This window comes from Delphinus delphis, chromosome 15 (genome assembly GCF_949987515.2).
Source record: "Delphinus delphis chromosome 15, mDelDel1.2, whole genome shotgun sequence".
NCBI lineage: Eukaryota > Metazoa > Chordata > Mammalia > Artiodactyla > Delphinidae > Delphinus > Delphinus delphis.
This window is the reverse complement of record NC_082697.1, coordinates 78,945,075-79,053,316: the sequence shown is the minus strand read 5'-3', so window position 1 is coordinate 79,053,316 and position 108,242 is coordinate 78,945,075. Positions and strand designations below refer to the sequence as shown.

Genomic DNA, 108,242 nt, shown 5'->3' with positions numbered 1-108,242 from the left:
GCTCATCTCATTTAGTTCCCAGCTATCGGTGATCTCTGTCCTTTGTTGTCCAAAGTGTAGTGTCCTGAAAACCATTGTTGAATGTACTTTGTCTAGTTTTTGTTGTTGTTTTAGGTTATAGGGTAAATCTGTGGTCCCTGTTATTCCATCATGGTCAGAAGTAGAAGTCCCTTTCCATGTATTTAGATACATTATATTTTAATTCATTTCAAAATATTTTCTAATGTCCCTTGAGACTTGTTCTTTGACCCATAGATTATTTAGAATTGTGTTGTTTAATTATCAAGTGTTTGAAAATTCTCCTTTTATGTTTCTGTTGATGATTTCTAGTGTAATTCTGTTATAGTCAGAGAACATCCTTTGTTTTATATCAATCCTTTTATGTTTAGTGACAATAGAATACTATTGAACATCTTCACCCTTCACTTTCCTATTTCACCATATTCCTTCTCACATCATACCTGACACTTGAAGTGTCCCACTTTCTGCTGTCACAAATGTAATAACCTTACAATAGTATAATTCCATTTATCCTCCCCACAATCCAGCTTTTGGTGATGGTTATTACATCTTTTTCTTCTATATTTGTTGTATTAATCTCACAATATCTCTATTATTTTTTTGGAAACAATCAATTCTTAAATTAAATCATGACTATCATAAACATAGTTTTTTATATTTACTCATTTATTTACCATGATGGTCTTTATTCCTTCCTGTAGTTACAGATTTCTATCTGGTCTTAGCTCCCTTTGTCTAAAGGGCAACCTTTAACATTTCTTAGAGTGTATTTTTATTCACAAGGAAGTGTCTTTATTTCTCCCTCATTTTTGAAGGATTTTTTGCTGAACGTGGAATTCTGGAATGACAAGCCTTTTCCCCTTAGCATTTAAAAGAAACCATTTGTCTTCTAGCCTGTCTTGTTTCTGATGGGAAGAAACATACTTGTATGTGGTTTTGTCAGCTTCATGGATCTTTAAGTTGTTATTTTTCACCACATTTGGGAAATTTGGATGTTATTTTAAAAATATTTCTGCCTCAATCTCACATTTTCTTTTGAGAGTCCAGCTACACATATGATAGATAGCACTATTTGATAGATAGCACATATGATAGATAGCACTATTTGATAGTGCTTCAGAGGTCCCAGAGGGTCTGTTCGTTATGAGACAGTTTCTACTGATCTGTCTTTAAGTTCACTGACTTAATTTTGTTGTCTCCGATCTTCTGTTAAGCCTATCTGGTGAGTTTTTTCAATTATTTTATTTTTTAAGTTTTATCATTTGTTTGTTTCTTCCTAGAATTTCCATTTCTTTGTAATTCTTTATCTGTTTGCTCATTAAGACCATGTTTTCCTTTAATTCTTTGGACATATTTATAATATTTCCCTTAAAATCTTGGTTGGCTAAGTCTAACGTTTAGACCATCTTGGGTTCATTTATATATACTGCTTTTTTTCTTGATTATGGATCACATTTTCTTGTTTCTTTATGTCTAAATGACCTTTTATCAAATATTGTGCATTGTGAACAATACTCTGGAGTCTGTTATCTCTCTATGAAGTATATAGATTCTTGTTTTAGTAGGCAATGTAATTACTAGCTAATGATCTTACACTTGTTCAAGCTTGGTTTGGTTTTGTTTTTACAGATCAGTGGAGAGCCTAAAGTGTTTCCCATGCCTAGCTTGGTGAGACTCAACCTTCAAACTCTTTTCCTGTGGATCTTGTCATGGTTGACTTAGGCTTTATTAGGGCAGACCTAGAGTAAGGCTAGACTATGGTCTGTACCCCAGACTGTAACCTTTCTACTGTTTCAACTGGATGCCAAGGGTGTTAAAGATGCATTTATGAGATCCCTCCACTTTGGAAGCACCACAACTCCCTTGGTAATGCTTTTATCCAAGGACTGCTCTAACTCTGGTATCTTTGTTCTAATCTTAGCCCCATATACCAGAAAGCCCCATATACCTGCTTTCTGGTGAGCCTCAGGTTGTCTCACGCTGCATATACAGCCTGGCTGTATTATTCAGGGTTCTCCAGAGAAACAGAGCCAATAGGATAGAGATACACACACACATATTTTTTATTATTATTATTATTACTAACAGGAGAAATTAGGAATTGGTTAATGTAATTATGGAAGCTGAGAAGTCCCAAGATTTGTAGTCAGCAAGCTGGAGACCCAGGAGAGCTGCTGGTGTAGTTCCAGTCCAAGAAGCAGAAGAGCCAATAGTTTGAGCTCTAGTCCAAGTCTAAAAGCAGGAAAAGACTGATGTCCCCGCTCAAAGACAAGCAGAGAGAATTCCGGCTCATCCCTTTTGTTCTATTCAGCCCTTCAGTGGATTGGTTGAGGCCCACCCACTGTGGAAAGAGCAATCTTCCTTACTCAGTCTACCAATTCAAGTGTTTATTTCATCCAGAAATACTCTCACAGTAGTTGCCTCTTAAATTTTTGTCCATTTGTATAGTTGTTTATGGCAGGAGGACTAGTCTGGTATCACTTAATCATGGCTGGATAGGTTAATTTTCAGCTGCTTTTATAGTATTTTATTATATGAATTATACCACTGTTCATCCATTCTTGTGTTAGTAGACGTTAGACATTTAGATGTATTCAAATTGTCAATTATACAAATGCTGCTGCAATGACTATCTTTGTACCCACAGGGTTATGAGATACATTATTTCAACTTTATGTGATATTGCCAAATTGCTCTCCAAATTATATCATTTTACATATCCACATACAGCACACGAATTCCAGTTGTTCCACATCCTTGCCAAAATTTGATCTTGTTGAACTATTACATTTTTCTACTTGTGCAAATGAATGCAAAATGTTATCTTGTTACATCGATAAACCATTCCTAGATTACTGGTGAGGTTAAAATATATATGTACGTGTATGTACATATATATATACACACATGCATATACATACACATATATATACATGAACATATGTATATATTTATTATTGGCTATTGGATTTCCTATTCAGTAAGTTGCATTTGATATCATTGTCCTTCTTAACAATTGGGTCATCTTTTTGTTACTGATTCTTAGGAGTTCCTAATAAATTCTAGTTACTAATCCTTTTTTGGTTAGATGAGTTAGAATCATGTTTTCCTGGTCTTGGCTTGTCTTTTGGCAGCCTGTGCTATCTTTTCCCATACAGAAGTGTTAAATTTTAATGTAGTGATATTTATCTTTGTTTTGCTAAATGATTTGTGCTTTTTGTGCATCCATTTCTTTGACCTCTAAACACTGGGTTGGTGCCCCATGGCTCAGGCCTTGGACCTCTTTATCTACATTAATTCCCAAGAAATCTTACTTAGTCTTGTGGCATCTGTACACTGATGGCTTTTACATCTAGCTCCTCTCTTGAACACCAGTAGTATATGATTATTTAAAGGACCCTTGCTGAGCAAGATACTATCTTCCTTCTTCCCTTATTGAAGTTTCTTGAATGGGACGTCCACAGCCGCTGCCTCCATTTCCTCATCTTCTATTCACTCTTTAACCCACTGCACCTTGACTTTGTCCCACTATTTCACTGATGCCAGTACTGTTTGAGATTTTTTTTTTTTTGACTGCGCCGCACATCTTGCAGGATCTTCGCTCCTCAATGAGGGATCAAACCCAGCCCACAGCAGTGAAAGTGCGGAGTCCTAACCACTGGACTGCCAGGGAATTCCCAAGATTTTTTTCTTAAGGAACACAGCCCATACCCTTTCCTTTTCGAATGAAGTTTGGTATGAAATTACAGTATATTGAATAGATAGAAGCAGAATTGCCCTGGCAATGTGTTGGGGAAGAGAAGAACTGTTTGTTTTTCTCATCTCTCCCAGTTGCTCCAAAGGCATCTTTTTCTGAGCCCTTCCTATCTTTCCAACCTCCCTATTCCACCAAACATCGTAATCTCCAGCCATATCAAACTGTTTGCAAACTCTTGTGTCATACTCCTTTCCATCTCTGTGCTTCTGCAAAATCCTTCTTCATCTGCCTTCAACCTGCTTTAAGCCAGTTCTCTTAGCTCAAGTATCACCTCCCAGCCCATCTTCCCCTTTATCATTCCTTCCGTTTTTGTGCCTGTTATCACTCTTACCACGATGAATTGTAACTTTCTATTTACACATTTTTCTTCCCTGCTAAACTCAGGGCTTCTAGAGATCAGAGACCCTGTGTTTTCCCCCATTACTCTTTAATGTGTATCAGTAATAGAATGAGTAAATCAATGAATGAATGGCCAAGGAAGCTGAGCTAGGCCAAAGCCTAAATTAGCAGACCACCAAGTTTTTTTTTAAAGTTTTATTAAGATATAATTCAAATACCACACAATTTCACAGCGTTGTGCAACAATCACCATAATCTAATTTTTAAACATTTTTGTCCCCGCCAAAAGTAAACTCTACCCTTCAGTAGTCACTCTCCATCCCCTGACGCCCAACACACTCCCCGGACCTAGACAAACACTAATCTACTTTCTCAGGCCACCAAACTTAACAAAGGTAAATTGATCACAAATCCTAAAAATCTACCCGATTCTGGAGCATAATGTGAAATTTGGTAGATAATTGCCCCCCTTTATCAATGTGTACTGCAGAAACGCAAACTTCTATTGCAGCTTCAGGTCTGATCTGCAGTTTATTAGACTATTAGGCAGTTTGATCGGGAATTTATTAGTACCAGATCCACATTTAATGAGGGTGGATAGTTTGGGTTGGTCTTGATTTTTACTATTGCTGTTGAAGTCAACTCCCTTTAGCAGTTTATACTTTGGCAGAAAACTGAGTAACTGAAAAAACTAGCAGCCTCAGGTAGCAATTGTGAAAGTGCCTGATAATCTCTTCTAGGGTGTTTAGGCCCCTAGAAAATAAGCATTACGTGAGTAGCCGCTTTCCGGAGCTTTTATTTCTAACAAGATTCTTCCAAGAGGCTCACCTCTGGATGGGTGCTGTGCGGGTGTACACGAGGGACAAGAATCACAACTCGGCGTTTAGCGAGGCGGCATTTTCTTTAATGGGTCGGGTCTAGCGCGTCGCCCGGCAGTAGCGTTTCCCTACGCTATCGCTCGTCCGAGTCGCGTGCGCAGTGACGCAGTCGGCGCGCGGTGACGCGACGCGCGGCGCGGTGCACGCTGGGATATTTAAGTCTTCTCCGCGGCGCGGAGCCGCGATGTCTCCGGCGGCTTCGGCGGCTGGAGGAGGCGACCGACGGCGGCCGTTAGCGAGTGTCAGGGACGGCCGGGGCCGGGGCTGGGGCTGCGGCGGGCCGGCTGGGGCGGCACTTCTCGTCCTGTCGCTGCTCGGCCTCGTGCTGTACCTGGTGCCGGCGGCGGCTGCGCTGGCCTGGCTGGCTGTGGGGGCTACCGCGGCCTGGTGGGGACTGAGCCGCGAGCCCCGGGGTTCGCGCGCCTTCTCGCTGGTTCGGAACGCCAGGCGTCAGCGAACACTGCTCGCCTCGCCTCCGGCCAAGTCGGCAGTAAACGGAAATCTTCTAGAGCCGCGGAGCCTGCTGGAAGGACCCGACCCCGCTGAACTGCTCCTCTTGGGCAGTTACCTGGGCAAGCCAGGCCCCCCGCAGCCTGCCCCCGCCCCGGAGAGCAGGGACCTGCGGGAGAGGCCGGGCCGACGCCCACCCGCCCGCACCGCGCCGCCCGCTCAGTCGGCGCATCCCCGTGGCGTTCAAGTTCACTCCTTCCTCCCCACTCCTCTCCTCCGGTCCTCTAGGAGGCCTTCCCACCGGTAAGATAACCCTGATCTTTCCCACACTCTCCTCTCTGTCGACGGGCTTTGAATTAGGGACTTGACTTTCAAATCCAATTTTCTTTTTCATTAAGTCCAAAGTGGATTCTGTGTCGTTTTGCCATCTTAAACACCTTGATGCGTGTCAGTCGTCTCCTGCCCCCCTTTACCCTTTGGAATGAGATGTGATGCCACAGCTGTTTCCTTCCTTTTAGTTCTTAAACCTGTCTGAATTTTCATACAATATAGATTTAGCAGAATACTTGATAAACCATTAAGTATCCCTACTTCTAGTGAAAATGTCTTTATCTTTCGATTGTAGTCATAGAGTATGTTTTGTTAGATTTTTTTTCTTTGGACCACTAAGAGAAATTCTATGGTTAGCCGAGCTCAAAGAGGTGTTCCCAGGAAACACCTCTTTGATTGATAAAACTTGGTAGATAAAAATGATCAAATCAAAGAGACAGTTTCATTTAGTCCCAATAGCTGAGTGATACAAGAGAATACAAAAATTTGGTGAAACTATTAGATTCTTGAAAAGTACATTTATTTGAGAAGATGAATGTTTAGGTGTTATTAGGTGATAAAAATGTTTAACTTTGAGTGTATGTTACTGATGGATTAGCATAGAAGAGTGAAGCATTCTTGAAAAGTTTCTCCCTACACATCCTAACACACACTTTTCTTCCATCGTAGTTTACTTGTGTGGGCAAGGTTTTCAATTTCCCTCTCAAATTGTTGAAGTCCATTGTAGGGACAGCTGTTAAGCAGCTGTCACTTTCTGCCCTTAGACGAAATGGGGGAAAGTTGCCATAAAAATACCATGTGGGGCTTCCCTGGTGGCGCAGTGGTTGAGAGTCCGCCTGCAGATGCAGGGGACACGGGTTCGTGCCCTGGTCCGGGAGGATCCCACACGCCGCGGAGCGGCTGGGCCCGTGAGCCATGGCCGCTGAGCCTGCGCGACTGGAGCCTGTGCTCCGCAACAGGAGAGGCCACGACAGTGAGAGGCCCGTGTACCGCAAAAAAAAAATAAAATAAAATAAAAAAAAAAATAAAAAAAAATACCATGTGTTCTTTGTTGCTTTGAAAGAGGTTTAAACTCTCTGGAAAATATCTGAACCCACGTGGTTCTTTAGTCATTTAAATTTTCTGACATTCCTTTAAGCTTCTTTGGTATCTCCCATTCTTCACAGGGATTGTGGGACTTTATCACATCGGTTTGTAATAACACCTCGAAGAAGATATCCAATTCAACAGACCCAATATTCCTTGCTGGGGGTACTTCCCACAGTATGCTGGAATGGTTATCACAAGAAGACTGTGCTATCTGCTCGTAATTCCAAAATGGTGTGCAGCCCAGTGACAGTGAGGATTGCTCCTCCAGATAGCAAATTGACTCGTTCTCCGATGTGAGTATTGTCGTTGGAAGAATAGACTCCTATTTGTCCACTTTATTCTTTGGTTATTCCTGTGACAAAGCAGAAAAAGAAGTAGCTGCTTATTTGAATGAGAAATCCCAAATTCTAGTAATTGAACCATCTTTTTGTTTTGTTTGCCTTGGATTGTAGCTTTAATTGCAAAGGGCAATTTCTGTGAGTGTATAAATTATACTTTTGTTTGTTGGTTAGCTTCTGATGTCCAGTGACTGAAGTCTGTGCTATATGGCATGGTAATTAAAATATCTTGATGCTGGAATCTTATCTTTCACTGTAGACGAGAGCAAATTATCAACTCAACACTGTCCTCACCATCAACTAGTGCCCCAGACCCATGTGCAAAGGAGACAGTACTGAATGCCCTCAAAGAGAGGAAGAAAAGGACAGTGGAGGAGGAAGACCAAATATTTGCTGATGGCCAGGAAAATAAAAGAAGGTAACAGTCCCAACAGAGTAATAACAGGCCTCTCAGGTGGGCTTCTGGGATTTGTTGAAATATAGATCACTCTCCAGAAGATCTAGAGGCCAGCTCCAGTTTGTGACCCTTAGTAGGTCCTGTTCTTTGGCTTTCATGGAAGAGCTTGGTAACAAGGGCTTTAATGCTGTTCATTTCCTAAGACACATGTTAGATAAATTTTGTAATTTACCTTTTCCATAAGTACTAGAGATACGCCAATAACTGTTAGCCATGTTAGCCTCATACTTTTGATACAAACATGTTAAATTTTATTTTTGAGAGAGCATGCTTAAAGTCTTCGCCTCACAATCTCGTGCTGTTTAATTATTTGGGTAACCACCAGTTGCAGTATTGTGATTGTGCTGAGGGGAGTGCTTGGCAAAGAAAAGTGAGGACTAGGGTATGGTAGACTTACTAGTAATGAGAGTAAAACCAATTTCATTATTTTGTTTTCAATAACTTAATGAAAATGGGTGTTAAGGCTTTAACAGGCTGCAAAGGAGTAAGTTAAGGAGTCCAGTCATTTTTCTAATTCAATAAATTGAGTACCCACTATGTGCCAGAGCCTATTCTAGGTAGAGCGGAGAGAGCTTTGAACAAGACGGAGTCCTCATGGGACTTGTTTGAGGAAAAGAGACCAAAAAATAAGGATAATAAAATAAGCAAGATAATTATCAATTATAAGTGTATAGAGATAAAAAACAGAGTGATATAACAGAGGGTAATGAGAAGGAGGCTTCTTTATATAAGGTGGGCAAAGAAGTGCTCTCTGAGGAGACAGTGGACCCCACATGTAAAATCATTGGCCCCATTACCTAGAGAAGATTGTTCATATCCTATAGGTTCAAAATTGGTCAGCTTTGATACTGTAGGTGACAAAATTGAGTAGGGAAATGTTAATCAGTGCAAGTGTATGTATGTAACGGGAAAATCATGTTATCATGACTAGAGATAGGATTGACAAGTGAGCAATTTGAGCTAATGTCAACTAGCTAAGTAGGAGTGGCAGGGGGTGGGGAGGTGTGGAGGTGGGAGAAGAAATAACTTTTTATGGTGCAGATAGGTTTCTCATGTTCTGCAGGGTGGTAATTTTGCTTGACCCCAGTGAGCCTATAAATGAGGATTCTGTACTATCTTTCCCATGATGGGAATATGCAATGATTCTGTGCACCATGCATAGGCCCTTCTTGTATGTGATATGTAAAGTTTTTCCTTAATAGACTTGCCATATTAACCTCTAGAGCACTATAGGATGTGTGGGTTAATCCCTAAAGGGTTGTTTTTGTTTTCAGTTTGGGGACGGTAGGATGTTAAATTTGTGATTCTGATACTTTGGTGAGAAGTTAGCAAATAATTGATACACCTGAAGAGTTCAAAAGGTCTTGAAGTATTTTCATACTTTTCTTACTGCCTGGACACTGTTAGCATAAATTTACCTTTTGGAATCTTTGGAGTTGAAGCATTCCCCTTCTTGTCTAGCATGGAACCTATGCTTCATAGGAATAGTATAGGGTCCCAAGAATATGGGAATATGATTTAAGGGGAAAGAAAAGTAACTTCATTTAATTGAGAGTTTTTTGATTTGTCTAGGCGCCATGATAGCAGTGGGAGCGGACATTCAGCATTTGAGCCCCTGGTGGCCAACGGAGTCCCTGCTTCTTTTGTGCCTAAGTAAGTGAGCATCCATGGGTGAGATACAGACTGTTTGGAAAAAGGGAATCAACAGAGTTACTGTCCTGTAGACTTTCTTTGCTTTTTTGCATTGTTTTATTAGTTCAGGTTCAAATCTTTGAAGTCAGAGAGGAACATTTTGAGTAATTTGCCACAATAACTATCTTCTAATTCCTTTTAATATTTTTTCATTGATATGGATAAAACACACTAAGGCTAAGAGGGTTTATAAATATATTTAATAACCAAGTATATAAACAGAAAGATCACAAGGTTTGTGCAATGGATAAAATGTAACAATATGAAATTTAAGATAAATATTAAATCTCTACATTTGAGTTTAAATACATTTGAGGAGGAATTGGCTGGGAGGAAAAGTGGCTCAGCAATATGTGTGAAAAGCCTTGTGGTAACGTATATGCTTAATTTGAGTCAGCAGTATGCTATGGCTGCCAAAAAAGCTAATGTGCTCCTAGTCTGCGCTGATAGAAGAACAAAGACTAGAATGAGGCCGGTGAGTGGTAGTCTTGCTCGTCTTAGCTCTTCTCAGATTGTCTGTGGAGTGGGTTTGGTTTGGTGTACTACACTGTAAGCATGTACACAAACTGAAATGCATTCTGAGTGGAGCAGCTAAGATTTTATGGGCTGGTGGTGGGTAAGGCAGTTTTGAAGGGGTATGAATACTAGCCCAGAGGAGAAAAATCTCAAGGAGAATAAGGAAATTTGGATAATGGTCTCCAAACTATGGAAGGACTGTCACGTGAAAAAAGAAAAACAGTTTGCTCAGTTTGGCTCCAAATAGTATCCATGGGTGAAAGTTAGAGGAAATACATTTTCATCCAGTATAAGAATAAACTGGTCCGTGGTTGAGTATCGTAACAGGGGTTGGATGACTTATTTTACAGGAAAGATGTACAGGGAATTTCTGTTTCAGTTGGAAGCTGAGAAAAAATGGTTGGTTTCTCTTAACTCTGATTTTTAAAAAAAACAGTTTTATTGAGGTATAATTGACGAATAATAAACTGCCTGTTCAAAGTGTACAAGTTGATAAGTTTTGACTTGCATACACCTGGGAAACCATCACTGCAGTCAAGATAATGCATGCAAACATCACCTCCAAAAGTTTCCCCATGCCCCTTAGTAATACCTCCCTCCATCCTGTCCGCATCTCCAGGTGTCTGCTGATCTGTTTCCTGTCACTGTAGATTAGTGTGCATTTTCTAGAATATTATATCAGTGGACTCATATATTTGATTTTTAAAATATTTGGCTTTCTCTTCTTGACTGTCAGATATGTTTAGCCAAACTGTTAATAATAAAATTAAGAGCATTATGCTCTTTTATTAAGTTTGTTTTTTTTTAAGGAAGATTTTGTGTCCATGGACAAAGCCTTAAAAGAATGTCTTTAATAATACATCTCACTATCTTTTCCCCTTTTTATTAGGCCTGGGTCTCTGAAGAGAGGTCTCAATTCCCAGAGCTCAGATGATCACTCGAATAAGAGATCCCGCACCTCTTCTATGAGCTCCTTGACAAGCACATACACAGGTGGCATCCCTAGCTCCAGCCGCAATGCCATTGCCAGTTCTTACAGTTCTACTCGAGGTCTCTCTCAGGTACTTTTGTTTTGCGCTGTGGGAGAAATGGGTTCCTAGCATTAATTAATCGATCAGCCAGTGTTTACTACCTGGTGGTTACTACCTGGTTATCTGTAGATATCTTCTGTCTGTCAGATATTGGGATTACCACTAACAGAAGATACAAACCCTTGAGTGATAACTATAGACCAGTGGAACAGAATAGAAAGCCCAAAAAGTAAAGCAATCATATGTGGAAACCTGATACAAGACAAATGGGCAAAGGACGAATAATTCAGTAAATGATATTAATTTAATCAAAAGGTAGATTGACTCCAGATTGCATTGGATCATAAAAGAAATTTATCCTATAGGCATTGAGAATTTAATGAAAGTTTTAAAAATACGAAGTGGTTGGGGCTTCCCTGGTGGCGCAGTGGTTGAGCGTCTGCCTGCCGATGCAGGGGGTGCGGGTTCGTGTCCCGGTCCGGGAAGATCCCACATGCCGCGGAGCGGCTGGGCCCGTGAGCCATGGCCGCTGAGCCTGCGCGTCCGGAGCCTGTGCTCCGTAACGGGAGAGGCCACAGCAGTGAGAGGTCCGCGTACCACAAAAAAAAAAAAAAAAAAAAAAAAAAAGAAGTGGTTGTAATTCTTTTTTAGAAAGAGGATGTAGTATAGCCTAGGGAACAGAGCAAGCTTTGCTACCAGACAGATGTGGGTTCCAGTCTTGGCTCTGACACCTAGTAGCTCTGGGGCCTTGGGCAAGTAAATCACTTAAACTCTCTTTGTCTCATTTCTAAATCATTGTTGTAAAGACTGAAGGTAGTGTTTGAAAAGTACCCATTACAGTGCCTGTTAATAAGTGGGTACCCAATATGTTGTAGCTAGGAAAAAATAAAGCATGTGTGGAGGAAGATTTTCAAGGGGAGAAAAATTTTGAGATAAGTTAATCTATCCAGAAGACTCTTACAGTAATATAAATGAAAGATGAGTGTGATAGGTGAGGAATAGTATTTAATTTGTGTCTCTTATGAGTGAGTTTGAGCAGCTTTTCATATACAGTACTAGAGAAACATATTCCAAATGAACTAAAGATTTAAATGTAAAATAGAAACCATAAAAATAAATGTTTGCAAAAGCAGGCTTCTCGGAATTCCCTGGTGGTCCAGTGGTTAGGACTCGGCGCTTTCACTGCCGGGGGCCCTGGTTTGGATCCCTGGTGGGGAAACTTAGGTCTCACAAGTGGGAGCATCAGTTGGTACAGTTCCCTAGAGGGCAGTGTGGCCATTGTTATTAGCATTAGAGATGCACATGCCCTTTGATCCAGCAGGTTTACTTTTAGGAATTACCCCTACACATATACTCAAAGACATATACAAGGGTGTTGATTGTAGCATTATTTTTGCAGAAGCTTGGAAACAATGTAAACATACCTTTTTAAGGGGCTGGTTGAATGACTTACATTATTTCCATAAGTTGAAATACTGTGTAACTGTTAAAAACAGTAAGGCAGCTTTAATAGGCACTGATGTGAATGAGCTCAAAATATTATATTTAAAAAGCATGGTGCAGAACTGTGTGTATAGTGTCCTCTATTCATGCTGCGGGTTTCTTTAATCTTTTGATGTGCATAGAATAATGTTGACAGGAAACTGTAATAGAAGCTGTAATAACTATTGGATAGGAAGGAAACTTTTTACTGAATTCTTGTTGGAATTTGTAACATGTGCTACAATATTACCTTTCCTGGTTTCAGAATTTTTTTTAAGTATAGATAACCGTTAAGTAAAAATTCCCCTGTCCTGGCTATCTCAGTGTCCATCCCATAGGCACCTATTGTTAACATTCCTACTATGTATGTAAACACAGATGATACACAAGATTTCTGGTCTGTTTAACAAAATGGAATCATAGCATATATGGTTTTTCTACATCTTTTTTAATCATTATATATTGCATAGCATTCCATGTCATGTAATCTATCTAACGGCTGTTTTAAAATTAGAGTATAATGTGCAGAAAAACAAATACAGATGTACAGCTTCATGTAACTACCACCCAGGTCAAGTAATAAATCATTTTCAACATGCAGAAGCCCCTCTCATACCCACTCACAGTTACTACTTCTTCCCTTCTTCCTTCCTCAATATTAGCATCATAGTTTTCCCTGTTTTTGAATTTTATATAAATGGAAATAGAATATGCTTTCTTCTGTGTTTGGCTTCTTTCATTCAACATTTTACTTGTGAGATTCATTCATGTTGTTGCATGTGGTCATAGGTCTTTCATTTTCATTGCTGAATACTGTTGCATTATATGAATATACCACAATTAATTTATCCATTCTACCATTGGACATTTGAGTTTCTAGTTGGGAGCTGTTACGCATAATGCTGCTATGGACATTCTTGTATACGTTTTTTTTTTTTTAATTTAAGCATAGTTGATTTACAATGTTGTGTTAATTACTGCTACACAGCAAAGTGATGATTGTACATAATATACATCCTTTTTTTAAAAAATTCTTTTTTGTTATGGTTTATCATAGAATATTGAATATAGTTCTCTGTGCTATACAGCAGGATCTTGTTTATTCATCCTGTATATAAAAGCTTCCATCTGCTAACCCCAACCTCCCACTCCATCCCTCCCCCAACCTCCTCCCCCTTGGCAACCACCAGTCTGTTCTCTGTTTGTGATTCTGTTTCTGTTTCATAGATAGGTTCATTTGTGTCATATTTTAGATTCCACATGTAAGTGGTATCATATGGTATTTGTCTTTCTGACTTCACTTAGCACGATAATCTCCAGTTGCATCCATGTTGCTGCAAATGGTATTATTTCGTTCTTTTTTATGGTTGAGTAGTGTTCCACTGTATATATGTACCACATCTTCTTTATCCATTCATCTGTTGATGGACATTTAGGTTGTTTCCATGTCTTGGCTGTTGTGAATAGTGCTGCTTTGTATAAGTCTTTTTTTTCCCCCGTACTGCACAGTTTGTGGGATCTTAGTTTCTCGACCAGGAATCGAACCTGTGCCTCCTGCACTGGAAGCGCAGAGTCCTAACCACTGGACCACCAGTGGTCTAGGGTTATTCCCTGTATAATTCTTTTCAAGGTGATGTTTCAGCTGATTCTCCTACCAGCGCAGTATGAGATTTTGTTCCTGTGTTTATACATCTTCACTAACACTTGCTGTTGCCTGTCTCTTTTAATTACCCATTCCAGTGAGTGTGAAGTAGTATTTCATTGTGGTCTTAATTTGTATTTCTCTGATTAATAATGAAATAGAGGTATCAACTGTTCATTGGCCATTTGTATTTTCTTTTTTATGAAGGGCCTGTTCAAGTTTCTTGGCTCTTTTCTATTAGGTTGTCTGTCTTTTTCTTACTGATTTTTGTAAGGTCTTTATATGTTCTAGATACAAGGTCTCTGTGAATTATATGTGTTGCAACAAGTAAGTGTCCTACTCTGTGGCTCACCGTTTCATCCTTTTCACTTATGGTTAGTGTATTTTGTGTACTGTTGAGGAAGTCTTTGCCTGCCTAAGGTCATGATGATATTGTCTTATGCTACCTTCTAGAAGCTTTATTATTTTTCCTTTTTAAATTTAGATCTATAATCCTCTTGAAATTGATTTTTTTTTTTTTTTTTTTTTGCGGTACGCGGGCCTCTCACTGCTGTGGCCTCTCCCGTTGCGGAGCACAGGCTCCGGACGCGCAGGCTCAGCGGCCATGGCTCACGGGCCCAGCCGCTCCGCGGCATGTGGGATCTTCCCGGATCGGGGCACGAACCCATGTCCCCTGCATCGGCAGGCGGACGCTCAACCACTGCGCCACCAGGGAAGCCCTTGAAATTGATTTTTATGTGTGATGTAAGGTAGGGATCAAAATTAGTATTTTTCCATCTAAATATCTATTTGACTCAGCAACGTTTATTGAAAGGCCCGTCCTTTTCCTATTGCTCTGCAGCACCACCTTTGTCATAATTTGTGTCAGTATATCTGTAGATCCATTTCTGTTGATAGATTCTGTTTTGTTGCACTGGTCTGTTTTTCTGCCCCGTGCCACACAGTCTTTAAGTTTTGATATCTAGTAGAGTAAGTCATCCAACTGTCTCATTTCTCTCATTCCTCTTGAGAATTGTCTTGGATCTTGGCCCTTTGCATTTCTATATAATTTTATCATCTTGTCAATTTCCATACCAAAAACTTTGCTAAGATATTGATTGGGATTGCCCTTAATCTACCAATTATTTTGGAGAGAGTTGACATTTACAATATTGAATCTTCCAGTCCATGCACATGGGGTAGTCTTCAGTTATTTACATCATCTTTAACTTATCTGTGCAGTGGTTTTACATATTTTTTATTACATTTATTCCTAGGTACATGTTTTTGATGCTATTATAAATAGCATATTAGAAATTTGTTACTGATATATAGTAATACAACTGATTTTTGTATTCAGAAAATTTGCTAAATTCTGAATATTCATCTGTATATTCTTTAGGATTTTTGTATGTACATCATGTTGTCTACAATAATAACAGTTTTTTTCTTTCTTTTTAATTCTAGTATTTTTTCTTTTTAGTTTTTTAGAAATTAATTTTTAAAATTTATTTATTTTTGGCTGTGTTGGGTCTTTGTTGCTGCGCGCGGGCTTTCTCTAGTTGCCGCAAGCGGGGGCTACTCCGTTTTGGTACACGGGCTTCTCATTGCGTTGGTTTTTCTTGTTGCGGAGCACAGGCTCTAGGCATATGGGCTTCAGTAGTTGTGGCATGCAGGCTCAGTAGTTGTGGCTCGTGGGCTCTAGAGCGCAGGCTCAGTAGTTGTGGCGCACATGCTTAGTTGCTCCACGGCATGTGGTATCTTCCTGGACCAGGGCCAGGGCTGTCACCCATGTACCCTGCATTGGCAGGCAGATTCTTAACCACTGCGCCACCAGGGAAGTCCTTGAATATTATCTTCTTACATACTTTTTTGTTGTTTTGTTTTACTGTCAGACATTGGAGGGGTGGGGGGACAATGACTTGAAGCTCTGAATGATAGTATCTTCCTCCAGAGAGGTCTGTCTTTTGCCTCTGGCAGGCAGCTAGGATTGGGACAGATTACCCCTGTACAGTTGGAACTGACATGATTCTGAGTTGGTTGTCAGTTCTTGTGAGGGCTGGTTTATTTCTGATTTGCCCTGTACCCTACTATGTAGCCTTTGGGATTCGAACCAAAAGCCTAAGGTGTATATTAGGGCCCCTCTACTTTGCAAAGCCCTGAATTCCGGTTTTTGTCTTCCCAGCCCTACAGGGCTGCCGAAAGCTTTTCTCAGCCTCTCAACTGCAGCTTTTACTTTTGGAAGGAGCAGTCGCCCTGAGGCTCCTCACCTGCTGGCTCCTCTCCTCTGTCTTACCTCCACAGTGTCTCACTGCCTTGGTAGCTCTCCATACCACCATACCTTCAAACATATGTATTTTATATTTTCTTCAGCATTTTTTGTTTGTCCTCCACAGCAGGGTTGGTCTGAAACAACGTAGTCAATATGTAATAACCCATAATGGAAAAGAATCTGAAAAAGAATGTATACACACACATGTATGTATGGGTAACTGAATCACTTTGCTATACACCTGAAACATTATAAATCAACTATATATCAATAAAAACTAAGTAAATGGTGCTTATGCATTAAAAAACAAACAAACCCATAGCCTGAAACATGGTCAGATTTTGTTTTAAAGCACCCTCACCCCTGGTAGAGCCTGTGACGTCACTACGGCAAGTAATATACTCACTGACACTAATAGCTTCTGGGTGTTTTATTGTAAGTAGTTACCAGTCCCCTGTTTGTGTGTGATATTTGAATATATAATGCTGTCAGAAGGAGAAGTTCTAGAACGGAGAGCATAGTGTACTTTCAATTTTGATCATAATTATCTTTGAAATGGTCCATGGCATGAGTTATTTTAAATTATCAAGAAAGTAAGGAAGTCATTGGAAGCGGAGATTAGAGTAATATGAAAGTTCTTTATCTTGAAACTTCTCTTTCAAAGAAATGTGTACTGAAGCAGTAAACATGCCCAGTAGTCAACAGAGATGACAGCCCTTCTATTTGGTGCAAGTGGTAGTAGAGATATTTGACTTAATTGTATTTTTCCAGAGGAGCAGTAGTATATACCCAACCCACAGCTACCCAAACTAGAAGTTCTAGCTTTGATATTATAAAATCATTACAAATATTAGACTGGTGCCAATTAGAGAAAGTGAACTGTCCTTAGATCTCATTGTGCGTGACATTGATATCTTCGTAAGTCTTATATAAGACTTGTCATTTTCCAAAGTAGGAATAGTAACCCTGGCCTTCAAAACCTCAAAACCCTAGCTTGCATTTCTGACCCCATCCCTTATTATTCCTTTACATATACCCTATATTTAAGTCAAAGCAGCATATTTGTTATCTTGTAAGAGCACCTACTTCCTGCTTTGTTGCCTTTTCTTGTCCTGTTCTCCATCCGGAATCATGTGTCCATCCTACTGCAAGCCTGTAAAGTTTGTCTTTCTTCAGGTGTTTTTGTCAGATTATGAAGGACCATCACAAATGTCACCTTCATCCTTTATTATTCTTCTAACCGAACTCTGCATAATCTCTCTCTTCTTGGACTCCTTTTTAGAGACTTCATTCATCTCTTGTCTATTATAGTCAATTTGTGTACCATCCTATCTCTTTTCTAGATTATGAATTTATTGATGATGGGAATGGTCTTGCTTCTATTCTTTGTAAAGTATAAAGGATAGTACCTTTATGAAATAGGAACTTGACAAAAATTGAATTACAGTGCAGAACTAAATTGACTGCTGGATACATAGATTGTTTCTTTTTATGACTTGCCTTGGTATAGCCTTTGCCCACTTTTCATTTGATATGTTTATTATGTTTATATGGAATTGCAAGACTTTCACTTTTACATGTTAAGGATATTAACTTACCACTTTAGTTGAATATATCTACCTTTTAATTTTGTTTCTAGTTATGTTTTTATTTCATTTTGGAGTGTTTTTGTTTCCTGTCCACATACATTTTATTTCTAGTTTATGGAAACATTACTGTGGTTGAAAATTCAGATGGTACAGAGTATATAGTAAAGTCTCCTTCCCACATGGAGACATTTTTATTTAGAGAGGTTCTTAGTTGTCCTACGACAGTCTGTCAGTTTTCTCTCCTTTGTTTCTGGAATAGAAAGTCTTTTCCCTACCCCAAGTTATTTAAGAGCTCATTTGGTTTTTTTAAATAGTTCTTTATGACACCTGTATTGTGTGTGTGTATAGTCTATGAAGTAGAGATAGAACATTTTCCTCCTAATTGTTGAACCAGGTTGTCTTCCACCCTGGCTAAAGGTTAGAATCACCTTTGGCACTTCGTTAAAAATACAGGTGTGAGGCCTAAGCACTTGTTGTTTTTTCAGATGGCTGTCCTTTCTCGTTATTTACCTGAGCATAACGTAAAAAACTATTACTGATTTCAGCTTTTTCCTCAAGCTTATTCTGAGTCTCGGTTTCCTGACATTAGTCTTATGGAACTACTCTACTGCTTTACCACCTGTCTTTGATTTAAAACCCTCTTTACCTTTTTAAAATTTTTATGAAGTATTGTTGCCTCCCTGTTTGTGCTTATATGTTGCAATTTTACTGAGTAAGAAATCACTAGAAGCTTCTCAGTAGGAAAATTGCCTATGGTGATAGTTCAGTATCTTTGTAAATAGGCCAGAGACAGTGAACCTATTTGCAGAGAGCTGCTCTTTGTCAAGTACTTTGCTGCTAGGCCTCTTCGAAGGAGGCAGAGATGAAAACAGACTACCTTTGCTATCAGGGGACTCCACTTGGTGAAGAGACAGATGCATGGATAATTATAACGATAAATACCACTGATGCTGCAAAAGTCATAGATGTCATGATCGTATATATGTGTGTGTGTGTATATATATATATATATTTTTTTTTTTTTTTTTTTTTTTTTGCGGTACGCGGGCCTCTCACCACTGCGGCCCCTCCTGTTGCAGAGCACAGGCTCTGGACGCGCAGGCCCAGCGGCCATGGCCCATGGGCCCAGCCGCTCCGCAGCATGTGGGATCCTCCCGGACCGGGGCACGAACCCGTGTCCCCTGCATCAGCAGGTGGACTCTCAACCACTGCGCCACCAGGGAAGCCCCGTGATCGTATATTTAAAAAAAATAAAGTTAATAAAGTAAAACTGAAAATTTAATGAGAGCAAAACTAAATTAGTTTATTAGCTTATCTTCATTGGAACAGTTTAATTTACTTTTATCATTTCCACAGACAATATAGAGTAAACGTGTATGCACATCATAGCTCTAAGCCATTACTGAGTGTGACAGCCCCCTTTTAATATACGCCAGAAGTACATTCATTCCTTCTACATTGATTAGTTAGCGTTCCGTTAGTTTTTCAGGCTTTTTCTCCTGTAGTTAATACTGGCAATTGACTTTCTTTTCAGGAGCCTTCCTTCACGAAGAAATATTTTTTTAGTTACCTAAAAGGAGATTTTATATGCAGTGATAAATAGAACCACAGCATTATATTGAAGGTCAGATGATAAACTATCAACTAGGGTCAGTCACGTTATTTGTGTTTGCCTTTTAGCTGTGGAAGAGGAGTGGACCCGGTTCATCTCCCTTCTCTAGCCCAGCCTCATCCCGCTCCCAGACACCAGAGCGGCCAGCAAAGAAAATAAGGTAATCCATTATTGTTTGCTGCGTGGATTACTGAGCGGTCAGGAAAAGAGGGACGTTTACTCGGCTGTTAGGCTTTCTGCAACTCTGATTTGGAGGATCAAAGAAATTAATATCCAGAGGACAGGGAAAGGCCCGCCTGAATCGCTCTCATCTCTTACAGTTCTTTTGTACCAACTGTAGAGGCCTCTGGCTCTCTTCCTCACACTGTAGCATGAGTGACAGGGGTGCAAGAGTAGAGGCCACACAGAATAGAATGAACAGAGCAAACGATGTCATCGGGCAGCGGACTTCCATGTTTTTGACTCCAGCTGACCTTCTAGGTACCTACAGTCAAGTTGAATGTCACTCTGTTAGGGATCAGGATCTGTGACTAGAACTTTCAGGGACTTGGTGGGTTGTAAGTAAGGTTTTGAAGATCACTGATTTGTGCTTGTTGTAAGACAAAGGTTTCTCCTTGGTTTCCATGAACTGCCTCCATTCTTTTCTGTTGGAATTTTCTTTTGACTTCTTTTATTTTTTCTCCTGGCATACTGAGGTCTTATATCATGGTTGTTCTAGACCAGTTGGTAGGTAAGCAGGTACAAGAAGTTATCCAGTACTTTTTGTCAGCAAGTCTTTCTTAAACTTAATTCTGCCTTTTCCTCCTACAGAGAAGAGGAGCTTTCTCATCATTCTAGTTCTTCAACTCCATTGGTAACAGACAAGGAGTCCCAGGGAGAAAAGGGTAAGTTGATGAATGCACTAGGGTGGCTTTTGGTGGTGGAAGTGTTGAGCATTGCCTTGTGGACGGCCTGTTAGATACAGAGACAGGAGTTTCTGTCCTTCAGAAATTTAGTCAGGTAAGGGAGAAAGGTGACACAGACAGGTACAGTATAACGTGTGGTAACGGTGGGCTACAGATAAGCTTAGGTTGAGGTATCTGTGACCAATCCAGATAATTATTGTCCAGCAAGCAGTTGTATACCTGCATTTGGAGCAATTCTGCCTTTATATCCTCTTGACTATATAATCTTTTTTTTTTTTGTGCGGTACGTGGGCCTCTCCCCCCGCGGAGCGCAGGCCCAGCAGCCATGGCCCATGGGCCCAGCCGCTCCACGGCCTGTGGGATCCTCCCGGACCGGGGCACAAACCCGTGTCCCCCGCATCGGCAGGTGGACTCCCAACCACTGTGCCACCAGGGAAGCCCTTGACTATATAATCTTTCAGACACCATCCAAGAGCCCAAATCATGGAAGATCGAATCTTTCAGAGATACCCATTGAAAACTCAATGTTAAAAATGGGATAGGGCTTCCCTGGTGGCACAGTGGTTGAGAGTCCGCCTGCTGATGCAGGGGACACGGGTTCGTGCCCCGGTCCGGGACGATCCCACATGCCACAGAGCAGCTGGGCCTGTGAGCCATGGCCGCTGGGCCTGCGTGTCCAGAGCCTGTGCTCCGCAACGGAAGAGGCCAGAACAGTGAGAGGCCTGTGTACCGCAAAAAAAAACAAAACAAAACAAAATTAAAAAAAACGGGATAGACAAACCTATCCATTTCTGGCAGAGAGGAGGAAGAAAACAAGTCTTTCTTTTTTTTTAGTTGCAGATAAAACCACATGTAAGAAACAGAACTCGTGGAATTCCCCATCAACACCTGGCAGCTCTGGGCGGCGTAAACGGAAGGTTCAGTTGCTGCCCTCCAGGCGAGGGGACCAGCTGACCTTGGTATGGTCTTGTCCATCTACCTCTGCCCACCCCCACTTAACTCTGTCTTAGGAAGGCTAAATATAGGATTCTTCCAGTTTCTCCTGATTGACAACTTCTTTTTCTCTTTGGTAGCCTCCACCTCCCCAGCTTGGTTATTCAATCACTGCTGAAGACTTAGACTTGGAAAAGAAAGCTTCTTTACAGTGGTTTAACAAGGTCTTGGAGGATAAGACTGGTAAGGAATGTAGATCAGTTTCACACCCCAGAGAGGGTTTGTTTCTTTTGGTTTTATTTTGGTCTTTCTCATCTAGGAAGTCCATTTGGGTCCTCAGTGGAATCTGGAGAACAGTGAGCACTGAGACTGAAGGGAAGCCTTTCTAAATGAGTTGTCCTGAGGCCCTGAACTCCCCGTGCTCCATGATATGCCACTGGAAAGAATTCCCAAACAAGGGAGGACAATGTCATCTTTTCTTTCTTCCCTAGATGCTGCCTCAAACTCTGTCACTGAGAACCCACCTACCAGTCAGTCTTCTTTCACTTTTACCCTGCCTGCTGCTGGGACTGCTTCATCCCCAGCCTCCCTCCCAGCCCCAAGCACTAACCCACTGTTGGAGAGCTTGAAGAAGATGCAGAATTCCCCAGGCCTACCATCCCTCCCCGGTGAGTGGGAGAGCTTACTTTAGAGCACGTAACGACATCAGCCTTTGTTTAGGTGGAAGTAAAAGCACCATGCCCATCAGTTGCTGGAAATTGCTGCAAAGGTTGAACCTATTCTAACTTCCCAAACCTGAGCTGGTGCAGGCTTAAGAGCTTTAGAAATCTGTAGTCAGGACATTTAGGGAAGGGCTGCGACACTTAAAGCTGGGGAAGGCAGCTTAGCTCTGGTAGCCAGATAGCTCTTGATTTGAAACCCAGTCCCTTAGCTGCTCCGAGCCTTGTTGTCTTCATCTGTAAAATAAGAACAGTGCTCACCTCATGAGGTGTCCCTGAAGTATAAACGGTCACATGGTTAAGGTGTCTTGTCACATGCTTGCTAGACGGCAGGCACAAGGTAATAGGCTTCCAAGGACCTGCTGGCTGTTCCAGCCCCTTGCCTTCTTGGCACTGCATATATACACACTCCTCTACTGCACTTCATCATAGTGTAGAATATATTAGGTATTCAGCCTCTCCCAGGGCTCATGGGCAGAGACCATCTCATTCATGGTCATATGCTCTGTACTTAGCGCCTGGTGGGTGAATGTAATATAGTACATCTTTGTTAGATGAATAAGGTATATCTACATAATTAATTGGACTTGAGTTCAGGTAATTGGATTTTTCTCAGTTTCTACACATTTAACCCCCAACTGGGCCAAGTTTTATCCTCTTCTGTTTTTCTTATGACCTGTGAAGGGTAGAAATTATGAACACTTCTTTGACTTTCAGGAATGGACAGTTTAAAGGCCTGTGGTATAGATTTAGTCGTAATTGTTGACTGTTGAATCCCTAGCACTGTGCTAGGCATTGAACACTGCATCATGTTTGAGATATTCCAAATTCACTTTCTCTACTCTTCTTCCCAGAATCTGCTGGCGTGGCAACCACTGTGGCCCATTCGCCTCCGAAGACACCCAGCCCTCTGGCCCCTCTGGGCTCTTCAGAGTCAGCACCCCTTCCAGGCACCTCCGAAGACTCCAAATCCACCACCACTTTCTTGGGGCTGACCCCTGCTTCTTCCCCAGGACCAGTCACTGACGCCAAGTCACCTCCGGACCCTCAGGCTGAGACATCTGCCAAATCCCAAGCCCCGTCCGCCCCGTCTCCCAGCCCCAAGCAGAGTATTCTGTTTGGAATGCTGAGCACCCCACCTGTTAACCCTCCTGCCTCTGCGGCCCCTGCTGTGTCTTCAGCATCTCCCATGTTCAAGCCCATTTTTGTGGTCCCACCTAAAAGCGAGAATGAGGGCCCCTTGCCCTCTAGCCCTTCCAAGGTCACAGCCGCGGCATCTTCCAGCTCAGCTGTCCCCATGACGACTAGCAGCCCACCCCTCACTTTCAAGCCTATCTTTAGCAACATGGGGCCACCTGCATCTGTGCCCATGTTAACTCCCTTCTCCCTCAAGCAAACAGCTACTCCAGCCACTACCACGAGCGCCCCTCTCTTCAGCGGCCAGGCTGGCGCCACCTCTGCAGTGGTGTCCATGACCACAGCCAGCGCCTCCGCGGACTCTGCTCCGAAGCCCGCGTTCAGCTTCGGTGTGCGCACCGCGACCAGCACCCCGAGCAGCGTGACTAGCACCACCGCTTCCGCCTCCCAGCCCTTCCTCTTTGGGACTCCCCCTGCTTCCGGTGCCAGCTTCACCCCAGCCGTGGGCCCCATATTCCAATTTGGCAAGCCTCCCGCCATGCCCGCTTCAACAGCAGTCGCCACCTTTGGCCAGTCCCTTCCCAGTGCCGCCCAGACCGCCCCCAGCAGCAGCAGCAGCAGCAGCAGCAGCACAGCCAGCTTTAGTGGCTTTGGCAGCACCCTCACCGCCTCAGCCCCCGTCAGCAGCAGCCAGCCCACGCTGACGTTCAGTAGCGCCACCGCCCCAGCGTTCAACATTCCCTTCGGCCCGAGCGCCAAGCCACCTCCCCCGTCCTACCCAGGAGCCAACCCCCAGCCCGCCTTCGGGGCTGCGGATGGGCAGCAGCAGGGGGCTGCCAAGTCGACCCCTGTCCCCAGCTTCGGCAGCTCTTTCACTTTCGGGAACTCTGCAGCCCCGGCCCCGACTGCGGCTCCAGCGCCAGCCCCGGCCCAGCCAGCCTTTGGTGGCACTGCGCAGTCGGCCTTCAGCGGTCTGAAGGCCACGGCCTCTGCCTTTGGCACCCCTGCCAGCACCCAGCCAGCCTTTGGCGGCACCACAGCTGCCTTCTCCTTCGGTGCAGCCACCACCTCTGGCTTTGGAGCTACAACCCAGACCGCCAGCAGTGGGACCAGTAGCTCAGTGTTCGGCAGCACAACACCATCGCCCTTCACATTTGGGGGACCGGCAGCCCCAGCCGGTGGTGGGGGCTTTGGGATCAGTGCGGCCACCCCAGGCACCAGCTCTGCCTCTGGAGCGTTCGGCTTTGGAGCGGGACAGAGTGGGACCACTGGCAGCACGACCCCTTTCGGGGGAGGCTTGAGTCAGAACAGCTTGGGCGCGCCCAGCCAGGGCACACCCTTTGCCTTCAACGTGGCCAGCACGCCGGACAGCAAACCTGTGTTTGGAGGTAAGGTCAGGAGTTGACTTGGTCTGCTGTGCGGCATCTGTTCTTGGGGAGCTTTACGTTGTGGTAGTGGAGAAACAGGTGTTAAATGTGTAAATAGTGTGGCAGGTAGCAATAAAAGTATGTGATTAATGACTGTGGAGGGATGCCTTTCTGAGGAAGTAACAAATTTAACCTCCGAGACTGACAAGAAGAGCTTGGGCTGTGGCTGGGGGGAGGTGTGTGTGAGGGCACCGCAGGGCCTGTTGAAAGTGGTCGCTTTGGAGCTGGGGAGATGGGATGGGATCGCAGGCAGCTTTGAGGCTGGAAAAGTGTGCTTGTGAAGTTACAGTGAGGCCATTCGGCACCGTTCTTTTTCCCCAGCGCCATTCAGTTACAAGATACAGACCTAAAATTAGTGGTAGCCGGCAAGGCCCGCCTGTTGCAACTCACCAAGTAAAGCAGCAGGGGCGGTGGCCCGGAGGTTCTCTGAGGCTGAGGAAAAGCAGGAGCCGGAGTTGCTGCGGTGGCGAGCGGGGAGCCAGTGCAGTGCCTGCAGGGGAGGCGGGAGTGGGGGGAGAGACGGGGGCCAGGCTGGGCCCCAGGAAGCCAGAAAGACGCCCGCCCCAGCCTGGCCCCCCACCCCCACCCCGGGACGAGGAAGAGCTGGGAGAGCAGGCGGCCCTCCCCGCGGGACTGGTGCTGATGGCAACACTCAGTGAGGGCGGGGCGTTTTCTGGTGGCTGAGTCCCAGTGGGCCCCGGGGGGAGATCAGGGGACCCACCAGGTGGAGGGGAGGAGACCGGTGAACAAGGAGAAGAGGCATAACGCTTCTAGTCCTGGTGGAAGGGAGGTAACCGGGTCAGGCTACAGGTGGCGGTCCACTGACGGTCGCTGTGTCTGGTGGCCAAGGGAATGCAGAGGCCCTACGCCGTAGGTGGTCAGAAGGCAACCTGAGGGGCTTGTCTCCACCGCGGCACAGCTGTTAGCAGGCTGGGAGGCCCACCTGGGGCAACGCGTGTTAAGGCGTCCTTCCAGTAGGCTGAATGGGAGCTAAGGGGCCCTGCGGGGAAGGCCCTGCTGGGAGCAGACCCCCCCCCCCACTAGGCTTATAACCCTCTGCTTTGAGGCCCTCTGCTCACCGGCCTGGTCTCTACAGTTCTCTGCTGTCTCTTCATCCTAGGCACCTCCACACCCGCCTTTGGTCAGAACACCCCTGCTCCTGGGGTGGGCGCATCAGGCAGCAGCCTCTCCTTTGGGGCATCCTCAACACCCGCCCAAGGCTTTGTCGGAGTTGGACCTTTCGGTAAGCAGCCAGTCTCCTCGTTGCCAGTGTGACCTGTGTATCTCCTCTCTGAAGATGGGGTGGGGTGGGCTGGCAGCTCCGGCTCTCCGAGCGCTGTCTGGGAGTCCAGCACAAGCCAGGTTTGGAGTTGGGCAGCAGAGATGAGAAGGAGCCAGACTGCTGGGACGCCAGGTAAAAATGCCTTCCTGGGCCTTGCTCCCAGCCTATCTGTGGTCTTGGGATTTTGCCTTTTTAATAAGCCCTCCCCCGGAAGAATTGCTAGAGCTTGGCGAGGCTTTCTCCCAGCATCCGGTGTTCTATTAGAGACTGCTCTCAGGTAGCAGCTACCCTGATGAGATCTTGTTGAATCTTTCCAGGATCGGCGGCCCCCTCCTTTTCCATTGGTGCGGGATCCAAGACCCCAGGGGCTCGACAGCGACTGCAGGCCCGAAGGCAGCACACCCGCAAGAAATAGCCTTTGCCCCTGCCCCCCACACCCCCGCCTCCCTTGCCCAAATCTGGACCTCAGCACCTGCTAGGAAGAGCCTCTGACCCTTCCAGTTCCATAACGCAGACCTGCCCCAGACCTCTGGCTTCGGCCACCAGGGAGGTGGTGGCAGCCCCAGGGGCTGTTTCCCTCTTCCAGGAAGCAGAAGCCTCGGGCCTCTCGAGGGAGGAGGGGGAGGCAGGATGTGGCGGGGCAGAAGCCTATTACTACCTTACTTGAACAGTTCCACTGGTGAGGCTGGAGAGAACTAAAGAAACATCTGTACATATCGTCCACTGCCTTCCCTGACTCTCGTTTAGTGTATGAGCTTGGTCAGGCGGCCTCCCTTCCCGCCTTTTCCCTGAGAGCCAGCTTTGCCGGAGGGCAGCAGGTAGAGCCCTCACCCACTTGCATCTCTGATATGCACTTGATGGGATTGGGGGATGGATTATCCCTAAAACTTTACCTTGCTTGGCTTGGCTATAAAAAGTGGTTCTCCCCCTCTGGTCCCATTAGGGGATTCTGTTTCCCCATTTCTCGCTGCTTCATCCCTTACTGGTTCCTTGCAGGATCGATTCCATTTAAAATGATCCTGACTCTAGCTTTGCCTTTGGAGACCCCAGCGGGTGCTGCTCCTGCTGTTCCACTTCCTCCTGCCAAGTCCGAGCCGCTGTTTCATCCCCGACCCTCTCTGCCAGTTTGGCCCCTAAAAGCTTGGTGGCTCAAGACTGTTAGCCTGGCAGACCCAGGGGTGATACCTTCCCCAGGAGAGGGAAGCTCCTGGAGCAGGCAGGACGCCCCCACTGCTTTCAGCTGCCTCCTTGCCCACCGTCCCCGTTGGCCTCATTGGGCTCGTCTGCCTCTCCGGGATCGTATGTCTAAAGCCTTGTCCTGTGTTATTTTGTCTGATGCTCACGTCTATTGCTCTTTGAATCGAGTTTGGAGGAAGAACTGAATTGTATGAGTGGCGGCATGTTGGTAGTGCCGGACTTAACTGTTTCTCAAGTTCCTGGGGCCTCGCTAATTGAATGTGGAAAGTAGCACCACTTATGGCTACAAGTGCCGAGTCCTGAATTTTCAAATGGTGTTTTGACTTTAAGGGCTGGCAGCCCAAGGAGGATGGGTCTGAGGGGAAGCAAAGGCCTCTTCCCTCTGCTGTTTCTTTCCCACCTGCCTAACTTCACTGTAGGCTAGATCACTTGTAGTATCTGTTAGAAAACCTAAATTAACCACATTTTAAAATGGTATCTTACTTCCTCCACCCCTTCCTTCCTTCTTCCTTGGTTCCAAAACCACATACCCCAGGCCCAAAACCCTTGCTGCCATGCCCATCCTCTTTGGGAGAAGTATGAATGCGTGTGTCTAAATTAAAAGGAAAAATATTTAAACATTTTTTAACAAAATAAAAATTTATTTTTGTATTTAAGCTAAATTGCCTTTTAAATTCCTTCAAGCTTGGTTCATTGAGGTGGTTAAGTATAAATGCTATTGACTAGAAATTTAGCTGTATAGTTAAGTTATGCCTGTGTGAAGAAGAGGCTCAAATGCTGTCCCAGGCAGCTTTCCTGAGGGACTAGAGCTCCTTCCGGAAACACAAAATGTAATTCTTATTTTATAAATAATGTGATGTAGATGTAACTAGTCCCCCTCCCCTTGGTGAATGAGCGTGAATGTTGTGTGGCAGGCAGGGGACTGTGCCTCCCCAGCCCCAAGGAGAGCTCTGTTAGTACTTAACTGTTGTGTGTGGAGCTGAGGGACCCGAGCCTCAAACACCTGCGCCTATACCTTACATAAGGTAGCCCCTCTCAGCTTAGTACCTGCAGCTACAGCTAGGTAATTTACCTCAGTTCCACAGGCAGGACAGTTGATCCAGGAGCCCCCTGAAGCGGGCGTCCTGGCGCAGCCTGAGTGTGAGCGCGTGAGTGCGGGTGTGGACATGTACGTGCACTGGACAGGGACGGGAGGCTGGGACTTTCCATTACAAATACAGACTGAATTCCTGTGAGTCTAGTTGGACTTTTTAGTATGAACGTGAGATTGTTCTCCTCGCTTATGTCATTAAAAAAAACTGTGATCTATCGTAGACCATGTCCTGCCTTTTATTTATGTGGGAAGCAGTGCATCTCACCAGCAAGAACAGAGCCCAGGGAAGGGACCCACAGCACAGGGATATCCGCTCTTTCCAGCTGGAGAAACGCGGTTACCAGTTTTCCTCCTCCAGCCATAAAAAGAGCCTTTGCAAACAAAACTGCTGCCTGGGGCTGAGGGCCTGAGACTAAGCTTGAGAGGAGGACCTGAGGGGTCAAGGCTCTGAGCACCTGCTACATGCCAGGCTGTGAGCTGGGAGCAGCTGTTGCTTTTCGCCGCCTCTTCTTTCTCTTTGGATCTGGGTTGGGTGTAACTTCTGGGGCTGATGCTTCAGCCTGTGAGACGGAGCTGGAAGAAAAGAAGAGTGAGTTAGATGTGCCCCAATCCTCCAGCGTCTTCCAAGCAGGCCCCCTGCTCACTCACCTTGGCACCTCTACCCGTTCAAGTACAGCAGTGAAGAAGCCGCCAGTGAGCGTGGTCTCAGGGGAGGCCCGGAGGCAGTGCTCAGCACCTGGAAAAGTGCCAAGGCCTCGGTGCGGCCAGGAGGGGAGGACAGGAGCCAGCCTGCAGAGAGGAAATGGAACGGGCTTCTAAGTAAGAGGGCGGCCCTCGCCCCAAGACCCTGGTGGACACCCACTACCTGAAGGCTGCTGGGCTCTGCTGCAGGGCGGCTCGCACCACGTCTTCGTTCTCCTCCTGGTAGAGGGAGCACGTGGAGTAGACGAGGCGCCGCAGGGCGGGGAACGTGAGCGCGTGGCTCAGCGCCCGCTGCTGGAAGGCAGCCAGTGCTCGCAGGCGCTCCTGGCTCGGTACGCTGGTCCCGGGCTCCTCCAGCTGTCTGGTCAGCATCCCTAGGGAAGAGTGCTTTCACCACACGCTGCCTGATTTCGTATGAAATCCCCACATACAGATGAGCACATCTGACCATTCACAGGATAACCTGAGCCAGAACTAAACCTGAGGCCAAAACGAACGACCACCGCCACACACCCCCCCATCCCCGCTCTAAGGCTGCTCTGGATCTGTGGGGCCCTTGGCCGCATTTTCCCCCATCTCACCAGAGCCACTACAAGAAGGATCCAGCAAGATGTACTGGACCTGACGATAACGCTGGTCTGAGGGCGAGACCTCCAGGAAGTCCTGCTCAGCCAGCTCACAGCAAGAAACCCCGGCCCGGGCCAGCAGCGTAGCCGTAGAAGCCAGCCGCTTGGCATCCAGGTCAAAGGCAAAGATCTTCCTAGGGAGGAGGGCAGAGTTGAGGTGAACTGAGAATTTATGTAACACGTAAGAGCCCACAGGTCTGACACAGTGACACGTACCTGAAGTCAGGACACACAGAAAATCATACTTAAATGTTTTTAAATTCTCAATATTTAAAAAGGGTCAGTGGGAGACTTCCCTGGTGGTCCAGTGGTAAAGATTCCACCTTCCGATGCAGGGGACGTGGGTTCGATCCCTGGTCAGGGAACTAAGGTCGCACGGCCTGTGCACCACAATGACCGAGCTCGCGCACCTCAATGAGAGCCCACGTGCCTCAAACTACAGAGCCCACGCCGCAACGAAAGATCCTGCACGCCTCAACCAAGACCCTGTGTGCCACAACTAAGACACGACACAGCCAAAAATAAATTAAAAAATTAAAGTGAGTCATGTGAAGTTTAAAACAAAGTTAAAAAAAGTAAAGGTCAGTGGTTAGAAATAACTGCCCAGGGCCCTCTGCCCCAAGGGCTAAGGGATTCACATCTCACACGTGTAACCCACTGGGAAGCTTAGGGAACTGCCCTAGGTCCACGAGGAAATATTTAAAGGGAAGACCTCCTTTCAGCCTTCATGACCTACTGGAGTTGAGTTCCTTATTTCTTCTTATAAAATATAGGATCAGACCCCACCCCACTCTGTCTGACCATGGCACTCACCCTTGGTTCTTCAGAAGGGCAGCCAAGTGACTGGTCTTATTGCCTGGGGCAGCGCATGCATCGATGACATGGGAACCTGGAGGTGGAGCCAGCAGCATGGCCGGGAGACAGCTCGCCTGGCGGCGCAGAGCACAGGGGCTGGCTCAAAGGGACCCCAGGCTGACCACTCCCCTCCCGCTCCTCCCATTTCCACCCATCCACCCTACCTTGTCTTGTAGGATGAGGTGACCAGCTTGGTACAGTGGATGTTCATGCAGATCTGTTCGGGCAGGAAACACGAGCAACTCCGGCAGCAAGGAATCCAGAAGAAAGCACTTCCCTTTGAGGGCCCGTACGTCCTCGAGGCTGCCGGGGAATAAGAGCTGTTCATGCCACATTTTCTGAACCCCTCCGTGCCAGGCAGCAAGCCAGACATTTCACATGTCACCTAACTGCTTATTTATGCAACAAACTTAAAACTGCTATGAGTAAATTAACAAGCTGATAAGATAGAGGCAGCAGTTAAGAGAACAGGCTTCTCAGGCCAGACTCTAGGTTCAGGATCCCACCTCCATCATTTACCAGTGGCGGCAGCACTGACACTTCAGCCTCTGTCTACAGTTCTGGAAAATGGTAGATCTCGTGAGGATTAAATGACATGCAAAATACTTAGGAAAATATTTTGCACAAATTAGACACTCACTAGCCAGTACTATTAAAACACAACCCTGGGGAGAGGGGCCTGGTTCAGGGAGGTAAATGCTGAGCTGATTCCTGATGTTCATATAAGTAACCTGAGGAGGTAAGGTGAAAACTGTACTCTCCACACTGCAAAGGAGCATTGTTCATTCACCTGACCCACGTAGAAAACAGGCCTAGAGAATAACAACTCAGAAAGCTATGAAGTAGCAGAGCTGGAATTCAAACCCAAACACAACCATTCTCTACCACCCTGGTCACTAAGCAGCATGCTAGAGGCAGATGGGGGAACATCTACAACAGATGGAGAGAGAGAGAGAGAGAAGAGGCAGCTTCCCAGAGCTGTCAAAGGACAGACCAGGAGGTAGGTGAGTGCAGGGAAGCCTGGGGTGAGGAGCAGCAACCACTGTAATAACAGGTGCACAGAGTGCATGGCAGATGGGCCTGGAAAGGAAGCAGGGGGCACAGCGCAATGGAGAGCCACGGGTTTTCAGCAAGGGAGTAAAGCATCAGATCTGGCTGCAGATCTCTGCAGCCAACACAAGGAGGACAAACATGACAAGAAAGTCTGGAAGTGGGGAGACCAGTTTAGGAGATTATTCTGCCAATCATGATAGGATATGATGCTTAAACCCAGGCAGTATCCAGGAGGACAAAAAGAAAGATGCTGAAGGCACAGTAATAAATGACTGAAAGGAGAGGAGGGAAGCATCTATGATGACTCAGTTTCTGCCTTGACCAAATGGGTGCATAATGGTGATATCTGTTAGGTTAAAACAGGGAATGCACAAGATGCCAGTGCCAGGAACGCAAGGATGGTTCAACACCCACAAAGTAATCAATGCGATATACACAATTAACAAAAAGGATAAAAATCACATGACCATCTCAACAGATGCAGAAAAAGCATTTGAAAAAATTCAACACCGGGCTTCCCTGGTGGCGCAGTGGTTGAGAGTCCGCCTGCCGATGCAGGGGACGCGGGTTCGTGCCCTGGTCCGGGAAGATCCCACATGCCGCGGAGCAGCTGGGCCCGTGAGCCATGGCCGCTGAGCCTGCGCGTCCGGAGCCTGTGCTCCGCAACGGGAGAGGCCACAACAGTGAGAGGCCCGCGTACCACAGAAAGAAAAAAAAAATTCAACATCCACTCATAAAAACTCTCAACAAACTGGGTATAGAGGGAACACACCTCAACATAATAAAGGCCATATATGACAAGTCCACAGATAAAATCATACTCAATGGTGAAAAGCTGAAAGCCTTTCCCCTAAGATCAAACACAAGGCAAGGATGCCCACTCTCGCCACTTTCATTCAACCTAGTATTGGAAGTCCTAGTCAGAGCAGTCAGGCAATAAAAATAAAAAGCATCCAAATTGGAAAGGAAGAAGTAAAACTGTCACTATATGCAGATGACATGATTTTATATAAAGAAAACCCTAAAGAATCCACCAAAAAACTATTAGAACTAATAAATTCAGTAAGGGTGCAGGATACAAAATCAATATACAGGGAATTCCATGGCAGACCAGTAATTAGGACTCCGCACTTTCATTGCCAAGGGTGCGGGTTCAATCCCTGGTCAGGGAACTAAGATCCCACAAGACATGTGGCATGCTCCCCCCCCAAAATATATATATACGAAAATCTGTTACATTTCTATACACTAATAATGAACTATCAGAAAAAATTAAGAAAACAATCCCATTTACAATTGCATCAAAAAGTAAAAAATTCCTAAGAATAAATTTAACCAAGGAGGTGAGAGAGAGACCTGCACACTGAAAACTATAAGACATTAATGGAAAAAAACCTGAAGATCAAAAAAAAAAAAACAAAACCTGAAGATCACACAAATAAATGGAAGGATATTCTGTGCTCATGGATTGGTAGAATTAATACTGTTAAAATGTCCATACTACCCAAAGAAATCTACAGATTTAACACAATCCCTATCAAAATTCCAATAGCACTTTTCACAGAAACAGAACGAACAATCCTAAAATTTGTATGGAAGCTCAAAAGACCATGAAAAGCCAAAGCAATCTTGAGAAAGGAAGAAAAAAGCTGAAGCATCATGCTCCCTGATTTCAAACTATATTGCAAAACCTATACTGCAAAACCACAGTAATCAAAACAGTATGGCACCAAGGAGAAGGTCAAGGTGGCAGAGTAGGAGGATGCTGAGCTCACCTCCCCCCCAATGAACATAGCAAAAATACATCTACAATGTGGAGCAATTCCCACTGACAACAAACTGGAGACTAGCAGAAAGACTCTTATACAACCAAGGGTGTAAAGAAAAACCCACATGGAATATGGGTAGGAAGAGAAGCAATCAGGTCAGGACCTGTGCCCCTAGGAGGGGACAAAGAAGAGAGGGATTACACAATCCTCCTTGGGTTTCAGGATGCTGGCACCATCTGGGTGGCATCACCTGAAGGACCACATGGAAGCTGATTCCCTGCCACAGACACCCTCACTATTCATTACCAAGAGGAACTCCTATTGATACTGTGGTGTAATACTTGTAGACTTTTAAAAAATCAGTATTTATTAACAACCAGGAAAAAAATGGAGCTCATACTTAACATATGACTCCATGACTTGTTTTCCCATTTGCTATATTGTCAATAAACATTCACACCATCAATGTAAGCAGCTCCCTGATATTTCACAGTCTGGATAAAACCAAAATTTACTGAACCAAATACATATTGTTGGGATATTTTAGAATAAATGTAGATCGAGACCAATTTTCCCCTATTCGAAACAAAATTATGAACATTTCAGAAGTGCAATCTAACAATAAATGACTAAAAGCAAAATTGCTCAAAAAGGATACACAGGGCTTCCCTGGTGGCGCAGTGGTTAAGAATCCGCCTGCCAATGCAGGGGACACAGGATCAAGCCCTGGTCCAGGAAGAGCCCACATGCCACAGAGCAGCTAAGCCCACATGCCACAACTACTGAGCCTACGTGCCACAACAACTAAAGCCCGTGTACCTACAGCCCGTGCTCTGCAACAAGAGAAGCCACCACAATGAGAAGCCTGCGCACCACAACGAAGAGTAGCCCCCCTCTCACCGCAACTAGAGAAAGCCTGTGCGCAGCAACAAAGACCCAACGCAGCCAAAAATAAGGGTGCACAGGTGAGTGGTTCAAACCACATTATTAGGCACCACAGCCCTAGGGTCTGACACCAGGAAGATGAATCCCCTTAGCTGGTTTGAAAACGAGTAGGACTTACAGAACAGCTGTTAGAAACCTAGATTCCACTCATGAAAAACAAGCACATGCTTGATTACTCCAGGGAACAAGGTGCAGGAAGCTGACTGAAACAGCCTGGGACTCTGGCTGGTTTCCTGCAAATGCCCCAGCCCAGTGCACACCCCAGCCCACGTCAAGCAGCTGCACTGATTCCTTGGCTCTGGCACAGCTCTACGCTAGGGAGAAGGCTGCCGGTGCCAAGGAGAGTGCACAGTTTGGGGGGTGGGGTGGGGACGAAGCCAGCTCAGACCTGGCATGGCATTCAGTTGGGGCAAGGGCAGCCATTACTGGCATTCGTAGAAGCAACAGATCAGGAGTGGTCTGGAGCTGACTGGCATGCCAGGACTGCCCCAGAGTGTGCCCCAGCCCGTGCCAAGCACCCACTCCAGCCCCTCTTGCTCCAGCACCACCCCCTCTGGGGCAAAGGTGCCATTGCTGGGAGCAGGGTAGAAAGCACACTTAGAGGAAACAGAACCAGTTCAGACCCAAACCTCGGCTTCTGCTCCAGTATCCTGGGACCAGACACCACTCTCAGTAGGGCAGTGACAGCCACTGAGAATAGGAAAAGCCCTGGCTCACACCTGGCTCTGGCTCTAGCTCTAGCCCCTCCACCTCCAGCCCCACCTCCCACCAAGGTGATAGCTGCCAGCACACCCTGGGGAAAGACATGACCTGTGCTTACTTTAGATCCAGTTCTCCCACCAAAGGCACTGGGCACACAGAGAATGCATAGTGATGCTCCCACACAAGGATACCCCTTCGAGACTGGGATAGGTAACTTTTTCACCTAATTTCATAAAGTTAAGCGAAATAAGAAGACAGATGAATTTGTTCCAAACAAAAAAAACAGGGAAAAAACCTGAAAAAAAACAACTAATGAAACAGATAAATAATTTACTAGATAAAGTGTTCAAAGCATTAGTAATAAGAGTGCTAACTGAACTAGGGAAAACAGACGAACACAGTGAAAATTTTTACAAGGAACTAGAAAATATAAAAAGGAACCAAGTCAAAGCTGAAGAATACAGTAAGTGAAATGAAAAACACACTAGAAGGAATTAACATCAGATCAAGTGATACAGAAGAACACACATTTGATCTGGAAAACAGAATAATGGAAACTACCTAATCAGAACAACAAAAAAATCTTTAAAAAATGAGACCAGTTTAAGGGATCTCTGGGACAACATCAAGCGTACTAATATTCACATTATAGTGGTCCCAGAAGGAGGGGAGAGAGAGAGAGGTCAAAAATGTATTTGGTGAAATTATGGTTGAAAACTTCCCAAACCTGAAGAAGGAAACAAATATCCAGGTATAGGAATCACAGAGAGTCCCAAACAAGACGAACCCAAAGAGACCCACACCAAGACATCATAATTAAAATGGCAAAAGTTAAAGACAGAATTCTAAAGGCAGCAAGAGAAAAACAAAGAGTAACATACAAGGGAATACCCAGAAGGCTACCAGCTGATTTCTCTGCAGAAACTTTGCAGGCAAGAAGGGAGTGGCATGATATATCTAAGGTGCTGAAAGGGAAAACCCTACAATGTAGGATACTCTATCCACCAAGATTATCATTTAGAATTAAAGAAGAGAGAAAGAACCTCTCAGAGAAGCAAAAAATAAAAGAGCTCATCACTACTAAACCAACTCTAAAAGACATGTTAAAGGGTTTTGTCTAAGTAGAAAAGAAAAGGCTATAACAAGAAGTAAGAATTTATAGGAAAGGAAAAATCTCGCTTGTAAGACAAACATATAGTAAAAGTGTGGATCAACCACTTAAGCCAGTATGAAGATTAAAAGACAAAAGTTGTAAAATCAACTATAACTACAATAAACAGTTAAAGGATAAACATGAAGATATAAAACATGACATCAAAAACACAAAACATAGGGGAGAACAGTGAAAAAACATACATCTTTTAGAATGTGTCTGACCTTAAATGGCTATCAGTTTAAAACAAGTAGATACAGTTATAGATCAACATATATGAACCCCATGGTAACTACAAATCAAAACCTACAGTAGAAACACAAAAATCAGAGAGAAAGGAGCACAAGCATACCACTTAAGAAAAATCCTCAAACCACAAGGGAAGAAGCTAAGAACAGAGAAGAGCTACAAGAACACCCAGAAAACAAGCAACAAAATGGTACATACCTATCAACAATCACCTTAAATGTCAATGGACTAAACGACTCAATCAAAAGACATAGGTAGCTGACTGGATTTTAAAAAAAACAAGACCCATCTATATGCGGCTTACAAGAGGCTCACTTCAGAGCTAAAGACACACACAGACAAGTGAGGGGATGAAAAAAGGTATTTCATGCAAATGGAAATGACAAGGAAGCTGGGGTAGCAATATTCATATCAGACAGAGTAGACTTTAAAACACAGTCTGTAACAAAAGACAAAGAAGGGCATTATATAATGATGAAGGGATCAATAAAAGAAGAGGATGGGGCTTCCCTGGTGGTGCAGTGGTTGAGAGTCTGCCTGCCAATGCAGGGGACATGGGTTCATGCCCCGGTCCAGGAGGATCCCACGTGCCACGGAGCGGCTGGGCCCGTGAGCCATGGCCGCTGAGCCTGTGCGTCCGGAGCCTGTGCTCCGCAGCGGGAGAGGCCACAGCAGTGAGAGGCCCGCGTACCGCAAAAGAAAAAAGAAGAGGATATTACACTCAATAACATATATGTACCTAATATAGGACCATCTAAATATATAAAGCAAATATTAACAAACATAAAGGGAGAAACAGACAGTTATAAAATAACAGTAGGAAACTTTAGCACCACACTTACATCAAGGGACATATTGTCCAGACAGACAGAAAATCAATAAAGAGGCTTCCCTGGTGGCGCAGTGGTTGAGAGTCCGCCTGCCGATGCAGGGGACACGGGTTCGTGCCCCGGTCCAGGAAGATCCCACATGCCGCGGAACGGCTAGGCCCGTGAGCCATGGCCACTGAGCTTGCGTGTCTGGAGCCTGTGCTCCGCAACGGGAGAGACCACAACAGTGAGAGGCCCGCGTACCGCAAAAAAAAAAAAAAAAAAAAAAAATGTGGAGAAGGCATGAATAGACATTTTTCCAAAGAAGACATACAGATGGCCAACAGGCATATGAAAAGATGCTCAACATTGCTAATCAGAGACATGCAAATCAAAACCACAATGAGCTATCACCTCACACCCATCAGCCATCAGAAAGGCCATCAACAAAAAGAACACAAATAACAAATGTTGGCAAGGATGTGGAGAAAAGGGAACTCTAGTACACTGCTGGTGGGAATGTAAATTGGTGCAGCCACTATGGAAAAACAGTATGAAGGTCACTCAAAAAACTAAAAATATAACTACCATATGATCCAGCAATTCTACTCCTGGGTATATATGTGAAGAAAATGAAGTAACACTAATTTGAAAAGACACATGCACTCCAATGTTCATAGCAGCATTATTTACAATATCCAAGTTACTGAAGCAACCTCAGTGTCCATCGATAGATGAATGGATAAAGAAAATGTGGCATACATACACAACAGACTATTACTCTGCCATAAAGAATGAAATTCTGCCATTAGCAAGAATGTGGACAAACTTGGAGGGTATTAGGCTTAGTGAAAGAGAGAAAGACAAATTCTGTATGTTATCACTTATATGTGGAATTTAAAAATAAATTAACAAATACAACAAAACAAACAGATTCACAGATACAGAGAACACCACAATGGTTACCAGTGGGGAGGGGTGTAGTGGAATAACTGAGGACATGGAAAGGAGACGTGACCCGTGAGCCCCCCCTCGGCAAACCGAGGGCTAGCGAATAAGTCAGAACCCCTCGGCAAACCGAGGGCTAGCGAATAGGCCAGGACTGCAGGCAGTCCTGGATACTTTGGGCACTGATCCATGAAATGACCTCAGTATAATCAGAACACAAGGAAACGTCCTTGTGCTACTTTAGTATAATCAGAATGATGGGAACACAAGGAGATGTCCTTGTGCTGCTTATGAGCTCAAGGACGAAGCACGGCATGTCAAGAAAGCCCATTGTTGCTTGTATAATCAATAAAAGCATATGTTGCTGCTTTGGATTTCTGGAATGTTAAGAAAACAAGTCTTAAGATGTAAACATAGATAATGCTTAAATAAAAGCTACCACAGCAGGACAGACGGCACTGTATTCTACTGCTGTGCTTCTGCACAATTCATCTCGTGTGATGAGCTTACTTTGGGCCCTGTCATAACAAAACTACAACAGAGGGGGAAGGAGGGAGGGGCAAGATAGAGGTAGGGGATTAAGAGGTACAGTACAGAGAATGTAGCCAATATTTTATAATAACTTTAAATGGAGCATAATCTATAAAAATATTGAATCACTATGTTGTATACCTGAAACTAATATAATATTGTAAATCGACTACACTTCAATTTAGGGGAAAAAAAACAGTACGGTATTGGCATGAATATAGACACAGATCAACGAATCAGAATAGAGAACCCAGAAATTAACCCACAAATATATGGTCAAGTATACAGTTAAGGAGCCAAGAATATACAGTGAGGAAAGGACAGTCTCCTCAATAGACGGCATTGAGAAAACTGGACAGCTGCGAATAAAAGAATGAAACTGGACCACTATCTTACACCGCACACAATAAATTAACTCAAAATGGATTAAAGACTTGAATGTATGTGGCATATTACTCAGCTATAAAAAAGAATGAAATCTTGCCATTTGTTGACAATATGGATGGACCTAGGGGTTATTATACTAAGTGAAATAAGTCAGAGAAAGAAAAATACTATATGATTTCACTTATATGTGGAATGTAGAAAAAAGATGAATAAACGTAACAAAACAGAAACAGAGTTACAGATACCAAGAACAGGTGATTGCCAGAGGGCAGGAGGGTGGCAGGGAGGAGAGAAATAGGTGAGGGAGATTAATAGGTGAGGGAGATTAAGAGGTACAAGCTTCCTTGGGCTTCCCTGGTGGCGCAGTGGTTGAGAGTCCGCCTGCCGATGCAGGGGACACAGGTTGGTGCCCCGGTCCGGGAAGATCCCACATGCCGCGGAGCGGCTGGGCCCGTGAGCCATGGCCACTGAGCCTGCGCGTCCGGAGCCTGTGCTCCGCAACCGGGGAGGCCACAACAGTGAGAGGCCCGCATACCACAAAAAAAAAAAAAAAAGAGGTACAAGCTTCCAGTTACAAAAAAAATGAGTCGGTCTTCCCTGGTGGCGCAGTGGTTACGAATACGTCTGCCAATGCAGGGGACACAGGTTCGAGCCCTGGTCCAGGAAGATCCCACACACCGCGGTGCAACTAAGCCCATGTGCCACAACTACTAAGCCTGCGCTCTAGAGCCCACAAGCCACAACTGCTGAGCCCACGTGCCACAACTACTGAAGCCCATGTGCCTAGAGCCCGTGCTCCACAACAAGAGCAACCACTACAATGAGAAGCCCGCGCACCGCAACGAAGAGTAGCCCCCGCTCACAGCAACTAGAGAAAGCCTGCACGCAGCAACGAAGACCCAATGCAGCCAAAAATAAATTAATTAATTTTTTAAAAAAATGAGTCACGGGTATGAAATGTACAGTATGGGGAATATAGTCAATAACTATGTAATATCTTTGTATGGTGATGGATGGTAACTAGACTTATCAATTGTGGTGATCGTTTTGAAATGTACAGAAGTATCAAATCACTATGCTGTGTAACATGAATTAACAGTGTTATAGGTCAATTATACTTCAAAAACAAATCAACCAACTCATAGAAAATGAGATCAGATTTGTGGTTACCAAAGATAAGGGGGAACTGGATGAAGGTAGTCAAAAGGTACAAACTTCCAGTTATACAATAAATAAAGTATTAGGAACGTAACATACACCATGATAAATATAATTAATACCGATATATGTTACATATGAAAGTTGTTAAGAGAATAAATCCTAAGAGTTCTCATCACAAGGAAGAATATATTTCTTTTCCATCTCTTTCATTCTGTATCTATGTGAGATGATGGATGGTCACTAAACTTACTGTGGTCATCATTTCATGATGTATGTAAGTGAAATCATTATGCTGTGCACCTCAGACTTCTACTGTGCTGTATGTCAATTACATCTCAATAAAACTGAAAGGAAAATAAAAGACTTGTATGTAAAACCTGAAACCATAAAATGCCTAGAAGAAAACAGGTGTAAGCTCCTTTACATCATCCTTGGCAACGATTTTTTGGATTTGACACCAAAAGCAAAGGCAACAGGGGCTTCCCTGGTGGCGCAGTGGTGGAGAGTCCGCCTGCCGATGCAGGGGATATGGGTTCGTGCCCCGATCCGGGAAGATCCCACATGCCACGGAGCGGCTGGGCCCGTGAGCCATGGCCGCTGACCCTGCACGTCTGGAGCCTGTGCTCCGCAAGGGGAGAGGCCACAACAGTGAGAGGCCCGCGTACCACAAAAAAAAAAAAAAAAAAGCAAAGGCAACAAAAGCAAGCAAAACAAACACAAAAACCAAGTGACACTACATCAAAGCTTCTGCACAGCAAAGGAAACCATCAACAAAATGAAAAGGCAATCTATGGAATGGGGGGAAATATTTGCAAATCATGTATCTGATAAGGGCTTAATATCCAAAATACACAGCGAACTCATACAACTCAACAGTTTATTAAAAACACCCAATTAAAAAATGGGCAGAGCCTCTAGAGAGATATTTTTCCAAAGAAGACATACAGATGGCCAACAGGTACACTACACTGTACGGTTGTTAGCATAAGTGACACCATCATAAGTCAGGACAGTTTCTCCTGTCCTGCTGACTCTACTCAGGACTGTACTGTGCAGTAAATCTTCTCTGCCGTCAGGGCTTTGTAGTTAATAGACAGTGTTTAATAATCATTAGGACCAGTGGCCTCTATGCTCCGTTAGTCCCCAAACAATGATGAAAACCTTCGCTGGTGTATTCCCAGCACCCATGAGACTCATTACTGATTTATAAATCTTGACTTAGGAATGCATGCCCTGTTTCCAAGGACCTACCCGCATACCCTAGGTTAACTATAAAATTGTCCCATTGGCCCCTCTGCTGTGCAGAGTGCAGCAACGAATCCTTCCAGATTGTTGTCTGACCAATCCCACCCCGTAAGTTACCCTATAATAAACTGATCCATTGATTATCTAGAGCTGCCTGCCTCATTTTTCGGCCTCCTGATGCCTTCTCAGTTCAGTGGGCACTTTTCATTCCCTCCATCCTCCAACAATTGGCAAGCCAGTCAGGAAACTGAAAACGACACAGGAATGGGTAAAGGGGCAGTAAAGCCCATTGATGGTAGGGGAAATCCCAGGCTGGCCAGCCACTTCCACGTGCAGTGATTTGGCCAGGCTTAGGGAACACTTCCAGCCAGTTTGTGAGTACAGGGATGCCCCCAAAACACCAACGGGCTTATGAGATATATCAACTGAAGCGGTGGGAAAGCAAAAAGTGGAAAAACAAAGTAAGCTATTGCATTGCATGACCTTTGTTATGCGCTCTAATGACTGGCACAGAAAAAGAATTACAGCTCAACAGGGAACTAAAGAAGACTAAAGAGGCGCCGGCATTAGAAAGGGATGTCCAGATGGCATGTTCCACCACTTCAGACATAATTAAGGACAATACAACAGGAAGAACATGTTGAAGTGATAACATGTAAGATGCCTAAAATGCAGGGCCACAGGCTGTTCCATTCAAACGTGAGGAGCTTTTCATAGGAGAACTGGGACCCCAAGAGGTGGGATCCTTGGGATAACTACATGTCAGAAGATGTGGACATAACTCTAGAGGAGGAAGACCTGCAGGCAAGACCTCTGATCCAAACTACAACACAGGCCACTAGGGAGCCAGGAGATAACCGAGACGAGATCCCTAGAATCCAAGACACAACTATGCGGGGATATTTCTCCACTGAGTTAGAATTCACTGGCAGGTTTAAACAAAAGAGTAGGAAAGGAATTGCAGCCTGGGTGCTCCGTTCATGGGATACTGGGAGAAATGACATTATATTAAATGAGTCAGAAACATCAAAAATGGCCTTGGTCACAGCACAGCCCACCCTCCAGCAACATTTGTATGCGACTGGGTTGGGAGAAACCCAAGGGTGGCTACAGCCACCTTGATTGACTAGATACGTGCAGGTATACACACGGCTGGGCCAAATGAGGGGGATGTGCCGTCCCCATCCTGAAGATCGGCCTCTACGCAAGAGTTACAAGAAATAGCTACGGGAATTGGGAACAAAGCATGCTACCTATGCTCCTAATTTCCGAGAACTTGATGAAGAGTTATTTACAACAGGTATAAAGGATGGTATCCTGCAGTCTACTCTAGGAGCTTGGTACGGGACCTTAGTTTCAGTTTTGGCCCCAATGGTTAATCGACTCATTCAGACGGGGCACCCATGACAGCTGATCTAAGCAAAACTGAAAAGATCTGGCATAAGAGAAACAGAAGGGGAGACAAAGGCAAAGAGAAAAAAACGAAAAGTGAGGACACTAAACAAAGGGGCCCAACTAGAATTTCCCACAATTATGGTAAGACCTGGTATTAGCTGGAACCCGTAAGGAGAATATAAATAACCTAATCCGATCCTTTTAACCTCATGGAAAGCATTACCCAATGAAATAAGTTTACTCTTCAGCCAGCAAGAGAAAAAGAGGAACAGGCTTAAGCCTATGCTCCACAGGGGCAGGAAGATAACGAACAGGGGTGCAGGGCTTCCCTGGTGGCGCAGTGGTTGGGAGTCCGCCTGCCGATGCAGGTGACGCGGGATCGTGCCCCAGTCCGGGAGGATCCCGCGTGCCGCGGAGCAGCTGGGCCCATGGGCCATGGCCGCTGGGCCTGCGCAGCCGGAGCCTGTGCTCCGCAACGGGAGAGGCCACAGCAGTGAGAGGCCCGCGTACCGCAAAAAAAAAAAAAAAAAAAAAAAAAGAACAGGGGTGCATACGCCCCACTCCTAGGGGTTAGGGGTGAAGTCAAGGTTGCTCCTTGGTGCAGGCCACAAGGGGCAACTGGAGGTCCCATACTGAACTATTAGTCCCACACCAATAAACAGACTGTCCTGGCTTTAACAGACAGTGTGCCAAGTGTACCCTGATTTATGGGAATCCATCCAAGTTCCAAGGGGAAATACAAGCCACTGATGGATATGGAGGCCAGAGGTGAGGATGAAACAAGTGAGCCTGTATTTACAAGTTGGAAGACCCCCCACCCCCCGGACCCTGCTCATCCCCTTCTGGTTTATATTTTCCCCATACCTGAGTATATTTTGGGTGTGGATGTCCTACGGGACCTGGACCTCATAACCAGCATGAGCGAGTTCCACTTATAGATCCGAGCAGTCAAGCCTGCAATGGTGGATCATGGTAAACGGGATCCTGTAAAGTTGCCTATCCCGTGGAGAGTGGTGGCAATAAAAAATATCACCTACCTGGGGGACAGGAAAAAATAACAGCTACTGTCAAGGAATTAGGGAAGGTGGAAGTTAAAAGACCGGCACAAAGCCCGCTAAATAGCCCCATGTGGCTGGTGGAAAAACCAAACCTGGCGCATGATAGTAGATTACAGAGAATTAAACAAGGCAACACCTCCCTATCTATGCAGCAGTTCCAAACAGCCCAACCCCTGGATCCAATTCCTCTTCCCTTTAGACAGATCACTGTGTCTTAGGTTTGTCTAATACCTTTTTCAGCACACCCTTAGATAAGGAGTCCCAGGACCAGTTCACCTTCACGTGGAATGGGAGACAACAGACTTTTACTGTCTTATCCCAAGGTTGTCTGTATAGTCCTGCTGTATGTCATGGGATGGTGGCCTGGGATTTGGAAAACCGGGCTTTCCCTCCCTCTTTAGTTCTCTATCATTACATCGATGAGATGTCAAGCTGTGATGCCTTGCGCTCTCTTCCCCAAGCCACTACGCCTCTTCAGGAACATTTAAAAGCACAGGGATGGGAGGCAAATGTCAACAAGGTGCAAGGACGGAGACAGTCAGTAAAGCTCTTTGGAGTTACCTGGTCTGGCAAGACTAAAGTGATGCCTGAGGCTGTTTTGATAAAACACAGGTGTATCCCATGCCCTGACATGTAAAAGAACTACAGGCCTTTATAGGTCTGCTAGGGTACTGGCACCCTTCTACTCCCCACCTCGACCAGACATTAAAACCACTATATGCTTTAATGAAAAAGAGAACAATCTGGGACTGGAATACCCCACAAGAGGCTTCTGCAAAGGCCAAGCTGATTGTCCAAGGACTGAGGGTGTTAATGCCAGGTGCAAGTTGCGAATTGGATTTAAGTATATACATCCAGATGGGTTTGGGTGGAGGCTCTGGCAGCAACAAAATGGGAAATAAGTCCTGCTAGGAGTTTGGTCTCAATAACAGAAAGGGGCAGAGAACCGGTATGGTCCTAAAGAAAAACAACTGTCAGCAGTTTACCTAGCCTTACAACAAACCAGGGGTCTGACCACTGACCTACCGGCTGACATACAGAATTCCTACCTGTGTGCGACTGAGCACCTTACAAAGTGTAAGCCTACTCAACAGAAAAGCACCCTCTCCCGGGAGGTGCATGCCTGATTAGGGCCGGTGACCTACAGCGACCCACCAAAGACCCCCGCAACATCACCTGCTGCATCCCCTCTACCACAGGTACAGGGAGATACCGGGATGCCCCCTGCTAACACATGATACACGATGTCAGCTGTAGGGCCAAGCCGCTCGGTGGTCCTCCACAGCTGCTTGGCTCCGGATGTCCTCTGGTTCAAGGGACTGAACCAAGTAGTCAGTGGGCAGAACCCAGAGCCACGTGGCTGGTGATCACCCACAAACCCATGCCCCTCAAGCTTACCACTTGGCATCAAAATAATCGGGAAATATTAAATAAACCTCTGTGGGGGGCTGAACTGAGGGCTGATATTTGGACTGCCTGCGCGCAACCAGGTGCCAGCATGACCTTATGGCACTCGTCAACTCTGCCTGGTCATCACGAAGCAGCTGCATTAGCAAGAGCTTTGTTCCTGGAAGAATTACAGACCCCCTCTGACATAGCGGACTGGCTCCACCGAAAGTCGGGACACAGAGGCCCCAAAACTTGGGAAATGGTAAAAAAGCAGCATTTGCCTCTCCAATACGCAGACCTCTGAGTCACAGATAAGGGCGGCCCTAGGTGTCCTTTGAAGTGCCACCCTCTTCGACACACTCCAGGGTACACTGGACGCTCTGACCATCCAGTTACCAGATGACAAGCGGACTACATAGGGCCTTTGCCAGTGTCAGAAGGACATAAATATACTCCAACCTGTGCTGACACAGCCACTAGATTGATGCAATCCTTTACCAGTAAGAAAACCAACTAGGCTGCAACAATCAGAGGCCTGTCAAAATTGGAAGTTATGTATGGAACACCAGCCCAAACTGACATGAACAAGCAATCATTTCACTGGACATGAAATACAAGAGTGGGCAGAAACCCCAAGAAATACTTTGAACTTTCCATCTACCATACAGTCCCACCATGGCTGGCCTTATAGAGCATGTCAACATGTCAGAAGCCACATTAAAAGCCCCATCTCCTGACTGCACGCTAAGAGGTTGGTCCCTCCCCACTCCCTCCACGTTAAGAGGTCTGAAACTATCAGATGATTAAATGCTGTCCCCAGGATGACAACCTGCAGATGAATGGCTACCTGACCAGACACCAAGAGCCTGAGACTGCAGGTTCAGAAGGGAGGCCTTAAGCCTACCCTGTAGGAAGGTCTCCTTTCGCCACTGCCACAGGACCTCTGACCTACTGTTACTGTAATTCATTAGCATTTAAATTGGTCTCCCCCTTCCAGGTGGCTTGTATCCTAATCCCTTGGGGCCTGGGTATTGCCTTCCCTCAATCAGGCCTTTTATATGGTAATGGGCCCCACCCAGACCCAAATCTCTCCAAAGCATTAGCACAAGGACCTGAAGTGGGTTTGCTCAAGTGGGTTCCTGCTGAGGCCCCAGGTACTGAAGACATTAAAGGACAAAATGAGTCATACCACCTGCCAGGAAAAAGGCCAAAACCAGGGGTGGTTTTGGCCAACGGTGATCAAACAGCTATGGTGCTCATAAATGAGGATTTGCCTACCTTTCACCCCTAAAACATCTGTCTTATCACTCATAGTGTGTGCCTCATAGACTCCCTGGCTCTGGTTACCAGAAGTGTCCTCCTCTCCTGGGCCTCAACATATGCGAAGGTCCACAATCGCTCTGACTGCTGGGTCTGCAGCCTGTCTCCAATGCAGAGTAGATGCCGTGGACAGTTCATCTGTCCCACAGAACGGGACAATGGCTTGGTGACCAAAAATCCCCTTGGTGATCTGGTTCCTATACATGAAAGTTCTGTTTGATTATAGTGACTCTAAACAATATGTTTTTTCCCTGGTGCAAAACTGGTCAAGTAATCCCTGGACTCCCACAGCTTATATTTGGGATGGTTTAGTGTGGCTGGGAGCTGCACAAGGAGTCTTGATGTCCAGAGCCCCCACCTGCATAGGAAGGACCAACCACGCCCAAACAAATCACAGATGTATGGGGGGCTTCCCTTTGAAGTCTGCTGAGGAACTCACAACATATCAAATGATGAACGGACAGGAACGGAAGCAGCTTCCTATAGAACAGGCGACTTCATGGCTCCCAAACAAGGGATCTGGAAATGTGGAGCTTATCTGTGGCCTTATTTGCTGTAGTGGACGGGCCAATGCGCCGTCTCTTCTGGGCCGTACATACACCTCTTTACCAGGAGTTCCCTATAACCTTCCTGCTATTAAGTCCAGGTGGTGGGCCCATCATAGTATGTCATGGTGGGAATGGCCGACAAACAAGAAAACCAGTGTAAGTGCTAAACTAGAAATCCAAGTGTTAGCAATTTACCCCATCAGCTTTGAATGACTCCCATCTCTCCATGAAACCAGGAAACCACTCAAATGAGAAAGGTGGTGCTGCAAAACTATATGGCCTTAGATATGCTGACAGCCTCACAGGGAAGGACACGCACCGTAACTGGGCAGGAATGCTGCATTTACATCTTCATGTGAATCCAACATAACCGATTAGCACTCCCATATGAAAACAGTCATTAATCAAATGGATGAAATCCCCTTTGCCCATGCTTTACCCACTGGCTTACTTCCCTCCCAGGTAAATGGAGAACCATAGTTCTTACTATACTTTTGTTTATTAGGAACACTTTGTTCGTGCTACTTCTTATACTGTTGCTTTGGGCTAGGGATACAAAAGCCACCTCTCGATATCTAGCCCTAGGGTCTACGTGGAAAAATTACAGACAAGATTATACGGGCCATCAAGATGTCAGGAGTGGAGTATATGGCTGTTAACATAACTGCCACAATCTTGGGCCCTTACAGTTTCTCCGGTCCTTCAGCTGATCCTACCCAGAACTGTACTGTGCAGTAAATCATTCCTATGTCATCAAGGGCTTTGTAGTTAATAGTGTTAATAATCATTAGGACCAGGTGGCCTCCGAGCTCTGTGAGTCCCCAGAGATGAAAACCTTCACTGACATATTCCCAGTGCCCACAGGACTAGTTACCCGTTCATGAATCTTGACGTAAGAATGCACATCCTGTCTCCAAGCACCTACCCCATACCCTAAGTTAACTATAAAACTCTCCCAATGGCCCCTCGGTGGTGCACAGGACAGGCATGAATGCTCCCGGGCTGCTGTCTGCCTGATCCAGATCCCACTCTGTGAGTAAGTTACCCTGTAAAAAACTCATCCATTGATTAGCTGGAGCTGCCTGCCTAGTTTTCAGTCTCAAGATGCCTTCTCAGTACAGTGGGTGCTTTTTGTTCCCTCTGTCCTCCAACATATGTGAAAAGATATTCTACATCACTAACCATCAGGGAAATGCAAATCAAAACCAAAATATCGGAGAGGAACCAAGATGGCGGAGTAGAAGGACGTGCTCTCACTCCCTCTTGTGAGAACACCAGAATCACAACTAGCTGCTGGACAATCATCGACAGGAAGACACTGGAACTCACCAGAAAAGATACCCCACATCCAAAGACAAAGGAGAAGCCACAGTGAGATGGTAGGAGGGGCGCAATCACAGTAAAATCAAATCCCATAACTGCTGGGTGGCTGACTCACAGACTGGAGAACACTTACACCACAGAAGTCCACCCACTGGAGTGAAGGTTCTAAGTCCCATGTCAGGGTTCCCAACCTGGGGGTCCGGCAACGGGAGGAGGAATTCCTAGAGAGTCAGACTTTGAAGCCTAGCGGGATTTGATTGCAGGACTTCGACAGGACTGGGGGAAACAGAGACTCCACTCTTGGAGGGCACACACAAAGTAGTGTGCACATCAGGACCCAGGGGAAGGAGCAGTGACCCCAGGGGAGACTGAACCAGACCTACCTGCTAGTGTGTTGGAGGGTCTCCTGCAGAGGTGGGGGGTGGCTGTGGCTCACCATGAGGGCAAGGACACTGGCAGCAGGAGTTCTGGGAAGTAATCTTTGGCGTGAGCCCTCCCAGAGTCAGCCATTAGCCCTACCAAAGAGCCGGGAAGGCTCCAGTGCTGGGTTGCCTCAAGCCAAACAACTAACAGGGAGGGAACCCAGCCCCACCCATCAGCAGACAAGCAGATTCAAGTTTTACTGAGCTCTGCCCACCAGAGCAAAACCCAGCTCTACCCACCACCAGTCCCTCCCATCAGGAAACTTGCACAAGCCTCTTAGATAGCCTCAACCACCAGAGGGCAGACAGGAGAAGAAGAAATACAATCCTGCAGCCTGTGGAACAAAAAACACGTTCACAGAAAGACAAGATGAAAAAGCAGAGGGCTATGTACCAGATGAAGGAACAAGATAAAACCCCAGAAAAACAACTAAATGAAGTGGAGATAGGCAACCTCCCAGAAAGAGAATTCAGAATAATGATAGTAAAGATGATCCAGGACCTCGGAAAAAGAATGGAGGCAAACATCGAGAAGATACAAGAAATGTTTAACAAAGACCTAGAAGAATTAAAGAACAAACAAACAGAGATGAACAATACAATAACTGAAATGAAAACTACACTAGAAGGAACCAATAGCAGAATAACTGAGGCAGAAGAACGGATAAGTGACCTGGAAGACATAATGGTGGAATTCACTGCTGCAGAACAGAATAAAGAAAAAAGAATGAAAAGAAATGAAGACAGCCTCAGAGACCTCTGGGACAACATTAAATGAAACAACATTCGCATTATAGGGGTCCCATGAGGAGAAGAGAGGGAGAAATGCCAAGAGAAAATATTTGAGGAGATTATAGTTGAAAACTTCCCTAACATGGGAAAGGAAATAGCCACCCAAGTTCAGGAAGTGCAGCGAGTCCCATACAGGATAAGCCCAAGGAGAAACACGCTGAGACACACAGTAGTCAAATTGACAAAATTTAAAGAAAAAGAAAAATTACTGAAAGCAGCAAGGGAAAAATGACAAATAACATACAAGGGAACTCCCATAAGGTTAACAGCTGATTTCTCAGCAGAAACTCTACAAGCTGGAAGAGAGTGGCATGATATATTTAAAGTGATGAAAGGGAAGAACCTATAACCAAGATTATTCTACCTTGCAAGGGTCTCATTCAGAATCGATGGAGAAATCAAAAGCTTTACAGACAAGCAAAAGCTAAGAGAATTCAGCACCATCAAACCAGCTCTACAACAAATGCTAAAGGAACTTCTCTAAGTGGGAAACACAAGAGAAGAAAAGGACCTACAAACACAAACCCAAAACAATTAAGAAAATGGTCATAGGAACATACATATCGATAATTACTTTAAACGTGAATGGATTAAATGCTCCAACCAAAAGACACAGGCTTCATGAATGGATACAAAAACAAGACCCATATATATGCTCTGTACAAGAGACCCACTTCAGACCTAGGGACACATACAGGCTGAAAGTGAGGGGATGGAAAAAGATATTCCATGCAAATGGAAATCAAAAGAAAGCTGGAGTAGCTATCCTCATATCACATAAAATAGACTTTAAAATAAAGAATGTTACAAGAGACAAGGAAGGACACTACATAATGATCAAGGGATCAATCCAAGAAGAAGAGATAACAATTATAAATATATATGCACCCAACATAGGAGCACCTCAATACATAAGGCAACTGCTAACAGCTATAAAAGAGGAAATCAACAGTAACACAATAATAGTGAGGGACTTTAACACCTCACTTACACCAATGGACAGATCTTCCAAAATGAAAATAAATAAGGAAACAAAAGCTTTAAATGACACAATAGACCAGATAGATTTAATTGATATTTATAGGACATTCCATCCAAAAACAGCAGATTACAATTTCTTCTCAATTGCGCAGGGAACATTCTCCAGGATAGATCACATCTTGAGTCACAAATCAAGCCTCAGTAAATTTAAGAAAATTGAAATCATATCAAGCATCTTTTCTGACCACAATGCTATGAGATTAGAAATGAATTACAGGGAAAAAAACGTAAAAGACACAAACACATGGAGGCTAAACAATACGTTACTAAATAACCAAGAGATCACTGAAGAAATCAAAGAGGAAATCAAAAAATACCTAGAGACAAATGACAATGAAAACACGATGATCCAAAACCTATGGGATGCAGCAAAACCAGTTCTAAGAGGGAAGTTTATAGCTATACAAGCCTATCTCAAGAAACAAGAATAATCTCAAATAAACAATCTAACCTTACGCCTACAGGAACAAGAGAAAGAAGAACAAACAAAACCCAAAGTTAGCAGAAGGAAAGAAATCATAAAGATCAGAGCAGAAATAAAAGAAAGAGAAACAAAGAAAACAATAACAAAGATCAATAAAACTAAAAGCTGGTTCTTTGAGAAGATAAACAATATTGATAGACCATTAGCCAGCCTCATCAAGAGGGAGAAGACTCAAATCAATAAAATTAGAAATGAAAAGGAGAAGTTACAATAGACACCGCAGAAATACAAAGCATCCTAAGAGACTACTACAAGCAACTCTATGACAATAAAATGGACAACTTGGAAGAAACGGACACATTCTTAGAAAGATATAACCTTCCAAGAGTGAACCAGGAAGAAACAGAAAATATGAAGAGACCAATCACAAGTAATGAAACTAAAACTGTGATTAAAAATCTTCCAACAAACAAAAGTGCAGGACCAGATGGCTTCACAGGTGAATTCTATCAAACATTTAGAGAAGAGCTAACACCCATCCTGCTCAAACTCTTCCAAAAAATTGCAGAGGAAGGAACACTCCCAAACTCATTCTATGAGGCCACCATCACCCCAAAACCAGACAAAGATACTAAAAAAAAAGAAAATTACAGACCAATATCACTGATGAATATAGATGCAAATATCCTCAACAAAATACTAGCAAACAGACTCCAACAGCACATTAAAAGGATCATACACCATGATCAAGTGGGATTTATCCCAGGGATGCAAGGATTCTTCAATATATGTAAATCAATCAATGTGATACACCATATTAACAAATTGAAGAATAAAAACCATATGATCATCTCAATAGATGCAGAAAAAGCTTTTGACAAAATTCAACACCGATTTATGATAAAAAACTCTCCAGAAAGTGGGCATAGAGGGAACCTACCTCAACATAATAAAGGCCATATACAACAAACCCACAGCAAACATCATTCTCAATGGTGAAAAACTGAAAGCATTTCCTCTAAGGTCAGGAACAAGACAAGGATGTCCACTCTCACCATTATTATTCAACATAGTTTTGGAAGTCCTAGCCACAGCCATCAGAGAAGAAAAAGAAATAAAAGGAATACAAATTGGAAAAGAAAAACTGTCACTGTTTGCAGATGACATGATACTATACATAGAGAATCCTAAAAATGCAACCAGAAAACTACTAGACCTAATCAGTGAATTTGGGAAAGTTGCAGGACACAAAATTAATGCACAGAAATCTCTTGCATTCCTATACACTAACGGTGAAAAGTCTGAAAGAGAAATTAAGGAAACACTCCCATTTACCACTGCAACAAAGAGAATAAAATACCTAGGAATAAACCTACCTAGGGAGACAAAAGACCTGTATGCAGAAAACTGTAAGACACTGATGAAAGAAATTAAAGATGATACCAACAGATGGAGAGATATACCATGTTCTTGGATTGGAAGAATCAATGTTGTGAAAATGACTATACTACCCAAAGCAATCTACAGATTCAATGCAATCCCTATCAAATTATCAATGGCATTTTTTAGGGAACTAGAACAAAAAGTCTTAAAATTTGTATGGAGATACAAAAGAGCCCGAACAGCCAAAGCAGTCTTGAGGGGAAAAAACGGAGCTGGAGGAATCAGACTCCCTGACTTCAGACTATACTACAAAGCTACAGTAACCAAGACAATATGGTACTGGCACAAAAACACAAACACAGATCAATGGAACAAGATAGAAAGCCCAGAGATAAACTCACGCACCTATGGTCAACCAATATATGACAAAGGAGGCAAGGATATACAATGGAGAAAAGACAGTCTCTTCAATAAGGGGTGCTGGGAAAACTGGACAGCTACATGTAAAAGAATGAAATTAGAACACTCCCTAACACCATACACAAAAATGGATTCGAGACCTAAATGTAAGACCAGACACTACAAAACTCTTAGAGGAGAACACAGGAAGAACACTCTTTGACATAAATCACAGCAAGATCTTTTTTGATCCACCTCCTAGAGTAATGGAAATAAAAACAAAAATAAACAAATGGGACCTAATGAAACTTCAAAGCTTTCACACAGCAAAGGAAACCATAAACAAGACCAAAAGACAACCCTCAGAATGGGAGAAAATATTTGCAAACAAACCAATGGACAAAGGATTAATCTCCAAAATATATAAACAGCTCATGCAGCTCAATATTAAAGAAACAAACAACCTAATCCAGAAAAGGGCAGAAGACCTAAATAGACATTTCTCCAAAGAAGACATACAGATGGCCAAGAAGCACATGAAAAGCTGCTCAACATCACTAATTATGAGAGAAATGCAAATCAAAACTACAATGAGGTATCACCTCACACCAGTCAGAATGGGCATCATCAGAAAATCTACAAACAACAAATGCTGGAGAGGGTGTGAAGAAAAGGGACCCCTCTTGCACTGTTGGTGGGAATGTAAATTGATACAGCCACTATGGAGCACAGTATGGAGGTTCCTTAAAAAGCTAAAAAATAGGGAGCAGGAGAAGCGGGAGGAAAAAAAAACTAAAAATAGAACTACCATATGACCCAACAATCCCACTACTGGGCATATACCCAGAGAAAACCATAATTCAAAAAGACACATGCAAAAAAAAAAAAAAAAAAAAGACACATGCACCCCAACGTTCATTGCAGCACTATTTACAATAGCCAGGTCATGGAAGCAACCTAAATGCCCATCGACAGATGAATGGATAAAGAAGGTGTGGAACATATATACAATGGAATATTACTCAGCCATAAAAAGGAACGAAATTGGGTCATTTGTAGAGACGTGGATGGATCTAGAGACTGTCATACAGCGTGAAGTAAGTCAGAAAAAGAAAAACAAATATCGTATATTAACACATATATGTGGAACCTAGAAAAATGGTATAGATGAACCAGTTTGCAGGGCAGAAATTGAGACACAGATGTAGAGAACAAACCTATGGACATCAAGGGCAGAAAGTGGCGCAGGGGAGGGGGGTGCTGGTGTGATGAATTGGGAGATTGATATTGACATATATACACTAATATGTATAAAATGGATAACAAGAACCTGCTGTATAAAAACAACAACAACAAAAAAAAAAAACCCCCAAAATATCACTTCACACCTGTTAGAATGGCTATTATCAAAAAGATAAGAAATAACAAGTGTTGGCAAAGATGTAGAGAAAAGGGAACACTTGTGCACTGTTGGTGAGAACATAAATTCATGCAGCCACTATGGAAAACAGTATGGAGGCGCCCTAAAAATTAAAAATAGAACTACCATACAATCCATCAATTCTACTTCTGGGTGTTTATCCAAAGAACACAAAAACACTCAAAGAGATACATGCATCCCCACATTCATTGCAGCATTATTTACAACAGCTAAGTCATGGAAACAACATAAGTGTCCATCAATAGAAGAAGTGGATAAAGAAATTGATATATATACACAACAGAATATTATTCGGCCATTAAAAAGAATAAAATCTTGCCCTTTGCGACAACATGGATGGACCCTGACGGCATTATGCTAAATGAAATAAGTCACACAGAGAGAGACATACATTGTATGATCTCACTTTTATGTGGAATCTAATACAAAAACAAAAACCCAAGCTCATAAATACAGAGAACAGACTTGTGGTCACGAGAGACAGGGGGTGGGGTACAGGTGAGCGAAATGGGTGAAGGTTGTCACAGGGTACAAATTTCCAGTTATAAAATAAGTCCTGGGAATGTAATGTACAGCATGGTGACTACAGTTAATAATATCGCTTTGCATATTTAAAAGCTGCTAAGAGAATAAATGTTAAAAGTGCTCATCCTGAGGAAAAAACTTTACAACTATGTATGGTGCCGGATGCTAACTAGGCTTATTCTAGTGACCGTTTTGCAATATGTGTAAATATCAAATCATCACATTGTACACCTGAAACTAATAATGTGTTATATGTCAATTTTAAAAAAGGACGCTGCAAAATAATCCAATAATGCATTTAAGTACACTGTTTTGGCAGCATTTCTCTTAAATCTTAAATTTTGAATGAATAAGTTAACGTTAAAAAAAAAGACAGTGCAGAGTTCAAAAGAAAGATGAATTTGGTTTGACAAGTGCTGCGACTGTGGTGTCTGTGAAGCAGTAACATGAACCTGAGAGTAGGACAATAGGAGAGAAGCCTAGACTGGGAGACTGAATGATCAGGTGAGAAGTAGGAGTCAGAGCCAGAGAAGAAATTGAGGGATACATTTAGAAAAATGTATCAGTAAAACAGGGCTCCCAAGAGAACCACTGTTTAAAGGATGAAGGAAGACAGGCCTTGAAAGGAAATGGAGAAACTGCTGGAAAAGTAGGAAGAAAACCTGAGCGCAGTCACAACCACCCTGACTCTCTCCCCACTGATCCCTTTCCCCAGGCTCCTTCCTAGATGAGAGCAGCCATTCACGGTTCTAAGCTCACCTGGAAGCCCGACCCTGGTAGGAGAATCCTTGTCTCTTAAAATAATCAACTGCATCCTCAGGGCAGGTCTTCAGAGTGTTCACTCGCACAAATCGAGGCACCTGGGAGGCTAGGAAACCATCAGCAGTGAGTGCGCAGGAACATGGACGGCTCTCTCCTGAGGGCCCGATGGCTACCTCCACCTCCACAACTCCTTCCAGCTCACCTGGGCCAGGTTTGGATCCCCCTTCCAACAGGTCCTCATTCTGGCTCACACCTCGGCGAACCTTGAGCCGGGCCAACTCGGCCTTCAGCCTTGCCTGGTGCCGGTCCAGCAGAGGCTTCCATCGGCCCCCGCGCCCTTTAAAGCCTCTTCCCAGCAATAACTCATATACTAGCACCTGGGGATGGGGAAAGGAAGACAGAAAACCTTGAGCATGAATATCTTGGAACGCCACAGTGTTGGAATTGGAAGAGCTAAACAGACCACCTGTAAAGACGGTAACAGGTAAAAGTGAAACACCTCATTCAAGGTCACACAAAAAATTAATGGCAGATACATGATTTGAACCTGGTGCCTTGCTTCCCAGTCCTGAACCCTCTCCCCACGGCTGCTCACCAGGAAAGCTCTGGATGCCAACCCTCCTCCCTGGTCAACGTCAGTTTTGTTTTACCTAGAGAGTCCCTGCCGTCGCTACTTTGCACTTCCGTTCTTTATCTTTCACACAAGACTCGAAGGTAAAGCATGTTCATCCCACCTCAATTCATAACCCAGCGAGGGGCTGCGCCTTCTCATTTCAGAGGAGCGACTTGACAGAGTCACACCGTGCACGGTGGCGGAGCTGGGACCAGGTTAGGAGGGGCTCACCCCGCCCGCTCCGCCCCACCCCACCCGTCACCTTGGCCAAGTGCGGACGCAGCTTCTTCTCGGCGCGGAGAAGGCCGGCGCTGGCGATCACTGCGTCCAGCACGGTGGAGTAGCGCTGCGTCTCGCACACCAGCGCGTACAGCTGCTTCACGTTCTGCGCGCGGCCGAGAGAACCCAGGTGAGGCGGGGGCCGGGCCGGGGGAGGCCCCCGCCGGGCCCCCCCTCCCGGGCCCGAACTCCGAACCCCGTACCCCGCTACCTGGAAGCTGCTGCCGTACACCAGCCCCTTGAGGGAGCCCTGGCGACTCTCCACGCCGGCCAACACGGCCGCCGCCGCCGCGTACAACGCCATTCTCCACGCCCACGCGTGCGCCTTTACGGCTCTGTCGCGAAGTGCGCCTGGCTCCGCACCGCCCATCCCGCCCGGACTTCCGGGGTCAAAGGGCACGGAAGTTCCAGATCCGGGAGCCACAGTGCCCATCCAGGTACCCACAGGGCGTGTGCCAGGTGCCTGGCAGGGAGTGGAGACCGACGCTGGGAGCCCGGTTCACCACTTCTTCGTAGCTCTTCTCTTTTTTCTTTCTATTTTTGCCGATTTCACAGGCAAACAATGAGATTTTATTGATGTTTTAATTTCTGTGATTGAGGTTGAATATTTTCATGTATTATTGGCCATTTGTATTTCTGTTGTGACATGTAGATGTCTTTTGTTCATTCTTCTACCATCTTTCCCTTGGTGCTCTTTATGGATTAACAATATATACCTCTTATCTTAGGTTTTGCCATTTCTTCCAATTTATTGTTGCTTTTTTTTGTTTTCTGGCCGTGCCGCGCAGCCTGCGGGATCCTAGTTCCCCCAAACAGGGGTGGAACCCGCGCACCCTGCAGTGGAAGCCCAGAGTCTAACCACTGGACTGCCAGGGAAGTCCCTTTTGTTGCTTTTTAATGTGGTTTATAGTTGTTTTGGGCAACACAGAGTTCTCATTTTTAAGATACTTACCTTTATGGTTTCTGCCTTTGATGTCATGCTTGAAAACTGCTTCATGCCGCTACAATATAGAAATCACTTATGGCTTCATCATTTCACACTTAAATCCATTTAGAATTAGGTTTAGCACGTGATGTGAGAAATGGCTCTTTGTTTCCCAATGGCTAGCCTTTTATGCAATCCTTGTGAGGATTCATCTATAGGAACGTTTCCCCAGCCTCACCCATGGGAGGACAGGGATTGTGTGGTATTTGGGTCAACAGCACCCATGTGGTTACTGGTTACATAATGGGTTGATTGAGAAGAAAAAAAAACAAAAAACAAAAAACCAGTACACTTGCATCTCAAGCATTCAAGTAGACAGGACTCCATGAACTAGAATATTCCAGCCTGTATATTCTCTGTATTACTAATAGCACATAAGCAAGCATTTTGCAAGAAGGTTGACTCTAGTCTACAATAAAATCACTGAGTCACTTAAAGGTTTAACGCATTCCTGTAGCTCTAGGTTGGTTCGTAAGTGATCTTTTAGTGGAACTCTCCTCCTCCCCCATCAAATTAAATCATCTGTTTTCTTCATAGTACCTATTCCATATGTGGTTATGATTTACTCTCTGTCTCTCCATCTGGCTCCATGAGGACAAATCCTTGTCTGTCTTGACACTCATCTACCTTTAGCTCCAAGACCAGTGTCTTTCTCACAGTATGGACTTAATAAATATCTGTTGAATGAGTGAAGGAGTGAATGGATGAACAGAGCACAGATTGATGTGGTTCTGGACAACCAGCTGTACTGGAGTTGACCCATCCTAAAACAATCCCCCCTCCAAGTGAGTGGGTAACAGGTACATCAATATTGATACAAGTCCACAGTTTATTCAGATTTCCTTAGTTTTTACCTGATGTCGTTTCTGTCCCTGAATCTCATCCAGGACACCACATTACATTTAGTCATGTCTCTCAAGGCTCCTCCTGTCTGTGACAGTTTCTCAGACTTTCCTTGTGTGTGGTTACCTTGATTACCTTAAGGAGTCCTGGTCAGTATTTTGTAGAACGTTCCTCACTTGGAACTCATCTGTTGTTTTTCTCATGATTAGACTAGGGTTATGAGTTTTGGGGAGAAAGACCACAGGTAAAGGGACATTTTCATTACGTCAGAGCAAGGGCACATAGTACCAAAGTGACATCACTGTTGATGTTAACCATGACCACCTGGCTGAGGAAGTGTTTGTCCAGTTTCTCCACTGTAAAGCTACTCTGTAACCCTCTGGCCTCTCTGGCAGGACGTCACTATGTGTAGCCCACATTTAAGGAGGCTATTATGCTCCCCCTCCTTGAGGGTGAAGTAGCTATGTAAATTACTGGGAATTCTGCACAGATTTATCTCTTCTCCCCCATTTAATTAAACAGTCATTTATTTGTATCAGTATGGATTCAGGGGCATTTATTTTATACTTTGGACTGTAATCCAAAATATTTTGTTGCTTACATTATTCTTGTTTTGACCACTGGAAGTGCTTTCAGTTGGCTCCTATATCCTTTTCACAGGGCTCTACTACTGTACTTTTTTTTTTTTCACGTTTGTCTGGGTTGGAGCATTTCCTTGCCTTCTGGCACTACAAGATACTGAGGCTCCTTTGGTGTCTTTCCTGTTCTAGTCCCAGAATCAACCAGTTCTCCAAGGAGCCCTCATTCCTTTTATTTTAGAATGGTATTAAGAAATCAAGATCTGAGTGCTAGCTGACCTGGGTCTGTCAATTTTTTTTAATGTTTTACTTATTTTATTTGTTTATTTTTGCCTGTGTTGGGTCTTCATTGCTGTGTGCGGGCTTTCTTCTAGTTGTGGCGAGCAGGGGCTGCTCTTTGTTGCAGTGCGTGGGCTTCTCATTGCAGTGGCTTCTCTTGTTGTAAAGCATGGGCTCTAGGTGTGCAGGCTTCAGTAGTTGTGGCACACAGGCTCAGTAGTTATGGCTCACGGGCTCTAGAGCACAGGCAGGCTCAGTAGTTGTGGCACACGGGCTTAGTTGCTCCGCAACATGTGGAATCTTCCTGGACCAGGGCTCAAAGCCACGTCCCCTGCATTGGCAGGCGGATTCTTAACCACTACGCCACCAGGGAAGCCCTGAGTCTTTTAATTTTTAAAATGTGACCATTAGAAAACATAAACCTACATATGTGGCTCATATACTTCTGCGGACAGCACTGCCTCTGTCCTAAAAATGCCTTCTCTTAATCCCACCTTCTCCCAAACCCTTGACCCAGTTTACTTTTTCCCTTCACTATCAAACTTTTTTTTAAAATTTATTTTTGGCTGCGTTGGGTCTTCATTGCTGCGTGCGGGCTTTCTCTAGTTGTGGCGAGCGGAGGCTACTCTTTGTTGCAATGCATGTGCTTCTCATTGTGGTGGCTTCTCTTGTTGCAGAGCACAGGCTCTAGGCACGTGGGCTTCTGTAGTTGTGGCACGTGGGCTCAGCAGTTGTGGCTCGCGGGCTCTAGAGCATAGGCTCAGTAGTTGTGGTGCACGGGTTTAGTTGTTCCACAGCATGTGGGATCTTCCTGGACGAGGGATCGAACCCATGTCCCCTGCAATGGCAGGTGGATTCGTAACCACTGTGCCACCAGGGAAGTCCCACTATCAAACTTTTTAAATGGAGAATCAGCAATCTTTGCCTTTACATCTTCATCGCATGCTATTATCTAACTGCCTGCAGTCCGTTTTCCACCAGCTGCACTGAGATGGGTCCCTCCCAAACTACCAAGAATCTCCAAATATTCCTTAGGCCTTTCCTGCTGAATCTGGGGTTTCATGGCACTGTTGAACACACCTTCTTTGTTGGTAAGCTTTGGTTTCTATGACCTCTCCTGCTAGCATACCCTCCCATCTCTCTGCCCGTTTCTAAGGTTCCTTGGCAACCCCGTCTAAGCTGTTCCCCTAGGTTCTGGTGTTCCATTCTCTGACCTCCTTTCTGTCAGTCGGATATTTTCTCCCTGAGCAGACTCACCCACTCCCACACTGTCATTATCACAGGACAAAGTTAACATACACTGAAGTAGCACAGATGCCCCCCACCCCGGATCAGCCCCCACCATCATCTCCAGGCCCAGCTCCAGCTGCAGCATCCCTTTTGGACCTAGATCCCTGAAGGCTCTTCTCCTCTGCCTGTCTTCCACTTCTTTCAGCTTAAATGCCAACTCCACACGAAGAATTAACTGCTCTTTCCTCTGCCTTCTGCACATTGGATGTGTATCAGTTAAGATCTTTCGGTTGCAAGCACAAACACTAACTCTGGTTAGCCAAACAACAGAGGGGATTTATTAAATGGGTGCAGAAGTATGCCATTGTGTCTGTCAGGGTCTGGCTGGAGGCAGAAAGGTGCACATAAGTGAGTAGCTGAGTTTAAAGAAGGGACTGTTTCTAAAAGAACAGTGGGAGTTAAGGGGCCCCTACGGAAGACGGCACGGTGCTCACTGTTCAGCGACGGGAACAAGGGAAGAGCAGCAGAGGGAGAGGGCTGCCTGCCAGGAGTCTTCAGTAGAGGGAAGGTGCCAACGCATAGCCCAGCAGGCAGAAAACCAGGAAAAGAAATACCTCCAACTCCCTCTACTGCCCTGGGATCTCCTGCCAGGCCCTCCCCTCAGCTGAACCCAACAGGAAGCCAGAGGGGTTTGCATTCCAGCGGGGCCAGCCTCCCAGGACACAGCATGGTGGAGAAGGGTGGAGAGTGGAGGTAGACTGATGGAATTGAAGGAAAAGCTGCAAAACCAAAAACCAAGTCTGAAAGGTGTCAAGCATACAGCAACCAAGGCCAAGGCCTGACAGATTCAGCTGATCAAGAGACAACAACCAGCTTTTGATTCAGTTTATTACTTACATAGACAGCAGGAGGAAGATTAGCCAAAGGTGGAGGCTGCACGTGGGCCTTGTTGCCCCGCCGAAAAGGATGGTGTGGAAATCAAAGGGCTCGTGGCTGCAACTTGACTTGTGGGATATCCCGTTGCTGAGGAGCCAGTTCTAGATGCGGCTAAGCTCTTTTATAGACTGCAGCCCTACTGGGAGGGAAGGGGGGCAGAAAGCTTCAGAGCTTCTCACAGCCAGGGAGGTGATGTCCTGAGTCTCCCGTGAGGATAAAGGTCGGTAAAGATGGCCTTGAGGTAGCGCCTCACGATCTTCCTCCCTCTTCTGTTCCTGGAGGATCTTTCAGATAGGCTGTGGGTTGAGACTTTGTCTGTGTGGCCGATGTGGATTCATGCCAGGGTGACAGGGCAGGGCTGTGCCCCAAGGAAGGCTCTTGGACGGGTCCACAGACCTCAGGGCACAAGGCTGGGGAGCTTCTCTCTAAAGCACCAGACCTCAGATGACTCAGCCCCAGCCACTCTCTCTCTCTCTTCCAATTTTCATGTTCTTGGGAAGGAATTCAGCTGTCCCAGCCTTGGTCTGGGGTGACCACAGGGCAGGCTCAGCATGCACAGACCTGGGCTCTGGACCCACTCCCACGTGCCCGGCAGCTTTCAGGGATGGGCCACACCCCCATCTGGCCCCTACTTGCTTCTGCTCTGCAGGAGTGTCATTTCCATCTTCTCTAACAGAGAGGGAAGTTGAGAGAAGTCTCTGGGGACAGAGCAATGATGGAGTGTTTGCTGTGACTAACCAGAGACCGATGGGCAGGGGGTGGAAGCAAGATGTGGCCCCACCAGAGGCTGGAGCTGCTTTTAAAGGCCTGAGCATAAAGCAGTGGGTACGTACAGCGGTTGATAACTGCAAATCATTTGAAAAGGAAGAAGTAACGTCAATTTTATGATCCTTAAAGTCATTTAAAGTTCACAGTGATGGGGGAAAGTCACGTGTGGGAGCGTTTCCACCCTCAGGGGGAAGAGTAAGCAGAGATCTCGGTTAGGAGGGCCCAAGGGAAGCCCAGCTTGACCCGCGGGCCCCACGGCCTGGCTCCACTGGTTAATAAGCAGGTTAATAGCCTGGAAAGAGGTTAATAAACACACCCCTGACTGCTGGGGATGGGACCGTGGTCCTTCTCTCCCTATCGTTAAACGTTTCCAGGGACACCCAGGCAGGAAGACCTCCCCGAACGACTGCATAACCTCTGCTCACCAGAGCCGGTAGGACCCCTCGAGCCCCCGTGCCCAGCTGGGAAGGCAGCCCCCCGAGCAGCGCTACAGCTTGGTGGGCTGTGGGCAGGCGAGGTGGCTGGGCCCGCTGGGTGGGGGCAGCACCAGGGGCAGGGAGTTGCTGCCCCTCTCGTGCCAGCACGTGTCCAGGATGGGGTAGAGCTTGCCCTGGAAGTCGGCCTGGAACGTGTAGAGCGGCCGCAGGTCGTCGGGGCGGTCGGCGTCGAAGAAGGTGAGCTCGCCCTGCTCGTAGTGCAGGTAGACGCCGATGCGGTGAGGGTGGCCGGCCACGGGCAGGGGCGCCCGCGGGCAGCCGAAGGCCTCGTACACCCGGCCCTCCTTCAGGCCGATGAGCCACACGCCGTGCCCTGGGGACTTGCTCAGCTTGCCCTTGCGACTGGCTGTGCCCTTGATGACCCCCAGGCGCCAGTCGCTCTTGCTGCCCACCACCACCTCCCAGTAGTGGCGGCCGCAGGAGAAGCCCCTGCTGGCCAAGACGCAAGTACTGTAGTCGAAGCGCTCGGGCTGGCTGGCACGCCGCTGGGCCAGGAGCCCACACTGCACCACCGTGTTGCCCTTGGAGAGCTCCAGGAGTGGGTGGGCCGTGGCAGGATCCAGCTTGAGGGACTCCGGAGCTGGGAGAGATCAGAGGAGATGTGTATTCAAGCCTCGCAGAAGGCGGCAGGCCCTGCCCCAAGGGAGGCCGATGGCAGGCCCTGAGCTCCTCAGGAGAACTGAGTCAGCCTCTTCCCTGTATCCGCAGGGCCTAGAAGGGGCTGGGGCCTGGAGCAGGCAACCCTTAGGACATTTGCCGAATGAGTGAATGATGCCTGAAGGGTGGAGAATGGGCTGCTGCAAGCCCAGGCATTCTGGCAAGGGAAACGGTGCAGGCGGCCTGCCTAAGGCGGAGGTGCCCGTGGAAGGATCTGGGAGACGGCCTGTCACGTGGGCGCCTCAGCTTCACTCCCCAGGTTTTCTGGAGCCTCTAACAACGGCAGTGGTTTCTTGGATACCCTAGCAGCCCAGTCAAGGACAAATTATCCCAACTGACCTCTTTGCTCGCTGCCAGCTAAGCAGTTTACACCTAAAACGTGCAAACAGCATTCATGGTTCAGAGATTACCTGCAGGTTTTGTTCCCCCCTTTCCCCCTTTTGTTCTTATATCAACCCTGTTTGTGCCTTTGTTGGATGAAATCAGTCTATTGATCGATCTTACGTGCTAGTAATGAAGGAGTTAAAGGTCCGAGTTATTTTTTGGCAGAGCAGCCGCTGCCATTTATTAAGCACTAAACTACACACACACACAGACACACACACACAGACACACACACACACGTCTACTTAGAAACTACGCAGCCCAGCAAGGTGGGCTCTTTACAGATGAGAAACTGAGGCTCAAAAATTACACCACTCTCCCAGTCACTAGTAAGAGATGGAACGGGGCTTGAGCTCCCCCTGCTGGCGGAAGCCCACCACCGCGCCCTCACCGTTACTGTGCCAGCCCCCACTCCAGTTCTCTGCACCTCATACACTGGAAGGAGGATAGGTGGGTGGGGTCTCACCTGGCAGAACCTTTCGGAAGAGCCTTTTCCATGCAGTCAGCTTGATGTCAGCCTGGTGCAGGCCTGGCTTGAAGGAGATGGGGCTGAACGTGCCTTCCAGGGGCCGGGCCTGCTGGAGCTCTGCACTGGGGGCAAAGGTCCACAGTGATGGTGGAGCTGCTTACCGTGCACCCCAGCCCTTCACCCAGACGCAGGTCCAACCAGCCAAGCCACAGCTCAGAAGACCGTGCACTGAAGATGCCCACCGTGTACCCGCCCCGCTCTGGGGACCTGCCTCCTTCCTGGAAGGGGAAACACTCTACATCAGTAGCTCTCAAAGTGCAGGTCTGGGAGCAGCAGCAGCACCTGGGGGCTTGTTAGAAACGCAAATTGTCTTGGGTCCCACCCCAGGCCTGCTGAATCAGAACTCATCACTGGGGCCCAGTGACCTCTGTTTTAATTGAGCCCTCCAGGTGGTTCTGATGCACTGTTTGAGGACCACTTCTCTGTATCTGGTGACCCCGGCCCCCAGCTCCAGCTGGAGTGGAAACCAAACTCAGTCAATCAGATCCTCTGTCCATTCATTTAAGTCAATGCTCCTAAGCAAATTGTCCTTAAGACGAAGGGAAATTGGAGAAAACAAGGAGACTCTCATAAACGTGGCAGAGGAAGGCTCAGGAACTGCACAGGTGATTCATTTGTTGGGTTTGGAACATGGATCCAACCCCTTCCTACAAGCCATGGTGCATGTTTCCTTACCACCATCACCCACCTCATCTCCTGTTCTGCTCTGCTTCATCCTTTACACCCATGATATTGAAATTCTCACAATACTCCAAACCTGCACACACTTTACCCTTTCACGTGAGTCAGCGTGCCTGGCAAACGCCTGTCCTCTGCCCTTCTCAGCCATCCCACCTGTGCGCTGTCTTTGCCGATCTCCCCCCAGTCACCTCCCCCTCTGTGTTAATTCTTTAGCTTGTGTGAACTTCTACTGTTCTAGGTGCCCATAGTGATGTAACCATACTTCGCCGCCGCCTCCCACAAGGCTTGGAGACCCCTAAAGGCAAGGCTGTCACTTTCCCTGGGCTCAGTACTGAACCAGATGTGGGCAGCTGCTCCCGGCACCAGTAAAACTGAAGGGAGGATCTAGTGGAGATGAGACGCCCATGCCCGCAGCCACCAGGCCCTCGCTGAGAGTGCCCTCCGAGGTTATTACCTGGAGGCCATGGCATGGTACTTCTGGAAGACAAGAGGGAGGAGGGTTAGAGCATGGACGAGGCTATGCGGAAGCCGACAGGAAGGGGGAGGCGCTTGGAGCCCCAGTGGCCTTGGCACAGGGGACACTCCCTTGTCCACTCACCCGGATGAACTCATGGTGACTCTCGTTGCCGAACTGCTCCAACACACCCACAGCCTGGACTAGCCGCTCCCGAGCGCACTGGGCCTGCTCCAGCTGCATGTCCAGGGAGGCCACGAGGCCACGGGTGTGACCCTCCACCCCCTCCAGGCAGCGGGCCTTCTCCTCGTCCACCAGACGGTGCAGCTCCTGGAACTCACTACGGATCACCCAGCTGAAGACATCAGACTCATTCTGGGACAGGGAAGGGCGGGTCAAGGCAGGAGCCATGGCTGACCTCGGCGTCCCCAGAGCCTGGCAGCTCGGGCCTTCTGACCGGGCTGGTCCTGGTACCCAAGTCCCAGGGCTGACTCCTGCCAGGTGTTCACACACTGTGCCTGGGGATCCCGGATGTGGCCCCAGGGGGAGGACGACAGTGGCAGGGCAGAGGCTGGGCCCCCAGCTCCCAGTTCCAACACAGTGGCTCTCCTTTTGCCCATCTTTGCTAACAAGTGTGAACGTAAGATTTTGCTTTATCACGGGGTTCCACAACTGAAAAAAAGTCTGAAAGGCCCTGGAGAGCAGACTTTGGAGTGAGATAACAAGGGTTCCCCGTGTGACCCTGAGTTCTGCCTCCATCAGACGGGGTAAAGCGGGCTCCCTCTTCAGGATGAGGAAGATTAATTGAGTTGACTTTCAACGGATGCCAGTCTCCTGCTCGTTTCATGACTACCTGTAGGGCCCAGGCTCCACAGACTCCCAGACCCAAGTGCCCCGCATTTAGGAAAAGCAGACAGCCACCAAGGGCTTCAAGCCTTTCCGTGCCTGTGCTCTAAGGTACTAGGAGGGCATTGCCCAGGCCGTCAATGTCAAGCAGCCACAGGTGGCGGAGGGCGGGCAGTCATGCCCACGTGTTAAGCTGTTTACCTCCGGGACTTGGGTTCTAGGTTATCTCAGTCTCAAGGACGTGGAGGACACAAGCCAACTTGGCGACAGTCCTGACAACTGTGCTGAATTCCTCCAAGAGCCTTTGCACTTCCCCCACCCCACCCTGGAATGCTTTGAATTCTGGCTTTATATGGAAGGCATGGCTTCCTGTGAAGGACAGATTAGAGCTGGGCTCTGCAGGAAAGGGAAGGCGGGTGGCCGGCCCCAGGGGAGGGCACGGAGGGGCGGGGCGCTCACGACAATCCGGGTCCTGTTGTTCACCAGTCTGGCGATTTGCTCCTCCACCTTCTTCTGCTCCTGCTTCAGGTCGGAGATGAGGGCTGCTAGCTCCTCCTGGAGGCAACAGGCCCCATAAGCCGCCGACCCCTTCACCCCCACCCCCCACCCCCAGCTCCCGGGGGCAGCCCGACGGCCACAAGCACAGAATAGGAAAGGCTATTCAAGAATATTCCACACTGACAGCACGGACTGCCTGGACGGATCTCCACGTCATCACTCTCTATGCCGTGGACAGAGATGCTACACGTCGTTACAGCCACCAGAAGTCACCACACAACATCCAAGTGGGGCGACTGCCAATCTGAAGTCAGCACTCCCTGCGTGGAGTGCTGCCCGTAGGGAACCCACCTGGGAAACTTGCTGGTCACCAGAAGGTCCAGAATTAGTGGGCATTTCATCAGGAGTCATCACAGAAAGGCTGGCCCCAAGTGAAGCCAATGGTGCATGCAATGGCCCAGGGAGGGGTCACCTGGTGACCCCCCCACTCCCTATGAAGACCTGAATCCATCTCCAGCAGGCTTGGGCCCAGCCTGGATTTAGGGCCTCCCAGGCTGAAGTAAACTTCTCCTAGGTTGCCCTGGCCCCATATCTGACTTAACCTTAGGGATCCAACCAGAACCACCTAGAGCACCAACTGGCCGCATGACCTAATGCAGTCCTGCTGGTTTGTGCCCATGGAGTGCGCAGAATCTTTGGCTTAGACAGTGCCCAAGCAGAAGTCAGCTGCAAGAGCCTTTCCGGAAGGGAGCTGAGAAAAAAATAGAGCCAGCATGGAGATAAATGAACACAGAGTCCTTGCTCTCCATAACAAGGCATCCGATCTCATAGGAGCCTGAGAAGGGCATCCCAGTGGTAACCCTCCCAAGGCAAAGAGAGATGGGACTAGTTCCTTCTCATCAACTGGGCCACAGTGAGTGGAAACAGAATTATGCAAATAAATAAAGTATCTTAAGATCCCAATCAATAGGAGAAAACAGGAATGCATGAAAGAGATCTGATAATGGAACGTAACTTAGTTGCAGCACACGGAGGAGTCTTGAGATCACAAAAACCCACATCCGAAACCAGGACCCAAGCCCTCCCAGCTCCTAGCCAGAAATGACGGGCTCCCAGGAGTCTCCTCCTCTGCCAGGCAGCCCTCTGCTGATAAAACTCGACTCAGTTTCACTGTACTGCAATTTGGCTTCCTCCTTTCACACTCCCCTAAAACTACTCTTGCCAAGATAACCAATTCTTACTGCTAAACCAGACAGGCTCTTTTCAATCAGCAGACATTTCACACAAGTGATTTCCTTCTTGTCAAAATGCTCTGTTCCTCTGATTTCCTGGAGGCTACATTCAGCCAACGTTCCCGCTCCCTCAGTGAATTCCTTCTGGCTCCTTTTCAGAGTTCTCTCTCTACCCAAATCTTAAGTCCTGATGCTCCTGGGGGCATCCTCTTCCCCGTCACTCCTGCAGACTCTCCTGGTTGGTCTTCTCCACACCTGTGGCTTCAACGACCGCCTGTATGTAGATTACTCCTAATCTCTTACTCCCAGCCTCACTCTCCAATCTATTCTCTGGCAGAGCGATCGAGCCACATCACGACTCTGCTTAAAACCTTCCAACCCTGGTTCTCTGAATAAACCCCTAATCCCATCTCATGTCACACAGGCCTTTTCATGACCTGACCCCCGCTTACCTCACTTCACTCTCCCTCGTGCTTCTTGGAACAATGTAGAATTCCTCAAATGTGCCACGCTGTTCGCCTCCTGGTCTTTTGCACGCGCTCTTTTTATACTTAGGATGCTTTTCCTCCCTTTCTTTTCCTTTCAAGTCCTCCTTATGGTTCAGGTCTCGGCTTACCAGTCCACTTCCTCCAAGAAGCCTTCCCTGACCACCTGAGACCACGCAGGAGCCATGTTCCAGATGGTCTCACCATTGCCTGCACTTAACCTTGACAGCAGCACCTGACACACGGGACTCTGTCAGACCCCCAGACTGTGAGCTCTGGTGCAGGGTGAACTTCTCGCCCACTGCTGTACCATGGGCGCCAGTGTAGCACCTAGCACATACTAGATGCCCAGGAAATGCCTGTGGGTAGGGGAACTTGGTGGACGACCTGGCTTGGCCCTGTGCACCTTTCCTACTTCTCTCCCAGGGTTGAAGGAGCAAAGAAATGCTGCCCAGAGCACTCAGCCAGGAAAGCCCTGCAACAGCTTCCAGGGGCCCCTCTGTCTACGGATCTCAATGCTTTTCCCTCGTCCTGCCCCCTCCCCTGAATTTCCTCATTCCTCATCCTTACTGCCCAAAGCCGCCCACCCATCCAAACACTGGGCCAGGTACCCTATTACAATTTACTTCCAAAAGCCCTTCCTGTCCTTCCTTGATCTGGTGCCAGGGGAATGAAAACTGGCCTTGGTGAGTCCTAGCTCTGCCACTGACAAACTGTATGAGCTTGACTAAGACCCTTACCTTCTCGGAGCCTGTTTCCTCATTTGCAAGTACGACAATAACCCCACTCTTCATAAACCTTAGATCAATAGACTAACCTAAGATGGTATCATTATTATTATTCTTCATCGTAAACAGTGATCTGCTAGTTCTGAGGGAACAGTCCATGAAGGCAGGAATCCATTGATTCCACAAATACATTTTGGGCATTTACTACCTGGCTGGCACGGTCCTAGGCACGGAAATATCCCAGGGAATGAAACAAAGTCCCTGTCTTCACCTGCCTGAGAGTGCAGTCCCCTGAGCGCTCAAGAATCTAATGAGGGCTACAGAGAAGACTAAAGCAGGGGAGGGGGCTAGCACGTGACGCAGGGGGCTCTCCATCCGGTGGGTCACCTAGTCCCCAGCACCTGGAGACTGGAGCCGCTGCTCAACAGGTGATCGGTGGATGAGCAAGTGCTCCGCAAGTTCTGCTCCAGAACAAGGCTGACCCTGGACCCCTCTGTGCCGGGCGATGGCCCCAAGGCCTCAGGACCCGGCTCTGTGTCCCCAGGGGCGGCCCGGCTCCCCACCCCCCAGCAGCCTCGCTGCCCACCTTCATGCGGCTGTAGACGGTAGAGACTGGCGTGACCCGGTGGTGCTGGTGGGAGCCCAGCAGGCCGCAGAGGCCGCAGATGAGCTCCTGGTCCTTCTCACAGAAGAGGCTGAGAGGGTTCCGGTGGTGCGCACAGACCTGGGGCTCAGGCTCCCCGGGGAGCTGCAGGGCTTCGATCACCCTCGCCAGGGAGACGTTAGGCGGGGAGCTGCTGCAGTCCACCTCCTGCCGGCACACGGGGCAGCGCAGCTCCGAGTCCGGGTGACGGGACAGGGACAGCAGGCAGCCCTTGCAGTAGGAGTGGCCACACTGCAGCATCAGGGGCTCCTTGAAGACCTCCAGACAGATGGGGCACTGCAGGCGGTCCTCCAGCTCGGGCACGCTCACTTGCCACGCCATCCACGGAGCCTGCTGGAGCCCAGGGTAGCCTCCCTGGAGCCTGCTCTCTCCACTCCTTTGGCCCCCAGTCCCCAAGGGCCCTGAAAGGAGAGGCTGTTAAGGACGCCAGTCTTTTATTCCAGTCCTGACCCGCTATGACTTTGGGTCTGTTTTCCCATCTTTAAAACAAAGGGCTTATAGGCAATATACTGAAACACTGAAAGGTGTGTTGGAATAAATACGTTTTAACATAAAAGCATGCAAAGCTATAGCTTTTAAATGTACAGACATCCCGCTCAGAAATACCTAAATTGATTATGGGAAAACATCAGAACCTGACGTCGTGAAATGCACTCAATTAAAGGTGCAGCCTTTAGAGGACATGACTTCTGTTGGGGTTGTTGATGGAATCTGCCAGAACATTTTGATCTTACTCTTCCTTACTTTTGGATTTTTTTCCTTTTTCTTTTTTCTTTTTTTTCCTGGAAATATCTCAGAAATAAAGTGACATCCTTTTCCAGCATAAAGGTATATACTAACCACAGGGTAATTCATCCTTTTTAACATGAAAATAAACATTTAAACATTCAAAAAAAAAAAAAAAAAACAAAGGGCTTAAATGAAAAGTGTGGTCAGTTGGAGGTCCCGGAGTCAACACTTTTAACTCGGATTTGGAGGTAAACATGAAAGAGGCCATCTGCAGGGTCATATGGAGTGACACTAATATTGCAAGCTCCAGCCCAGTAGGTGTCCTGACCTAGAACTGGAGAGCAAAAACAAGCCAAGGTCTTTCCCACCTTCTAGATCAGTTCTCAAACTGGCGAGCAGCTGTTGGAAGCAGAGTTACAATAGAATTCCTGAGTCACCCCTTCACACAGCTCAAATGAACCCCAGAAACCTGCACTGACAATTGACACCTCCAGGCCATTCTAAAGCGGAGTTCTGTCTTAGAACAACACTGTTCCAGAGAGTCGGGGACCCTGGAGAGTTGTCTCCTGAGCTCCCACCCTGCTCCTCTGTAAAAACTGACTGGCGTCTCACCAGAAGTCGGCAGTGGGCCAGGGGAACCCCACACTGGACTACCTGGCTTCTCGGGATCCGCCGAGCCCCCCACCGGGGCCTCACACCAGCATCATCGACTTGATCTGCTCCGCCTTCTCTTCTCCCCAGGATGGGACAGCAGGTGCAGAGATCTGGGGATTGTAGCTGGACACCAGTTCTACCTATTCTCTGCTCCTTTCCTCCTCCCCTTTCCCAGAAACACCCTGCTGTCCTCAAGGTCACTCAGAATCAGGTGGAACTAGGCCATATCACGGGACCGGGGAGGCAGCCTCTGCTCCGCCGGCTCTGATAGCGGCAATACTCAGGTGCTTGCCTTGGCCAGGCATGGGGGAGGGGCAGAGACAGAGGGACTGGGTACCTATTCATACCTCACAGACCCCAAACGGGAGTGGACTCGTGCTTTGACACAATTCTTTCTGAATCTCAATCTCTCCCTCTCTCTCTCTAGAATAATGAAGGTATTTTTAGTTACCTAGATTTTTAAACTGATGTATAACTTCTATAAAGTGCACAAACCTTAACTACACAGCTGCAGTACAACTTATATGTGTATACTCACTCACAAGGTTAAGATACAGAGGAGCGGGACTTCCCTGGTGGCGCAGTGGTTAAGAATCCGCCTGGCAATGCAGGGGACATGGGTTCGAGCCCTGGGCCGGGAAGATTCCACATGCCGCAGAGCAACTAAGCCCATGCACCACAACTACTGAATCTCGCGTGCCTAGAGCCCGTGCTCCGCAACAAGAGAAGCCACCGCAGTGAGAAGCCCGTGCACTGCAACTAGAGAAAGCCCGCGCTCAGCAACAAAGACCCAACGCAGCCAAAAATTAAATAAATTTATAAAACAAAGATACAGAGGAGCTTCTGGGTTGATGAACACATCCATGTGCTGGGAGGGTGGTGCACCCCAGTTCCACGGGGACAGAAGTTCCTACACTTTGGACCCTTCCAGACTTCACCCTATATACCTTTTCATATGGCCGTTCATCTGTATCCTTTACCATAAACTGGTAAACATTTTAAAAAAGATCAACATACAGAACATTTTCAGCACCCAGAGGCTTCCTAATGCATCCCCCATTCAGAACCCCTAACACTATCCTGACTTACATCATCATAGATTAATGTGGCCTGGCTTTGAATTTCAAATAAACAGAATTACATAGCATGTATTCTTTTGTGTCCAACTTCTCTTACTCAATATTGTTGAATTACAAACATTTTTATTAAGGTTATTTCGAAGGTTTAGAAGTTCAATGTCATTTTGTTGTATAGTTAATAAATATTATGGTCATACTCTACTATTCGTATCATGGCCGTGTGGTGGGAACTCACTGAATGGAAAAGACGGGGGTGGGTGAGGGTCTCCAGAAGCGTTAAGAAACAAGGAGCTTTGGATCAGCAGGCCACGACCCCTGCAGGCCTAAGCACCCGTGTCTGTCAGCGGGGTGAGGTCTCTACCCCAGTGACAAGCTAGACCAAGGTCTGGTATAGGCAGGTAGAAAGCCAATTTTATTGAATTGGACAAATATTTATTGAGAACCTGCTATGAGTCAAGCACTAGGCTGGGTATTAGGGATCCATTAGAGAACAAGACAGACAAGGCTTCTGTCCTTTTGGATTTTATAATATATGGGGGTAGGAGTAGGGTGAGGCCATAAATAAACTAGATAATATAATGGCGTTCAATGCTATGCAGGAAGTAAACGGTGTGGTAAGAAAGAGGGAGGTGGAGTGGCAGGATTGTGAGGTGCATTCTAGAAGGGGGCAGGACAATCTTTCAGGAGGGATGGTTGAGCTGAGAACTGAAGGATACCAAGAGGCCAGCCACCTGAAAGGAGGGCAGTCCAGGCAATGGGTAAGCAAGTGCCCAGGCCGAGGCTGGAAAGAGTTCTGTACAATTGACCCTTGAGCAGTGTGGGGTTAATCCTCATATACCTTAGAGTTGGCCCTCTCCACCCATGGATTCCACCAACCACGGACGGTGCAGTACTGTAATATGTACTATTGAAAAATGTCTGCGTATAAGTGGACCCTCGCAATTCAAACCCCTGTTGTTCAAGGGTCAACCATATTTGTGAGATCCACCAGAGAGGGGGCCTGGGTGGCTGGATCACAGTTAAGCCAGAGGGAACATCAGAAGATGAGGTCAGAGGGGTTGGCAGGGAGGGCCCTGTAGACCAGGGCAAAGGTTTGGGTTTAATTTCAAGGGCAGTGGGAGCTATTGGTGGGTTTTAAAGCAAGGGGATATGATCTGATTTATATTTTTAAAAGATCCCTCTAGCCGCTGTGTAGATAATAGATCACAGTGGCTAGAGCACCTGGGTGGGTGGATCGTGATGCCAAGGAGATCAAGGTGAAAAAGGCAGACGGGAGAATCCAGAGTCAGATGCCTGACTGAGGACAACCAGGTGAAGCAGCTGAGTAGCCCACTGGTCTGCAGACTTCAGCAGACACAAGAATCACATGGGGGCTTGTTAAAAGAGAAACCTGTGGGCCCAGGCCCCAGACTTTCTGATTCAGGAGTACAGGGAGGGGTCCAACAATTTTGTCCCAATTTTTATAAGTTCCCAGGCAACACTGATGCTGCTAGTCTGGGGACTACACTTTGAGAACCACTGAAAAAGTCAATTGGACACAGGCACCTAGAGCTCTGGTTCCCAGGGGAGGCTCTAGGCTGTCCTGGTATATCACATACTTAAACCTGGGAATGGTTGGGCTCTCTCAGGGACTGGGAATAGAGAAGGGCAGGGGTCCACAGACAGGGCCCTGAGGTTGCTAATGTTTAGAGGTCAGGAAGAGAAGGATGACTGAGAAGGGACAGCCAGACAGGTAGGAGGAAAATCAGGAGGATATGGTGACCAGGAAGGTGTGGCAGGCAGAATGGTCCCCCAAAGATACCCATGCCCTAATTCCTGGAATCTGTGAATACGCTACCTTACACGGCAAAAGGGACTTTGAAGATGTAATTACAGTCATGGAGCTGAATTATCTGGGTGGGTCCAATCTAATCACATGACCTTTTAACAGTAGAGAACTTCCCCTGTCTGGACTCAGAGGGAGATGCAGCAGAAGAGGAGGAAAGCCTATAAGAATATTAATCAGATAATATTCCCTCCAAGCCTGAGAAGGAATTGGCATGCTGTTGCTGACTCTGAGATGTAGGGGCCCACGTGCAAGGACCACAGAGTAGCCTCTAAAAGCTAAGGGTCACTGCTGGCTGACAGCAAGGACCTGGGGACCTCAGGCCGAGACCTGCATCTGCCAACAAACTGAATGGGCTTTCAAGTGGATTCTTCCCCAGAGCCTCCAGTGAGGCTGATGCCTTGATCTTAGCCCAGTGAGACTGGTGTCAGACTTCTAACGCACAGAACCGTGAGACAATAAATAGGTGTTGATTTAAACAGCTAGTTTTGTGGTCCTCTATTGCAAGAGGGAAAGAAAACTAAATACAGAAGCCAAGAGAAGAAAAGCATTTAAAGGTCAGTCAGGTCAGCTTCGTCAAATGCTGACAAGAGTCCAGTAACCTGCGGACAAAGAGGCGTCTGACGGATTTGGCAACGACAGAAGAATGGTGGCGTGGAACAGGGGAAAGTGGTATTGAAGTGAGTTGAAAAGAAAATGGAGGGTAAGGAGGTGTTGACAGAATAGCCGAGAAAGCCTTTGCAGCAACCCTTTTGAGAAGTTTTTCCCACAGAGAGTAGGAATGAGACCACCTGTTGCAGCGGGGGACACTTGGGACAAAGGGAGGCGTGTTTGTTTTAAGGCAGGGTATCTGGGGGCACATATAAGCGGAAGGAAATGATCTGTAGTCGAGGCAAGGCAGGTGCAGGAGAAAGAGAATAGCCAAAGGCGTCCAGTCCTCGGTTTGGCAAGAGTGGAAGGACGCAGGGGACAGGCTGGAGGGGATGGAATCCAGGGCTATTCTTCCTTTGCTCCACGAGAGCGCAGGTGCTGCAGATTTTGCAGCGCCGGTGCTGTGAAGGTGAGGGCCATCACCTTGTTTTCTCGGGAACTGGGCAGTTTCACTTTAAAGTCCTGTCTGCGTCTACGTTTCCCCTGAATGCGATGGAGAAGGACGGAGGGTAGAAATAACCCACGGCTGTGAGGCCTGACCCCTCCAGCAGCCCACCGTCTTTGGGGCCTTGTCCCCACCAGCGTGTTCTGCCGGCCACGTGCCCACAGCTTGGCCATCATGTGCCCCACTGCTGCTCCTCACCACCTGCGTGTCCCATTCCTTGCGCCTTCGCCACGTGCCACCACACGCCCCTGCCACGGGCCCCCGTCATGATCTTCGCGTCCTCACCGGATGCCTGATCTTGCTCTGCACACCCCCATAATGTGCCCAGTTACGCTCCACGTGCCCCGTCATGCTCCGTGGGTCCTCACTACGTTTCCCATCATGCCCTGCAAGCCCTCAACTCGCGCGGGATCAAGCTCCTTGCGCCCCCCACCACGTGCCCTGTCACGTGCCCTGCCGGCCATCCCCTGGCGCGTGGTCCAGCCCCCAGCACCCACTCCCCAGCACCCAGCCCCGGCGTGGGCCCGCAGGCGGTTGGCTGCGGTTGGAGTGGAGCAATGAGCGCCTCCTCGCGGTCCCTGAACGGATTGCCGCCGTGGGGTGCGGACGGCAGGGTAAAAAGGGGAGGCCGAGTCTCCGCTGGGAGAAGACCGCGGAATCGAGAGGAAGGCCGCGCGGAGATGGGGGGCAGCACCCGGAGCCCGGGAGTCCTGCAAAGGGACGACGCCTCCAGCCAGGTGAGGGCCCGGGCGCTGGGGAGTCAGGAGCCGGGGCCGCCGGAGTCGGGTGTCAGCTGAGGACTCTGAGATCTTCTGTTTCATTCCCCACAAGTCTCGGTACCAGCGGTTAAGTCAAAGGATGCTGGACCTTTCCGGGGACCGGGGCGTGCTGAAGGATGTCATCCGAGAGGGTTCTGGAGAGTTGGTGACACCAGACGCTTCGGTGCTCGGTATGTCGTGCGGCCCTGGGTGCCGTCTGCCCTTGAGAGGCTGGCGATGCCCTAGTGCTGGCAGTTCCTCGGGTTTTAAGGGATAAGCGAGGGAACTCACTACCCCTTAGTGTGAGACCACTGTGAACAAGGGGCTCTGGGAGGCCCCCCAGCCCAGCTCTTCAACCTCAGGGCCAGAGGGCCGGCATCCAGACGTTGAGCGAAGGTTTCTCCTATGGCTCAGGGTGTGGGGCAGTTTAAGGGCATCTGGTGCTCACATTGCTTTTGTGTGACAAAGAGATGAGATGTGGAGGTGTGAGTGCCTTTGGTCCGTTTTCCTCCCACTGTCTCTTTTTTCTGTCCTAGTGAAATATTCCGGGTATCTGGAGCACATGGACAAGCCTTTTGATTCCAATTGCTTTAGGAAAACCCCTCGGCTCATGAAACTTGGAGAGGGTAAGTTCAGAAAAGGAGCTGGAAAAGACGCCGCAGCCTGGGGAACTGATGCAGGGCAGCGCCCTAGGACTGGAAAGCTGTCCAGAGAACTGAGTCTTCAAGTTGGTTTTTCTGAGGCTGGGTTTTGCTAAACGTTGTCTTCCACATTCCCCCGAGACCGAGGTATTTGGGAGATGGCCTGCCTGGCAAGGAAGGTAACCTTTGCATCCTGACTTAAACATGGGGTGCTGCATTCTTCTTTGTTAGTTTACTAAGTACAAATCTACTGAATGACTCTTTTACAAGGCAGGGTGAACAGAGAGGATGTACTCAGATGATTAGAAAGGCTGGGGCCAGTATGGTGGAGATTGACACACTCCAGACAACTAACCTCATGGAGCTCCTGGGAGGCATAAGCAGTGTTTTATGGGAGTGCTTAGTGAAGGCACAGTTAATTCCAGCTGGGAAGACTTCATGGTAGAGGGGGCATTTGAAATGAGCCCTGAAGTTTGAAGAAGGGTTCACTCAAGGTAGAAGCTGGGCCTTGGGGGAGGAGGACAACATTGCAGGAAGAAGGAACTGCGTGAACAGAGACGTAGAGGCCAGAATGCTGCAGAGCCTGGAGGAGTTAGAGTCTGGGGGTGGGGGGGAAACAAGGCTGAGAAGTGAGTTGGGACCACAGTGCAGAAGGCTTGGGATACTTGTGGAGAGATGTGGACGTGAAGGGGGAGGAAATGGATAGCACTGGGACAGGATACTGGGCAAGCTTCCGCCATGTATTTTTCGTCCCTTCTTCCAGATATCACACTTTGGGGCATGGAGCTGGGCCTTCTGAGCATGCGGAGAGGAGAGGTGGCCAGGTTTCTGTTCAAACCGACCTACGCTTATGGAATGCTGGGCTGTCCTCCCCTGATCCCCCCAAACGCTACCGTCTTGTTTGAGATCGAGCTGCTTGACTTCCTGGATTCTGCTGAGTCAGACAAGTTTTGTGTCCTCTCAGCCGTAAGTTCTGGAGCACAGATGTCAGCACTTGACAGAGAGTTGGGATGGGTTTGTGTTTTGGGTAATTATCCTGCCCTGCTGAAGATCCTCAGCCCCAGATTCCGCCCCAGCCTCCCGCGAGGCGGTGGGGAGCGGGGGAGTGTCCCGCCACTTGTTAGTATGCGTCTGTCTTAGTTCTGCTGGCTCTTGTGTGTGGGTACATGTGCTAGGCCAAGGGTTTGTTACGGACCACCAGGCTGAACTGACCTTTCAGTCACTGTTTGCCAATTCTCCCTGAAAGACAAGGAACGTTTGTTTCTCAACACTGTTTGGTTCCCAGCAAGTCGAGCACTGATAGCTCATAACTAAGGTGATCATATAATTTATCGTCCAACCCAGGACCCTTGAGAGTGAGAGGTACTATTAACCAGATGGGATACCAGGACATTGGGTGTAAACCAGGACAATCCCAGGCAAACTGGGACAGATGGCCTCTGTCTTCATAACTTAAAAATTGCCTCTCCTTTGTAGCCTCTCACTTAACTCATCCCGTAGAGACAAGGCTTTTGATGGCCAGCAGTCACATGCACTCCTTGTTACGGTGTCTCACCCTGGCTATACGTGTGGCCTTAGATGTCCACCCCAGGTTCACATCTGTATATGACATCTCCCCAGCTAAACTGTCACCACCTCAAGTGAGAGTTATTACCTTTTTCTCATCTTTCCACAAAGCAGAGGTTCTTGCAGATAACCTGGGTCCCAACTCTCGTGTACTGATTTAGAATCTTTGGGGGTGGGGCTAGGACATCTATTTAAAAAGAGGCTCTACAGGTGATTCTGATGTGTACCAAGGGTAGAGCCTCATGGCCAGAAAGACCAGCAGGGCCCTGGGCGGACCAAGACCTGTTAAATGCTTGCTGGATGAGTGGTTGTCCTGATACGTGACTTCTGTGCTTGACAAGTTCCATCAGTTTCTAATTCTATGAGAAACTGCTTCTTTAGGGAGCATCTCTGGGTAGGACTAAACTAGTAGACTTCATTTTGGCTCTAGTCTGTAGAACAGGAGCAGTAATGGCACTGACCTGCCGTGGCTTCTGTTGGGATTCACAGAGGTGACTTCTGCAGAGCCACCTAGCCCCGTGCTCGGCACACAGGTGGCAGTGAACAGAGGTTCCTAACCTAAAGGAGCAGAACTGACAGCTGTAACGACACTGGCATTGTGGCGTTCAGATTCCTTGCTGGTGTCCTTGTCTTTGATCCTCAGGAGCAACAGGATCAGTTTCCACTTCAGAAGGTCCTAAAAGTGGCAGCTACTGAACGGGAGTTTGGCAACTACCTTTTCCGCCAAAATCGTTTCTATGATGCCAAAGTGAGATATAAACGGGTAAGACTGCTTTAAGGTACACGTTTAGACCCTGGAAACTTCCTTCTTTAGAAGGTACAGACTTTTGTCTCTGTCCCTACTCCTCACATACAGCCGTTAAGAAACATCTTGCTTAAAACTCCGCATGGCAGAGGGCTGGAGGCTAGGCAAGGGGACACAGGGTGTGGGGAGCCGGTGATGTCTGGTCATGGGTCTGGATGTGACTGCGTGGGTGTGTTCAGACTGTGAAAATCCACTGAGCTGGATGCTTACTTTTGTACTTAACTGTGTGTGTTTCTCAATAAAAAAGTTTTTAAAATTCTCTTTCTAGTTCAGGGTTCTCTACCTACTGACTTCTCCACCCCATTTGCCATCTTCATTTCACGTCTCTCTGACAGTGGAGATTCATCTAATTGTGACTCCATTCTCACCAAGCTTCTGATTGTGATTTGGCTTCCTGTGGAGGTTTTGCTGACAGGAATTCACTGTTGGCCTTGCGATGCATTCAGCAAATATTATAAACACTTTCTGTGTGCCAAACTTTGCACCCTAAGTGCTAGAGGCAAACAGGATAGAGTTTAGGGGCGTTCTGATTTTTGTCTCACTTGCATAGTGACACTAAACATTCAGGATTTGCATTCAGCTGTAAACCACAGAATCCTGAAAAACAGTTTTTCAAATAAACTAGAGACGTGATATTTCTCACATAAGAAGGGAGGCAGTCAGGGCTTCCCTGGTGGCGCAGTGGTTAAGAATCCGCCTGCCAATGCAGGGGACCCGGGTTCAAGCCCTGGTCTGGGAAGATCCCACATGCTGCGGAGCAACAAAGCCCATGTGCCACAACTACTGAGCCTGAGCTCTAGAGCCCGTGCGCCACAACTACTGAGCCCGTGTGCTGCAACTACTGAATCCCGCACACCATAGAGCCCGTGCTCCACAACCAGAGAAGCCACCACAATGAGAAGCCCGCACACCGCAACGAAGAGTAGCCCCCGCTCGCCGCAACTAGAGAAAGCCCATGTACAGCAACAAAGACCCAACGCAGCCAAAAATAAATAAATAAATAAAATTTAAAGAAAGAAAGGAGGCAGTCAAAGCCTGGCATAGCAGTTCCACAAAGCCATCAGGGATTCAGGTTCCATAGGTCTCTCTGCTCAGCTGCCCTTAAGCGTGTTTTTGTTGGTTTTTTTCCCCCCAAGATGGTGGTTCAACCTGCAGCATCATGTGCTCATCTGGGCAGGAAGAAGGGAAGGGAGAAGAGTCTGGTGTGTTTATTTATATTAAGAGCTTTCCAGAATTCCTCCTACCCCAGCTTCCCTTTATATCTCATTGGCCAGACCCGTGGTAAATGTCCATTTGCCCTTAGCGGTGTATGTATTAGAAGCTGGGAAGTGTGGTTTAATTAGTACATTGCTGCTTTGAATGAAATGGAGGCTCTGTTAGAAGAGGAGGGAAATACCAATAGACGTTGTCTTTCTCTGACTTATTTCACTTAGCATAATACCTTCTAGGTCCATCCGTGTTGTCACAGATGGCAAGATTTCGTTCTATTTTACTGCTGAATAATGTTCCATTGTGTATATATACCACATTTTCTTTATCCATTCATCTATTTTGGGGCACTTAGGTTGCTTCCATATCTTGGCTACTGTAAATAATGCTGCAATGAACGTAAGGTGCATATATCTTTTTTTTATGAATTGGGAGATGGGGATTGACATATATACACTTTTTTAATTTATTTTATTTATTTATTTTTGGCTGCATAGGGTCTGCGTTGCCGCACGCGGGCTTTCTCTAGTTGCAGCGAGTAGGGGCTACTCTTCGATACGGTGCGCAGGCTTCTTATTGCGGTGGCTTCTCGTTGCGGAGCGTGGGTTCTAGGCACACAGGCTTCAGCAGTTGTGGCTTGTGGGCTCTAGAGCACAGGCTCAGTAGTTGTGGCACACGGGCTTAGTTGCTCCGTGGCGTGTGGGATCTTCCCAGACCAGGGCTCGAACCAGTGTCCCCTGCATTGGCAGGCACACTCTTAACCACTGCACCACCAGGGAAGTCCCCACAGTAATTTTTCTTAAACACCAGTCAGCCTTCAGTCATTTTCTTCATTCACTTTCTTGATAGTGGCTTTTGAAGCACAAGAGCTTTTAATTTTGATGAAGTCCAGTTTATTTATTCTTTAGATATTTGTGCTTTCAGTGTCATTATTAATCTAAGACCACAAAGATTTACACCAGTGTTTTCTTCTAAGAGTCTTACAGTTGAGCTCTTAGATTTAAGTCTGTGGTCCATTTTGAGTGAATTGTTGTATGCTGTCTGAGGTAGGAATCCAGCTTCATTCTTTTGCATGTTGACATCCGTTTATCATAGCACCATTTGTTGAAAAGACTGCTCTTTCGCCATTGAATGGTGTGGCACCCTGTTGAAAATCAGTTGACTCTAGATGTATATAGGTTTGTTTCTGGATTCTCAATCTGCATTGTTGGTTCTCTTCCACTGATCTATATGTCTGTCCTTATGGGTATCACACTGGCTTGGTAATTAATAAGTTTTGAAATTAGAGAGTATGAGTCTTACAACTTTGTTCTTTCTTTTTTTTTAATGTTTTTTGGCTATTCAGGATCTCTTGAATTTCCATATGAATTTTCAGATCCGCTTGTCCATTTTTGCAAATTTTGGTAGTGGTTACATTGAAAATGTAGAACAATTTGGGCACTCTTGCCATTTTAACAGTATTAAGTCTTCTGATCTGTGAACATGAGATGTCTTTCCATTTATTTAGATCTTCTTTAATTTCTTTCAACAATGTTTTATAGTTTTCAGTCTACAAGTGTTACACTTTAAATTTATTGCCACTTATTTTATTCTTTTTGATGCTGTTATAAATGAAGCTGTTTTCTTAATTTCGTTTTTGGATTATTTATTGCAAGAGTAAAGAAATACAACTAACTCTCATATATTGATCTTGTGTCCTGCAACTTTGCTGAACTCACTTTTTAGCACTAATTGTGTGTATGTGTGTGTGTGTTCTTAGGGTTTGCTATATATAAGACCACCTTCTCTTGACCTCCTGTCTTCCTTCTCCACAGGCCTTGTTGCTTCTCCACCGGCGATCAGCACCCGCTGAAGAGCAGCTCCTGGTGGAGACCGCCAAGCTGCTTGTTCTCCTTAACCTGTCCTTTACGTACCTGAAGCTGGAGCGACCCACCATGGCCCTGCGCTATGGAGAGCAGGCTCTAGTCATTGACCAAAAGAACACCAAGGCCCTCTTCCGATGTGGACAGGTGAGTTGGAGGGCAGGGACTTGGGAATGAATGCCCGAAGAAAGGCAGCAGTGGTGTTCAGCTTGGGCACTGCAGAAGTGCTGTCTTTCCTAAAGTGTGCTTTTAAAATTTTGTCCTTTTGACAGGCCTGCCTCCTCATGACTGAGTATCAGAAGGCCCGGGATTTTCTAGTCCGAGCCCAGAAGGAACAGCCCTTCAATCACGACATCAATAACGAGCTGAAGAAGCTGGCCAGGTGAGACCTGTGTTTGCAGGAGTGCAAACAGAGGAAGGAACGTGTGGTGTGGCTACCACTCTGGCCTGCCCGCTCGGGTGTAGGCCTGTTTGATGTTGCCAGGCTTGTGCTGGGAGGCGGCGCCCCCTAGAGCTGGCTTTGTGAAGTGCTCGGCACTCTGACCCACAGCTCCCAGGCTGTGGGGGGGGCAGAAGGGAGGGCGGCTGTAGGACAGACCTCCAAACCACACATGCCTGGACCATCGCCTGCCTCCCTGTCCTGCCCCAGAAGTAAGCACCTTAAAGAGGCGGCCAGTGTGACTTGCAGAAAGGGCAGTGTTCTTCAGATATTCTTCCCTACTCGCCACCAGCTGAGGACTGCTGTTCTCAACTGACTGCAGATCCTGATTTGATGTGAAATGGCTCTTTCGGGTCTAGTCATACCCTAGGGTGACGCTCTTTTTACTCAGGTGATGTGGATACCAACCTTGAAGTAATCTAACTTTTTCTGATTGTAGAAGCTACATGTTCATTGTAGAAAACTTTGAAAATTTCAACATAGTTAATCACCGATAATTCCATCACTTCATATTATAACCACTGGGTTTGTTTGTTTGGTGCTCTTTGGTTCCTCTGTATTGGTGAGATTTTTCTACTCCTGTTAACATTTTTAAATGTTTAATCCAGATTGCTAGTTAAAGCTTTCTTGCCATTAAAAAAGGTCTGAGGTGTGTGTACCTCTTATTTGGATCCGATTGTTTGCATTTCAGGCCTTTAACACTTTCTAGCAATTTCCTTTCTGGTATTTATAAATATCCTGTCAAGTTAGGTGTAGAAATTTTGGAGTCTGACCGTTCTTTAGCAGGAAAATCTCAAGGTAAGTTTGAGGTCTCTGAGTGTGAGGTGTTGCTCGGCAGGACTCTGCTGGGCAGCCTCACTGACAGCGGCTCCCGGCCTTCGAGGCTGCCATCTTTGCAGACGGTGCGCTTTTTGTCCAAGGACTTCCTGAACAGCCCTCGGGAGCCTCCCCTATCCCCCCACCCCCCACTCCCCAGCATTGCTTCCACTCACTCCTGATTCGATTTAAGGCCTGCTGAAGTTTTGGTGTTTCTGGACCTGAGTGGAGAATTCCAGCCACCAGGTGTCACCTCCCACAGAGACAGCCCTTCTCTAACTACTGTGTATTTCTCCCAACAGCTACTACAGCGATTACCTGGGTAAAGAGAAAGAAATGTGTCACCGAATGTTTGCTCCTGGTGCACATGGCTCTACAGTAGGAGAAAACTAAAGGTAAGGAAAGGGCTGATGCATGAAAAGCTTCAGGATTTTGTCTAGTACAGGTCTTCCCTGTAACGGTGGGGTTATGTCCCAATAAACCCATTGTAAGGTGAAAATATCCTAAGTCAACAATGCATTTAATACATCTAACCTCCCAGAACACCCTAACTTAGCCTCACTGGTCTTAACCGTGCTCAGAACGCTGATGTTGGCCTACAGTTGGGCCAAATCAGCCCAAAGAAAGCCTGGTTTTATTATATAATAGAGTGTCGACTGTCTCATGCAGTTTATTGAACACTGTACTGAAAGTTGAACCAGAGTGGTTGTCTGGGTTCAGAATGGCTGTCAGCGTGTCGGTTGTTTACCCTCGTGATTGCGGGGCCGATCAGGAGCTCTGGCTTGCTGCCCGGCATCAAGAGAGCCACTGGGACCGCATGCTGCTAGGCCGGGAAAAGATCAAAATCCAGAATTTCAAGTACCATTTCTGCTGAACGTGTATCGCTTTTGCACCATCATAAGGTGGAGAAGTCGTGAGTCAGATCATCATCTGTGTGAGGAGGTGGGCTCTTCTCCTCGGCCCCCAGTGACTAATGCTGCCTACAGTGAGGAGAGAAACCCTCCTTCCTGGAGCTGATGGGCCGCTGTGGTGCAGGGGGAGGGCACGTGCTGTGGGCCTTCTCAAAGAAGCTCACAGAAGTGAGGGAGGTCCCTCCAGGGCTGGAGGTTAGATTCATAGGTTTGGGAAGCCTTAAGCGTAAAATTGAAAACGGAAATGTTTCATGGTATATGTTCACCTCCCTCACAGTAGCGTGGAACGTGAAGCTGTGAGTATAGTTATTAATGCAATGGTTTATCTGGGTGTTGAAGATAATGCTTTTCTTAATCTGGTTTCTCCCCAAAACCTGAAAGCCTCCAACCTCACCTTCCATCTAACACATTGTTAAACACGATCCACATGTCGAGGGTGGGAATGGTTGGTGACTGCTAAGTTCCAAGTATTCCGAGAGCTAGAGACGGAAGGTTTTCAGAGCAGCAGGGGGTGGGCACGCCCCGTCCTGCTGCACCCAGGGTTTAGCTGCTCGGGGTTGCAGTTTCCCCAGGACTACATGACATAACCCTCTTGTCTGGTTTACTGTTACTTCAGAAAACTAATGGAAACAAAATCACCTGCCTTAAACACCTGCTTAGCTGGGTAGATAACTCTGCTCTCTTGAGAGAAGTTAAACAAGGGACAACAAGAAAACAGCTGCTGGACGGGCTCGTGATGATAAATCTCTCCTTTGTTGCCTCCTCCATCTCCCTACAAAGGAGGCTTGAGAGAAGAAGGCAGTGAAAAGGCCCATTCATCTCAGGGCTTTCGCAAGTGATCTGTACACTCTTGTCTCTGCCCTGTCAGAAACAGCCAGTCGGTATCAGACGTAACGTCGCCGTCACCACTGACCGTGACCCTGTAACCTTGGCCTTCAGGTCTTGCGGGGACATTGGCGTATTAGCAGGTCTCCTGAGCTGAGACGTGAGCCCGAGGACTTTTCTCGTTTGGCGACTGTCAGTGTCCGCCAGAAGTGGGCGCCCAGTGGCTTTCTGCCAGACGTTTTGAGCTGTGAGCTGGCATGTTCTGCCACTTAATGAAGATCTGATTCTTCCCAGGTCTGTCCTAGAAACAGACTTTGGAAAACCCAGCAGGGAAACAAGTGTCCTCTCTGTTGTCCTCACTTCCCAGCTTTCTGCATCTGGCAGACGTTTTGGAGCCGCTGATTCTTAGATGGTTTCGGCGGTATCCCTAAGTCTCGAGTTTGTCTTATCACCAGCAATGGCCACGATCGTCAGACTCCCACCGCCATTGAGGTTGTAACACGTTTTGGCCTTTGCGTCGTTGGTTTTGCTGCTCCCTTTTTTTCTGTTGTACTTGTGCCTAGTTAGTCACTTAAAATGTCTAGGTTTTTAGATTATGTCGCCAACTAGTTTTAACTAACTAGGATCATTTAAAATGTGTACTTGTCTTCCAAGATGTTAGATGCTACTGACTCGTCTCCATCTTGTCTTCAAAGATGTTAGATACTTCTGGTAGAACAAGAGTTCCCTCAATTATATTCTCTAAGCCTCTGGTGATAGACGCAGTTTTCTAAGATCCATAGACCTCTATGTCCTTCTTACCTTTGTATTTTGCAGCATCTGGAACCATGCCTAGCATGTGATTGACACTCAGTAGATGTTAGTTGGATCAAATATGAAGTAGCTGAAATGCTAGCCCAGCCTCTTTGAAACCATACCTTCCAGGCTGACTCTTGTATTGGCTGTCAGGACTCATGTTATTGCCAGTAACAGAAACCCATTTTTAACTAGTGCCCACTAAAAAAGGTTTACTGAGGGGACCCTGGGGTAGCTCGCAGAATCCAAGGAGATGGTGAACAGTCAGTAGTCGGGCAGGTAGAGACTGTGGGCCCCAGGGAATCAGTCTCATCTTTGCTTCATTCTCTCCTGCCCTAAGGAATGCCCAGGCACCCATTTACACAGCATTTCTATTGGAGAGGGGTATTCCTTACCCACACCTCCCTCCTCTTCCTGAACCAACTGTAACTCCAGTTTGAAAAATCTTGAAGCAGGGCTCTGGCCTGGTTTGGAGGGTGTGGAGTCCCAGTTATCATATCATTTCATCCAAAAGGATTTCCCTGTGTATCTCTAAAAGATAAGGACCACTCTTGCACACTTTCTTTTATTCTCTGAACTGCTTATTTTTCTGTTCCTTTGCTTTGACTTTTCTCTTTTCCGTGTTGTAGACTTTCCACAAATGGTTGGTGTTTCTCGGTTGCTTATTCACATACAAGAATGAAACAGTAAGGAAAGTTGACAGGAGCTCTGTCACCTGGGCAGGGCTTTTCGACTCATCCTTCTTAAGGCTGAACAGATGGGAGCTGACTGAAATGCTTTAAGATCCTTAAATACCACAGGGAGGGGCTTTGCATTGGGCACCAACTCCTATACTAGCTTCCCAGATTTTCCTTGGGTGGATTTCCCCCCCTAAAATAGGGGGTACAAGTTCTGTATTATTTTACTTTGTATATTCTCAATTTCTAGTGAAGTATCTTCTTGCATATTTATTGGCCCCGTATATTCTTTATGCAAATTTCCTATTGATATCCTTTGATCACTCTTAGGTCTTTTCTTCATTGTTGTGTAAGAACCCTTTTTCATGCGAAGGATGTTCACTAAATGTCACATATTTTCTTCTAGTTGTTCTGAGTACTTATATATTTACATGTATCACTGTTTTCTGTGTGGTCTGTGGAATTCACATTATGCTTACACTTGACCTGTGGGAGTAGCGGAGGTCTGTAATGAGTGGGCAGGAGAGCTCAGGGGTAATGGGTTTCCTAACAGTTCTTCCTGGAGTCTGAGCATCATTCCACGTCCACAGTGCTCCGTAACGTCCATAAGCCCATTTAATCTTCCCAACATTTTTTTGAGGGAGAAATTATCTCCGTTTTACAGATTGGGGAAGGAATAAAGCTCGGAGAATTAGACCCTTTCCCTGTTTGCGTGTGTGTAAACGACTGTGACCATTTTCATTTGATTTGAAATGTAAACCCCAGGTGATACCTGAGGCTTTGAATATATTCAGCTTCTTTCTTCAGCTGGAGCATTATCACTGGTTGCTCAGGGATTTTTTATTCCTTTCTTAGGTGTTTAGGAATTTCCTCCCTCTTCTCTGCTTTTCCATACTTAAGAGAAGCTGAAGCCTTTGGGCTATAGAATTAAGCGGACTGAGCCGTGTTGCTTGGCCAGCCTCAGGGAAAGAGTATCCTAACGGACTTCATAAAAAGTGTTTTCTGGGAAGTCAAAGCAGCCCCCAGGAGGCTCAGGTAGAAATAAAGGCCGAGCTGTGGAGAGTCCATTCCTGTAGTTGATGAGATTCTGGGATTCGTTTAGTCCTGGTTCAGAATGTTGGCCGGAGTGAGCCCCGGAGCAGCAAGCCCCACAGAGCTCGGTGCCGAGGCTCGAGGGGTCCTCTGGGGCCAGGGGTTCCCTTGTTCCAAAATAGCCTTCCTGTGTCCGGCCCGCACCAGTCAGTTGCCCGGAAACCCTAGGAGCAGAGCATCATCCCTCACGGTATGTGACCAGATCCAGACGGAGAATCTGTTTGATCCCATTCTTCCCAAAGGGATTAAGGAGAAACTCTCAAACCTGCTGTTGACTCTATAAAGATATTTCATGCCTCCAGTTAGACTCGTCTGAATCCTGAACAAATAATAACTTGCTTAAGTGTATTTTTATGATTTTATATATTAATTCTGACTGACTTTCCCTGCATCTCCACTTTTTTTTCTCCTCCAAATGGAGATGTATTTTCTCAAGAGTAACAGGGCCAGGCAGGCATCCTCTTGTTCTCAGATGAGGGCCGTGCTGTTTTCCAGGCAAACTGTTAGACACAGTCTCTTGATCTTTAGGAAATCTGTGAAATGCCTTTTCTCCCAGCTCAGGGGTGTCATTGAAGTCACCCCTTTGTTGTGTGACTATAAATAACTCCCTTAGGTTGGCACCTCTTCATTTTACCCCTTGCTGGGAATCGTTTCCGCTGGTAGAGCTGCTTTGGCCCGTTCCCCTCTCTCTGCAGCCTCTCCTGGCAGCTGTTAACAGGCCCCAAACCTGCTGCCTACTGAGATTTACTTCTGTGCTCTTAGTAGGTGAGGTATCAATGAGGGCTAATTACATGTCAGGCGATAACTAGGTTCCTTTCTCTAATCTTCAAATCAGTGATTACTGAAGTGCCATTACCTTTCCTTATGGGGCTGAAAAACGGGAACTTTGGATTCTCAGTCTCAGTTTGCTTTCTGTGACATCAGCCAAGTCCTCTAACCCCTCTGGGCTTCAGTCTTGTCACCTGTAGGATGAAGCGATTAGATCTTTAAGGTCACCCTGTACCTCTTTCTCCTGTCAGATGTTGGCTCAGTTGTTTTTAATTTTTTGGACTCATAATTACCTAATTATGAATAAGCCTTGTCTGCAGGCCTATGTAAGCCAGACCCTGATTTAGGTGAATTAAGGGTACAGGCAAATAGTGAAAGAAGTGAGCCTGAGTAATGAGGAATTAACATGTAGTAAGCCTCTTAGTGCCTTGAGACACTTGAGGCAGAGGATGGGGAGTCTTAGTTTGGTTCTCCTGACTGCCCTTTGAGGGCCCGGCCAGAGCATCCCAGACCCAGGGTGAAGCCGAGATGAATGGGGATGAGCCTCAGAGTCTCAAGAACCCAGAGAAGGGTTTTCAGATCTGTTAGACAAAGGGAATGAGCACAGATCATCTGTAGCACAGAGGACAAGGGTGTGTCCACAGGGATGTGGTCTGCATCATCCACACCGTGGTCACTGGCACAGTCTGAACAGAAAAGGCTGAGAGACAGATGCGGGGCTTGGCTCTTTAATTCTTTTTGGCATCCCGACACATCACAGGGCTTGGTGATAATGATGATGATGATGATGATGATGATGATTTTTGGTGAGCTGCATGTGATAGCCATGAGTGTAAGAAAATTCCTCTGCGCTAGTTTCCTACCACGGCTGTAACAAATGGCCTGGAGAGGCTGCTTGCATCCCTTGGCTAGCGGTCCCTTCCTCCATCTTCAGAGCCGGTAGCATAGCACCTGCAAACTACCATACCCTCCTGCCCTGGTCAGCATCTCTCTCTCTCTCAGTCCCTCCCTCCCCTCTGCTTCTGTAGTCATGTTTTCTTCTCTGACTCTGACCTTCCCGTCTCCCTCAGAATCCTTCTGAATGCATCGGGCCCACCCAAATGATCCAGGATACTCTCCCATCTCAAGATCTTTAATTTAATCACAAACTCCCTTTTGCCACATATGGTGACATAGTCACAGGTTCTGTGAATTAAGAGGTAGACACCTTTGGGGGGCGGCCATTATTCTATCATACCCTCTATGTATCACCACATACTGGGAACTACAGATCTCTTTAAAGATAACTCAGAACCATACATCCTAAGTGTTCTCCACTTAGTCCCTTCTGTCCCAAATAAGATAATCATAACAGCCTTCCTTGGAACATTTCCTCTCTTGCGGTCATCCCACTGGTGGCTGGGGGAATAATGGTATAAGGGGAAAGGACCGGAACCAGGAGACAGTCACAGCCAACCTCTCAGCCAGCAGATGAGGGCCTGAATGCGGATGTGGGGAGCAGGGTGCAGAGAGAGAGACTCTTTTAGGTGGCAGAATCACATGGTTTGGTGTTGGGATGAGGGAAAGAATCAAGAATGATCTCCAGATTTTCAGCTTTGATAGCTGGGTCCCTGGAGGCATTAGCAACTGAAGGAGGCTTGGGGCAGGTATTTTTTTTGTGGCTTGAGAAACTTGAGGTACCTGTAGGATGTCCAGGTGGAGGTAGCCAGCAGGAAGTTGACTGAGTGTGGGCGTCAGAGAGGAGGTCTGGCTGGAGAGCACGTGGCAGCCACGAGTATATGCAGGGCGCTAAAGTCCAGGAATGTGAGGAAGTCACCCAGGAGGAGGTGTAGAGAGGGGAAGGCTGTGGGCCAAGGATGGACCCTGGGAGTACCAACATGGAACTGAGAAGAGAGGCTGGGAGCCAGGAGGACGAGTGGGAGGTTTAGCTGGGTGTCTGAACCAGAGAAGAGAGCAGGTGGATGGGAATTAGAAACATGTTGAATAATGTAAACCTTGTTTTGAAACAAGGGTGGCAGTTGGGTGGCACTTCTGACCCCTCTTTGACCTTGTCTTCTGTTGTCTTCACCATGGCACTGTGGCACCTGATGGCTGTGAACTCTGACAGTTGTCATCAGAGGAAGTGTGCTGTGAGTCCTAGGCCACCCGCAAGTCAGGGCAGAGGCCTGGGGGTGCTCTCTGGTTCAGTTTAAAGCTAAAAAGTGTGGGCTTCGGGGGACCACTCAGAGAGCCTGATGTGTGTTCCCAGCAGGGAGGGGACACACAGTGACTCCGGCCTCACGCCAGTGGTGAGAAGTAGAGAGGCATAGCCGGCTGGGGGTGGGGAGGGCACCAGGGAGGCTGAGGGGACTGCAGCAGGGAGAGTCGGTGTGGAGCAGACCCTAGGCCAGGGCCAAGGCGGGGACAGGCAGAAGAAGGTGGGCGCAGCAGCGAGGCCTGGCTTTGAAAGGCTGCCAGGCACGGTGGCGGGAGGAGGAAGGGCAGGATGGAGAACCAGACAAGCCAGAGGACACAGCCAGCTGGTGAGGTGGCCAGCACATCACATCACAGACTGTGTGAGTGGGCTCGGGCTCCTTGTAAAATTATTTTCCCCCAGTTGGATGTTTGAGATACCCAGACTAGGTTGTTCCGATTAAGTAATGCGTTTTGAGAAAGAGAACTAGTTAAATGGCTTCAGGGAGAGTCTAGGAATCTTCACCTTAATGTGCAGCATTTGTGCATTTTCTGGGATTTGAAGTGGGATCCATAGCTCTCACCAGTTTTTTTGTTTGTTTTGCTTGCTTTTTTTTTTGGCTGCGTTGGGTCTTTGTTGCTGTGTGCGGGCTGTCTCTAGTTGCGGCGAGCGGGGGCTACTCTTCGTTGTGGTGCACGGGCTTCTCACTGCAGTGGCTTCTCTTGTTGCAGAGCACGGGCTCTAGAGTGCACGGGCTTCAGTAGTTGTGGCACGTGGGCTCAGTAGTTGTGGCTCGCGGGCTCTAGAGCGCAGGCTCAGTAGTTGCAGCGCACGGGCTTAGTTGCTCTGCGACATGTGGGATCTTCCCTGACCAGGGATTGAACCCGTGTCCCTTGCGTTGGCAGGTGGATTCTTAACCACTGCGCCACCAGGGAAATCCTCTCACCAGTTTTTTCAAAGGGCTGTATGACCCATAAAAGGTGAAGACCGACTATTCTAGTGGTTTCTCACAGATGCTGTTCATGTCTGCTTGCTCACTCTGGTTCACTGTTGCAGGCCTGGAGGGAAGGGCTCTAGGCCAGGGCTGCGGATGGGCAGGGCTGGTGTGGACACCGTGGGAACTCCGCTTACCCTGCCCTGATCCTTGGCTCTTTGTCCTCGGGTTTCAAACATAAACATCCCAGGCTCTGCAGCCTCCGGCTCCTGGTTCCAGGATTACATCACTTCTCCATCTTCTCTGTTACATTTTCACACTCTTCTTTGATTACTGCCCATTATTTTGTGCAACTGTTGTGGACACCTATCATATCATTGCTTGAGTTTCTGTTTCACAGTGACTGTGCCTTTTCCCCAGGCCTGGGCTGCACTCTCTTCAGAAGCGGCTTGTTTAGTATTAATGTATTCAGCTGGAGTCTGCCCTGCTGGACCTTTGTCTGTGTTCTCTGCCTGAGTCTGACTTCCTTTGTTTTGAGGGTCTCCTGGCTGAGCTCTCCTTGAGCCCTGGGCACACGATGGCTTTTCTCTCCGCCTTCTGCACCTCAGTGTGCAATGAGTATTGGATTTTCAAAATGAAATTTGAACTTTTCTGTTTTGATGCATTTTCATTTATGCTAAAGTGTTTCTTTTTATCGGTTTCAATTTGAAAATTCAGCTGACTGAACCTCATAAAATCCCAGTGTCTGATCTTGGAGGCTCTCCCTACCCACCTGCATTCCCGGGCACATGTTTGTGCTGAGTGAATACTGAATACAGTGTTTATTTCTACAGTCATTTCATGGGGCACAGACTAGACTGAGTTTTCTTTTTCATTGATGATTATTAAACTTTTTATTATGGACATTTTCAAACCTATGCAGGTTTAGAAAGAATATCATGACAGTCTGAGTTATCAGCATTCTGCTGTTCTGTTTCCTCTACCACCCCCACCCCATAACTTTTTGTCATACTTTAATTTAAATTATAAAAATGCTACCTGCTTATAGTTTTAACCCAAAGAGCGGAGAATAAAACCTCCCAGTCCCCAAACCTACTCCCTAGAGGCAACCACTGATGTTTCATATGTGTCCCTCCCTAAAGGTTTTTATGAATATTCAAGATTGTGGGTGTCAGGCTTCCCTGGTGGCACAGTGGTTGAGAGTCCGCCTGCCGATGCAGGGGACACAGGTTCGTGACCCGGTCCGGGAGGATCCCACATGCCGCGGAGCGGCTGGGCCCGTGAGCCATGACTGAGCCTGCGCGTCCGGAGCCTGTGCTCCACAGCAGGAGAGGCCACAACAGTGAGAGGCCCGCGTACCGCAAAAAAAAAAAAAAAAGGGTTGTGGGTGTCAATGTAATCTTCCCCACAAATAGAATTATACATCTTGTACCATAATGCAATTTGGATGTTTTCTAGGTTAGCGCACAAAGAACTACCTCATTAAAAAAAAAAAAAAGACCCAGTAGCATTCCATCCTAGGAAGGAATCATCATATTCTTAACAGTGATTGATAGATAGACGGATGGATAGGTAGATAGACAGGAGATGACATAGTTATCCCCACACCTGAGTTTTCTATGGTATTTATTTAAATGTCGTGTCACTGGGTGGTAGCATGTATATCTTCAGCTGAACTAGGAATCACTAAATTGACCTCTCAAGTGTTTATACCACTTTACATGCCCTTTGGTAGTGTCTGAGATTCCATTCCATAGCTTTGCCATCATTTGTATTGTTAGATGTCTTAATCTTTGCCAGTTTGGCGCATCCAAAATGGGATCTTGTTATCAGAATTGGCATGTCCCTGATCAGGCATCTTTTCACATGTTTACAGTCACATGTCCTTTCTATAAATTGCCTGTTTCTCTGTAACCAAACACCTTTCTGAATTTTTCAGTTTTTTGATAGTTATTAAAATGTCAGTTGCTTCCCTGGATACTCTAGGCATATGCTCATCATATACAAGTAATGGTAACTTTGTTTTCTCCTTCTCACCTTCTCTTATTTTATTCAGAGCCCATCTCACCATGTGGGCTGAGTGCTTCCAGAACAGTGTTAGATGGTGGTGACGGCTCAGCACCGCATCTTTCGTGACCATAGTGGGTGACCTGTTGCTGCTACACTGCTCAGCATGATGCGGACTTTCAGTTGAGATATATTCTTCTTTTTACCATGTTAAGGAAATGTTTTTATACTAAAGGCTTCTGTCAGGAAAGATTGTTATCAAATGCCTTCCTGTCACAAAGATAAGCTTTTTTACCCTTTGACTTATTATGGTTTATAATATTGAATCTTCGCAGCAGGGATAGAAATACTGTGCTTTTTTTTTGGCTGCATCAGGTCTTCGTTGCTGTGCACGGGCTTTCTCTAGTTGCGGCGAGCGGGGGCTACTCTTCATTGTGGTGAGCGGGCTTCTCATTGCGGCGGCTTCTCTTATTGTGAAGCACAGGCTCTTGGCATGTGTACTTCAGTTGTTGCAGCACGCAGGCTCAGTAGTTGCGGCACGCAGACCCTAGAGTGAGTGGGCTTCAGTAGTTGTGGTGCACGGGCTTAGTTGCTCCGCAGCATGTGGGATCTTCCAGGACCAGGGATCGAACCCATGTTCCCTGCATTGGCAGGCGGATTCTTAACCACTGCACCACCAGGGGAGTCCAGAAATATTGTGCAATTTTAATTGGTTGCTTTGGGAGAGCAGCAGAGTTCCTCTAACACAAAAGAGCATGTTCCTTCCCTAAGCAAATGCATTCATAGGACATTCTGTAATGAAAGACTTTTAAACTCAGTAGGAGAATTTGAGGCAAAAGGAAACTAACTTTGTTCTTCACAGGTTAACAGGAGTTCTCTGTTTTCCTCAGGCTGCTTGATGCTCAAGAGGGAGGAGTCTGGGGGGACCGAGGACTTGGAGAAAAAAGCAAAAGTAGAGCCCAAGAGCTCCAGGAGGAGGGGCAGAGGGAACCTGAGCGAGACCATGTTGACAGCCTGGGGCTCCCAGCTGGGCGGGCAGAGGCAATAAGCTCTTCCCAGATTCCAGTGCTTAGGATATTGGTACTTCTGTTTCTGTTGAAAGGATTTCAGGAAGTGAGGATACCTGTGGGAAGGGCTCATTATACCTTTTTGAGGTTTTAATGTGTTTTGTTGATCACTAAAGTTCAGCATCTCATTTATTTGCATTTCCACTACTTAACTTACAAGTAATGTCTTGTTTCCGTCTAATAGTTTTACTTATTATGTTTAAATCTTTATGATATCAGCAGTTTATTTACATCCTTAATTTGAAGTAGGGATCTAACTTTATTTGTTTTTCCATTTTTAAAGCCTTTATTGAATTTGTTACAATATTGCTTCTGTTTTATGTTTTGGCTTTTTGGCCCCGAGGCATGTGGGATCTTAGCTCCCCAACCAGGGATCGAACCCGCACCCCCTGCATTGGAAGGCGAAGTCTTAACCACTGGACTGCTAGGGAAGTCCCTCTAACTTTATTTTTAATCAAATGTCTAAACAGTTGTACCCAAACCTTCTGCTTATTGACTTAAAATACCATTTGTAATACCCTGATCAAAGAGTTTAAACCTATATAGGGTAAATTCATTCTTCACATTAATGCTAGAATGAGTCTGTATGTTTACATAACGAAGTTGGCATATAGTAGTGGAATTAGTCAGTGGTCCCATGGGCCTCCCTCTCTCCTTACTGATTCTGTGGCTGGAGCTCTGTCTTGGTTCATCAGTAGATTCTGGGCCTGAGCACTACAACTACTGTTGGAACTCAAGCTGGACAGCAGTTCCAGGTGATCAGAGGGCATGTCAGGTTGGTTTTGGCCCCAAGGCTGGACATTTCTCAGTGTGATTGCATCACAGATCATCACAAGACCCCATTGTTTCTCCATGACTTTGCGTGGGGTTGGACAGGAAAGTGCGTCTGCTGTGTCTGCCCTCCTGCATCCGGTGTGGCCGGGCCCCATCTAGCTGCTCTGGCTCTGCCCCATCCCCTCCTCTCCTGGATGCTGACAGCACAGCAGATGCCTCCACCTCAGCGGCTGGGGTGGCCCTCCTTCTAGGCGAGCATGTGAGTGGACTGTCAGCTGGAGCCCACAGTGGCCCTCTCCAGTGTGCTGGTCTTACAATAGTTGGACTTGTTGGCAGTGTGGGTTTGCAGAGGAATAAATGGGAAATGAGTGGGGAGTGAGGTGCTGCAAAATGAAGAGTGAAGCTGCCAGCTTTCGAGTGCCTGGACTAGGAAACGGGCACCACGTCACGACCTCACCTTGGCCTGTCGGGCAGGGCAGTGTAAGCACTGGCCCAGGCCAAGGGGCTGCTCTTCCTGCCATGGTTCTTAAGCCCCGCAGTGTCTTCCACGGAGCGGCCAGAATCATCTTTTTTCAAAGTCATTTCTCTGTTCAGAAGCTCCAGTGACTCACCTTTTAATGCCTCTGTGGCCCGTGTGACGGGGCCCCTTCCCATCTTTCTTCCCTGCGTTCACTCCACCCTGGCCACACTGGCTTCCTGGTGCCTCTCACACACTCCAGTCGTGTTCTTGACTCTGGGCCTTTGCATCGACGTTCCTCCAACCTGGAAAGCCCTTCTGACTGTTCAGAGCTCTGTCTACTTAAATGACCCCCGCTCAGAGATCTCTCTGGTTACTTTATGTTAAACAACAACCTGCATCATTCTGCATCCCAATAGCCTGCCGATTTTTCTTCACAGCAGTTATGTGCTTTGGTTTATTCATCTCTTTATCCCACTAAAGAGAGTCCCAGGAGGTGGCGACTTTGAGGTTTGTCCGTTGCATTTCACTGGTGCCATGGTTTTCTGTAATTTGTTATAAAGGCCAGCCAAGAAGGCTTAGGGGCACAGAAAAGCACCCTTCATGGTAGGTTTAAATGAGAAGCAAGATGGCCATCTTGAGGCAGCACTGGCCCTCCCTCCTGCCTGCACTGAGCCCGACCACTTCTGCCCAGGGGTTGGGTTGGGAGGAATATCTCAGGGCAGGTCTCTCCCCCGACTCAGAAACTGCTGTTCAGCAAGATGGGAGTGAAGGATGTGTTCTTACTCTGACCCCCACCTCCTGGACACACACAACATGGTCCAGACAGCTGCTCACACCAGGGCACCAGGGCACCAGGCTGGGATGGCGCATCAGCCAGCACCCACCCCTGTGTACCAACCAGCGTTTTTCGTGGCTCTGGGGCCGGCGTTGGGCTCTGGGGAGGGGGGGGCGGGCAGCGCCTGCAGAGCCAGCACCACAGAGCCATCGATGGGCTGTCATACTAGCTTTCACTGTGTTCCTGCCCTCAGACAGTGTCACACTGGTCTTGTGACAGCCCGGTGAAGTACACACTATCTGGCACATTTTATAGGTAAGGAACAGGAGGTATTACTTGTCCAGGATCACAGAGCCGGAAAGAGTCCATTTGGGTCTCTTGGCTCTGGAAAAAGTATCACACTGTGTCTCTTCCGTCAGCGCCCACGTTACCTGTCTGTGTGGTGAAGCCAGTCGTCCTGTGGAACTGCCTGGCGAGGCCCGTCCAGGCTTCTTGTCTGGTCACATCCCGAGCGCTTCACGCTGTCTGGTGTGTGTCACGGGTTTTGTGTGTCCCATTGAAAGCAGCTGCTGTACTTCTGGCTCTTCGGGGGTGCTTTTCGTGTCTTTGAATGGTGGAGGAAGTGTTAGTCCTTGTGGAACAGTTGAGAATGGCTGATGAATGAAAAAGCTCTGCCTGCATTCAGGAATTAGGCATCTATTCTGGGGCCTCATCTGAACAATGAACTTGAACTGGATGGTCTCAGGGTCCCTTCTAGTCTGGTTTTCTGAGACTGTGTTCTTGATTTGAAGTTTCAAAGCCACCGTATTAATTGGTCACCATTTCCCCGGACCCACCCCCTAGGGGCCTTGCAGCAATGGCGTCTGTCCCTGACCGCAGACCTGGGACTGGCTTTGGTGCCCCTCTGGGACGTCTGAGTCCCGTTGTGTTTCTAACTGCTGTGTTTGATTTCTAGATTCCTCAGCTAACTACAAGCAAGAGAAGAGAGGCTGCCCAGTTCTCCATCGTTATGGGGGGTGGCGAGGGAGCTTTCTGGAAGGAACTCCTCAGAGCAGACTGTGTGGCAGTGACCTGCTTGGAAGAGGGGCTGGGATTCTGCAGCCCGAGGCCACTGCCTCATCTCTGACACTGCTGCTGAGGTGTTTTCACAGGTGCTGTTTTCTGTTTCACGTTTTCATACAGAGGAGGGGAAAGGGTAGCTACTGACAAGTAGAAAAATGCTATTTTTTAAAGGCAGTTTCTTGTTTTTTCAAATAGAATAAGTCCTTGGTTTTTCTCCAGTCCCAACCCCCTTCCCGCTGCTCATGTCTCTGGGTAAATACAAATAGAGATGGCTTTGTGTATTTTTGTAGGGCTCTCAGTTTTGAGGAGAGAGAATTATGTTACAGATGTTTTTGTTGTAAGCAAATAAAAGACTTCCTTGTCCTTGCAAAATCCAGTGTAAATTGTGTGAATTCAATTAAACTTATAAAGTCAGTAGGTAGGGTAGAGGGACAGCCATTCGTTGAGACCAGTTGGATCAGTGAGTGGAGTTGGGTTTGTTTTGCTGGAGCCAGAGCAGTTCTTTTTGATTGATCTAAGGGTGAAACGCTTGTGCATTTGGGTTGGGGTTTCCTTGAAATCTGCTCCCTTCTCTGGGAAGCTGTTTCAAGACAGTTAATTGGAAACCTGGGAGCCAGCCAGTCCTCCTGCACTTTTGTGCACCTCAGGTCTTGCAAAACATGTGTGTTTGAGGTGTTATAAAGCCAGCCTCCCCGTGGTGTCTTGGACAGTGTGGTGCTGGGTGATGACAGCTGCCACCTGAGGGGCAGCCCGGGGCCCTCACAGCATCGCTGCAGCTCGTTCTTGCCACAATCCTGGGAGGTGAGCAGTGGCCCTGCACTTACCAGGGAAGGAACAAGCTGGCCTAGAGAGAGTAAGACACTGCCCCAGGGCCTCCGGGCTCTCCCCGTTAGAGCCAGGATGTAAATCGCTGGCTCTCCTGCCTCACAGCCGGCAGCGGGCTTGGCTTGGAAAGGCCCCCGGCTCCCAGAGGGCTTGGTCGTCCCCACCCAGCCGCGGTGCTCAACCCTCTGCGAGCCTTGCTGTCCCCTCCTGGACCCTCACCGACAACTTCCCATCTCACTTAAGAGCCGTGGCTGCGGCCTAGGGTGGAAGGTCTCGGCCCGGGTCACCCAGTTAGGGCCAAGCTGGAGCACTTCTAGCGTGGGGGGGGGGCCTTTCTGTGAGGTGCTCAAGGACCTCTCCCCACTCGCCCCCCAGGCCGGTTGCTGTCTTCTAAAGAGGGTTTGGGCTCTTTTCCCTCAAGACAAGGCCTGAAGCCCTGGCTGACTTTTGCTGAGCAAACCGGGCAATAGGTGGCGACAAAACCTGCTCTATGCTTCCAGGCCAGCCCGCCTGGGCGGCAGCAGCAAGTGCCCTGGGCTGGGGGGCTGGAAGGGCCCTGGCTGGGGTGGAGACCTTTTAGGACGGCTCTAGGCCTCTCTCTTGACCCAGCTGCTTCACATGGTCGCTCCATAAGACTGGTCTGGCTGGGCACTGGGGCCCAACTCCTGGGCCCCTGTCCTCCAAGAGGAAAAGGCAGCAAGTGTGGTCAGTCCTCAGCACAGCTGGAGAGGCAGAGAGGCTCTGCAGGCAGGTGAGTTGTGACAAAGAAGGAGCCTGAAGGGCCGCTGCAGGCAGGCAGAGGGCATGGCAGGAGCAGAGGCCCAGAGGTGACCCACCTGTGCATCTGCACATTTGCGAAAATAAGTCTTTGCGTGGATGTCACTCGGGCAGACAGACGGGATGGATCACGCAGAGCTGTGTTTGTGTCGGGCTGAGAAATCACACCCTCCTTTGGGCCCTGGGGAGCCCTGCAGACTCCTCCCCAGGTGAACAGCAACCCTGGAGACTTCTGTTCTCTCTCTCTCTCTGGCTCAGGAGCCAGGCTGGCTGCAGGGAAGGGCTGGGCTCTTTACTTGGCTCCTTCTCTCCTGACCTCATTAAGAAGCTTACCTTGACCTCTCTAATCGCTTTGGTCAACCCGGTCATGATAATGACATCATAACAGTGAGGAGTCAGACTTAATCCAAAGCATCAGTTAAGCAAAAAAGCCTGTGTGTTTGCGTTTGCACACAGGGCACTCGTGTTTTTGGCCTAGGAGGCAAACATTCTAGAAAGAGACGGAAATGCCAGAAGATAGATAAGAAGGTGATATGATATAAATATTGTAATAAACCAAAAAATATGTTATCTTTCTTACATATGTGATTTTCTTTTTTTTTTTTTTTGCGGTGCACTGGCCTCTCACTGTTGCGGCCTCTCCCGTTGCGGAGCACAGGCTCCGACGCGCAGGCTCAGCGGCCATGGCTCACGGGCCCAGCCACTCCGCGGCATGTGGGATCTTCCCGGACCGGGGCACGAACCCGCATCCCCTGCATCAGCAGGCAGACTCTCAACCACTGCGCCATCAGGGAAGCCCCAAATGTGATTTTCTTAATTCACAGCCCTTCACACTAAAAGCGCAGCTGCAGGTGGGGCAGCACTTGAGTCCGATCTCTGCGTCCCCGTCCTGCCTCCTTTACCAGCTCCCTCCTGCTGAGCTCGTCCTCCCTGACCACTCAGACAGAAGGAGAAACACCCTTCTAGGGAGAAGCAATGTCAGACCCAGAAAATTCACCATCCACGACGGGAATTGACTTGGGGGGGGCGGGGCGGGGGCACTGTGGCTGCTCTTTGAGAAACGTCAGGAAATAAGAACAGCCCCAGGAGACAGACTCCAGACAAACGGCCACTTTGGAAAAGATGGACTCCAGGAAGAGCCCCACACTTTCTCCTGCCTAGTGACGCGGTGTTTGTGCAGCAACTGTGACAGGTGCTCACTGGATGCCAGTGGAACCTGAATCCAAATTCCTGATGCAAAATCTAAGCTGGTTTCTGAGAACCTCGAGGTAAATTGCGAGATGGATAAGTAAGCGGAGATAAGCCAGCGTCATCATCTGTTCACCAGGAACAGGCTGGCCAAACTCATGCTGCTGTGGCTTGTGTTGGAGGGACTCCTGCGTGACTCATGAGACCTCCGCACATACAGAGTATATCTCCACACACTCACACAAGGCAGTGAAAGTCATTTCCCTCACACTGCTGCCCCCCCCCCCCGCCCCAGCCCTGAGCCAGACCCTCAGGGGCCCTGCTGCCCTCCCTCCTCCCGCTCAGCCTCATCCCAAAGCTGAGGGTTTTGCCTCCGTAGTGTCCCTTGTATCAGCCCCTAACTCTCCATCTCCCTGCCCTTCCTGGCTCAGATGTAACGACCTCTCTCCTTGATCACTGGACACCTTTCCCCCTAGCCTCCCCAGTCCTAGACTCCATCCCTCCTCCACCTGCTAGCCCCATCCTGCTCCGGCTTAAATGCTTCAGTTGCTCCCAGTAGCCTTTGAGATAAAGTTCAAACTCTCTAATTTAGCATAGGAGGCCTGGCCTATCTCCAGCCATTCCCTGCCAGGCTCCCTGCCTTCCAGCCACGCTGAGCCACCTGCGGTTCCTAAATGTTCACACCATTCCACCCCTTGTACCTCCCCATGTGTTGCTCTCAGACCAGACCGCATTTCCATTCCTCTTCCAAAGCTTAACTTAAGACAGGATCCTGAGTGGAAGCCTCCAGGGCTCACAAAGAGGCAGGACACGTGTCCCCAGCAAACTGTCAGTCATCCCAACAATCATGGTAAAGGGGCCATTCAGCACAAGAGCGAACTTCTCTGCCCCCAGTCTGGCAAATAAAATCATAAACCTTCCTCTTTTCTTGGTGTTAAAACATTTCTCATATTTTAAAAAATTATTTTAATTTCTTTATACAAAAATCACACGTATAAGATAGTTATAAATACATGCATAAACCTGGAAAGAAAAAAAAACTTAAACGTCCCCTCCTCCAGGCAGCCTTCCCTCACCACCCTGACATAGCTGCCTCCAAGATGCCCAGGGCCTTGGTTCCCAACACCCCACAGTAACTGGATGGTCTGGCCTGACTTCCCCAAGGCTGTGAGCTCCTCCAGGACAGGGACAGGATGTCACCTGACTGTGGTCCTCCATTCCCCTGCATAGTCAGAGAGACAGGAGCCCCAGTTTGTTGAAGGAATAAATAGAGCTCACTTATAAGCTATGTTCACGTACCTCATGAAATCCTTATGGACAAGTCAAAGACAATGCAGAATAGGTGGCTTGAAATGAGGTCTGCCTTGGCTGGCTGTGTTGAGGAAATCTGGTTCAAGGACCCTTGATGGAAAATAAAGATGAACCCGGGTCAGACAAGAAGACTGTGAACTCAGCATGAGCCATGGGCGGCAGCGACTGCTAAAGAGGGCAGGGCAAGCGCTGGTGGGGCAAGTGGGGGCCACGGGACCCCAGAACCCTGGGCAGGGCTGCAGATCTGGAGACGATCATCGACCCAGAGAAGGGCCGCGGGCACACGGACACCTTAACAACAGGGCTATCTCCCTCCGTGGTGGTGGTGAAAGCCAAACCTGATGGCATCTTCGGTGTCAGGGGAGCCCTAGGAGCCAACAGCAGACAGCAACTAGTTGGCTGGAAATGCGGTGAGGGTTTCCAACTTAATTGTGAACAGTTGTTGGAAAATGTGCAGTTGACTAGGAGGACTGAAGGTCACGACGATGTCAGCCCCTCTGAACTACCCAGTTCAGTCCCCACCCCAGAGATGGCGTGGCTCCCCAGCCCAAGGGTCACTCCCCGGGCACCACCCATGCTGTGCCCCTCTGCTAGGGCTGGCGCCTCCACCCCCGTTTCTCCTAAACCCCCGCAAGGCCCACTTGCCCCACCCTGTGCGGTGGCGTTTGGAGTCTAAAGCAGACGCCTAGGTGGGCTGACCCCTGCTTGGCCACAGCCGATAGCTGCCCGCCATCAATAGCACAGTGTCCCGGCACACAAAGAGCCTTACTCAAGCTCCATGGAATGGATGTGAAAATCACCGAGGTGGATTTCCAACCTCAGAATTACTCAGCAGCCCTCTCCTGCGTCACTGGTTCCTTTCTGGATTCCATGAGGGAGCCCTTCCTAACCTTGCCCTTGATGCTCATGCCCCTTCTTCCCCTCCAGCACCCCCTTCTCCTATCTCCAGGCCCAGTGACCTGGCCTCTTCCTCCACAGAGCCAATAAACGTCATTGGGCATGAAATAAGACCCCCCTTTCCCCTCACCCCTACTTCTGTATCTTTGCCCCCCTCACCTCCTCCCCAGGGTCCTCGGGGCAGGAGTTAGGGGTGGGGGAAATGCCCACCCCTTGCCCCTTTCTGTGCTGTCGATCCGGGCCTCAGCGGTTCATCAGCCTCCTCTGTTTGTGACACACAGGCTTCTTCTCCCCTTCTGCCTCCAAACATGGCCCAGCCTCTCCCTCCTAAAAAAGACTCCTTCAATCCTGCCTCCTTCTTTCACCAACAGCCATTTATTTTGTTCTATTTATTTACTTCTTGAAAAATGTAATCCATTCCCATGACTCAGAATTGATGTACAAGTGCCCTCCCTCCCATCCTCGCCCTCTGCCCCATTCCTGGTCCCTTCACTGTTGGCAATTTCCTCGTTATCCTTCCAGGAGAGTTAACAACTTGTACAAGAGGATGTCTTCACATATTCCTCCTCTTTTAAAAAAATGAGACATAATTCACATACTGTAAATATCACTCTTTAAAGTTACACAATTAAATGGTTTTTTTTTTTTAAAAAAAAAAGCATGTTCGCAGGTCGTACAACCATCACCGTATCTAATTTGAGAATATTCTGATACCCCAGAAAGAAAGGCCATACGCATCAGCAGTCACACTCCACTCTCTTCTCTCAGGCCCTGACAGCCACCAATCTCCTTTCCACCTCTATGGATTTATCTGTGCTGGACGTTTCACATAAATGGAATCATACAATATGTGGCCTTTTGTCTCTGGCTTTTTTCACTTTAGCATAATGTTTTCAAGGTTCGTCCATGTTGTACTGTGTATCAATACTTTACTCCTTTTTATGGCTGAATAATATACAATTGGATGTATATACCACCTTTTGTTTATCCATTCATTAGGTGGTAGACATTTGCTTTGTTTCCACTTCTTGGTTATTATGGATAATGCTACTGTGAACATTTGTGTATATTTTTGTTTGAACACCTGTTTTCAGTTCTTTTGGGTATATACCTAGGAATGGAATTGCTGGGTCATGTGGCAATTCCACATGTCATTTCTTAAGGAACAGTCATAGTGTTTTCCACAGGAACTGCACCATTTTACATGCCACCAGCCACGTATGCGGGTTCTGATTTCTCCACGTCTTCGCCAACACTTGTTATTTTGGGGTTGTAGCAGTAGTAGTAGTAGTAGTCGTCATACTAGTAGTGGTTTTATAGCTATTATAGTGGGTGTGAACTGGTATCTCATTGTGGTTTTGATTTGTATTTCCCTGAGAACAGCTGAAGTCAAGCATCTTTTCATGTGCTTACTAGCCACTTGTATATCTTCTTTGGAGAAATGTCTATTTAGATCCTTTGACCATTTTTTAATTAGATCATTCGTCCTTTCATTGTTGAATTGAAAGACTTCTTTATATATTCTGGAACTAGTCCCAGAGGGCACCTTCCTTCTGGAAAGAAGTCTTCCCATGGACCTCTGAAATCACTTGCCACTTTGGAGCAGTCCTTTATTAAAGCACCTTCTCATGTAGCTTTCACAAAGCACTCTCCTTTTCTGTCTTCTTCACTGAACTGCCTCCTCTTCTCTCCCCACTGCGCTCCCCCCACCTAGCCCCCCTCCTCTGCCAGTCCCGCAAATGTTGGGATTCTGTCCTTGATCATCTCCTCTCCCACATGAATGAGTTCCTCTCGGGTGAACGCATCCACTCCCAAGGCGCTCAGCCTCCACCTTTACCTCCGAGCCTCCTGAACCTCTTCCTCCAGCCCTGTCCTCTCTGGACCTTCTGTGCTGTATCCCCTGGGGCCTTGAGACCTCCCCTCCCTGGTCTCTTCTGGGTAACCCGGGTGTCCTCTCACGTTTCTGAGTTTAGTTAATGATCACACCCAAGCCAGAAACAAACCAAAGGGGTCACCGTATTTGACTCTCCTCTCCCGTCCTCACTTCCCAAATCTCATCCATTGTCACATCCTGTGGTTTCTGCCCCCTCAGTATTCAAAAGGCACACCTAGAGCAGCATGGGACAGGCTCCTGCCTTTAGCCCTGACTCTGTGCATTGGGGAGCAAGGTGGGGATACAGCAACCCAGCCCACAGCATCGGAAGCACAAACGCCAAATGACTGGTGCAGACTGCAGGCTCAGAGGAGGGGGAGGGGAGGCGGACACACACTGAGCTGTGAAGGACAGAGGTCAGCAGCGGAGGCGGGGGAGGGGGGGACCACAGCCACTGCACTGTGGAGACACCCGAGTGTGGGGTTTAGGAGCGGGTGGGAGGGAGGGCTTAGGAGGGGAGAGGGAGGCTGGCTGCTGTGGCTGGGAGACTGGCTGTGGTCAGAGACAACTAGGCTGGAATTGGTCCACATTATGCCTCTGTGACTCTGGATACGGCACTTAGCCCTGAGGCTTCAGCTTCCTTATCCAACACCTGCGTTGTGGTCAGGATCGCCTCCAATCACGCTTGTGAAAATCCTTCGTAAGTGGTAAGGTGCTGGACGGGCAAAGGCAGCCCAAGGCCAGAAAGGGAAGCGGGTTGCACATTGTGAAGGTCACAAGTACCAAGTGCAAGGGCTCAGGTTTTACTGTTCAGGTGTGGTGAGGATATTAGGTGGGACTCTCAACTCCAGCTGACAGAAACCCAACTTACTCGGGCCCAAACAGAAAGACAATGGATTGGTCATTGTCATGGGTGGCCCGGGGTGGCTCTGTCTGCAGCACAGCTGGGTCCTGCCGACCCAGGATGACGTCTGTGTCTCCGTTGGTGTCTCTCCGGGTTTTCGTCTTTCTCGCCCCCTCACCCACCGCCTCTCTCACCTCTGCTTTCCTGTAGGCATTGGGGAACCCCTAGCAGCCTCAAGCTCACTCCTCTCAGGCACCAAGACCCAGAGCCTCACTGCCCGCCTTCACAGGGAAGCCTTGATTTCCGTAGGGTGGGTCACTGCTCATCCCAGAACCAATCAGGCAGGTGGGTGGTGTTCTTTGATTGGCCAACAGGACCAGTGCCCTCCTCTGGCATTGGGGTGGGAGCCAAGTGATGAGGTGGGATTGGGAAGGAAGATTCCCAGGGGCCAGGCTGTGGGCTGACATAACCTCTCCCACTACGGGGAGTCCTGGAGCTTCTGAATAGAGTGATTAATCCTCCTGTGAGGGGGTGGGAAGCAGTGCCTTGGCGGAGGCATGAGTAGGGCAGATCTGGGCAGTGGCCAGGAGTGCCTGTCTCATAGAGAAAGGCCCGGGCACCCTGCAGTTCCCAAGCCGTCCTTACCTCTCCTCAGACTTTTTCCTCAGCCTCACACAAGTCCTGAGAAGTAGGGAAGGATGACTTGGCTGTGCCCATTTAACAGGTCAGGTTGAATGGCTTTCACAACCATTAATTAATAACTATTAATGGGAGTAATGGTCCTGGGTTAGCAAACCATTAGGCTGCCCATCCTCCACGGAGAGATTTGTATGGGGAACACTCAGCAGCCACGTCTGGGGCCGGCGTCAGGCATGGACCCTCTCTTCGCCCCACGGACACCTTTGGGGATGGGAGAGGTTCGCACTGGGTGAGGGGCTGCAGGAGGCTTGCAGACTCTGCTTGGGCCTAACAGGGGTCTCGAGGAAGGACCAGGTACGGCCCGTCGGAGTCCAGCGCAGGGATGATCCAGGCGGGCTTCACGGAGGAGGCTGCCTGGAGCCCAGTGTGCACCCACGATGCGCTGGGGGCTGGGCTGAGGACGCGCAGCGGCCCGGGGCAGAGGGGCGGCCCCAGCGAGGGGAGGCAGGCAGTGGTGTTGACCGAAGCGCGCGGATGGGAAACTCCGGGCCCCACCTGGGCGCTCCGGGCGCTCAGGTGAAGCTCGGCCAGGAACCGCGCCCCGCAGCCCGGCCCGGCCCACCCTCCGGCGCTCTCCCCGCGGCCCCGGCGTCCCCGCCGCCCGGCGATTTCGGTGCGTCAGCAGAGCGGAAACGGGGAGCGGCGCCAGCCCGCGAGCGGCGGGGACGCGGCCTGGCAGCGGCCGACGGCTCCGCAGGTTCTGTTCCGCCCGCGTTTGTGTTGGCAGCTGCCCGCGGCGCGCGGCCCGGCCGATGAAAGGGCCCTCTGTCTGCGCCTGAGCGGCCCCGCTCGCCTTTCATTCTTAATATAATCTTCACTTCATTTTTAACCGAGCAGAGGTTCTCTTGGAATTCTTCCCCTTCTTCCAAAAATACATGTGTGTGTGTGTGTTTGCAAAAGTTCCTTCACGGTGAAGGTCGGGATTGTCCCGGGGAAGGGAAGTGCGAAACCCGAGGCGGATTCAGAGCGAGACAGAAATGCCTTTCTTCCTGTGCAAGGGCCTCCCTGGGGGTCGCCGCTTCCGCTGGGGTGTCCCCCATCCCGGCCCCGGGGTCTGGGGCAAGAGGACGGGGATCCTTCACCACCGCCCACAGCCCACCCCCGACCCGTAGGATGAATGGGCTGTTTGGAAGCCGAGGTCAGTGGGGAGGGGGTGGGGTGCCTTCTCAAGGGGTCCCTGCCCAGGGCTGGTTGGAAAGCACTGTGGTCAGGTGTGGCCAGCACGGGCTGTCCTCCCAGAAATGGATGCAAAGGAGAAACAGGACCGCTGGGACCGGGGTTCTGCCTGGGGAGACTTTACTCTGTACTCCTGTCTGTGAGGAAGCTCAGAACAGCCTGCAACAGTGCCTGGAAACCTGCCTCCAGCCAGCCCTCCATTCACCTGGCTGGGCAGAGGGGTGTTACGCCTGAGGCAACGTTCTAGATTATACCAAAGACTGCCATTTGGAGAGACTCCCACCTCAAGCATCGCAGGGCCAGGGCTTTCCATGCATGTTCCCAGGTTCTGGGAGTTAGGTATGGCCATTCATACAGAAGAGAAACAAAAGGCTCAGAGAAGCTAAGTAACTTACCCCAAGTCCCAGAACATGAAGGGTGTGAGGGCCAGAATTGTGGAAGCAGGTGGCAAGAAGCCTGGGTTTGCCCTTCTGTTTCAGTGGTTTTCAAACTGTGTTCTGCAGATCTTCTACCTGCTTTGACAGCCAGGAAATTCTGATTCCAGTTCTTAAAAAAAAAATAATTTGTGTTTGTATTTGGACTTGTGTTTTGAGCAATAGAGTAGATTATATAACCTGAAAACTATCCTGCTGTAAACACCTAGGAAAGTTCAGCTAAAACTAAAACAAAAAACCACCACCAACAGTTTCCTTTCAAATCCAAGAAATTAAGAACCAAAAGGAAATCTCCAAGAGCTAGAAATGAAGAGGGTAACAAAGGTAAACTGACCACAGCTGCCCTACTAGGCAGATGAGGGAACCTTGAGGCACAGGCAGAAATGGGGGCAGGTTGTCATCCAGAGAAGGTGATGCCTTGGATCTACGCAAAGTGGGGTTTGAAACAGAGACTCCAACTAAAGCTGGGACTGTCTGGGGCTAGACCTTCAGTGAAATAATGTGCAAAAATGAAAGGAAAAAAAAAAACACAAGACCTTTAGGCACAAAAGGACAAGAAGGAAATTTGTCTGTCTCAGCGTGGCTGGTAGAATTTTCTAAATGCCTCCTGAGAGTTTGTGAACCAAGAGCCAGTGCTCACACAGGTCTTAGATTCAACGTGACTCCACCTGTTAACCTATAACTGAGCGATTAACATAAATATTGGTCCCAGGCTTAGTAATATCTGTG

At 47.4% G+C, this 108,242-nt stretch overlaps 4 protein-coding genes across 6 annotated transcripts; 2 read left to right on the top strand and 2 right to left on the bottom strand.

The window, feature by feature from the left end:
* Positions 1–5,179: 5,179 nt before the first annotated feature.
* Positions 5,180–28,379, top strand: LOC132438242 (nuclear envelope pore membrane protein POM 121C-like). The gene is made up of 13 exons (XM_060032255.1): positions 5,180–5,748; positions 6,942–7,157; positions 7,462–7,620; positions 9,232–9,312; positions 10,757–10,928; positions 19,543–19,634; positions 20,285–20,358; positions 21,214–21,338; positions 21,453–21,555; positions 21,804–21,980; positions 22,886–24,556; positions 25,716–25,838; positions 26,195–28,379. Exons 1-13 carry the CDS (start codon positions 5,180–5,182, stop codon positions 26,290–26,292), a joined length of 3,660 nt encoding a protein of 1,219 aa, XP_059888238.1. The 3' UTR covers positions 26,293–28,379.
* A 108-nt stretch (positions 28,380–28,487) lies between these two features.
* Positions 28,488–56,730, bottom strand: NSUN5 (NOP2/Sun RNA methyltransferase 5). Its single transcript, XM_060032257.1, has 10 exons — positions 56,628–56,730; positions 56,400–56,522; positions 55,727–55,901; positions 55,522–55,630; positions 30,515–30,653; positions 30,309–30,424; positions 29,451–29,629; positions 29,033–29,243; positions 28,816–28,956; positions 28,488–28,740 (listed from the first exon to the last, which is right to left on the bottom strand). Exons 1-10 carry the CDS (start codon positions 56,718–56,720, stop codon positions 28,626–28,628), a joined length of 1,401 nt encoding a protein of 466 aa, XP_059888240.1. The 5' UTR covers positions 56,721–56,730; the 3' UTR covers positions 28,488–28,625.
* Positions 56,731–61,217: 4,487 nt separating this feature from the next.
* LOC132438857 (E3 ubiquitin-protein ligase TRIM50) lies at positions 61,218–70,011 on the bottom strand. Of its 2 annotated transcripts, none has more exons than XM_060033146.1 (6): positions 69,613–70,011; positions 66,543–66,638; positions 65,382–65,612; positions 65,238–65,260; positions 64,040–64,164; positions 61,218–63,112 (listed from the first exon to the last, which is right to left on the bottom strand). In XM_060033146.1, exons 1-6 carry the CDS (start codon positions 70,009–70,011, stop codon positions 62,523–62,525), a joined length of 1,464 nt encoding a protein of 487 aa, XP_059889129.1. In that variant the 3' UTR covers positions 61,218–62,522. The 2 variants fall into 2 exon arrangements, with proteins under 2 accessions (XP_059889129.1, XP_059889130.1); XM_060033147.1 differs by having other exon boundaries at positions 65,238–65,257.
* A 5,742-nt stretch (positions 70,012–75,753) lies between these two features.
* Positions 75,754–83,562, top strand: FKBP6 (FKBP prolyl isomerase family member 6 (inactive)). Of its 2 annotated transcripts, XM_060033144.1 has the most exons (8): positions 75,754–75,810; positions 75,905–76,022; positions 76,368–76,457; positions 77,236–77,438; positions 78,682–78,801; positions 81,867–82,061; positions 82,187–82,296; positions 83,472–83,562. In XM_060033144.1, exons 1-8 carry the CDS (start codon positions 75,754–75,756, stop codon positions 83,560–83,562), a joined length of 984 nt encoding a protein of 327 aa, XP_059889127.1. The 2 variants fall into 2 exon arrangements, with proteins under 2 accessions (XP_059889127.1, XP_059889128.1); XM_060033145.1 differs by lacking the exon at positions 76,368–76,457.
* The last annotated feature ends 24,680 nt before the right edge of the window (positions 83,563–108,242 follow it).

Bases quoted from the DNA above. Each gene is read 5' to 3' on its own strand.
- LOC132438242 (XM_060032255.1), top strand. From the start codon at position 5,180: ATGTCTCCGGCGGCTTCGGCGGCTGGAGGAGGCGACCGACGGCGGCCG. The intron at 7,621-9,231 runs GTAACAGTCCCA...TGATTTGTCTAG, and splicing joins GGCCAGGAAAATAAAAGAAG to GCGCCATGATAGCAGTGGGA. The intron at 21,339-21,452 runs GTATGGTCTTGT...TCTCTTTGGTAG, and splicing joins GAGGGGACCAGCTGACCTTG to CCTCCACCTCCCCAGCTTGG.
- NSUN5 (XM_060032257.1), bottom strand. From the start codon at position 56,720: ATGGCGTTGTACGCGGCGGCGGCGGCCGTGTTGGCCGGCGTGGAGAGT. The intron at 30,425-30,514 runs GTAGGGTGGATG...CTGCGCCGCCAG, and splicing joins ACCTCATCCTACAAGACAAG to GCGAGCTGTCTCCCGGCCAT. The intron at 28,957-29,032 runs GTAGTGGGTGTC...TCCTCTCTGCAG, and splicing joins CAGAGCCCAGCAGCCTTCAG to GCTGGCTCCTGTCCTCCCCT.
- LOC132438857 (XM_060033146.1), bottom strand. From the start codon at position 70,011: ATGGCGTGGCAAGTGAGCGTGCCCGAGCTGGAGGACCGCCTGCAGTGC. The intron at 65,261-65,381 runs GTGAGTGGACAA...CTTGTCTTCCAG, and splicing joins GTCACCATGAGTTCATCCGG to AAGTACCATGCCATGGCCTC. The intron at 64,165-65,237 runs GTAATAACCTCG...CTTTGCCCCCAG, and splicing joins TACCATGCCATGGCCTCCAG to TGCAGAGCTCCAGCAGGCCC.
- FKBP6 (XM_060033144.1), top strand. From the start codon at position 75,754: ATGGGGGGCAGCACCCGGAGCCCGGGAGTCCTGCAAAGGGACGACGCC. The intron at 76,023-76,367 runs GTATGTCGTGCG...TTTCTGTCCTAG, and splicing joins ACCAGACGCTTCGGTGCTCG to TGAAATATTCCGGGTATCTG. The intron at 82,297-83,471 runs GTGAGACCTGTG...TTCTCCCAACAG, and splicing joins GAGCTGAAGAAGCTGGCCAG to CTACTACAGCGATTACCTGG.